Raw genomic sequence first — 144,179 nt, 5'->3', positions numbered from 1 at the left:
GTGCTTCAGCTTTTTTAACCTGATCACTTCAGACGTTATCAACATCTGCTCTGGATTTCTCCTCCTCCCCCCCCCACACCCACCTCCTGTCTTCCAGTTGGAGCTTCTATATTGGGTCTGGTTGTGGTCTTCTTGAGAGACCCCACGACAAACTATCAGAGCATTTTGCACTCTGCAAAAGGCACAGGATGCCAGCAGAGTGCATATTAAATTTGTTACTAATTTTAAAACTTGGCATGGTGGACCACGAACTGTAGCTGCCACTAGCTCAGTGGAAGCAGGCGGGTTCAGCCCCACTGTGACCACAACCACAATACAAACAAAGCATATGGAACAGCAGCTTTAGTGTACTACTGACAGTAAATGTTTAGAAAAGAAACTTTTAAAAATAACCCCCGCGTAATAGAATTAGTGGCAGAGAGGCGCCTGGCAGCATGTTCTCCCCCTTTTTGACTCCCATTCAAGATTAAAATAATAGTTTGACAAGCATAACCAATTTAAAGGAAAGTATGAAGCAGCTTTTGTGTTTTTAATTTCATTCTTGTGAGTCTGCTGCGGCGAAAGAAATGTTTTGATTTCGACGTCTTGCCTTCCCAAAGAGAGCCCATTACAATCCGAAAATCAAAATGCAATAACTTCGATGATGTTGCACACTATGGTATGCCTTCCTGAGGTTTCCCCCTATTTATTTATTTCCTTGTACAAGGGATTTTGTGGAATTTTCCTTCACTCAATGTGAGGGTCTACGGAAAGAGGTCGTCTTTGAGTAAGATGTTAAATAAAAGTTGGAAAGGTACGCCAGAAACATGGGGATGAGGCCACATTTCATTGTCCGGGAGCGGACGTGTGGAATCATGCTGATTTGGATCCGTTCGCTTTTTAGTAAAAAGGTTGCAAGGTGTGTTTCGCATGTGATTGTGTGTGTGTTGCTACTGACAGTGTGAGACTTACTGTGATAGGTCCTGGTTTCTCTCAGCTTTCCCACCAGTTCAGTGCTTTTGTCTAAACGGCTGTGTTAACAGGATGTTGTCAATGGCCTCTGCTGCATCTGTCACCCATGGAACTGCAGTGACCTCTAGAGACAGTTCTCTCCACATACAGTACAGAGGCAAGCTGACACAAATCAGGTGAAGTGTGTGTGTGTGTGTGTGTGTGTGTGTGTGTGCAACTGAACAAAACTGCACATTATATGCTAAACTAAAATGCATACCAGCACTCACATGCACTTAAATAAACACAAAGACAAATAGAAAAGACTCTGGGCCACCCTGCAGATCATCCATGTCTTCTCTCATCTAATATGTTTAGCAAACATTCATGTATTCTTCCCCAATCAATAACATTGAGCAGCATGTGTTTATGACTCTGCCTTTACTCACTTAGTTCATCTGCAGTTCACTCGAGCTGGCACGCTGGCCTTCCCTCAAGCCTCTCGCTTTTCTTTTTTTCCCCACTTCCAGTCAATGAACATGTCGCTGTCACTCTCTTTATATTACCCTCTCTTTCTCTGTCACACACACACATACACACACACACCTTGTTTTATAATTTACATTTCTCTGTGCTTCGCAGCTAATGTGACATCGCAACACTACTACAATATGCCGGGAAGCATTCGGATTAAAGAAAATAATGTGATATTTTTCATTACATACAAGTCTGACTGGATTTGTGAGGTAAAATCTTTGACGCCACGACTGCAGCGGGAGAGAGGCAAAATACTATTTTACGGGTTTCCTCTTAACAAAAAGAAAATGTTTTGATAAGGAAGCAGACGGAGATGTATTTATTTCCACCTAATTTCGATGTGCAAAACCACCACACGGAGAGACTCTAACCTTCAGCTGCACTATGAAAGTAGACTGTATCTATAAAAAAAGATTATACGGCATCTTCAAACATGCTGAATGATTCGCTACGGAGCCTTTACACCCCAAAATTCCCAAGTTAGAAAATTATCCTGAATAAAATGTTCCAAGATGTAGCTGTGAATCAATATCAGATGCAGGGCTGAGTTTCATTTTAGGGGAACCAGCACTTGCTTTAACTCTCCAGTGAGGAGCACAGAACACAGGCTATTGAGAAGAACAGAGCCAATAGAGTCCCGCGTGTTGAGGAGGTATTTTATATGGGTAGTTATTATTGTTATCATAATTATCATTCTGAGTGTACCATAAAAGTGGATCATGAAGGATATGTGGATGGCTGAGGCTTTAAATAATGGCTGTGGTGGAGGGCAGTAAAGCTGTCCTTTCTTTTCTGTGGCAGAATAAATAATGTGTGTGTGTGTGTGTATGCATGGGCTCAGTGCACATCTACACTCATTCCTCTTTGTTCTGGGAGGTGGATGCAAACTAAGTTACCCATAGGCCTTTTCCTGTGGTCTCTACAACTATGATTAAAAGTGATTCAAGTCATTTTTGTATATTGGGTTTCAGTATTCGTGTGCAGTGACGATACAGGTGAAGGCGCGTGCGCCATCGGCAAAGCATCCGAGACAACGTACGATTGTACTCTGCATTGTGCGTGTGTGTATTTAAAGCGCTTGCCATAAGCCATGTACAGTACAGGGGCTGATACACAGATGCCCTGAGTGGTGCCATACGGCCGATGGCTCATTAGAGCTCAGATGGAAGACATGAATCAAAGGAGCAGAGGAGAGGAAACAATCAATCTGCCTAATGGGAATCCCCTGTGTGGCGCGTGGGCCAGCCGTCCTAGTGCGGCTGCAGCCATCTTCACATGTGACCTCCCAGCTTACGCGACGCACCAACGTGTCCCCACTTTTGCCCGAAACCACTGCCACTGGAGAACACAGGACGCACACCGACAGACACCAAAGCCCCACAACAAGCTATTAGCGCAGGAGTCTCCCACTGAGTGTGTGTGTGGGCGTCGCATGGTGGTGATGTGGTTTCCAAAGTGGAGCCTGGGAGACCTGACGCTCCCATGCGTCTCCGGCAAACCCCCCTCCCCCTCCCCCCCCTTGCACATGTGTTGTCCATATCCTTCATACCGCAGAATGACACCCAGTTTGATGTGTGGAGCTATCAAAGAATCGGGATTTACAGCGTGGAGGGCGTCTATGTGCTGGGAGGCATGCAGAAATTGTATGTTTACTGTCAGTGTGTGAGGTTGTGGCCAAGGTTAAGACATCATTGTTGTGGTGCAGCCTAACGAGCACTTCATGAGGTCAAGGTCAGGTTTCATCTCATAGTTTACCTGAACTTTCTCCCTTCCCCTTCAGACAGCGTTCCTAAGCTTTGATCTGTTACGCTGAACAGCCCACTCTGTAAGACTACTTATCTATTCAGCGTGGGGTTGCCAGCAGCGCTTTAAGAATCGAGTTATGCTAAACAGTGGTTGATTTAAACCAGAAGTTGACCTCTGACCTGGGCTTAGAGGATAATGTCCTAGGCAAGGAGAGCAAAGTCCTGTTACCATCCATGAATTAGACCCACACCGACATTATTTCAAAATTGCTTAGTTGCATGGAACTCCCTTTAGTGCTGAATGGAGTTTCATAAAATTGATTTTCTGAGTACACCCTTTTAGCAGCTATAAGCTTGAAATATGAACCCTTCATTGCTGAAAGCATTTCATTTTTTTCGCCCCTGTGACTAATGATCCAGGGAAGAAGTGTGTTTGAAATTATCCTCGGCAGCCATTTCCATAATTAAACACTGCTAATTATAGAGCTTTGGCTGACTTTAAACAAACAGGCACAGTTGCCGAGCATGCTCGCACGCCTTACATTTTGAAATGTATGCAAATTGTACCCGTATCGTGTGTTTTCTAAGATGAAACTGACAACATGAAGACACATTGCTTGTTCCCACAAAGATCTGACAGTAACGCCGAGCAAAAATGCCAGGGAGAAGCCGACAAGCCATTGGCGGTTTGGGAGGAAATACCCTGCACAGGTATGTTGCACTGTACAATGAGGATAAAAGCCTGCACTGCAGAAGTATCAGATGATTGAATGTGTTCACATACATGTGAATGTGTGTTTGTGCAAACATGAATATGCATTCATTCATTGCCAGGAGTGCCCCTATGGTAGGGGGAAAAAAAAAAAAAAAAGCCCCTGCCTTGGCCAACAAACATTTCTGCATTGTTGATTCTAGTGCTATGATACTGCTTGTCAATTTATCAGCCTTTGACAGCAAGTCACTAGAAGCCATTATATCAGACAAGTGAAAATTATATATGAAGATTAACATCAAGTCATTTGTTAGGGGGAAAATAATACAGCGTGGAAATAAACAGGGTGCAGGACTGAGAGCTATGCTGCCAGTAATTCACATATCAACAGCATTTAAATTATTAAAAAGATTGGAAATCATAATTGGCCATATATTTTTCCCATTCTTCTCCACACAAATGGCTCGCCTGGGGTACTTGACATTCACCAGTGGTTTGTAATGTAAATGACAGAATGTATTTTCTCCATATCTTAACAGCGGATGGAGTGATTGACTACTGAATATAAGCAAGCTACAGGTGGGGGTCAATTATCATTTGAATAATCGAGCATCAGCGGCTGCCTAGCTTGGCTGCGAAGTGTGACACATTTTTATCTCTATGCATTTCAATGAAGTCAGACTGGTACATAAAAGGTTATCACCTAGGAAACATATTTGCCTAGGCGCAAGTTAAACAGGCAAGTGAGATCAGCATAGATATTCAATTTAACCAGTCAACCCTGACCCATAAATATTTCAACAAAACCCAATGAGGAGCCCTCCCTCCGCTCCAACCCCCTTCCCTCCGTCTTTGATCCAATTCCATTTCAGCAGCGGGAGATACGAAGGAAAAGAGGGAGGAAGGACGTGGGGGGAAAAGAAGGGAGGGCACGAGCAAAGAAAGTCAAGCATACTGTTGCTTATCTATTAAGTGAATTGTTTAATGCGACGCGCATCCTCTCACCCGAGGGACGGGCACTGAGTGTGAGGGGAGAGAGGGGACAGATTTACACTACAGGGCACTGGTGGTTTCAAAGTTGAGGAGGAGACGTAGACTAATCTATAGTTGTGAGCTAACAAATCTGGCTCTGACACGGTGCTCTGTTGCGGGTAGACTCAGGAGATGGACATTAATCACAGTGTGCGCTCTGCTGAGAGCACCGGCACACTGGGGACACCTCAAAGTGAGCTGGAGGTTATACAGACGAGGGGATTAATCAATATAGCCCAATAACAACAGCCAACCACTAGCACTTAAAGCCCCACCGGTACTGAGGCACAACACACTCGGCCCAGCCATCTCATACCGGGAATCACACTTGGACATTTTCCATTCATGAATGTGTGAAAGCATTTCTGTACACACCTTAGGCAAAAAAGGAGATTCAATACAAAGAAAACATTCCATGATCTGTCAGAGAGGGATCAGTAAGAAATGAAAACAAAAGTAAACTTAAGCGGCTAGTTATATGTCTTTAGTTATATCCCTTTCGTCATGTCTGTTTAAATGTCTATTTAAATGTCAAGTCCTTCGTTATTTCCGTTATTTTTGCTATTTTACTGTGTACCTCAAGCCGGGAGTCTCTGCAAAAATTTCATTATGTCCTCATAATGACAATAAAAACTTCTTGAATCTTTAGTATTTCTGAAAGCAACAAAAATAATATTTTATCTATACATGACAAAAGCAAAAAAAAAATAAAAAAATGGCAATTTAAGTAGTGGTAATAAATACAGCAAGAAAAAATGATTTGAAATATTTCATATCGGACTGTATTTAATGAGAAGAGAGCCTTTCAAACACTCCATCTCATGACCACGCCTCATCAGAGAGCCAGGTGCACACTCCCCGATGCCACACTGTGCTGGGATTGCAGCGCTGCCTTGCCAACACCAAACTGACAAGCCCTCTCAGCTGGGAGTAGATGGGGAGCGGGAGGCCCAGTGGTTTTCTGGAATGCCCCACTGGCACATCCAACCCTAAACCAGTGGTTTGGGGGGGGGGGTGTGCATGGGAGGTGTAGTGGGGCAGTGTGCAAAAGACAACTCGAGTCACTCGTCAGCAAAGCGCCCCCGAAATCTGGCTCAAACGTTCTGTCAATGGGCAGCACCATCCCCACCCCACCCCTCCCTGTTTGTAGTAGTCTGCCACCCACAGAGACCTCGATCAGCAGCCCCCGGTGTGACAGCGGATCTGTCAGCCCTCCCGCCCCCTCACTTCATACAGTCAGTGAGGGCTGGTTTAGCTGGAAGCAGACAGTGTAGCAGGAGGTGAAAACTCCAGCTATTTGTCAACGTGGCGCCCGTGTCAAAATGTCAGGCCCGGGGACATTCCCCGTGCAGCTGGGCTGTTAGCTAAGGAGACAGGCCGTATGGTCGGAGCAGGAGCATGCTGTCAACGACCAGTCAAACTGCCTGAGACTGGCAATCACGAAGCTCTCTCCCTCTCTCCCTCTCTCCCTCGCCCTCTTTATCAATCTATCACAACTCTCCTCCATGCGCTCACACCGACTCTTATCTATCTGCTGCATTTTTCCTTGACTCGCTCAGTCTCTCAGCCCACTCCCTCTCACCCTTCCTCCATTTCCTATGCGAATTTTCCGGGGTCCCATACATTTTCTTTGCACATAATTCAACAACAGATCAATCTGTCCTGTTGTTTGTTTGTCGCTTGCCACGGCGGACACGGAAATAGTGTCATAATTCATACAGTCTAATTTGTTTTGCTGCAAAGTATTTTTCCAAACTTCTAAGAGATTACGCTGAAAAAAAATAAAGGACTTCCCTAAGTCTGGACAGGCTTGACACACAAACACAGTTATTTCAAAAATATGATCCTCACGTTGTGAAAGATGTTGTTTGTGGCAGATGAAAAACAACTATTCCTGCTGAAATATCATATAGCAGAATAGAAAACATGTTTCTATTTGCCTCTAAGTGCCAAGTCTGCTATAGTGATTTTATTGTCCATCAGCCTGACTAAGATATACTCACCATGAAGAGCTCCAATCCCAGAGGATTAAGAGCTGAAATAACAATAACAGGAAATCAAATCAAATGACATATGAAACGTGAAAAAACAACATTAACTGTATTCATGAATGGCAAATTCATTGCTCTGTCTTTTCTTAAGCTTCTTTGACTTAGCATTTGCTCGGGGAGGATGGAGGATTTACTGTGGCAAAATGCAAACAGGGTATTTATGGGTCAAGCACAGCCTAGCTGGCTTTATGACAGATTATACCCCTTTTCCAGAGAAGAACACAAAGTCAGTTTGATAGTGGTTTGATAACATTTGGAGGCTTTGAATTCTGAATCTCATTAGGACTTATAATCAGACTGCTTAAGGGGTGGTGCAGGATTTGGTGTGCAAATGACGGGGGCTGTAGGTTGGGGCCGGTTGATCTTTCATGACAATTTTGACAACGTTGTCCATTAATTGTTTGCGTGTGGCAGTGCATGTGTGTTGTGTCTCTCTTTCAGGCCTGTCTATATCTCTCTTTCACTGTCCATTTTGGTTTTTTTCTTATCTTAGCACCCCTCGCAGCGTCCATCTGGCACCTTTGCGCCCCCTCAGAACATGGGCTGGTGGAATTCCCAGGCCTAATTAATGAGCAGACACTCACAGACGGCCAAAGGCTCACATGTCTGTCTCTGTGCACCACCTTGCCTCAGGAGGCCTTTTATTGAAAGTGGAAATAAATTAGATGAACTGGACAGAATGTACCAACACGCATGCACAGTTTAATGACCAATACAGTCATTTAAGAGAGATAAGACGCTGTTGGATGGATTTTGTCAAGTGTAGTGTTGTCTGATCAGACGCAGTAACATTTTCTCGACGCGAAAAAAGACAAACTCACTGTATCTGTTGGTGCAAGTTTGAGTGTGTTCATCTACATATGCAGCGTCAGAGCCTGCAAATGTCGTCATGGTATCTTAGTTGTGACTGCAATGGCTGTTTCTCACCAAGTTAGCATAAAGAAATACTAAAAAAACATATTAATAAATTCTACTTAAAAAAAATGGGAAATTCTATGATAGAGTAGCAGAAACCAGTAGCTGCCAGTCCACCCAAAGGACCATGCTGAGATCCCGAAACCATATCAATGATTTTATCTCTCTTTGCCATCCAACATGCCAAACAAGTTCTGGAGAGCTCACAGGACCAGAATAGAAGAGTTGTAAAAGGGAGACAGGCTCTCGCAGCTCTCACAGTCTGACTGAGTAAAAGTGAACAAGAAATTATGTGTTTGAAAATATTTGCCTTTTTCTTGTCTCCTTTTGAGTTGTGACATTAGTCATGTGGGACATCAATCATGCAGTGAGTTAATGACACATCCAGCCCATGAATCTTTCAGCTCCTTTCCCCAACCTCAACAAGGCATGCTGGGGCTGTTCCTGCTCAGCAGCTGCTGGAACAAGGCTGTGCTGGAGCCTGGGCGGATTTGCCAGCATCGGCACTTTGATCTCAGCTTGTGGAACAGATAGCTGTGAGGCTAGGCCTGATTCTGGCTGGGATGGAGACTGGAAACTGCACTGCACGGTGTACACACAATTCCCACAGACGTTGCTCTCCCTTTCTTACTCTGGAGACCTGGGTATGACCACAAAATGTTCAAAAAGGTGTGTTGAGGAATACAATACTTGTTTACAGCTGTAATTATCCATTTGTATGGGTGTATAGGCGGAAAGCTTTGCGTTTTAGTGGTTGCTTGAAAATGATGATTTTTATGTATCAAATTCTAACACTTTCTGACTTTTTGACATGTTGCACACTGAGACAAACCTTAAATAAAAGAAACTGCAGGGGCTTGATATTTTTCATGTGTTCACACCCAACTCCACAGCCCTACTCCCGAACTTCTTCATTTTCTGTGAAGCCAAAATTCAGCCATTCCATTCACACTCCCCGGACAGCTCCACTGACACACTTTCCCTGCTAATGGGGCCACCTGCAGCTCTGTGCAGGGCCCCGTCCGGACAGCGTCAGAGGGGAATGCAAAACAGAGCGGGTGGTGGCATGGTGGTGCTGGACATCTGTGACTGGCACCAGCATAAGAGCCCTTTCATTTCCCCCTGTTCTGCTGAGTGCCATGGGCACACACACAGAGCCGGGCACGGGCACATGCCAGGGCACCAACACATGTCAGGAAATACTTTCTCTGTGATCTGAGTGAGAAGGGCCCAAGTTAATGCCCCCCTGATATTTGGGCAGCCGAGTGAAAGCTGCAGAAAGCACAAAAGAGAGAAGGATCATCCATGCAACTGACTACTCAAGAATAATATGAGCTACTGGTACAACTGTCACATTTGTCACTGTGTCCTTCCTTGTGGTAAGTGATGGTAGAAATGAAGGTATGGTATCAACCCATGTTGTGTTTACTAATGTTATAGCGTCATATACATACAGTATGACATGTTATAATGTGATTATCGATCCATCTACTTTACCCTCCACATGAACCAGTGATTGGAACCAATCCTAAATGACATAGGGTGAAAGGCAGGTCGCCAGTCCATCACAGGACTGACATTAGTGTCAGTGACATTGTCTGAGTTTACATTGGTCCACGATGAGCCTTGCTTTCACTATATTCTTCTTCTGGCCACTGAGACAGAGTTTTCAGTTTCACGAAGAAATGACAACTTGACTTACAAACTGCGTTATTCCAATTCCAAAATAATGAAGTGCTTTTAACACAACACGACACCAGTTCTGAGGAAAAGTTCCTGTTACTGCCGTATACTGCTGTGTCTCTGCAACAGTCACCAAATACACAGCACTCGGGCTATGAAAATTGTCTTTGGCCTCTTTGATATTTTCAACTTTTGCAGCACTGAGCAAATGCATCCAGCGGTACAAGAACAGTCTTTTGATTTGTGTATTTAAAGGTATAATTATGAAAAAATAAGACTCACAGTTGGAATCCATCTGACAACAGTGATAAAAAGGGCACTCAATTAACAAAGCCTGGGAAAGCATGCTACCTGGGGTGTAATTTTCTTTAAACACCATCCTCACTGGTTAAAGAAGGGTGTTAGCGAGAAAACACCGTGCAGTTCTGACACACCGGGCCCTGCCTTCAGGCAGCTGTGCAAATTTATGGGTGGACTTGGCTCATTGCACCAGAGAATAATCTGACTTTCAAAACAAACCTACAATTTTCTGGGCGTCCGAGTCCCATATTTCGATTCCTATCATTAGCCTATCATATATGTCTATTGGTTGTAATTGCTCTCCAGGAACAAGAATAGGAATAGAAAATGATCAAAAGACACATCGTTCCAGTGATCATTTCAACAAGATGCTTCTCAAACTTTCCATTAAACAACGTCATGAACCTGAATGCAAAGATAATGCAGGACATTTTCACACATCTAGGAATCGTGTCATTTAAAGTATTTAAAAAATGACTGGGGTTTTTTTGCCCTTTGCAATGTTGCTAATATCAAATGATCAGTTATTTGCATTTGCATCATGGATAATGTATTGATACTGACAGTCATGGTAATACAGAAAGATCAGGCATATACTTTATCCTGAGCAATTAAATGCCACACACACACACACACACACAGAGCAAGAGAAAAGAGAGAGAAAGAGAGACAGACAGACCAAACACTCAATCACTACGAGCAGAAACTTGACTCTCCATTCAGAACAAAGTCGAAGAACGTAGGCCAAGTTAACAGAGAATCAAAAGATGAACGATTTAGAAATTCAAGGGGATCAAATGGTAGCTTTATTAGAAGCTGAAGCCGCAGGGTTGGGTGGAATGAAAGCCTAGTCTGTGTTGGGCCCTTACTGGCCAGGTCAGGCGAAACACTGAGTGAGAGAAAGCACTCAGGCCTGGAGAAGCCTTCACACCATCAACCAAACCCTCAGGGGGTCATCCCACCCTCCTGCCTCAGCATACTACTGCATTAATGTCTTTCTCTACAGGTACAGTGAGCACGGGGGCATCCAGGTAACCCAACACTGATGGGATCAGTTGGCCTGTGTCAAGGCAGGGCAGTCATTTTTTGTGATCACCGTGTTAGCATGGTCTCTTATGAGATGGCAAGCTTTTAGGTGAATGGGCTGAAGGAATGGGCGAAGAAAAAACATCGCGCTGAGCCGCGAATGCAGGTTGACGACAATTCAGGTCAGAATTAATCTCAAGTCTTGCAGGGGTGTGTGGAACTAATTCAAATTTGCAGCATGGACAGAAAGCAAATCAGGCTAAAGAGGATATCATTCATAATTACAAGGCTTAGCCAAAGCAAATGCCCCCAACAGAGAACCGCAACAATAGCCTGAATTACATTCCCCCCCCTCCCCCAATTCCACCTCAAAATAAAAAAACAACAACACAAAAAAATAAAACATGGATGACAAATTTGGCATTGGGAATCCAGCTCAAGGCTACTCTTTGTGCCAATTTCACTTTTTTGCTACTTGCCAAGACAAATCATATTAACATTTTACTAAAGAATACTAAAACCTTTTGGCGACATAGCAGTCTACTGGTGCCAGTAAACTTCATTAAAAAGAAAAATGCTTTTAAGAGTCCTTTATTTGGTTGCAATTATGAATAAGTTCCTTCTTGGAGCTCCCCATCATGGGTGGGCTAACAGCCCAGAGACCACTAGTGTGCAGACAACTGATCACTAGCCTGTATAGAAAGCAAGCCCAGAGAGCCAGCTCAAGTGACTGCTTTGTTACAGAATTAATGTCAGCAACAACAGTTTACAAAGGACCATTTATCTACATACCAATGCAATAAAGTTCTTTAATTATGGTGATGACTGCCAAAAAGTATCAGAGCTCATCAGGGAAAGGTGAATTGCCTGTTCTGACATAACACACACAAATCCTTGGTGAAGATTGCGTAATAGAACTTGGACCGAGGAGCACAAAAGACTTCAGATCCAGTGTAAACATTTAAGGTGAGCATACTGGAGCTTCAGTGTGCTACAAAAGCGGAGACTTGCATATTACCGCCAAAGGCGACCATCACTACTGATAAAACGAAACTCGACCTGAGTTGCTTTCCATAATTAAATTGAACTAAAACATACTAAACGTGCAACTCATTCAAGATGCAAATCTGGCAGAGCGCCCCCTTAAAGACCCAAGAGATATGGACAGGCACATAATAACAGTTTTTCAATTGCATTATTAATTACTACAGGGGAAACTGCATGTCCACCCTGCCTGCTAATGAGCTACCTTTTACAGCAGGTAAAAAGTCCATGTTCACAAACACATTTGAGCAGTTCACAGTTGATCTTAGATTCAATTGATGCAGTAAACGTCTACATTGCAAGTTACATTTCATTTGTAGGATATATTTTCTTTCAGATTTTGTTTGTTTTTTTCATATCTCAACAATATACTGTAGTTCACATGAGGAGAGGGTTGTTGTGGTGGTGGTTATCTGTAAAGCACATGTGTCAAAATGGTGGCCCTCCAATCGATTACATGCGGCCTGCCCACCACTGTGCAAGGTGATGGAATAGAGACAGAATATAAGACTAAATGTATTTCTAATATTTTTATAATAGTAGTGAGACATTTAGTTGTAACCATTGTTTTATTAAATGTATTACACTCAACAGGAAATTACATATATTTAAGCTGTTTTAATCACAATAATCCTCGTCATTATTTGTTAAATTTTCAATAGAATTCTCCGTTTTTGTGCATCATAAATGTTTTTATTGTGAATCATTTTATATCAAAACAAGCACTTTTACTTTGCGATGCTGTCTAATATCATAATGAATATCTTATATTGCCCTCCAGCTACTAAATAGTTGTTTTTTTCTATGTCAGCCCCCGCTTGACCAGACTGGATGCTCATTGGCCCCCAGGTCATTTGAGTTTGACACCCCTGCTGTAAAGCATCAGACCACAATTTGAGACAGTTCAACAAACACTTGTGCATTGTTGTAAGATCATGTTGATGCGATAGGGAAAAAACACATAATCTTTTCTAAGCAGCTGATTTTAGTGCCTAAACCTGGGATGCGTGCACCTTTACATCATCATCAGAGTTTCTCTTCTCCCCTCGCTATATAATATTATAAGATACCTTCCTTATAACATGAAGTGCCTTGAGATAATTACACAAATTAAATGTGATTTGATGGTTGATGAACATTTTACGGAGTAATTACCAAAGTCCACACATCACACAGGAAACAAGTCAACGTTCATATTGTATCAAACACTGTTTGTCACTGTCACAGAGAGATTTCTCAATTTTTTTGAAAGCCTTTTAGGATTTTAGAATGTGTAAATAAAAGAGGACGTGTTTTATTTCATTTTATCCTCACCTGTCATTATGACAGCGTTATTTTACTGACCACACAGTAAACTGTGGTCAGTAGCTGTGTTGACTTCCTGTTTATACATAGACTAGTTTCTGGATAGGCCTACACTGTCAAGCAGTTTGGAGCATGCTGCCACACACTGATCATAAATCATAAATAAGACGGTTCTTTGAGTAAAAACAAAACATTACACATTGTGCCTCAACCTAACCACATTACCACAAGAAGTTGAAGTATTATTACATTGTTATTGTTATTGTTATAATTAAGTAATATTACTTAGCTCAGTTTTGTGGGAACATAATGTTTTTTTTAAGGAAATAACAAGGTTTCAGATGAAAACTGATGGAATTAACAATGCTTTCTTTCGGTTTCCCTGACATGGTATGATGATTAACAGACAATTAGAGATAATCATCTGACATTTTGGAGTTATGAAATCATGTATAGGATTAAAGCATACAAGCCTGCATGTTGTGAAGACATAAGCGCTGTCATTTCTCAGATGTCAACATGTTTTTAGCTTTGCACAAATTCTTCAGCTCAGCCCTTCAGATCAATTAAAAAAAAAGTGTGAGAACAAAGATCGGAGCTTTGGTTCCATTTGAACTGGTTGCTTCATTTCCTCATCCGTTACGATGAGTTGCTCAGTGTTGAGACCTACTGACAACGTATTAGATCCTTTTCATCTGCAGCTAACCTCCTGAGACTTCCTTGACGAAGGGCTATGAATGAGGGGATTCTTTAAAGAGGCCAACCAAAGGCAGTCCACCATCGCCTCACCCCTCCATCACTCAGTGATCACTTCACAGGCCACACTAAACCAATCGGCTGAGAAACCTCAAAAAAAATGTGCCTTACCTGCTCCGAGTGGTCCCTGGTCAGTTAGCGGACCCCTCCCCTGATAGGCAGGTCAGTGGCAACCAGAGGAAAACTTTCATTTCAGAGAGGCCATTAATCTTTCTACCGTTTCTCTCTGACACCTGAACCAGACCCACCCAGCACCCTGCCACTTCACAACAGCCTCCTCTCTGGGCTCCATGAGATCTGATCAGAGCTGCACAGCAGGCCTCCTACAGAGAACCAGCAGCGCTGCACTGCATCCAAACACGTGTAGAACACGCTCACATATATTGCACATCATGTAAAAAAAAATACGATATCAACCACCGCAAACATACTTTTTCTCAGTCTACTAAGAGGAAACCATCTGAGACTGACACTGACAGCACGATGATCCCTTCCCCTCATCCAAACTCACACAAACACATCTCGAACTGACACCTTCTCTCATTGTAGTCAGACGCCAAACGTAGGGGAGTTGAGGGGTTTCGGAGATGACTTCCTACACACACCGTGAAATGAGACACCTTAAAGATGCACTTGAGGATGGGAGTTTGCCTAAATGCATGTTTGTTTGAAAGCACACACAGGTGCATTCCCGCCCAGATGTTACGTTACTGACACTAAATTGATGTTCCTCCCCAAAAACACCTAATACTGATGCTTCCTCGTGAACTGGGGTGGAATGTTGTGTTGACAGTAGGTTCAGACGATGCCACTGATGCACAGTGATACGACAGCTTACAGCTGTGATACCTGTTTAGGCTAACCCTCTGACAACAAGATGTGTCACTGAGCAAGGCTTTAGCACATCTGATTCCCTCATAACAAGATGTTGCCTTGCTTGCCTATATGAAGTATGGAGACTCTCACTCTCTCTTATGACAGTTAGCACTAAGCCACAATGTTTACACAGCCCCTTGGGGCTATTTCACTTTCCAGCACCAAAATAGCAGTCATCTCCCAAATCTTCTTGGGAGAAAGTCTTGTTGATGAGGATAAGAAGAGAAAGGGACAGGACAGGCTTGGGGATTAGTTGCCCTAAACTCCTGCACAGCACACTCCACCGTCTGGTACCATGTACCATCTTGACAGGAAGAGGCCACATGGCATTTGAGGAGGTATAGATGTGGTCATGGTGTGCTGCTCAACAGGGATTAGGAGGCATGTGGCCGCTTTCAATCAAACCCTTCAAATCAGGTCAGATTACAATGGGATAAGCAGATTCGACACATTGCTTGGTTAATACTCCTCCCTTGATGGATCCATTTTCCCGGGCAACTGTAGAAGAGGTCTCCATTGTGTCAAGAGAACGCCAATTTATTTTTGTAATTGCTCTTTACAGGAGTGATGAAGATCAACAGCTATCTGAACATCTAAAAAATATTGTTAAGTGGAATTTTTGTGAAGTTCAGTGTGTAGTTTGTTAAATCATTTATTTGTATAGTACGCACTTTTTTCCAGGGGCTTACAGAGGCTTTCTCCAGTCCTTTTACATCCTTCCTCTTTTTCTTTACACTTTGGTCCCTCGGGGCAATGTGCTCTGCCCTATAATGCAGACCTTGTGCTGCACAGTTGATTGAATTTGAAGTAACTGTATATCAGGCAAGTTAGTCATAACTAATTTTTATTTTCTGTTCATAAACAACAAAGACTTGGCCTGTCAACTCTGAGACTTTCCCTGAAGCCTTCATTGGTAAAGAGCAGAAAATCAGTTAATGTCTTTGATTTATGTGCATCTCTTTAGATCCATGTCTGGCAGATCACAGGGGGAGGGTTTGTCACATCACACTGTTTTACTAGTTGTTTCAACTTTGTAGAGCTTTTCTCGAGAGTTAGGTAAACAGTGTTAACAAGATAGAGGTTTTCATCATCTGACTGAACAAAAGCCCGAGACGAGGCCCTCTGCCTGTGCTTCCATCCAGTGTGATCATTTTTCTTAGTCTGGGAGTCAGACTGCATACCTTCTGATTTCCCTGTATGAATGGGGAGAGGCGAGCGGTGTGGGGAACTTCAAAGGGGCAGGGAGACGCATATGTCTGCTAATTTTTCAGACTGGGCATATATGGTGGGGAGCTTGGATTTGAGGCTCTTCTCTTACTTCAAAGCCAGGCACCTTAAAAGGTCTGGCTGTGTTTTGACGTGGATCTGCAGAGGTGAATGAGAATCAAGCACCCGCTGCAGACCCCTCAGAAGTCAGGCTCACTCTGTTTAACCGCCCAACCACCACCCCCCCAATTCTCCCTCTGCACACATCCACACACTCCTCCCTGCCTTGACAAAGAGAAGAAGAAAAACAAGAAAATTCAATAATGCCTTAGAGAGGCAGGATTACCTGAGGAGACGCCTGTGCTGCTATGCCGTGAGTGAAATCTCATGTGCCCTCCTCTCCTTCTGCTCTCATCACCTCCCTCCCTCCCTCCCTCCCTTTATTCACTTCTCTCTCCCTTCTACTCCCTTGCCTGGCTAAAGACAACCCTCAAAAAGCAAATCAAAACTCCCCTTTGATGCCATGGCAGACAATTAACCCCTTGAGTCCAAAATTACAGATTGCCAGGGATGTGACACATTTTGGATGGATAGGGTGTCAAGTGTTTATGTGCCCCGCTCAGTGGGGCATGTGTGATTGGGGTGGGTGGGTGTGTTGTTTGTTTGTTTTAAAGCCGGCTCGTTCCTTAATGAAGCGAGTGATGCCGTGGCAGATTTGAGACAACCCATTTCTGTCAGTTTGAAAAGTAAAGTAGGGTAAATCTCCAGAGAAAGGGCGAGCTTCACCAGAGGAAGTGTGTGCACTCGACTATTTGTGCTCCTGCTCACTTCTGATGAACAACGCTGCAATACAGAGGGAACAAAGGAGCCAGGCGAATTTTAATTAAGTTGTGGTTGCAGCCAAACAATGCTGAGGTATATCCCATTTTCAACTGTGTTTTTGTGTCACTTGCTCCAACTTGTGTTGCTTTGCGTAAAAAAATAATAATTAGGGTGGGTTCGAGTATAGGACTATTTGGAAGGGATAAAGGTTAGTGCTACCATTACTGACGTTAGAGTAGGTGATGGAGTGCCATCAGCTTATCTGCCACAGTAAAGCGGTGATCAAAGTGACTATTTTGGAACTTTGTCCATCATAAGGTGTGTAACAAGCCTTGCCAAGTATTTCAGCAATGCATGAAGTGTGACAAGCACTACATGATGTGACAAGTGAGACCGAGTGCGAGTCCAGTCATCCAGTGTGTGCTGTGACTGGTGACCCTTGGCAACTGGGGCTGTCCGTCTGATAAAGTGCTATGGCAGTCGCTGGCTGTCCACCCTGCTGACATAAAACACATCCGCATTGTATGGACTCCTGCAGTCTATGCACTCCAGATCAAGCAAATATGCAGTGCTGTGATCTTTTAGCATGCATCCCAGCAGGTGGCTACGCAGCATCAATCTGCAGTTTTTCCCTCTGCTGACGACCATTGAGTCATTGTTTCCCCCTCACATACGTAGAAACGTCTCCTTGGCTTTTTATCGTGCCAGTGCCAGATACAGACAACGCGGCTTCTGATCTCCTCAAGACATTTTTAAAGAAGAGCTTTTTGCGCCGCCCTCCCCTGGCAGACAGTGTGATTACACAGTGATTATAAGTAACGCAATATTGTATGACAGCCTCCTCCGCGAAAGGGACTTACAATCATGTTTCATTAATTCGGCTTGAATGAAGCCTGATTTCAAGCATAGAGGAGCTTAAGATTTATGCGAATTTAATAACAGAACAGATGTCTTCAGAATATCATATTTCTGGTATAAATAAGAGAAATTCGATTTTTGGGAAAAAACATGTCCATAAATACATAAAAGCTTTAGACATGCATTCATTTGGTTACTAGGAGTTAAAGTTCTCTTCATTTACATCATGTATTATGAGCTACCTGAGGGGAAGTCAAGTGACACATTTTTTATCAAATGGCCTTATTTAACACCTTCTATTTGCTTTAATACTGCAAACCATGACAAGGATCATGTTGGTTATATCAATTGAATATAATCACCCAGGGATCTAACTGAAACATGGCATGCATCAGAGTTTTCCTTTTTTAAATTTTCACGAGTTGCCATTACTTCTCATCTATTCTTTTCTTCTGTAACAAAATGCATCTGTGTTTCAAAAATGTCTCATGCCTTTTGTTAAAGCTCTGGGATAGCTACACAAGATAGCCTCGGGCCAGAACGGCGGTACTCCCGTTCCCTTTTGTATGCACCGTCTCTGCATAGACTAAATATGGGGACAAGAGCTTCACAACCCACTGTCTTGTGTGGTGCTGCCCTCCCCAGGTACTCCATGAGTGCAGCTCAAACAGGCAGTGGGGAGGCAGCGTTTCTCTGCTCTTCAAAGAGGGAGAAAATATCAATCATTCAGGTTGCGCTTTTGTTCCAATATGCCATGGAGCTGGGATCACAATCCCCTTTTCCACTCACTTTGTTTTCCGGTGTAAAATTTCTCGATGTGACTTCTTTGGCAGGTTGTTTATGCAATCACTAAAAATCCTCAAATTTCAAATGACGCCACTAATGTGCTCACTTTACGAAAAGTGGAGCTGGTTCATCGTTTGGTGAAAAGAATGGCCATGTGTCGTTTAAGAAAAAAAGTACTCTACATTACCAAATGCTTAAATAAACAGTGTACTTTAGATAGAAGTGCTATTTGAAAAGAGTGACTGAACAATACATGTAAGCTCTGAGATAAAGTGTGAATAAAATATGATTAATTGAAGTTAAACTGACTAAGTGACAATAATCATTGTTATTCTGGAAACTATTTAAGCTGAGACAGAGAGTGATTTACTATGTAATTAATTTAATCACATTTATTCTGCTCCACTAAGTCAGTTGAACTATGAATTCAAGTTTTTGTCACCCTCACTGAGGAGCGCTTGTATTTATTCATGCTCCCAGTCATAGAAGTGAGTGGTGTGTGTGTCTTTGTCAGTGGGAGCAGCAGAACTCTTGTCTCTGCCAGTCTGCCGTGCAGCCTGGTTAAGTCGTTTAAAGGAATACAATGCAAACAGAAAAACAATAAAGGAAAATCAGAGTTATTAAACTGGATATTGCAGTAATGCATAATCTAACTTCATCTCAATGAATCCGATGGAAATTCTTTGTTTAGCCTGAGAGAGCTGAGGCACTCTAATAATTGAAAAACCAATTCAAATTTATATGAGAGCCGGGTCTATGCAAAAGTGGGTGGATGGAAGAATGAGGTGTAGGGGTGCATTAATCTTTATAACATTATTATTTTTTTCCCCTTCATTTCTAAAATAACAATTGTCTTCTGTATAATAGAATCAAAGTGAGTTTGCTAATAATGTCTGAAGAAGAAGGAGCTTACAGTGTGTCAGTCAAATCCTTTCTAATGGTGTCTATAATTCAGTCTGTACTCAGGAACCCTTTGCACTGCTCGCTCTGCTTTACACATCAATGGGCACAGTAGCCCTCCAGCTCCTGCCGAGAACACAGTCGGACAGAATGAAACACAGCATTGTACTAAACTGCTTTTAATATATTCACTGTTAGGGTTTGGTTAATGTTCGCTGTGTCTCTTTTATAATTGCACCCAGACAACTACTCGAACAACTCTTAACATTCATCCGACATTCTCACTACATCACACCATCACACCAGGGGAGGTGTAGAGAGAAAGTTTCTTCAAAAAAGCAATTTTGCCTGTCACCACAAATTCAGTTTTCTGTCTATGATTGACATCCAGATACCTGAGGTCATGGTGGTCAGTCAGAGGATTTCAGGGCAGGTGGTGAGGAAAGCGAAAGCGTATCAGTATCATGACATTGTGTTAATTTGCTAATAAACAGGCGGAGGGAGGGTGACAGGACGTCCAGATGAGGGGAAGTGCCCCTGCTTCTGGTCCCTGGGGCGACGTGTGGAGGAACACGGAGCACCAGAAGCTCTGGCCACTTGCCAGTGTTAACTGTACTTCTCCTGCTGAGAGAACATCCATCTCCCTCCTCAGCCTGACACTCTGTTTATTCCCACATTCATTTGTCATGTCCCCAATCAGCTGGATGAATAGAAACGCTCTGATCATGATGGATGGTTGTTCTAATTAAGACCAAAAAAACTGAAAAAAACAAGCTACATCGAACTTGAAGAGCCCCTTTTTCCCCCACCCTTTATGTTTATTTAATAAGTGATAACCCTTTCTTATTTTGTTGAGTGGCCATTGTCAGTCAGCCATAGGTCATCAGAGAGACAGTTTTGCAGTGATGGGGAGGCAAATGAAGTAACTCTGGACCAAGGATGCTTTGTTTGTTTGCGGTATTTAAAACAAAGAGTGCATGGCATTGAGAATTCTATCTGAAGGAACTCCCCTCAGAGATTAGTTATTCAAAGGGATGCAAATGACATCGCAATGTGCTGGATTACAAGGGGGTTGTGTTCATTTTGGTTCAGCTTAATTGCTTCATTTCTAAAATAACTTCTCTGTTGTTTACCACCACAATGCAGATAAAGGTTGTGGAGCACATTTGATGCATCCTCCTTTTTTTTTTGCATTGTATGCATTATTTCACTGGTTCTTGTACAATGGGTTTATCAAAAATTCATAGGCTGTTTTTTTTAAAACACATTATCATGTGGCTGATTTTCTTCTGACGGCAAAATTGCAAACACAGAAAAACGGAGAGTCGGTGAGTCGAGAGACATCTTGAAGTGTTAAAAAACATTATACACAGATCACCTGGAGATTGTCTGTTGTGCAAGACAGATGGTCATGCTTTCTATCATGGCTAACTGCCATAAAAACTATATAATAATGTGTTTGTGTTTTATTCTCACTGGTTAATTTTGTTTTTGACCAGCTTTAGCTTCAATCACCATTGGAGGGAAACACAATAATTTATTTTTCTTTTTTTTTCATGTTTGGCATCAATGGTCCAGCGTCTCTTCTGTTGCAGCGCTATGAAGTTAGCATAGTTATAAAGGTTTGCAGGAAAAAAAAATACTAACCACCAGTGGTGGCTGGTGAAATTTTTTTGGGGGGGGCGCAATTGGCAAGTCAATTTTTCAAATGAAAATAAAAATACACAACAAAAAGTTTTCCTTTTCCTTTCCTCTCCTTTAAACATGCACCCTTCTCTACCACTCTTTTTTTCCCATAGCTTTGTCAATATGTGTCCTTGCCTGTTTGTGTTTTTTGCTCTTTCAGATAAATGTCTGTAATACCTGTATGAATCCAGGCTTGTTCAGTATCCGGCATCTGAAAGAGGAGGCTGGGGAAACAAAACATGACAACCAGTTAGCCAGTCCTTCTTTTCATACCAGAAAGAATGAGTGTAATTCCTCCCTGTCTTTCGTTTGCTGGTCAGGTCCGAGTTCTATAAGTCGAAGCTATGCTTATTTTGCAGCGAAATAAAGATATTTTGGTGCTTCTTTTCCATGATGAAACGGGCAATTAAGCGCTGATAAAGTTAGCATAACTTACATAGAAGCGAGTGGAGGCATTTCCGTTTCCGCCTGCATCAGGCCATGTCCGCTCGGCCGTGGGAGGTCTTCGGTCATAGGATTCTGCGACCTATAGTTTTCTTGTCTTTTGCGCTGCAATGGTTTGTGTGTGTGAGTGTCTCACTCTGGACAAAAGTTAACAAGACAGACCTGCGCGCTCGAAAACCGGAAATACGTCACTTCACCGGCACTCGCTGTAAACGAGTGAGAGAAGTTAACATTTTTAAACTACATTTTAATGCAGATTACACAGTAGTCACGGACTATACACCTTGTAGCGTATTTATTTAAAGTTTTCATGTTTTTATCAATTATTTTAAATTATTCCTATCTTCTTCTTCATGGGAGACTGGTGAGGCGGCGTCCTAGCGCCCTCTATGGACGGGTCGCCACTGCTAACCACCATAACATTATTACTGACTTCCATGGCGTTGTTGTTTTTCACCAGGTTCACAAATCCTAAATATATATCTGCAAATTGTTTTGGCCAGAGAGTGGAATAATTTCAACAGTATGTTATTGCCCGGCGAAAACTCAATAACAGCTTTGTTTTTCTGCAAATTTAAATACACAGACAATTACGGTGTTGAAAGCTGTGTCATGTAAAACAGCACAGAGCCCACTTGAGATCACATATTTTACCACTTAAGGTTGAAACTGGAAACTGAACATACATTAGTGACGAAGAAGAAAACATGAATTGTTCACTGTGTTTGTTTGAATGTCTTAGAGGATGAGTTTTGCTTTGTTTTTTATTGCTTTCCTTACTGGGATTTGTGGAAGATTCCCATTAAAGCAGGTGGTGATCTTGTAAATGTGCAAAATGCACAAAGACCGAGTTGGCTTTTTCATATGAATGATTTCAATTAGCTTGGAGAAAGCTCTTTATTTATTTATTTATTTTATGTTTGTTTGATTTCCTGCTCATATTCAAGACATTGGAATAGAAGATGAATTACCTTTTGTAAAAGATAATGCCATGTGGGATGGACTAGATGCCATCACATGGAAATTAAAATAATGCACATTTTGCAAAAAAAATGCTGAAATTGTTTCACACACTTTGCAAATATTGGGTCATACCCTTTTTACTCTGTTTTGCCTCGTAAAAATACAACAAGCTATTCAAAGCCAAGTCAGGTGATACATAAATAAATACAAATGAGAGTATATATATATATATGAACAGACATGGCCATTATGCAAAATGATACATGGAGAATGTGATAATGGGCATAATCCTGTGGTGGAGGCCCAGCTTCACTTGTGTCCAAGGGAGTTAATCACTTTGGTTAGGTGTAGAAAGGCTGGATATAGAATTACAAGGAAGCAGCGTATCTGTGGAAGGAAGCCATGCGTGACATGGCTGCACTCCTTTAAACATGCAATGCCAGCAGGGGCCTCAGCATTTTCAAATCATTGAAAAGAATCAATTATTGTAAATGCAACAGGGTTCAGTCAAGCATGTAACATTTGACATATCTTCATAGTTCAGTTTGAGGAGCCTGGAGTGGCATTTGGATTATCTATTGTAAAATCCTGTATGGTAGCCAATATTATTCTAAACTAATTCAACTGGAATTCATGGCACATATTAAAGACCCGCCGTAAATCTGTGAATCATCTTTTTGTTAGAACATAATATAAGCCAGTGAAGAAAGCAGGTAAAATTTCCACTTAAAAAGAAAATCATCATAATATTAATGTCATTTGTGATACCTTCATAGGACATTTTCTTCTGTCAACAAACAGTTTTCCTAAAATAAAATACCAAAAATAAACACTATTATGGTACTGTAGTAAGAAGTAGTATTTATTTTACTGTCCCCAGAGAGAAGTAGTATGAAACTATGCGTTTTTGGATTATAATCCAAAATCCTTCCCCCTAAGCCTTTCAAAATGACGCCAATATTGCCCAAATATTCTTATTATGTACATCACATAACCTGCTTTATTTCCAATCAGCCCAGAGGACTTACTCCAGCTTTATATCAGCAGTGACATGCATAATCCCATGTTAAATAGAATAACACATAATAAAAGGACACAGTAAACATCCTCTTGTGGTCAAGGCCTAAATCTCTTTTCCATGTCTGTCCTGAGTGGACAAGCAATGTTATTTATTGTGAAACAAGGAGAGGACAAGGATCAGAGCTCCTCTTTGGGCGCCATCTGAGGTCTGAGCCACTGTATCCACCTCATATTCTGGTGTATACAAGCTGTAAACCCCTTGGTGGTATAGCCTAAGGCCCTTTGTTGACACTTGTATATTGGTCCCTCTCTTGATCAGACATACTCACAAATATTGATCGCTACAAATTTCTAACACTGCGCCCATTGGCAAAACAGCAACCTTGAAAAAGATAAGGGGGAGTGCAGAAGAGGATTGCCTGTCTAGCTCCATGTTGTGGAATGACACCCACCACCTCCCACCTCTTCCTCCTCACTGCCTGTGTAGACGTATGCTGGCTGTTCTTGTTTGAGGGGCATTGCTTGATCATTTATTATTAGCTCACATCTGTCAAGCCAAACAATGAATAGACTGCTCAAAATTGATGACTATATAGAAGTGCATATGAGCAAAAAGACTTTCATTTAGTGCCCTACTCTCCATGTAGGAGGTGACAGCCATGATGGATATGACACTACACACCAGATTTATCTTGGAAATGGAATAATTATGCATTTAATGCATGACTGGTGGTCTGCATTTATACTGATAGTTAAAAGGGCAGGCAGCAAGATAAGCAGAGGGAGTTGGACAGTAAAAAAAAACCCTGAGGCCTTATAGCCTTGGGCCCCATTGGAAATCTTTAACTACAGGAAAATACGTTTTCTTTGGTCAAGGTTAAGATACAAGTCTACATATGCCAAGTGACACTATGACAGAGTCAGCTCCGCAGGGATGGTCATCTCGTTGCAAGGTGACCTTAGCAGAGCTAATGGTGACTAATAACCCTGTAGAGAGAAGCTAAGGGTTGTAACACACCACACCACTTACAGGAACACGATACAGAGACAGTGGCTCACGCCGATCAATATGTAGCATTACAAATTCCTCCATTTTTCTTTGTTCCTCTCCACATGAACAGGCATGGCGACACATAATGTCGAAATAATGTAAATTTCCATTCAATCTCCCCGTGAAGGCATAACATAAACACCTTGCATATAAATGCTCACTGTTTCAGGAGAACAACTTTCCATTACAAGTTTTCAGTTTGGCTGTTCTGCTCAGGGAACTGAACAAACAGCTTTACAAGCAGCGCTGCCTTTATAATTGAATGTGCATTTCCCAGACATCAGAATGATCTGAATGGGGCGGCGGAGGCCTTTCTCTTCATTTTACCTCAGTCTAACATCACACAGGGTTCCTCTTCTCATACCGTTGGGGGAGAATTGAATCCATCAGTAGTGTCACTGGGTGTTTTGTGTAACGGCAGACAAATAATCCTTCTTTCTCAGCGGCATGAATGTATTTTACAGGTATCCGTCATCCAAGCGTCAATCCAGCCGGCAGATTTCACACGCCACTGGCACCACCTCACCTCTCCCTGCTCGCCTCGTGATTGCATAAATACTCCCAGTGACACAGTGGACTGCATCCAATTCCACACCTGCTCAGACATCATAGGCAAGCGCATGCACAAGCAATAAGAGAGGAGAAAAGGAGGAGGGGGCTAAAAAAACAAAACATTAAGTAATAAGCACAGAGAGTCACTTAAGGACAGGGTGAGGCTTTCATCTGCAACGCTGGCTTTACTCATGAACTCACCAGGCTTCTTGTAAAAAAAAAAAAACTATATATGATAATATGTAGGCTATATATATTCACTATACTCATAATGAGCATCATGAGCATAAAAAAAAAAAAAAACGAGAGAAGAGACATTTGTCATTTGGGAAAAGGGTCATCAGCTCATATTGCCGCAGCACTCCACACCTCAAAGACAGAGCACTGTGATTAAAGTAATTGTGCTCATTATCCCTGCATTTGTTTAATAATACATTCCCACAGGCTTACGATTACACTGTTGCATTTAGGGCCTTTGAAAAGCCAGCCTGGTGTTAAGCTGCGTACAACAAATGTTACAATGCCAAACTCCAGGTACAGGATGATGAACAGCACCTGAAAGGAAAAGTGGTTCAAATCCATCTGGCAGCTTCCTATTCATTCTGCTCCTGTGGTTTTGGAAGTGCGTGGAGGTGGCACGTTGTCGTGCCTTTGATCAGCTGATGGAGACAATGCAGCTCTCCTTAGCCCCGTGGCACGGGGGTTTTACCTGCTGCTAAGTCAGGTATCACACCCGGGGACCGAGCACCTTAAAGAGGCTTTAACCCTCCCCTGGATCAGGCTGACATGATTCATGTGGGCTGGGTGAGGATTTGAGTCCCTGCCATGGCACAGCATCTTTCAAGTCAGACTGTTTATGAGAATATGGAGATGGGTTTTGCGTACTCGTGGGTGTTCCTTAAAGCAGCGATACGACCTCGGGCTGGGCTTGATCCCTAACGAGTCAGAATCTACCTCTCGATGAATCTCTTGTAGCACACTTAATACCCAAAAGAACATGGTGCACAAGGCCCCTCATCTTGGTAACAGAAAAGAATTTGAGGGCAGATTAATATTATGAACAGTAATATTCCCTCAGCGGCATCTGCATGTGCCAGGGATTACAGGGCTCTGGGGTGATTACTGACAGGGAAGAGGGGTTATAAGTCCAAAAAACTTTTCTTATTCACCCAGGGCACAAGACGCACACACACACTGCAAGACATATAAACACATAACATCTATGTGCATGTCTGTGGAAATAGATCTTGTTATGTTCACCACAATATGACACTGATGTTGTTTTTAGTTATTGTGCACGCAGACAAGTGGATACCGTATACATTACAGGATAGTCTGCATGAACCCACTGATGTCCCCCACTAGGCTACAGCGCTTACAGTGTGTTTGAATTTATTTATTTAATTTACTGTTTCAGCCCTTCTGAAATTAACGTATAAAACAACTGTAAATATATTTTTAAAAAACTCATTGAATCTTTAATTTAACTACATTTAATCTGAAATGTGATTCCTCCAGCAGCTGAGCACACACATTTAACGGAGATAAAACTTTGTTCAGAAAGTTTAATTATCTAGCCTAAAATCCTAAAAAATGTAGCACTGCCAGTTTTCTTTGTTTTCATTATCTGTCTAGTTTGCCCCAATGGCCATGAGTTTTTTATTTTGGAGACTGTGCTGCTCTTCGTCATGTGACACTTCTCCTAATGTTTTCGGTCATTATTTTGCTGTAGGACAAAAAATCCCTGACAAACCAGCCTTCTGCTAAATGTCATTTTCTCACCATTTTCAGACTGAACAAATATGCTCCAGTCGTTGCTGCCGACAGTGTTATTCCTAACGATGGTGTCGTAACACATTTTGTCAAAACTGAACAGAAGTTATTGCTGCTTTACAAATCATTTAATGTCCAGTGCTTGATTTGCATCCAATAGTACAGGAAAGCTTAACCAGTTTCTTAATCACTGACGTTTTGCCATTTAAGGTTATATATAAACTGGACTTTAACTTCTTCATTAGTATAGTAAATTTCATCATCACATGAAGTAACAAAAAACATATTTACCTGTACAGCAGCCACTTCCTGTGATTATTTAATCTTATTTTTCCTTCCCCCTGGAGTGTGAGCACTCTATTATTTTAGTGAATTAAGAAAGGAAGCACACAAGGTGAAGGGTAGCACAGCTAATCTCCCCCAGGACTACATCAGAGATCCCTCAGGGCTCCGTGTCCGGCCCTGTGTATAAACCAGTTTTCAGTGAGGCATGAGGACCTGGCAGGCTCAAGATAGTACTCACGCTAAGCCTCATTATTCCCCTTGCCACCAGGCTGACGCCAGGCCACGCGTGCGAAGCGAGCCAAGGAAATCGCCTTCAGGACCTGTCTTATAACAGAAGACTCAGCAATTTCCTCTGCACCTTTTGCGTGAGGATAACACAAAGTCCACTTTGGCCATGTGCAACCAATAAGTCACCCTAATGAAGGCCAGACCATGCAGGCAAAGGGGGGCAAGAGAAAGGCCTGAAATGGGCCTCTTGTGTCTGAAACTATCCAAGGGAAAATGTTCTGACACGCCGTTCTGCTGCTAGGTGGTGGCGTGAAAGAAAAGAAACAACACTGGTTCCATTTAGACTTAAGTTGGAATCACAGAGTGCCAAGCATTGCACACAATCCCTTTCTTCGGGTTGTAATGTTGACTTTGTAGATCCCACAGGGTCTCGGGGATCTAGCAGAGGAAGGAAGGCGAGGGGCTCTGCAGCACACCACCTCACAGAGTCTGAGTGTGTCAGCAGCTCATAAGCCTGGAGTTCAAAGAGCAATTTGATCGGAAAGTTGTCTTGGCAGTGGTTTCCTCCCGTGTGTTTGGCAGGCTGCTTCCTTCCAACTTCACCCAGTAGTCATCAATTAGGGAACTGAAGGGTGCCGTCCACAACCAAGCACGAGCACATTTGAGCGTGAGTTAAGCAGACAGCTTCACGGATATAGTTCAGGCCTATAATCATATGGGAGCAATTAACAGCAATGTCACACTACAGGCACCTTTACCAGTCTTCTGCATTCCTCTTGTGTTGGTTTCGTTTGAACTTACTCAAAGAAAATGTTACTAAGTCGTTTTAATTTAATGCCTCAAATTATTTTACATGATAAAAAGTGGAAATTGTTCATGTTTTCAGAAGATGTAATGAATGTAGTGAACCAATGTCAAGGGCTGCAATATTTCACTGTTCAAGTACAGGATTTGTTTATGGTGCCAGTGTTTTATTTGTTGTTATATATTCAGTGGCTACAAATAGATAAAGAAATCATTTGTCAGGACATGATCATGTTCATATGTCACAAACTGCTTATTGAGATTAAACTGAATCGCATGTGATAAACCTTAAAAAAAAAAGAGAAAAGAATGAATACAGGCAACTGATACTGAGACCTTTTACCTAAGCATGATTTTAAATCTTGTGCGAGGAAGCCCCATTCACGAGGCATGAAATTCATCATTATTGGGATAATGTGTCGGATGAATTACTCTGCGAAAGACGGGTGCTCGGAGGGTGACCTGTGACAATTCCATGCAACACCTCTTTAGAGCCGAATGAATTCATTTTCATCTCCCACTGGCTGTCTTAATCACCACTGTGTAGGGAGAGTTCACCGTCGCTGCTCACGTTTCACACAAAGAGGCTTTAAGTAGATTCCTTTGTTGCAGAGTAACAAGCCTTTTTTTGAGTCGTAAAAAGGATTCGGCGAGATAAAAACAGCATCGATTACAGTTCCCGCTCACTTTTCTTTTTTTTTCTTTTTTTTGGGTGGACTATCATGTGTGAAGAGAGGGATTTATAGAGCACAGTGATACCAGTAACCGTTAAACAGACTGTAGCGTTTACTATATGTCATACTGTATCAATTACAGCTGGCTTTGTGAAATGTTGACAGGATTAGCATTGAGGACACGTCACAGCAAACCATCTGCTTCAGCTCAGTATCTACTTTAATCCCCTGATCTGCAAACGTCAAGTTTCACATCCACTATCTGAGATATACAGATATTAAAAAAATAATGATTATATAATAAAATCAAAGGAAATATTACAACATTTTCTTTCTTTGTTTTTTCACAAACACCCAACTGCAACATATATAAACCTATCCTTATTGTTCTAGGTTGATTCAATGACACTAGTGAATGTAAACTGTGGGTACGGAGTAATATAAGAGCCAGAGACGCTGTAGAAATCAATACCCCACTGCATTTACATTGCTTTGATCACTTACTGCAGCAGGAACAGGAGATTAAGTAATACAGATTCTGCCTGACAGGCTGATCATTAACACTAGTTTGCAATCTGTGTGAGCATCCACTCATCCTGTCTAACACCTTGGGAAAGACAAGTGTTCTACATAAGTGAATTTAGGAGGGCACATGTAAGACAGAGGCTTTAACAGGCCAAACGGCACGCTAGGTGAGTGTTGTCTGTGCGAATCATCATCTGACTTCAATCACACCTGAATCCAAGCCAGTTCACTTCAAAAAGAGGAGTAGAGGCGAGCTCAAATGCAGCAGCGGTTTCCATTTAAAAAAAACAAAAGTGTCAGATCCCCGTAGCTGATGATGGATAGAATTTGGGTCAAGAGTGACCATGTCAGAGGTTGACCTGTACCCTTTGTCTCTCTCAAGCTCAAACAGTGTCTCAGTATCTGCTGGTTCACCTTCCGCCCGCTAATCCAGTCAAAGGTCATTATGCTTAAATGATTGAGTGCACTGATCCAAGGACAAAAGTCATACGCCAATATGTCACTGATGTACAAAATGGTGGTCATATGCCACAGACACACACACACACACACACACACACACCCTAACCCTAACCCTAACCCAGATGTTGAAATCGCCATCCCCGACACATAAAAAAAACTATACTGTGGTGGATTATGCTTTGATATCTGCTCTTATACTATTTTGTGTTAAGGGAAAACACCTGCCCTCTATTCCAATAGGATCAGCAGATTAATCTTGGTAAGACGTAAGACACACAGATGGTCAGACAGGATAAATTAGAAAAATATGCAATATGAATACATTTGTCTTGTGTAATATTGAATATGATTCATCTATCACAGAGATAATGGCTTGATGCATTGGTGTACTTAGCAAAGAGACAAAGTTAATTCCTTTATAGGCCAAATATTTTTCGACCAGGATCCCCAGTAATAAAAATGATTCTTCAGGGAATATTATATAAATTAAATGTAAGCCAGCTCTCTGGTTTGCATAGTAATGGCAGCAGGGCTACCTTGTGTTTTGATTCATTTCTAGTCACATTTTAATGCTGCAAACACAATCCACTCAGGAAGATATGTTGCCACCTGCCACATGTTTCACAGTATATTATTTTATACAGCAATAAATATGCTGCAGTGGAAATCAAACCAGGATATTACTCACTGTTCGCTACTTGTTTTAAGTCTGTTGCATGAAAATCACCGTTCAGACATCTGACTGCTGTGGGATGAAGACTGAAAGGTGATACGGTGATGTAGAGCGGCACAATCACTGCTCCCTCAAGGCCAGTGGGCCTCAAGCTTCCTGACAAAGGTCTTTTTCAATATCCTGCAAACATGGACGGCAGTGGCATGCGTGCTATCCGGTACTTAGCACACATGAGGCCTGTGGGCTGCAGACACGGCCCGACAACAGGACTCAGATCACAGGTGGCGGCAATACTAGGAGGCACGGCTTCATTAGGCGGAGTAATGGTTCATACGCCGACAAACCTAACAAAGCTCTTTTTCATGCAGCGATGTGAAGACAGTGGAGAATGACACGCTTTTTCATGAAGAAAGGGAGTGTTTGTTGTTTGCCATAAACCGACTTTCGAAGGCTAAGCGTCTTCGTGCCAGAGTAATCGAGGGCAGGTTGAAGTGGCAGTGAAAACTGGCCTATTTCCACTAACATACTGGATGAGCCTGTTATCGCAGGTTTAGAAAGGTCTGGTGTGATTCTCGGAAGCCTGCGGGGTAAGAGGAGAACAAAAAGTGAAACTCAACTCCTTACTAACTAGGTGACATGGGGTCACACAAAGAAAAGAAAAGAAAACTTAATTGAATCATGCTCCCTCATCTTCTGAGCTGACATCGATCTTGTTATTGACAAGGAAAAGGTAATTCACTTTTGTCTGAAATTTGTGACAGTGGGTTGAAACCATAATAATGTGCGACCTACTGAGCTTTAAAAGGCATTCCTGTTATCTTCTTGGAAGCAGGTTAGGTAAGGTTACTGTGGTGATTTGTTTGAGTGCCTTATAATGTAACTGGTGTGTGGATTTGGGGAGTAAGAACATAAAAGGGGAGAAAAATGAAGTCCTGCTGTTGAAGTGTGCTGTTTTACATAATGTAGGTATGCAGAAAGATACGCATCAAATCAAATGTATTCTCTTAGCTTGTTTGTGTGCTGCAATCTGATCTGTGTACTACACTTTTTTCTGATTAACCCCCGGACGGTCACTCCAGGCCATGATCTGACATGTTTTTTATGACAGTCAAAGTCTTTGATCTGAATTTTCTTTGCAGAGAAATAAGTCAGAAGGAAGCAAAACAGTTTGAAAGCTAAAGACACCGCAGTGTTGCCAGGCCTGGCTGTCTTTCTTTTAAGTGAGTGAAAGGAAAAGATAGCATATCAGATTTCCCAATGGGTCTGTGTTGTTTTGGAAACACTATTCTCCTTCTTTTTAATGGAATATTACTTAATTTGTGATTTGTTAATTTTTTTTATTCCTAATTACACTCCAAGGGGGGGAAAAAAAAACACAATTAGCTGGTGTTAATGCAGGAACTATGGCTGTGGCCCATCAATTATCAGCCACAATGTGTCCCCGGTGAAGAATAAACAGTAAGGTGAAGTAATAATTAACACAGGGTTTAACCATTCACAATACTAAAAGCAAATTGGAGACAGACGTTTCTGAAGCCAAAACAACATGTGCAAACAGCATACTAGCTAATCTTCTGTAAGAACTGTCGGGCGCGCCAGACAGACAGTTGCTTTTCAACACTCATTTCATTTACTTGCATCATGCAGACTTTCATTTTCATCCAACAGTTCAAGTAACAATGTTGTTGACTTATCAAAGCTGCCCATTTACCATGACAGTCGAACAAGCTCACTACTGAAAAATGCATCCCCAAATGTCAGCCTGCGGACAATAAGCAAGAACCACGGCGCTCCGAAAATACCACTTTGAATATTTTAGAATTACTAAAAGCAATCCAAGGTAGACATACATATTTCATCGGCGTGTCCTCATACCTAAGGACATCGTCGAGCGTAATTTGGCTTTGATGTGAAAAAGGCATCAATATTTGAATGTAAAAAAAAAGAAAAAATGTTTTGTAAAAGGTCACACGCGCAAGCTGATAATGTCTCCATCAGGAAACACCGGCTTAACAAAACAAGCTGTTTACTTGTTCTCAGTTGTGATGAGCACAACTTGTAGCTCACATTAAATCTGAGGCTATGTGGGGGAATGTGTTCCCGGGAAAATCTCTGATAATTTCATGCTTTATTACGCGAGACTTCTTGAAATCGCTCAGCTATTAAGCACATAGGAGCTTGTTGACAGACATCGAACAAAGTAAACCGACTAAAAACACAATAAAACGGGGCAAAAGGAAAGCCGAGATGGGTCGTGAGTGGAACAAGACGGAAAAGCATTCTGCTTAGAGTACAAACTGTGAAGTGCTGGAGTCGGGTCAGCCCTCCCCTCTTGCTTATTTCCATCTGCTGTTGCCAGCCTCTGCCACAGAGTGGTGCGGAGACTGCTGTGTTGGAGTGAGGCTGGGCCAGCCTCGTGTCCTATAAACACACACAAATCATTTACATGCTGTACTCATCAAAGGCAACTCTTCCTCATCTCCGCGGAGATTTGCTGCTGATCTGAGCTTCCAATATTGCATCTCGGAGCGTTGCGGCTAACCTTTGCAACTGCCAAGAATGTGATTAATTTTTTAAATACAGCTGTTGACCTATTATTGAGAGGGAGAGGAGCCACGAGAGACACTCGTCTCCTCTCCTCTGTATAATGGAATGCATTATTGCATCAGTGTTTACAAGGCGTGCTAAAAGAGAAACAGAATGAACGAGAAAGCATTAAATAAAGCAATTCGGCTAATGTCGCTTTGGGCCTTGTGTTCACACGAAATGTCAATCAAAAGTCGCACTTCTTTGATTTACTGCAGTTTGCTCTGGCAGTTGCATCTGAGAGAGGAGTGGTGACACAATGTGGAACAATAATTATCCCACGGTGTTGAAGTCCTCCAGTGTCTTGGTACATTCATAAATAAAACACATTCTATATAATGGATTTATGTTCAATAATTCATCACCAGAATGTTTCAAATCGAGTGATATAATATGTGTCACAGTATTCTGTAACACAGTGCTTAGCCAAATTAAGTTATCTTGAAACAGATTTATTGACAGAGCTGTTGCTGCATTCATTTACTCAGCAACCATTGCTTAATTACTCCTGCAAAGCACATAAAACAAACAATGCCAATAGACTGATTTGAAACCACTCTGTGTCAGAATTAATTACATGCCCGGTCTAACTATGCATTCAAGTCTGAACATCGCTGAACACTTTGTCCTCCAGACACTCCACGTAGCCCCTGAGCTGGGGTAAGAGAACACGGCGGTGGGACTGTGATATTTGTGATTATTCATGACTTTGGTGCCAGCCAGCCATACGGACAGTTTGGTTTGATGACCCATCAGAGAATCTGTTTGGGTCCCTGCAGGAGCCAGAGGACCAGGGTGAGCGAAGGAGGTGACATCCAGGGCTACGGTCTGTTCTGCTGGACCGGGGTCAATCAAGTGGGCCCGAAGATCCGGAGCCAGCTGGAGCACCATGATACGACTGGCCTTCATGTCCAGAATGTCCCATTCCCGGTCACAGGAGGAGGCCACGCTGGCATGCTGGAGGAAGCAACTCACTGTCATAATTAATTACATGTGTTTGGTGGACCAGAGTGAGCGTATTGAAGCTTTAAGTTGCATGTGTACAACATGCAGAAAGCACCCTTTAAACTAAGAAGTAGTTGTTTATAATGAAGGTAATGTAAGAGTTGCATGTTACGATCGTCACCTACTCTTGAAGGTACACCTGTTCAACTGCAAGTACAGTATATCATCACATCACAACTCGACGACCTGATGAAGTTCAAACTGTATTACAGAATGGGGAATAAAGGCGATTTTAAATACTTTAATTACTGCTGCTCTGCTGGGATTTTCAAGCACACGCGTCTCCAGGGTTTGCAGAAAATATCCCTTGAGCTGAAAATGCCTCATAGATGACAGATGTTAGAGGAGAATCCAGGCCAGACTCGTTCAAGATGAGAGAAAGTCAACATTAAGTCAAGTAATCACTCGTTTAAATCAAGGTATGCATTTCTCTCATGCACAACACATGAAACCTGTGAACCTAATAAAGAGGCCGGCGAGTGTAAATCAGCTCTGTTAGTGTATAACATTTCATAAAAATCAACAAAACACAAAACAGAAGAGATGCGTCTGCAATCAACACACAAACACACACACACGGTGAGATGTTACAATCCAGACAAAGAAGAAAAAAGAAAACAATTTGCATGCAAATCGAACCTTATCATCTCAATCTCTTTATGACAGTTCCGTCCGCTCAAAGAAATGCATTCATATGGACAAACCCGTTCAATTACTGTAGCTGCGGCTCAACTTTTCACATCTTAGCATTTTCTATTCACAGAGGCAGGCCCATGTACATTTAATAGGAAGCTATTCTGTTCCCCGGCTCTGTGAGGGATCACTGCAAGTGTGTCAGTTAGAGGAGATGGCAGCACGTATCAGTGCATGAAATAAAGCTCCTGCTCCAAAGTGACAGGCCCTGGATATTGTTGGCAAATGGATGTTAAATTCACTCTGCAACCACCACCAGCAGCAGCAGCAGCCCCGGCTATGAAAAATTAACTGTACTCTGGCTAAAGGGAGAGGAAATTGCTTTGCTAGATAATACCACAAAATCCTGTTTGCGAGCCATCCAGCTGTCAGATCTCTTTGCAGGAAAAGTCCTTCAGCTCTCTCTATTAAAGAGTGCACTCTCAAACGCTGCTCAGTGTAGAGCAGTATGAAAGTGGAAACAAAGACACGTCAAAGACAGTTAGAGTACATCCGAGACAACAACACAGTGAAGAAGACTGGCTCCAAGGACCAAAGAAACAGACAGCGCTGCCTGGATCGTGTCAGCCACCAGAGGGCAGTGATGTCAAACGTACCGACGACTCTCTGTTGCTGTAACCTCAACCAACCCAATCTGAACAGTTTGTTTTTTGAAAAAAAATAAAATAAAATAAATGACTGTCTGGGGTTCAGGAGTTGTGAGTCACCACAGTTTTACTGCAACACAACACTGAGAGTGATGAGTCAGCAGCTTTCGACACACTGCATGTGCTGATCAGTTCACATCTGGAGAGTTCAGTGAAAAAAACACATTTATTAAAATGTTTGAAACATAACAACAACATCAAAACAATATGAGTAATGTCTAAAGCGGAACTAAGCTTAAGATTAGTTCAGTTTAGATCATCCCTGTATACACAAGCACCCTAGAGATGCTTCTAGGAGCCAGTCTGATCATTTTGGCATATGAAAATATTTAATATGTCTATTTAGGTAGTTGTCAGTGTATTACAATTTACAAACAACCAATATTCTTTTTTCTTTTTTTTTAAATAACAAAATTGTTCTTTTTATGTCCTGCCACCAGGTGTCAACAGAGCTCTTCAAATCGTGTCTATCCCTTCTGCCACTGGGTGTCGCTGTGGTTCTAGTCAAATGATTCATAAAAAAAAACAAAAAAAAAACATGTGACTTTTACTTCAAAAAATGTAGTTTGGAATCTGTAAAGTAAAACGCATTAACCCTGTTGCTGCCCATGTAAACATTTGGGCTCAAAAAGATTAAATCCTCCTTCAACAGATGACATGATCTTGGGACACTTGTGCTTCCTTATTGCAAGTTTACTTAAAAAGGTGTGGTGGGCAAATACAGGGTGAAATAAACTAATGTGCAACTGCGTATGTATTAAACTATGCAGGCAAGTAGTTATATCGTGTTATTATCTGTGTGGGGGATTTAAAAAAAAATGCACAAATGCCCATTTTATTGCAATTATGCAAACCATATCAGCAAATGCTCAGCAGTCAGTGTGTGTATGTTACACTGCAATAAACATGACAGCATGGTCTTTTACTCCAAGATATCCTACTGTGATCTCTGTTAATTCCGTGTTTTCCGTTAAATGCAGAAGAGAGGTAAAGAAATCCAAACACATGAGTGAGCATGAAGTTATTCCTGTGTTTGTGGCCTCCTCCTCCTCCTCCTCCTCCTCTTCTGTCCCAACCTGGAGACTGCGCAGATGCGCATCAGGGGGGAAAAAGTGCCTGTGCAAGCAGAACTGAGAAAGTTCATAGATCTGAGGTTGCAGGATGTCCCGTTAAGGAGTGAAAAGGGAAGAAAAAGAACACCAGAGGACCAGAGGCACCACAAACTGACCTGCTGGACGGATCGTAGTTCGGGGGGTGAACGACATTTTTCCTCACTTCAGATTATTCAGATTGTCTGGGGAACATGGATTTTCCGACGATACTTAGTTGTCGTCGGATTGTTCTCAGTTTGTTTTTGGCTCAGTTCGGTTTTCAAGCAATCTTTGCAGCCCCGTCGCCTATTATCAGGTTTCCTGGCGACGACACTACACCCAAAACAGACAAAGAGGTTGCTTTGGTAAGTTGTTATTGTTTGTTTTCTTAAAACTTAAAACTTACGTCAATTGTAAATTAACAGGTTATTTTTTTTATCTTTAGTATAGGGAATGAACTACGTTAATACATCCGTTGTACAGTATAACTACAATGACTTCAAATGTGCATTTATAATTAATTTTTTTTCTCTTTTAGCACTACTTGAATAAATTTTATGGATGCCCACAAGACAGATGTAACCTCATGGTGCTCAAGGACACGCTGAAGAAAATGCAAAAGTTCTTTTCCCTGCAAGAAACTGGCGAAATCGATGCCAAGACTGTGGAAATCATGAAAAAGCCCCGCTGTGGCGTCCCAGATGTGGCCAATTACAACTTCTTCCACAGGAAACCCAAGTGGCAGAAGAAAGACATCACCTACAGGTCAGGAGAAATAACTTGACCTAATCATTTCCAAGGCGGCACTGTGTCAAAAGTCACTTCCTGTTACAGGCATTTATGACAACCTGGGGCCCCGTGGTCACTGTGAATCTTTTTAGATTTAAATGTTTTGGAGAGGTGATTGTAGATTGCTTTAGATTGCATTCCGTGTTCCACATCAGGACTTCATACATGATGTAATAAAAAGTTGAAACCCCCACTCAACTACTGAGCATATTGAGGGATAATATTTAGACTGTATCACAATAACACCACCATCTTGAAGTCTGGATGTGATTCCCAAAGCTGTGTTTAAAAGCATAAATTCAATTGTTTTCTTTTAGAGACCACAGCTTGCTCCCTCTCTCTCTCACACCCACACACACACACACACACACACACCACCCACTGACCTCTCTCTCTCACACACACACACACACACACACACATAACCCCAAGTCCTCCCCACCCCCACCAGTCATGTTTTGCTAACAGCAGCATTCCTACACAGCATGTGCCAGGTGTTTTGTTTTTGTGCTTTTTGAGGTTTATGGAATGGGTTTATTTATATCAGCGGTTTTTGTGCGGCCCTGATCATTCCAGCCCGTCTGCATGTGTGTGTGTGTGTCTGTGAGGGAGACTGCGAGCCAAAGACAATAACAAGCAGGCGATCATGGAGACTGTTTTCAGGAAAAGGATGGTGTCGACAGGCACATGACACCGTTTGCGGGTGGACATTGTTTCAGGAGGCATTTGCACCCGATGACTCATGTTCTGTTATTCTGTCTTTCGCCTGATTTCTTTTCCATGATTTTGAGTGGAGGAGATCCAGTGATACGTCAACGTGACCCAACTTTTTATCTTTGTTTTACTTGCTCATGAATGCATCTCCTCTGTTTTGCTCCATAGAATTCTGGGATACTCTCTCGATTTGGACGAGGAGGTCATAAATGATGCTTTCTTCCGAGCCTTCAAAGTGTGGAGTGATGTTACGCCGCTCTCATTCACCCGCCTCATGGACGGAGAGGCTGACATCATGATTAATTTTGGGCGGAATGGTATGCCAGTGTGTAATGACTTCAACTCAGATTCCCTTCTCAAATGGAGTTGATGTGAAAAATCAACCTCTTGTGCTCTCGGAAAAAAAACAACAACCCATGCCTTCTGCATCTGCCATGTTCTGAATTATTGTGTTGGTATATGGAAAACAGTGAATAGACACTCACTTACTAATGGCTATCTCAAGATAAAAAAGTAAAATCTTTTTTTCCCACAGAAGACATCCATCTTTTGTTTAGGTGAAGCTGCTTTCCACTTTCCGCAAGACTAAAACTTCACCCAGTTTAAAAACAGCTCAACAGAAGTGGTGATGGAGCAATAACACATTCTGTTATGGTGACTCTGCACCCTGTCAGCCGATTTGCACGGAACAAAACAAAAAGGGGAACGATGGCAATTGTGGTTGTGACCCTGGTTGTTACGCTCAGTCCAGCTAAAATAAGCATTTTGATTTTGATATTTGAGACTGTAGAAGCATCATTGTAGCATTGTTACAGAAACATTTTGATCTTTGAAAAAGCCTGCAAATGTCGTTATAAATATTTCCGTGGAGTTTCTGTAGCGAACACTCTTATACAACTGACACTTACTGGTTTACTAACTAGAAGACAGTTATACCAGCTGTTGCCTGAAGAAAGCAAGAGAATGAACTCTGGTATTTCTCTTGATCCATTGATATTGATTGATGTCATTAACAGAGCACGGAGATGGTTACCCCTTCGACGGCAAAGACGGCCTCTTGGCTCACGCTTTTGCTCCAGGGGCCGGAATCGGAGGAGACTCCCATTTTGATGATGATGAGCAGTGGACACTGGGAGATGGCCAAGGTAATGAGAGTGTACACGAGTATTTCCAAAACTCCTATTGCTATTGTGTTGTAATATGTTGAGATAAAGTGGGGTTCAGTTTTTTAGTGAGCCCTCAAAGTTCAGGTAAATATCAGCTGAGACAATGGTACACTTGGTTTAATTGTGTTAACTTTGGCAGAACAAACGCCACCTGGGAACCAAATGATCTCTATTCCCTGTGTTTTATATTTGCACCATTGACCCAGATCGTTGTCTGCCTTTCCCATCATCCAGATCCTCTCGTCTGAATCTATCACATGTGCAAAAAGCAATATGGCAAATTCACTGTATCCATGACAAGCAACGCTATGATCCTTTCTCTTTCACAGTGGTGAAGGTGAAGTTTGGTAACGCCGATGGAGATTTCTGTAAATTCCCCTTCCTGTTCATGGGCACCGAATACAACAGCTGTACATCCCAAGGCCGCGACGACGGCTTCCTGTGGTGCTCTACCACCTACAACTTTGACGAAGATGGCAAATATGGATTCTGTCCTCATGAACGTAAGTTTGACACAGGGGTTCGCCGCTGTCTCTGACAGAACACACGCTGTAGTTAACATGGCACTGCATCGTCCTGTGAGTTGCACGTTACCGGAGCACAAAAACAACAAAGACGCTTGGATGAATAGAATCACTGTTCCCTATAGAGGCAAAGTTATACTTCATATCAGATTATGACCATGTTTTATGCCGCTCTGCTTTTTTTGGACGGGAAGAAAGTAGGTTGGACCGTATGCCAGGAAACTGTTGTTTTTTTTTTTTGTTTGGAGCTGAGTGTGGAATAATTCTTTTCCAAGTTACCACCCCACTTAATACGACGGGGCTCTTTCAAACATTTTGTTTATCTGTGTTGTGTTGCTGTCCATGGTACTAACATGATCACATGCCCAGTACATCAAACTGCCAAAGCACACATGTACCAAGTTGTTTTAGACGATGCAAACACAACGGAGGACTGTAATGGGGCCACCTGTTATATTTGTGTGGATGTAAAAATAAGCTTCATTTCTCCAATTACCTTAGTCAAGACTCAAATGGTTCTAGTTTTTTTGCAATAATTAGGTAACAAAATTGAGCATTATCATTTTCAACAGTTTCAAATGAAGTAATTCATTTAATAAAAATGTATATATATAAAAAAAAATAGAATTGTCCATCATGTGTACAGTATGTCATCAATAGTTTATTTCTGCTGATTTCCTTTTCGATCTACAGTGCTGTTCACCATGGGTGGCAATGCGGGAGGCACTCCATGTAAGTTCCCCTTCACCTTTCAGGGGGACAAGTATGAAGGATGCACCACTGAGGGCAGGGATGACGGTTACCGTTGGTGTGCCACTACCGAGGATTACGACAGAGACAAAACCTTTGGGTTCTGCCCCGAAACTGGTAGGTGGTGTCATCACCAAGTGAAAACGTGTCATTAACATGCTTAATGTAAGGATGTGCTTAATTGTATGACGTCACGTTTGCACATGTGTGTTCAGATGCATATAGCACATTTTACTCTTTGTGTACAGTACAGTCTCAAGTGCAGTGTGTGATGCCCTATCATGTGCTGGTCCACAGGAAACCTCGAGCTGGGCGTTCCAGTCTTGCTTGTGGTTTTTGCTGAATGCCTGTGAAAGTATTTTAATGTGCAGTTGCAGGGCTTATTTTCCATTTAGTCAGTGGGACTGGTTTTTAGTGTTGAAGTGGTGAAGTGGGGATGGAGAGATAGTGAAATAGACAGAAAGTTGCAGCCACTGGGGCTTTTGTCTGTCGTTGTTGTAATGGATCAGGAATGCACCTTTGTTGCGCACACTTTAGCTTGTGCTGAATAAGATACCATTTCTCTTGGAAACAGAACCAATCTTTGCCGAAGTGAGAATGATCTCTGTGAAAGAAAATCAATTGGGGCGGCTGTTTTTTTTTGGTTTTATGCCGAGGTATTGATGTTGTGTGCCAGCTGCCTTCATTATGGTGTCAATCATCCGTGTTGATTTCACAATATGTTATTAACCAAATAAACGCGGGGAAAAGTTGTGGCTCATGAATGAGTTTAAAAGACAACAAGGTGAACTCAGGCTGTTGCTCACCTACCATCTCTGACTTCCTACTTACTCTATGCATTCTGCATTTTGTATGGTATTTGACTTCTGGTGGACAATCCAAACCCAATCCAACTTCACTCCATTTTTATGCATCCTTTCCCCCCTCCAGCCTTGTCAACAGTGGGCGGAAACGCTGATGGAAGCCCCTGTGTCTTCCCCTTCACCTTTCTGAGCAACACTTATGATTCCTGCACCTCATCTGGACGCAGCGACGGCAAGATGTGGTGTGCTACCACCAAGAGCTACGACGATGACCGCAAATGGGGTTTCTGTCCTGACCAAGGTATGAATGCAGGGAGCAGTATTATCGGTCTTGCTGTAGGTGCGGGACTAGCAGAAACCAAAGGACAAAGCAATGTGTGGAAGATAATTCAACTGAAGTGTAATTTAACCAACTATGTCTGTCAGCTACAAATGAGATTCTTGTTGTGTCACATGTTTTCAGGCTACAGTTTGTTCCTGGTGGCGGCCCATGAGTTCGGCCATGCCCTTGGCTTGGAGCACTCTCAGGACCCTGGAGCGTTAATGGCCCCCGTTTACACCTTCACTAAAGACTTCAGACTTTCTCATGACGACATCAGCGGCATCCAGGATCTCTACGGTGAGCGAGGAACTGTCATGTGTAATGTGTCAGGGATGAAGTCATACATGAAAACAGCATTTTGTTTCTTCCCTTTTAAGAAACCAGGTATTATTAATTGTACTTTGAGCGTGTCATTTATCCATCAAAGACAAAATACTCTTATCAATCTCCCAAAATTAGGTGTGCCCACAGACAAGCCTCTGCCTCCAACTCAAGGTCCAGTGACTCCAATGGACATCTGTCAGGAGCCGATGGTCTTTGATGCAGTAGCACAAATCAGAGGAGAGACATTCTTCTTCAAGGACAGGTGATCACAGCACCCAAAACAGAACAAAAGATGTTTTAGTCTGAACGTATTTAACTGGTTTACAAATGCCAAGTAAAAATCTAAATTATTAACAATAATCCATCCAAATTTAAAGCTCTTGACCATATTTTCTAAAAGTGCAAGCTGCAATGATTTCATGAGCTCCGAGTCAAAACTCGTGCTGTACAAATCTGCCAGAAATGATCTACGGGAAGATTGACAAACAAAACCCAATCGCCCACTTTATGATTTGTGATGTGATGTCGGGCAGCCTACACTTCTGGATTTCATAATAATCTTCCCTACAAAAACAAGGAGTTTGACACGGGGCGTCCTGTTAATTATTGCATATTTCAGTCTTGTGCCACTTGAAGATTGTGGTTTGGATGTGTGTTTTAATGACGTGACAATCAGTAATAGGGAGTAACAAACTATTCATCTACACATGCAGTGACAGCCAAAGTAGTCATCAGACATAAACACAGTTTACAGGCCTCTCCTCCACTGGCACCAGTCATTCCAAAAGTCCTCAGAGATTACTGTGTGTCTACAAGCTGACCGTCATGTAGAAGTTTCATGGAGTGCTCGACACCCTCTGATTCGTCGATCACAGGGCCACACAGAGAGACAAACAGCCATCCACTCACATCTATGGAGAATTTAGAGTTTCCAATTTGCCTAATCCCCAAATCTGCATGTTTTTGGACTGTGGGGGGAAACTGGAGAGCCTTTGTGAACATTTCAGCAGCTGATGTTAATAATAGCATTCTTTTTTTGGTTGTGTTGATTCAAAGGTTCAGTGTGTGAGAATAAGTGATATCTGATGGTGAGAGGCCAGAGTGCAACGAGCAGAAGACGCCACTGCTCACCTCTTCCTTTCTCAGTCGTGACAGGGAACTGGAGTAGACTTTATATGCCGGAAAGGATGTAAACACCCCCCTCCCACTCTCTTTGCCGTTTCTTCCTCCGTCTTTGTTGACGTGGACGGAGCTTAAACAGTAACATCCTGCTTCAACACTCAGGCTGCTGCAGAAACATGGCAAAGCAAGATGGCTTAGTACACATGCAGTATATAATCCTTAAAAACAAAACAAGTTTCATTGAAAATCGATTATACACGTGTACAAACATCCTTGTGGACGGTATATTCAATTCCAATAAGCACCCTTAGATTGCGTGATAGTGACTCTTTACAACGTCAGAGTTTATAGAACTGTACATCTGTCCTGGCCATCTAAGGAAATGATTGTGCGTAAACGGGCCAGCAGACCTTCATACCAAAGAGTGTAGTCATACTTTTTTGCCTGCTTTTTAATCCCCCTGGATGTAAAAACAGGGAGAAACACAAATCCTGCTTTAAAACAGAATTACTTTTCACCTTACGGTGGCTCTTGTTGTGCACACATTTGCTGTGATCGACAGAGCGGCACATGAGCTCACAGTGTGCTCTGTGGACCATGAAAGTTTGGCCTTTGTGCTGGAAATGAAACTGGTCTGGGACTATATTTCCTTCAAAGCTACAAGAATGATAAACATACCTGCACATCATCTGTGCTCTTCTATTATTTATGTATTTTTTTATTTCTTTAATCTGAGACGCAAACATACTGCCCTATGTTCTGATTGTATAATGACCGCTCTTCGGTCGTCTTCTGCTTGGCCAAATTCAACAGATGTTTGAACCATGCTGTGTTTGGTTCAGCAGGTCACTAAATATTAGTTACTATAATACTTTGTACTGGGAAAAATATGGTGTGTCATTGCTTGAGAAGATTCATCTAAAGACAAGAAATTGAGGGAAATGATGCTGAAGTCCTTACCGTACCTTACTGTAAAATGTAAGATTAGTTAAATATCAGCAGTAGGCTGTTGTTCTGACCTTCACAGTAACTTAATGAGCTGCCTGAAAGCCATGTCAGGATTATAAGCTGGTACAAACTAAGCTTCAGAGAAAGAGCCATCCCCTCTGGGCCTCCGGGTCTTATTCTTGCTTGACTTTTCAGTTGGAAAAGTTTGATCCCTGCTTTTCTGCAGCCTCAGCAGTATTTCTGGTGTAGAACAAAACTCAGCATTAGAATGTGTCTGCCTGTCTGGAGGCTTAAGGGGAACTCAATTATGAAGTCTGCCTCACAGGAAGAGTTTGGCCAACCTGTTAATTATGTTCCTTGTGTGTTTATTACTGTCATTTTGAACAATTCTCAAATATAACATGTGCCTGTATCGTATAAAGTTTCCACTGCCTGAGGCCGTTTGCAACATACAACTTTTCCTCCGGTCGTTATCCTTTAACCAAACAGCCGCCGTTTTACTGAAGATGTCAGTCAAAAATAATTGTAGCCCCAATCTGCACATGATGCAAGTATTTTCAGCAGGAAACAGCGAAGTTGCGTGGTCAGTGTTGGACAAGAATGCCTGATGTTGTATTTCTTCCTGGAGCTGGAGAAGAAGGATGGAGTAAGGACCACAGGGGGACAGCTGGAAGACTGGCCAGGGGTGAGCTGGAGAGCCAGAACAGAGACAGAGAATGACAATGGCCGGGAGGCACAACAGACTGGTGAAGCCACTGTGCAGGGCAGAGTTGAAGGCATAGACAAAGGTTGTACTCTCTAGTTGTCTTGCCGGAGGCTAAGTCTATATCCAGTTTTGTTGAAAAACACATAAATTCTGCCTCTGATACGTTTGTCATCTGAGCCCTGAAAACAGACAAGTTTGGGGGCTGCACTGTCGTCTGAAACTGTCTGACGTTAGCCCCATTCAAATCCCGATTTGTTACATAATCTGACTATCAGCTATGAACGAAAAGCTTGCTTAACACCTCCTTTCAGTTTCAGTTTCATCTTGTCGTTAATCTTTCCGTTTACACCGGCACGTGCAAGCCCAGTCCCCTATTTGGTCACATAATAACATTTTTCAGCTGACGACACAAATGACTCCTGATACAGAGTTGAGATGATCATCTTGGAAGCCGTAGAGGGCCTGGGTCTCTCTACAGACGAAGGAAGTGCGACTGATGAAGGTTGATTTCCTGGGTGGGCAGCTGGAAATGGCGCGGTTGGGACCACTCAAGAGACCAAGTTGGAATCCAGCAATGGTGGACTCATCAGGAAGTGACACAGGTCTCTGGAGGAAGATTTGGAGGCGAATGGCTCTCTGTGGCTCCTGCCTTCAAGAAGGCTGAATGCCTGGGTGAAAGTAGGCGACACTGGTAGAAGCTGTCCATCGCAGGGCCACACACAGATAGAGACAAACCACCATTCACTCTCACACTCACTCCTATGGTCAATTTAGAGTGTCCAATTTACCTAATCCCCACATTGCATGTTTTTGGACTGTGGGAGGAAGCTGGAGAACCCGGAGAGAACCCACGCACACACGGGGAGAAGAATGCAAATTGGCCCTTGTTCCAACCGGGGCTCGAACTCCGGTCTTCTCGCTGCAAGGCGAGAGTGCTAACCACTACCCCACCGTGTGCCCCCAGTAACTAATATGGAGAGAGATGGAGGTTTTAGGTTAATAATCAACATTTTCATGTCTATTTCCAGCAAATCACATGGTCACAAGTTCCAGCATACATGTAAAAATCGAATGAATAAAAGTTAATTATCAGCAAACTGATCCATGCGATGTAATTTATCGGAGTCTGGTTCAGAATCCTGACATACGGATAGTCAAGTCGTCTTTTTATCATCATCCCAAACCATCTTTTCACTGGATTTTTGCTTTTTAAAAAATAGGTCAGTGGAAAAGAGTTTTGGAAGCCGTCGTTGTTGTGCAGCTGTGAATTGGAAATACGGGCAAGATGGGTCTTGTTCCGCTGGCGTCGGCAGCCTTAGCCCTGACGAGAACCAGATGCTCATGAATCAGGCCATTGTGGCTGGCTCGGCCAGCGAAGCACTTGCACTACAACCTCCCTCTTTCACACACATATGCGCCGTGTCATCATCTGCCCCCTCTGCTCCTCTCTAACTCTTGCTCTCACTTCATCCCCAGCTCCTCTACCTTCCAGTCACTCACCGACTTCTTCTCTGTCTGCCAGGTTCCTATTCAGGTCCGTAAACTTCAGAAGTAAGCCCAAAGGCCCCATGCTAGTCGCAACCTACTGGTCCGACCTGCCCACCAAGATAGACGCTGCCTATGAAAACCCACTGGAGGAAAAAACGGTCTTCTTTGCAGGTATGCAAGACAAGACAAGTCACTGTGAAGCGTTGAATTAAACATTACTCATTAGTGTTTATACTAAGTTACATCAACCTTGTGTGTGTGTGGTTATCAGAGACACAGACAGTTACACTCCCATGAGTAAGAAAATGTGTCTCTTTCCTTTTTGACCATTTGGTTGATTTTCCATTTACAGTCAAACATTAGGAGAAGCAAGAATGTTAGGACACTTGAGATAGTCAGCAGTGGTTATTAGTGGTTCAAGATGCATCCCTTGCCTCTTACTAATATTACAATATTCCTGAATACTAATTAGAATTACAGAAGAGCTGGTTTGGCTATTAGGCAGATTTAATGCTCAAATGATTCTCATCTATGAGATCATTTGATTATTATTGTATTAAGGATATGGCTTCTTCTCCAGTCCTGTGTCAACGTTATCTCCCGTCAGTGTAACTTGTGTTTTTCTCCCAGGCAATGAGATGTGGGTCTACAAAGCGGATGAGTTGGAGAGAGGTTACCCCAAGAGGCTGTCCAGCCTTGACCTTCCCACAGACTTGGAGCGGATTGATGCTGCTTTCAACTTTAGAAAGAACAGGAAGACTTATCTTTTTGCCGGAGACAAATTCTGGAGGTGAGGGCCCACAAGCAGCATTATCCAAGCATTCGTGAGCCTTAAACTGTTGTCTGACACACCCTGCTTTTCCTGGTTCAACTCTTATTCAGTTAACGCTTACGTCTGGATTCATTTAGTGTTCAGCACGACCTTAACTGCACCATAAACCACAGCAGATGTGTTAGGCCTTGCACAACATGATAGTTCATAGTGTTGATGACTGTCTGTTTCATCTCCATGGAAAAGTACGTGTGCTGAGTGTGTGTTCGAGGCACTTCTTCATGAAACTGCTTCTTCACTGCTGCTCTTCTGTGTACAGATACGATGAAGATACGAAGACAATGGACGCTGGTTTCCCCAAACTTATTGCTGACTCATGGAATGGCATCCCTGATGAGATAGATGCTGCCTTCAGTCTGAATGGCATTGGTAAAAAAGGATATTTCTTTGTTTAAAATGGATGTATGATTTGAATATGTTGGAAACTGTTTACCCTTTGCATCATCTTATAGTTTAACATGTGCACGGTAACATTTGATCATCTGAGTTGCACCACATTTCAATTTCATCAAAGCAGGAGTTCAATGTATAGAATGAAATAAAAATCAAATAGTGCTCAGTCCATATAGATATATGATACTGTATATGCTAGATAAAGCCTCATAAACCAGATCCTGAGGGGTAGATATGTCGTACTGTATCTCTTTTGCAACTCCCCAAAAAGATTTTCTTTAACTGAATAATACTTAGGGCAGGGCATTAAAAGGCAAGAAGTCTGGTTCAAGGTGATGAAATGTTGTCTTTATCGTTGCAAACATCCTCTTGAGACTCTGTCAGCTATGTTTCCTTGGGGTAAGAGGTGACATGTAGATTTTTTTTGTCTATGGCAAGAAACCAGGGCTTTTTCCATCACTACTTTCTGAACGTACACACAGTCCAGGAAGCATCACATAGCCCCTTCTCCACACAGTGAACAAACACATATATATAAAGAAAGTCTGTGCCCTTCCACAGAGGTGCCACTGTATGCTGCCCCGATTGACTTAATCCTGGTAGAAAGAGGCTTAAATCCTGATAGAATGTGACTGCACAGTTAATCCATTAGCTTTTATTAGCCTGATTATTTTCCTGATATTAGAAGGTAGTTTTTGTATTTGTTTTGTATTAGCTATTTCTTACTGTAGAAAAATAAACTAACCACATTGTGATTGTTTTTCACAGATTACAGCTACTTTTTCAAAGGCAACCACTATTTCAAACTGGAAGACAGCAGCTTGAAGATCGTCAAGCTGGGTGAAATCACAAAGGACTGGCTCGGCTGTTGAGCGTTTCAAGAATTTCTTGCTTCTTCCTAATTTCTGTAATGTTGCCTGGCCTCATGTGGACATTGGCATCACATCATACACAACTTGAGGTCCCTGCAGCGCACACTGTTGTATGTTTCTATCCTGTGCAACTATGCACGCTTCTGTGGGAGACATGTCTCTTTCAACCTGAATAACCAGCCTCCAGCTTTGTAGAAAGGCACCTTGTGAACTTGTACACAGCCTGAACATATAGACAACTGGATATTTGCTACATGACTGTTTGATTTTGACATTGAATGCTGATGCAGACTAAGTACCCCCCCTGTTTTTTGTTTTGTTTTTTTTTTTATTTTTTTTTTAAACTCAGGCATCAGGTATGTCCACGCTGCTTTGAATGCAGTGCTCTACTTTGCTGTAAGATGTTGCTGTTTTATGCAAATTAGATGATTGAAAAAAAAAGGCTGTTTTACACCATATGAGGAATTCATGTTGGCTTAGAGTCACTTCTAAGTCCAGTGTACAGTGTATATCTTTTAATTAATTTTCTCATTGTTGAGCAATACATTTGAAAAAATGAATTTGCACAATGTGTCTGACCGAAAATGGTGCTTTAGACTTTGCTTTTGCATATAGTCCTAAATATATTCACGTATACACAACTTATATTCATTGTAACTATGTCTGATGGGACTACTTAGTATCCTCTGAATATCAGAAGGTAGTATTCGCAGGCATTACTTTTAATTTGGTTAGCACTTTTTAAAGGACTATATAAGGTAAATAAGGAATATGGAGACCAGATTGTTGTCATGGCAACTCCATGTTGCATGTCTCTTCACTAATGGTACAGAAAGAATTAAAGGCACAGGTTGCCTCTTGTGGCTGTATAAGTTTGCTCCATGATGGATTCATGACAAGAATACTGCAGTGATATTGTTAAATAATCTTTTACATTGTCTTCCCTGGGTTTAAGCAATACAGTAATGGTGTTTCGTGTTGTTTTAAATGCTTGTGCACTTTGTTATTGTCAACAATAAAGATGAAAGATGGTCAATGTAATGTCGATCAGTGATTTATGGTCATTTAAGGAGCAACATGCTATTCGTCCTAGGGCACTGCACTGACTTCCATTCATTTGGACAGTCTAAACAAAGCATTATCCCTAACCTTAACAATAACCAGTACATCGACACACACACAATTGATTGAACTACAACCTAGCTTATTTATTTACACAGATTCAATTTGACAGTTACTATGGTGCAGTAATAGCTCTCCAAACAGATTCTGACTGCAGTCAGCATTTCAAAATTGGTGCATATAAACACATTCACCTGTACGAGTACCAGTATTACTCAATACTCACTGGTTAATACTATTAAGTTACTGAAAACTTGCTTCAACTACTCTGACATCTGCTTCTCCTGTTGCTGCTGCTGGTGTGAACCATGCTGGTCTTAGCTGAACTACTCCGACCCACTGGACTCAGTCTTCTTCCCAGTTCAAGAGTTGTTGTTGTCCATATCTAAAGTATGAAGGGTGGGTGTTGGGACAATGTGGGTGTGGACGAAAAGTTTATTTTCGTGGCATCATTTTCATTTTGTATCTCATGACAGTACTACGGTAAATCAAAACACCACAAGTTGGAGACAAGCATTTTTAGGGGGATTAACAATAGTTTCAACAGATGCTTAGTAAATCATAGGAGATCACATTGAATAGTCTAAATCTTTGTGATTTTATTACATAGATCATTCGGAGATGTTAAATCTCTGACCCTGCCTGAATCATAAACTGAAAAATGTTTCTCGTACCCTCTTTTGTCTTTGGTAGTCTGAGGTTAAGCCAACAAGTTAAATACATATCTTTGCTCATTTTTGTGTCTGAGATCATTTAACACTATCATGCCAACACTAAGCAAGTAGTTTGGAATGAGAACTTCTCAAATCCCTGGTGAAGCTTTTTTTTTTTTGCTTTTGTTTTTTTTGTTTTTTACCCAATACAAATCATATGCGGCCACACAAACATTTAAAACATTTACTAGTTATATCTGTGTGCACGAAACCCTTTCACACAGACTGCCACTGTTACACATTACAAATTTGAATTTAGGAGATGTGTTTACTCCATAAATTCAGATATGTGAATGCAATCTGCAAAACACATATAAGATGATGTACACTTTCAGGCTGTTGATCATCACTTCCAATGTTCAAAAATGAGGTGATCATTACATTATTTGAAAAATGCATTTGCAAAATCACATTTCTCACTACCTTTTAAGAACGTAGTATTAAATGTCTCCGAATATAAACCTGTGTATGTCATTCCAAAATGTTGCACTAGTATGAATATTATGTAGTATTTTAATGAAAATACAAAATATACTTAAGCACTTTTCCATTCCTGTTTAGCAGTATCTCTGTGTAAAGAGGGGCCTCTCATGAGTCATGGCTTCCTTTGTGGAGCATGATCATGTGAGTTTTTGTATGAAACTGCGCCATCTTGTGGGCTTTGATGAGAACTTGTAAACCACGACCATTGACTGTATATGAAAATGTTCATGTTTATTTAAAAACAGTGAATGATATCCAGAATAAGGACATGTGGAGGTCATTTATTCAGCATGGATTATACGGTTTCTGTCAGTTGTGCCCTTCATATCGTCGCTGACAGGTCACCATTTTGCATTTTGACATCTCAAAAGTTCACTAGGAGGATACAAGGAGGATTGTACACATGTATAGAAATGTGCTGACAAGTTAAACTACAGTAAACACACCAAACCTGTCTAAAGGCCAAAGCTATAGGCAGTATAGGTGCCAGATGAACTGACTGTTAAAACAGCCAATTTAATAGTTTAATACATTTAGATATGCAGGAAGACTTGGTCAAAACAACATGTTAGATGTAAAACAGCACACCAGAATGATAAGAAAGTGAATTGGCTGGTCTGAGTAGTTCGGAAACTGCTGATGTGTTAGGATTTTCACACACATCTGTTGGATTTACAGGCAATGGTCAGAAAAGGAGAACCAATTCTCAGGGTGAAAGATCAGAGAATGGCCAGGCTGTGTTGGTATCTAGAGACAACAGTAACGAACAAGTCCAGCTCTGAATGCACAACATGTTGAATTTTGAAGCATGCTGATAGATTGTTTATTTAACTTAAAACATAAACACACTGATGATTCATAAAAGCTATGGGTAATAAATATAGAACCAGTCCAGGGAAGTTTCTTTTTTTTCTTCCCCACTCTTTAGATAATTTACAAGTATAACAACATATAATAAATAATGAAGTATCTGTAACTATGGTTGCAGCCATAAGACATTGTAGTTTAGAGTATTAGAGATTAAATTCTGAGATTAAAGTCAGAACTCTGACTTTAATCTCAGAATTTTGACATGACATGGGGGACTTTGATTTGTGGCCACAAAATAGGTACAATGAAATTAATAATATTAATACGATTCTCTTGAATTACCTGGAGATCTCCTTAGACTTCTGACTTGATTCTCATACATGCTGTTTTATTATTTATTATTATTATTATTTCCAAAAAAATTACATGTGGCCTTAATACTCTTCCGTAGGTTGATTATTTTGACTAGGCCACTAAAAATCTATGACCGGCCCTGTTGACCACGGCTACAACCACGTTGGGGGCGGAGCTTCCCTTGTCCCGTAAAGTGCTCCGCTCCTGTTGTTGTGTGTTGTTCGTCCATGGCGTTCGCTTTTCGCCTCTGTTTGGCACATGTGTGTGTGGAGAAGTGAGTGAGTGAGCAGCGGCTGCTCGGCCTCTGTTGAGGAAGTGAGATGATAACATCAGACTGTTGACACTGCAGCGTGTGTCCGTGTCGTCGCTGCGTGGACTGCAATGCCTCCTCCGCAGCGAGTGTTCGCTCTGCCGAGGCAGCAATCTCTGCTCCTGCCTGCGGTCATCAACCCGTTCGTGCAGGACACTAAGCTTCCCAGAGCTGCCATAATCAAAGTGAGTATGCTGCTACTGAGCTGTAAACAATCTGTGCAAACAACCACCCAACACTACGTATCTGACATGCAGTATTAGATTCACAGCAGACTTGCTGACCGACCAGACCAGGGCCTGTAATCTTCTCCAACCAGCCCCTGCCCCATGGCAATCGGCTTTGAATGCCTTGTTATGTAACTGTAACTTGTTGTGGATTTCCACAATGCTGCATTGTGTGTATATACTGCTCAGTGTTCTGTCAGAAGCCTAAGGTGGAATTGACTCTGACAGCACACTTCCCTTTATGGTACATGTCTGCTCTAATGTATGGTGAATGTATGTGATCCTCTCCATTCAGTGTGTCCTACTGGGAATCTTCCTGGTCCCCATTCGCAGCATCCTGCTGTCCCTGGTCCTCATGGTGACGTGGCCGGTGGCTGTCATAACAACCTTCAGGCATCCTCTGAAAGGCACCGTGGAGCCAATGACAGGCTGGAGACGGTAACTAGGAAGCGAATACGGTCTCACGCGGAGTGGACCAGGCCTCGGGGACACCTGGTCCTAGAGTGACATCAAAACACTGTGGCTATCAGACACCTTTTTAATCAAGTAGAGAAAATGTGTACAACGGAACAGTGCAGAATGGTTGTTGCCACAATTTCTGTGAAATTTAGCACTGACATACTGTGGTTACACCACTGTAATCGTCTAAGAATGGGAAAGGAAGTGAAATTTAAAAGCACTTCCTTATTCTCTGATAACACATCATGGTCTTGTGACTTAATATGATACATTTCTTACACAAAGCAACTTGAATAATTTGAGCCCCAATATAATCTAATCTACAGGTTTTCAGTGGACTCACTGGCCCTGCATGTTTTAAATGGTTCCCTGCTCCAACACACCTGATTCTAAATGGTCAGCTAATCAGCAGGCTAACGACCCAGTTATTTGAATCAGGTGTGTTGGAGCAGGGAGCCACTCCCCCAAAGACATAATCTCCTTGGTGAAGAACTTTAAACTTCCCACAAAGTATGGACACCTCACTCTTGTCAATTTGTAGCAAGTTTTGTGTTAATTTCATGTTGCGTGTTTTTGTGATACACGCACATTTCCCCAGTCTGGAGCGTCAGTAACATAGAACAATGTTGGCTGTCACATTCACCGTTTTTGCACAAAGAAACCAGCTAAAGATTAAGAAAAAAAACAGTGAGTTCCACTGTTACGAAGCAGAATCTGTGTTCTCATAATCCCAAACAGTGAAACACAGTAAAGGCAGCCTTTACTCCAAATAACAGGTCCTGTTGTAACTTGTGCAGAATGTGCAGCTGTTCAATAATGCCTCTCTAGATTGTATCTGTTTCCCTCATCAGAAAGAGAGGAGTGAAAAGTGATTTTCCCCTTTTATATACCAACAATTAATTATTATTAGCCATGTTAAGTAATCATTTAGGCAGTAGAAGCTTAATAGACAATGAGCATTCTTTACTTACTTAAAGAAACATCATTATTAATGCATTGTCATATTAATTGTATATGGTTGTGTGGGATTGCAGTATTTCACCTCTGAAACAGGGTGTAGTGTTTATAATTGTCAAACATTTCTTATGCTGTGAGACCACACGTGCTGATGTCATCAAGGACAAGCATGGAGTTCTTTTGTTGTCGTTTTTTGAATAACTCTGAATTGCAACTGCAACCAGCACAGATACAAATACAAATTCAAATGGCAACGTTTTTGTTATAACACTAGAGCTGAGATCATGTGGCCTTGGAGTTAAAAGCTTGTGGCTGCTGTGGGGCTTCCCACTTAGTCCTAGCTGAGAACTGTCATCAAGCAACAGTAATGATGGACTGTGGGTTGTGGTTTTACCCAACAATTCAGTAATACATTTAGATAAGCAGCAAAGGTCATGAACTGAGGGACACTCCCACATCACATGTTTCTAGGGTTGGGCTCAAGCATGGTGTAGAGTCCAGCTTTGTGGGTGGGTTCAATAAGTCAAAGTAGTAGTTTAGATGAAACTACACCGTAATATAGACATGTATTTTATTAGTTTTTAGAGTTATTTGACAGAAAATTTAAATTGTCTTATTTTTTTATTTGTTTTGTTTTTTTAAATCTTGAAAAGCAATCATGCAAGTCGTCCTTTACTTCTTGAGTTACTGTATCTTTGAAGCTACTCTCAGTTCACAATGTGACTGTAGTAAATAATATATAGTATAGGTGGACGTCTCGGTTGCTCTGAATTTACTGCGTATTTAAACAGGCCATATCTTATTCATTCAGTGTGTATATTTTAATCCTTGCTGTTGTGTAAAACCCGTTCTACTCTCAAAACTGCTTCACATACTTAAGAGCTTTAAAAATGCAGTGGATTGTTAAGTGTGCAGATTAAGTTTTTTTCACAGTGCATCACTTTATCACAGCTTGGTGCCTCATAACGTGACTTCTCTGGATTATGAGGAAGTGACTGGTGGAGGTAAAATCAAGTTTAGTGTTGCAGAGAAGTACAAAATGACGCAACTCTTCCTGTGAAGAAATCAGCCATTTGAAGTACACCCGACATGCTTTGCCTCATCGAGTTGATTATGACTGTGGAAAAATGTCTTTATCAGAAGTATTTCTTTCTATTTACTGCATTTGAGAAATCACAATCTCCATGTATCCTCATGAACGTGACCATCTAACGTTGCTGTCATCCCCAGGTTCATGAGTCGGAGGATAATGGCTGCCTTAGGGAGGGCCTACTATTTCTGCATGGGCTTCAGGGTGGTGGTCAAGGGCAAGCAGGTCAGCAGCAGCGAGGCTCCCATCCTGGCTGTGGCCCCACACTCCACCTTTTTCGATGGGATCGTGTGCATTGTTGCAGGCCTGCCGTCCACTGTGTCCCGCGTGGAGAACCTAGCTACACCGATCTTTGGCAGTGAGTCATCTTTTCATTTGCTTTGCTGAGGTTGATTTAATTGTGTCTGTGAGTAGATACTTTAACATCTTTCTTATTTGCAGTGGGATTGTAATGCGATCAATTCCGCGGTACGAGTGTCTTCGTACTATGTTGCCTAGCACGAAGACATTCGTCCTCCATTGACATTTCATCAGTTATCATTTTGACGAGATTATAAAATCTGCTAGCTAAACCATGCAACTGAAGGTCCAGTGTGTAAGAATTAGTGACATCTAATGGTCAGGCAGAAGGCAGTTTAACACTTTATTGAATGAATGAGTGAGCTGATGAGATGGACTAATGCAGGAACCGGAGGCGAAGGCGGAGTTCTGAACACAGGAGCTAAGTTAGTTAATTAGCAGAGTTAAAAAAGCAAAAAACTAAACTCTAGAGTACGTATATATTCAAGAGAGCCATGACGTTTACCACACAGAGGTCTGTAACAATCTGGTGACGAGTGACTGGAGGACCAGGAAATTAGTCGAGGTGCGCGATCATTGGGAGCAGGTGTGCATGCAGAGATGAATGCAGGAAAGGAAGGAGGAGACGCAGGCGGGGATGAAGGCGGGGCATGAGAGATACGCTTGGACAAACACGCTTATGGGTAGTTTATTAAATCCTCCTGACCACTAACCATGACCTGTAAGTGTTATGATACGAAAACTCTAAGTCTAAGTTTTGGTAATTGCGATAATGTACCCTGTTTGTTTTGTACTGCATTTAGGGTTCGTGCGCTGCCTCCAACCAGTGCTGGTTTCCAGAAAAGACCCCGACTCGCGGAAGAACACAATTCAGGAGATTGACAGCAGAGCCAAGTCAGGAGGTCGCTGGCCTCAGGTCAGTTACAATGCAGCAAAAACAAATATGTACATATAAACATGAATGTGGAGTCACCATGGAAACCAAAGAGCTGGTACTACTGAGCAGTTTTCTTGGACAGAACGTATGCAGTATCTGACTTGAACATTTCCTGCTGATGCCGTGTCCCTCAGGTTTTGATATTTCCAGAGGGAACATGTACGAATCGCTCGTGTCTCATCACTTTCAAACAAGGTAACATAGAAAATTCAAGGTTAATGTTATGTAATGTAAATATAGTCTCTTGCAACAAGGTGTTGTGAAGAGGAGCAGAAGGATGACCGACATATGGAAACATATTAAATGTGTGTGTTACCACCTCACCTTTAGGTGCCTTTATCCCAGGAGTCCCTGTGCAGCCTGTGATTATGAGGTATCCCAACAACCTGGTGAGTGATAAGTACATTTCACCTCAGATTTTGGACCGATGATGAGACTGATTTTATGGTCTCTGAGCTTAGAGAGTTGGATATTTTGGAGTTAACGGATGATAGGAAGGGTTTTACACTTGACATGCTAACAACTAGCCACATGCAAAACTGGAAACCGCCTAATAATAGGGACATCCTTAAGTGCTTAATGTAGAAAAACAGTCTGATCAATCATCACCAAATTTTCTCATGGACATCTCCAAAGATCAAAACAGAAACCTCAATATTACCTCTCCTCATTATAGAGAAAAAACTAGATATACTTAAAGCCCATGAGAAGTTTGGTGATGATGGATTGCTGTTTTCGGACAGTAAGCTACGTTAAGCTTTTTTACGTTTTAGAATGTCCCCTAATAATAAGATACAAGCGAGCAGAACAGAAGCGGACACACTTCATTCATATACAGGGACGAGGACAGTAATCCCGATTTAATGGCGTCGTCGAGCTACAACCATAATTGTAACATGTGCATGGAAACTAACGGACTACTTAGTTTTCATAGGAGATAAATACTGTTTGGAAGCAGAGACACAGACGACTTATGCAGGCTGTTAGAATATATATATATAGTAGACGCTAATCAGTGATTTCTTTTCATCTAAGCAGAATTGACAGTGGAATGCTTTCCTTCACAGAGTGAGACCAATGATAACACTAGGAGCTGAACTGTATCGCACACCTATCAGCTTAAGCGTAGTTTTATTATCTTCCTTCTGTTAATATTTTGTGACGCTTTATGTTTTGTTCTCCGTTTTTCCCTCAAGGACACAGTCACTTGGACTTGGCAGGGTTTTAGCGCGTAAGTAAGCGCTTCAACAAGTGCACATCTTAAGCTTTCTCATGTTTCACTTGTGCATTGTACGTTTGGGGAAGGAGGTGTCTACCCTAAAACCCTATCAGTGTAGCCCTGCGCTACAGTGAAACAATACGTGTCACTGACTTGCTTGTGTTACATGCAGGTCGACTCTGCTGCTTCTAACACTGTGCCAGCTGTACACCACAGTGGAGATAGAGGTAACAGGCATTCTCATTTCCTTAAACATTAACAGACATATTAAAAAAGTGTGTAGTTTGATGTGCCTTACAGTAGTTTTACACACCAGCTTGTTGTTTTTTTAAATTACTATGGGTTTACTGGTAGTATCTGTGTCACTGTAATTTATAGGAAGTTATTTCCTTGCAAATGTTTAGGAGTTTGCTTTTTGCTCACTCTTCACTGTGACCTTGTTTTGTTTTGTTTTTATAAATCTCTTTCTAGTTCCTGCCTCCACATATACCCACAGAGGAGGAGAAGAAAAGCCCACCTCTGTTTGCCAGCAGAGTCCGAGAAACAATGGCACAGTAAGTACACAATCCATCGACTGAGCATGGAGTAGAACAAAGTGCAACCGGAAAGAAAATGTGTATAGTGTCGGGTTATACAAATGATACATATAATGTTAAACTCACAGAGTGTATGTGTGCATTGATAAGAGTATGAATAGTGTTGAGAGTATGCTGTTAAATATGATGACAAGAATATAAATATGTCTGGTTTTGGCTTTGTGCTACTTCCTGTCCCGCTTTGTTCAACTCTTTATAAGTACGTGAGCAGAAAATGTGTATTTGTGTGTCTCCAGTGCTTTGAGGGTTCCAATAACAGACCACACATATGAAGACTGCCGCCTGATGATCTCTGCGGGAGAGCTGACGCTGCCCATGGAGGCTGGCCTGGTTGAGTTCACCAAAATTAGCCGCAAACTCCAGTAAGCCCATGTCACCTAAGACAGTCAGGGAAGCTTCAAACTGACAAGTAAATGTTGTTCACTGTGACAAACCCCTTCCTTGTGCTGCTCACCCAGTCTGAAGTGGGACAATTTGAGAAAAGAGCTGGACGGCTTTGCTGCCATGGCCAGTTCCTGTAAAGGCGGACGGATCACTATTGAGGAGTTTGCCAAATTCCTGAAGCTGCCCGTCAGCCCAGCCCTCGACGAGCTGTTTGCACTGTTTGACAGGGTGAGACACATGTTCTGTGTATATATATATATATATATATATAAATATAATATTCTTTTCCTCATAACCTTTCACCTTCATAACTGTTGAATACCAATATACTGTAAATGACCAATTACATATCAAAGTTTGTTTATGTTAAACCACAGCCTGGGTGTGAGCATCAGGAGCACACGATAAATAAAAAAAAAAAAGATTGACAACATAATGTGTTTTTATAAGTCCCATTCCTGCTTATCATGTGCAACAGGGAGGGCATCATGCTGTGTGTTCAGACTTTATACAGCCTGGAGAAGGAAACTGTGATCAAAGCAGTTTGGCTTCAGTCCCTGGTATGTCTGTGCGAGCGGGAAGGAGGTGGAAGCACCCGAGTCTTAACATTTTTCCACTAACGGAGAATTGTTTTTTGAAAAAAAGTGCTCATAATGATTTCTCTTATAACAGTTTGCCTTTTAAAATGGTCCCTGCTCCTTCAGCGTTAATCACGACGAGAGCAAATTTCTCTGACTATTTTTACTGCCATTTCTGTAACACCTAACGTTATTTTGATTGATACATAAACCAGCCATTTCCCTTTCTATTTGTGTTATTTCAAACGTAATCGCATAAACCTTAAGATACGGTTGGACAGAAGAGAATCTTAAGTCATGTATTCATTTGTCTTATCCATGACCAATCTGACCCATTCTCTGGGACGGACTCTCACTCAACTCACAGTAATGATTCATCAATTTATGTGAAACGTGACAACTGAAGAGGTTTTGTTGGTGTCACTGTCCCCCTCCCGTCAAGAATGGAGACGGCACTATAGACTTCAGGGAGTACGTAATCGGCGTGACCATCCTGTGTCGACCAGCCAACACTGAAGATGTGCTTCGAATGGCTTTCAAGGTCTGTTACAGTGAAACTCCAGCATTATTTGTGAATATTCAATGAGACCGAGACATGGAAGTGTATCAAGTCATTTTCTCATCACAGTATCAGAAATGATTCACATTCTTCACAACGGTGTTGCTTAATTGTGTATTTTAGTGCTCGACTCTTTGGGCTGTAACTGGAACCATTGATAAATGGCTGTGTACTGAATCTTTACTACATACATTATTATGTTAACTTTGTTTGCTAAATGTAAAAACTCTACCCACTTATAGAATTGAACTGGATTCTCATTTGAGGCTGTACGTAAACAGACAGTATTATGTAACATTTTCTCCATGGGCGTTTTGTTAGTGCACATTTTCCTGAAAACCCTGGTGTTTATTTATGGATGTGACTAAAAAGTTCCTCTTTGGACTTTTCGGTGATGAAAAAGCAAAAAGTAATTCCCCTTTTTTTATTTTACTTTTTTTTTTAAACACTGTCCATGTTTTTGTTTTCCCTGACTAACCGTATCTCTTCGTATCTCTCCTGGACCACGCAGCTTTTTGACACAGATGAGGATGAGAAGATCACCCACGAGGAGTTCACCGCTCTGCTGCGCTCCGCTCTGGGTGTTACTGACATAAACATGGCCAAGCTTTTCAAGGAGATAGATGCCGACGGCTCTGGTTTCATCACATTTAGTGAGTAGACGCCAAAGGTCCAATGCCAGTTATTCTGCTTTCTGTCGTGTTTCCAATAGCATTTGCATGATAATGTGACTTTTCCTCTGTGGTTCTTCAGGTGAATTTCAAGCCTTTGCTGTGAATCACCCAGAGTATGCCAAGCTCTTCACTACCTATCTGGAGCTGCAGAGATATCAAGCCATTCAGGAAGTAACCCCAGGCGATCTGGAACTGACTGGTCAGACGTCTTCAGGGGGAAAACAGGAGGAAAGCACCTCTGACAAGAAAGATGACTAAGTGACTGTTTTGACTGCACTGAAAGACAGCAACTCCTAACACGATTAAGTCCTTTGCTACAGCAGAACCATAGTCCATGTGCTCAACATCTACTTTCAATTTTAGTGCCTTATAGAGATGTTAAATGTCTCATGTCTAGATGGTACTGTTTTGACCATTTGTTTACACGAGTGTTGTGCGTTGTGCGTCCACTGGAAAGAAAAAAAAAAAAGTGGTTTTAGTCGACTTACCATTGCAGTCTTAAAAAGAGTTTTAATGTGAATAACAGTGTTTTATAATATTTCAACACCAGATTTTACCAGATCGTCATGGCTTAAACTGCCTCTGCATGTTTGTGACTTGTGACACACACAGGTCTGTTGTCTCACCTTAACCTTGTATGGACTTAGATGAAATTAGCCTTGTGAACCCCCGTTCTCGGTGTTTGTCGTCTTCTGTAAACAAGGGGAGAAAAAAGTGCCAACACAAATTTCAATTTCAGCAAAGAGTTCTGCCGCTTTGTGTTGCTGTATATTTCGTAGGCTTTATTAATATCTACACATGTAGATGTTCTGTATTTGTGCTACGTCTACCAAGAGCATACGTGCTGTGTATTTCACATTTATCCAGCACTCAGGGACACAGACCTTGTAAGGGGGCTGTATAATTAGCCAGAGGTTTGCTTTGCATGTGTTTCTATTTGCATCCCCACAGAAGATTGTTTTGCTGAGGCAGCAGAGCGTCCACACAGCTTTAAGTTTATTAAAGCTAATCAAACATTGAAAATGAGGGCAATTTGTGAGCAAAAAGGCAACAGTGCTGTTTCACAACAGCGTATTCCAGCGGGGTATGCTTATAGATTAACTCGCACTACTGTTATTTATGTAGCAGTGGGGATTGCAATTATGTGATTCTTTCTCTTGTTTGTTAACTCTGCCAAGTTTGCTTTTTTAAAATAAAACAAGAAAGCAATTTTAACTATTTCCTGATTTCCTGTGTTTTTGAAATTCAAATTAATGTTGTAATGACCCGCACCGACTTGATACTTGCGCCGTACAGTGCAGCAATGAATCAGTTACCTCTGTACTGCTGTTTCACAAAACCACCACCAGGTGTCAGCAGCTACCCATTACAGTTCTTTAAGCTTAACTATTACAGTTACGCTTGTATTTGTTACCTTTTGCAGGATGAAAACTCACCTTGTCAAGGCCAATATCTCTCATGCAAAGCAAAAACTCGTCCATATTTGGCATTTCCTTATTTCTGAGGAACTGACTAAGTATAAGGCTAAGATTGGAATTAGGTCAGACTAAGGTCATGGCATTAAATGGTTAAATTCCAAATTAATGGAAGTCAATGAGTGTCCTTAAAAGGATAGATGTGCAAACCTGTTGTGTGTGTGTGATGTCTAGGTGTGATTTTGAGTTTCAAACCTGGTCCAAATACTTTTGCTTGACCTCCTTGACCTTGCCTGTAAATTGAGGCTGTTAAATCTGGACAGTGTCTTGCCCAGTGTGTGGCTAGTATTGTTAACACTTGTAGGAAACCACTGATGTGTGTGCAAATGTGGCATGTAATTCATAGCAACACGGAAGGATTGAACTATGAGTGATGGTTCTTTTCCGTTTTGGTGTCTCAGTGAGGTGACGGGAACTGTGTGACATGCACAGTACCAGATGTACCAGCTAACTGTGACACAACATAATGGCCTCCACTGAGTTTAACTTTTGTGCTGATGTAATAATGTACATAAACACTTTTAACTGATTGCTTATTGGACAGAAATGATGATACCTGTTATCATTCTTGTGACTTAATAGTGAGTCTTTAACCTTCATTGCAAACATACTCATCGATGTGAATGTCATTTTTCATATTATTAAATGGAATTCAATTTCATTAAAAATTTGTATTATTATCATGAAGATCATGAATCCATTATCTACTGCTGTCAGGAAAGTAGTTCATCTGTAAGGAGGCCATAATGCTAATGCCAACCTAATATATGCTGTCCTAAATACAGTTTACATGATTGTGCGCACACGTGAAAATGCGCCATCCTGCTCCACTGGCGGAGAGGTGGTTGGAATGACGGATGGAGAGCGGATCACTTAATTACAAGCTCACTTTTGGACCAAGCCGTGATTACCAGCTGTTTGGTTTCCACCTTCCACTTGTTTTAACCTTTTCAAGCGCACGGAGCCTCATTGCATTTTAATCAAAATTGATGAGATGGCATGGAATCAATTAATTTGCACCGTTGCCACGCTTCCTTACAGCGTGATACCTCCCCTAACCCGCACACAGCTCCCACTCTCTTCTTTGGTCCCACACCCTCCCATCCTGCCTCTTCCCCTCTGCATGGCTGTTTTATATTGCTGTATCCATTTCAGCCTTGCCTGGGGACTGATCTTGTCCCAGCATATTGTCAGAGATATGTGATGTTGATTTGATTTGTTCTCCATAGGACCTGAATGAGTGAGCAGCCTTGGGTCTGTGGACCCAAGCTGGACACAGGCCTCGTATGGATGAGGGTCTCGCTGTGCCAGGCTGGAAGGAAAGTTCAGACCCGACAGAACTCGCTGTTAAACTGATAAGACACTTCCATGTCTCAGCTGAACCAGGTTTCCCAGCTTTTTTCCAGGCAAAATAAGGAGGAGTTCCACTCTGCAAATCCCAGCACTTCCTTGTCGATACATTAGTTAAATTCATATTTACAAAAGTAAGTAAGTGGTGATTGCCCTTTTTTTTTCCACTGTACTGTAAAAATGTTATGTGCCTCTTAATTAGACCTTCCTGTATAACAACAGGATACCCGGGAGTTTCTATACACTCCTGTGACCCCCTTCCTTTGTCCTGCAGGAGGAACATGTATGGAGAGCTTCGCACGGGCAGCGCAGCGTGTGATATTGTGTTATTGAGTGGTGAGTGCTAGATGTTCATAGCTGTATCACTTACCTAATTGGAATATTTAAGATAGCTTGCACATCATTTCGTAGACGTTTTTCGTTTAAATCATGACCACACCATTGAGAGAGACGATGGAAGGACAAAGACCTATGGCTTTGTCTCCTCCCACAGATATGAATCTGTTGAAGTCATCTCCATGAATTTATGTTTGAGGTGTTACCTCACTGTGTTGTGCGTCATGCGCTCATAAACACACCCAAACATCACACACCACCTTTGACTGCTGCACGATCAAGACTGACAAGTTGTCTCCCACAGCTCTTCAGGGGAGTTCCTCCAAACCTCATTGTTACGTTTCCTTATCGCACCAGATGACACCTTGTTGATTCTCTCCCCTCTATTATTCTCTCAGGAAAGTGATTGTTCCTCATTTCCCATGTTCTGATTATAGGAACAGTAAAGGTCCTGGTGAGGACAAAGTGTTGGGAGCCACATGAAACGGCAGTGGTCTACCAGCGCTATCTGCACCGGTAATCCTCTGCCCAGCTTTGTTTTCTTTCTTAGAATGAAGGGTGTTTTGCATATGTGTATGTTTTTTTCCCAGATGGCTTTTGGATGAAGGGCAACAACGTTTCCTGTATAATATTTGATGGGTCAGTGTGAGGTTGTGGATAAGACATTTTTTCTCTCACTTGTCAGCGTGACTGTCCAAATAAGGTGGGGGATCTTTTTACGGATTACAAACCGACATCGGCAAATATCGCCAGCCACAGTTTCTCCTTTCAATTTGGGGCAAAATGGAAAAATCCAGAAATTTGGAAGTGTCTCACAAAGTAGAAGTAAGTTTAGTCCAAATCTGATCTTTCGTCTTAATCTTACGGCAAGACTTGACATAAATCACAGCCTTTTCTTTTTTTCACGCACTCACAGCTTAAACAGCAATCATGCCTGTCCTTAAACTGTCATGCCTCCTCTTTTGTGCCCCCTAATTACTACCCACCATTCAAACTCAATTAGTATGCACCCCCATTGTGTCCTTCATGTACCACTCACTTGGGGATTGGAGAGGTGTGGCCTACCGAGTGCTAAAACTTTGATATATAGATGAAGGCGAATGTCAGCAAACCTTGTTATTATCGTAAGCGTTTTGAGGACAATAGCACCACATTCCCACACTGTTTGCTTTGGAGTGTGGGCTCGGTTCTGGTCAAAGCGCAAGGTGAGCCGATGCGTAAAAGCTGACTTAATTGCTCTGCACCTTTTGTCGGTGTTCACACGCCACACTTCCCCAATGTGCCGTTGGCTGCAGAGAAAGTGCTGATGCCTCTGGAACTGGACATCTACTTTTTTTTTGCACTCTGCTGTTTCTCCTAACAGCGTGCATATAAGCAACAAGACTTAACATTGCTGAGGTACTTAAATCTTTGCAGATACAAGTAAAGCCCAGAGAGAATCTTAATGGCACTCTGTCTTTCATTAGGCCCGGAGAGATTTAAACCAGAGAGTTTAGAATGAGGTGCAGAACAAAACAAATGACCTGTTGTAATGACCTGGTGCTCTAAGTGCAAGGAATGGCAAAACAAGATATGCACTGGTTTTTTTTACTGGTGAGGACGAGTGTTCCTTGATGCAGGAATGTTTAACTCCCCAAACGATAGAATCCTGGCACGTGTAAAAGCATTATAAATCACATGGTGAACGTATGAGATCTATTCGACCCTTAAAGCTGTTACGTTGTCTTCAAAACTGTGATTGTGAGGTTTGGATGGGTGAAAGGTCAAAATGCAGGATGTGCCTGTATAACGTGTATCCGTGTGTGTGTGTGTGCATGTCTTTATTATGCTGTGAGGACCAGTTTGGTTTCATACCATCGTTGTGAGGACATTTTGACCATGTGAGAACATCTCGGCTGGTCCTCAAACTAATCATTTGACCATGTAAAACCTTTCAAGTAGTGACCTAAATCAAAAGTATAAACCCAATTATGTGCATAATATGTCCTGTTTAAAGGGAGTTTCATGGTTACGACTTCATTTTTAGGTTAGGCTGTGTGTGTGAAATGTGTAATAGGTTAATATACAGTAGTCGCCGAGCATCTTTGTGCGACCCCAACCAAATGCTGAGGTGAAATCCAGACGGTTGTACTGTGACTGTGGAGAGTCTATATGTCTTGCTCGATTAGCTTCTCAACCCAGTGTCGACATGGTGGAGCCAAAACCTTCAAAGAGAGTGAGAGGTGAGGTCTCTGGAACTGTTCACAGTCAGAAAAGTGGATCCAGAACAAACGGAAGTAAAAGGTGAAAGATGATCTCTGACAGTTATGAGTTCAATCCCTTTCTGTTACTGTCCATTCTTGATACGTAAACTGAATTTCAAACTAAACTAATGGTTTCCTTCATACTTCATATGCTCTGTACATTACCTCTGCCTTAAAATTCAAAGAAGCCAATATGCGACATCATTATGCAATGTTTTTTTGTTTTTTTTTAAATCACTATGGTGAAAACACTTTTGGAAAAAAAAGAAAAGGTTCATTCTTGGCTAGAAAGGTAACCCGAGATATATTCAAATGTACCTGATAATACAAAACAGGACAAAAGAAAATAAGTAAATGATCACAAATAATCAGTAATAATACACTATCCATCTTTCTTACTTGATCCTTTACCAGCACTGCAGTTATTTAATCTTTACAAACAAAATGCCCGAAACCAGCCCTATTAGGGTTTTATAAAAACAAGCAGTGGAGAGCAAAGAGGACATTCATTGACTTTAATGGGATGAACTGATCAACCATATCTAATAGAAATCATTGCCCTTGGCAAAAGCTGGTGTAGAATTGAATTACACATGGAACACAATGCTTTTACTGCTTCTTAGAAAACTGTAATTCAATCTGTTTGGAACAGAGAAGAAACAGATAAAGTCCAAATTAAAACATTTAAAAAGACCCACAAAGTTTTGTTGGAGCCCATGTGAAATTCAAACACACACGTGAAGATAAAGGTAAACAGATCTGTTGCAAAACCCTAAACCCTGCAGGATCCATCTGAGACATAGAAGCACGCTCTGTCCTTTTGCCCTGCTCTTAAAATGGAAAACTATCTCCTTTAAATAAACAAACAAGCCCAAAGGCTTAGAAAGTGTGTTTTTCTATGAACAAAATATGTGATTAATAGAAAAGGTGAGTATGGCCATATTACACACTACTCTACGTGGATTCACCTTTAAAAACTGTCCACTCTAAAGTCAGAAGCACAAGCACAAGTTTATGGGAACTTGAGCTCTATGACAACAAAAGCGATCATGCCAACATCAAACCGGAGAGAAAGTGTTCAATTACAAAATACCACGTGGAAGAGAGAGGGGAACGCGGTTTAAAAGCTGGGATTTTATATCGTGTCCGCTGAAGAAGGCGAGTCTTAAGTTCCTTCAGAATGGGCTGTCGTCCCTCAGACGCGCCTGGACAACATCAGCGGCGGGTCATGGAGAGGGGTCCGTAGTTTTAACAAGTACGGAGGAGAGCCTTCCACTTGCAGTGCTTTACAGTGCTTTAGTACCAGTGACATATTCTAAAGGCATTTATCTTTCTCATTGTGCTTATGTGTATTGTTTTAAGTAGTGTTTGATGGAGCGGACTGTTTTTACGCACAGTGCGCTAAACGGTGCGCGCGGTGACGCAGAGAGGATTTGGCTCAGAATTGTTTCTCGCTTGACACCTGCTACTGCTGCTGCTACTACAGGCACTATGTTTATTAACGCTGCACTTGTATTAGGTCTGTCTGCTATGTGAGGAATCATTTCCACCTAATTCCCACTGGCGCTCATAGCCATTATTTCTCGCTGTGCGTAACTGTACTGCAACTTTACGCACAAACCTGTCCAAACTCTCTGTCTCTCTTCCTTCCTCTCCAGCCCCACGCACGTGGATGTCTCTGTTGTAGACCGCTCCTTGATCCAGGTTTTTGCCGGCGGGATTGCTGCCCTCACTCAACGGCATCGACAGCAAACCGTCACCTCCGACCAGAACCCACAGGGGGGGCCGTGAGAGCATCTGGCCAGCGTGGGCATCGTACGCACCGCAGGGAAGATGAATATCCAGGTTCTGCCAGAACATAAGCTCTCGTCGGTGGCCCCGCTGAAACAGTGCAATGTGGAGAAGAAAGAGGTAGAACTGTTACTGGTGAAGGACCAGAATGGCGTCCAGTACACCAGTTCCTCCATCCTTCCTTCGCCTGGCTGCGGCGCAGGTCCTCCCGGATCCACCACCGAGGTCGAACGAGAAACTTGGGGCAAGAAAATAGACTTTCTCTTGTCGGTCATTGGCTTCGCGGTAGATCTAGCCAATGTTTGGAGATTTCCTTACTTGTGCTACAAAAATGGAGGAGGTGAGTAAACAGTGTATTTCTGATCGATAAATGCGCGTAAATGCTGAACATTCAGGAGAGGTCACAGAACATATTATGACGCGCCTGCCTTCAGGAACTACACCGTTTAAGTTTTTTAGTCTTTTTTTTTTTTTTTGTGAAAACTAGTTTCCATTTTTACTTTTAAATGTTTAAAACATGTGTTGTTATACGGCATTGTTTTCAGTTGTACTTGTTTTTATCTCGTTAATTAACATTTTAATAGTTTGAGATGTATTCAAGAAGCAGTGCATGTGCTTACATGATTGAGGATATAGATGGATGTGTTCAACAAACATGCAGGTGATAAAGGGTTAATGTTTTTTTAAATTTATTATCTGGTAAATCCACAATATCTTATCACCTTTTAAGTATCGTGCATGTTTTCTTTGTATTATGAATATGGATGAACTAACCCTGGATGAGTTGCTGTTGCAGTTGATTGAAATGTTTGTTTAATGTTTCTTCTTTTTAAAGTTTATGAAAATCGTAGAAGCCCGTTTATTATATAGCAGTGTACTGTACATAATGAAAGACAATTATGTAGATAATGTAGAGTGTGTGGCTCTGAAACAGACCACTGATGTTTGATAATGTAAAGAACTGCCTGAGCTGTGTGTCTTTATCGAAGTCTGAATACAGTGCAACAGGTTGCCAACTCGCACTGTTTTCAAAACGATGGAAAACTGAAGTTGCACTGGAGTAGGAGACAGACAGAGAGAGAGAGAGAGAAAAATACAGTGTGTGACTGAGTCCACAAAGGATGCTTTTAAACAGTGTTGTTTTACCTTCAGCACTCACAACAACAGAGTTCTCACTAGAAGGTGTGTTCTGTCCGCTGTCTGCCTGCATGTCCATTCTCCTGGTAAAAAAACAAACAAAACAAAAAAATCAACATGAGGCTGTCAGTCAGTCACCCTCGCCCTCTGCAAAAACCTATTCATTATTGTAGATAATGTGTCATAGTGATGGACCAAGACAAGAAGAATTCAATTATGAGTGGTCATTTCCTTGTTGGTGGATGTGCGACTGGGGTGCAGCATGAAAATAGCTGTGTCTTCCTGCTCATATGTTACACTGTTACGTGGGTCGTTTTTCCAAGAATGTCAAGCCTGGCCCGCGTCACTTCTCCTCCTTTTTCTTTCGTGTTAATGGTGCTTATTTCCATATCGAGCACACTATATTTTGAGTTGTTTTTTGTTTTTTTTACTGCAAGAAAATGCCAGTCACACTAGCAATGGATTAGCTGGAAAAGAAATGTAATGTAACGTAATGTATAAATAACTGATTCTGTCTTTCTTCAGGTGCCTTTTTGATCCCCTACATTCTTTTCTTGGTCATTGCGGGGATGCCATTGTTCTATATGGAACTTGCCTTGGGCCAGTATAATAGGGAAGGGGCAGCAACAGTTTGGAAAATATGCCCTGTCTTTAAAGGTGAAAGGCGTTACTCAAACACACGCACAAGCACGCGCACACACACACAGACACACAAAGCTGCATGTCAATTTAACTCAGCCTCTCTCTAACCTCTTAAACTGTGCTACTTACTCTTCTACCAGGTCCTCCTACTTGTCCTTTTGTGCCACCCCTTTTACTCCTGCCCTTTACCCCTCTGGTCACATCACCTTCCTGCTTTTCTCTCTCTCTAGTCTTCTTGTAATGACATCTTTATACTACAAAGCACATAATGGTTTTGTCCATGGCACACTAAGGAACAGGATTAAGGTCAATTTAATTGCACATCATTAAATTAATTTAATCAGAAGCATGCCCCAAAATATGGCCATGCAGTGGAGTAGTGGTAACCGGATAAGACCGAGGAGTTTGCATGTTCTCCCTGTGTCCACATGGATTTCTCCAGTTTCCTTGGACACTCTAAACTGACCGTATAGAGTGAATGGTTGTTTGTCTCTGTATGTTTAGATCTGTGATGGACTGGCGACCTGTCCAGGGCGTACCCCACCTTTTTCCCCTATATGTCAGCGGCTCCTCGTGTGGAGGATAAAGCGGTAGACAATGGACTAGGATCTAATATATTTGTTATTACACATTTTGTAGATTCATCTAATGTAAAACTTAAACTTGTGCTGAAACCACTGGGCAATAATGAAATGTTCTTGTGCCCTTTCACTAACGAGATTTTAAAACAAAACTGTATCTGCACGCAAGTCCTGACCTTATCTCACTCATCCGAAAGATAACCATTTCTTTCTGGACCAAACCCAAATTTTCAATGGCGTTTCTTACTTTCCTTCATAGAATGATGGGTTTATGGGCCTCACTGTTTTCTTTTAATGACATCACGTTTCAATGGAGGCTAAACAACGCCAGGAATACTGTATACATATATTTATATTTTTAAAAAGTGCAAAACATAGAATGTTTGCATTAAGACTCCGTAGGTTTCGTTATATGGTGTATATCATCATGTACTTTCCGTCACACTGCTGATTTATGGGTGTGTAAAATACATTTAACAGCTTTAACAGATGAGAATCAGCTGTTGATGAACGTTAATGTAAATAGTCATACTGGGTTGTATTTAGAGAAGATAGGACAAGGTGGTATTTGAACAGATAACGTGAGACAAGATAACCTTGCAAATATGTGATGTGTTGATTTGGCTGCCATAACTGCTTAGATACAATACACCTGGTACTTCTCATGGTTACATGCAATTAAGTTCATCATCACTATACAGTTCATATTACTATACAGTGTATATCATAACACATTACATGTGCCTGGCTGATGTTGTGTGAGAGTAAACCATCTCTTTGTTGTCCCTGACTAATAAACTCTGTGTTCTTCAGGTGTGGGCTACACTGTGATCATCATAGCACTGTATGTAGGTTTCTACTACAATGTCATCATTGCCTGGTCCCTCCACTACCTGTTCTCCTCCATGACACGCGAGCTTCCGTGGCTCAACTGTGGCAACAGCTGGAACAGTCTCAACTGCACCAGCCCAGAGTCTATTAACGGATCCGTCCTCGGGAATGGAACTTCCTATGCCAAGTACAAGATCACCCCGGCAGCTGAGTACTATGAGTAAGTGACTTCATAGTCTTATTAAGTCATATTCATTTGGACCTAAACTGTCTTGTCTTGATCAGTGTAAAACATAACTATTTTAGTCCAGAAAAAGGGGACATTTTGTCGAACCAAGTTCACAGCGGTCAAACAACTCAAATTCAAATACAAAGTTTATGGTTTTAAGACCCCCAATACTGATTCTGGTACTGCTTATGGTTACAAACATATAGACACTCTTAATTATACTTCTCAAAAGTGAAAAAATGAAGACATGACACACAACAGATATTGAATTACTGCATGCTCCTACGTAACATAAATTAAAAGTTCTTAAACGTGATGCTATCACTGTGTTGAGTTGGTCGCTGCACATTCGCCCATACTGAGCATTACCTTCAGTCAACGTTGTGTCAGTGTTGGAGCCAGAAGGCTGCACCAAGGACACTGGTGTTCTGTTAGCAGCAGTTTATAGTGTTGTTGTATATGTAAGCGTTATGTGGGGTTGCTCCTGTCACCTTCTGTGCGAGCAGCTACCTTTTTGCATTGAGAAAAACTGCAATTTTTACTCCATTTAGCAAACTGAGCCCAGGCTTTCGAGCACTTGTCCATCATGATGACTCAAGAGTAAACAACACAGCTCAATGTCAAATGTAATCACTCGATGCTTATCATTGGGGACAAATGCCAGCAACGTTGAATTAAGGATAGGAGCTTCCTTTATCCAGAAGCTTTGACCATTGAGGATTCAATGTAATCTTATTTTAATCAGAAAGTAGGACAACTTTTTAAAATTTAGAGTTAACCACTGCAACAAATCCTTCTTGTATATATTCCATTCTAGCAGGACTGTACCAGCCTTAATGGTATAATTGCACAAGATTATATTATACACTTTTAAGTGTATTGGTTGTACCAGTGCAGTTGTACACAAAGCTATAAATGCATTACACAGCTGCAAGTGCATTTCAACTAATATAAAGTCCTCTACATTTTATTGCATACTGTGAGTTTTAATTACCCAGTTGACATAACAAATAGATCACATTTTTCTAGCGTGAACTCATTAAAAATTGACCAGATCTAAAATGTGCATAGCAATTAAACTGTATTTGGTTTCAATTGTCCATCTTAAAGGGCTACAAACTTTCAGCGAGACTGGCTCTCCATCTGCAAGCAACGCAGCAATGTCCTGTTGTTGTGCAATGCTAATATGTGCTACACTACTGCCTTTAGTAGTTTGTTGTGGCCTTAAATTTAAAGCAAAGTAATTATTAACACCTTAACATTCTCAGTGGTGAACATCTAAACTCTCCTGACAAAACCACACAGCCATGTTCTTTCCCCTTTACTGTATGTCACATGTGTCAAACTAATGGCCCGGGGGCCACATGTGGCCCTCCAATCAATTACATGCGGCCCGCCAGCCACTATCCGAGGTGATGGAATAGAGACAGAATATGAGACTAAATGCAATATTTTTTATAATAGTAATAAGACATTTAGTTGTAATCATTGCTTTATTAAATGTAATACACTCAACATGAAATTACATATATTTAAGCTGTTTTAATCACAATTATCCTCGTCATTATTTGATAAATTTTCTATTTAATTCTGCGTTTTTGTGCATCATAAATATGTTTTTATTGTGAATCATTTTATATCAAAACAAGCAATTTTACTTTGCAATTCTGTCTAATATCATAATGAATATCTTATATTGACCACCGGCTACTAAATAGTTGTTTTTTCCACTTTTTTTCCTCTATGTTGTCCCCCGCTTGACCAGACTAGATGCTCATTGGCCCCCAGGTCATTTGAGTTAGACACCCCTGCTGTATGTTATCTGATCTCCTATGACCACAGCGTTTAAGTACAGAACATCATGCAAGGAAAGGAAATGGAGATTGTACTCATGGAAACACATTTTTGTGTATTCTCACATCCCACTTGTCCCATCAAGATGTAAAGATGGATAACTTATGTCACCCTCCTGAGGAATTCCTAGTAATTACCAAAACTGCAGTGTCTCTACACAACATAAGCCGAGATGATCTCCCACCAGCACCACCCCTCCACTACCCAGTTTCCAGATGCATTAATCATGTAAAACTGCGAAAGACAGACACTTTTGTAGCAGTAGAATCCTCTTCTTTAACTCTTCGTGTGCGCTCCTTGGTGTTATCAGCCATACCCCGACCTGTAAAGCTGTCTCGCTTTGCCAGCACAATAGTGCTGCTGTGCTTCTGTCTTACACCTGTCAGTCTTGACGTAAATGTAATGCCTTTCTGTGTGCAGCGCACGCGTGTCGCAACACAAGATTCAAACCAGCCCTGGGAAATACAGGGTCACTGGGGGCCGAACTCATCTGGTAATGGTTTGAATGCAACAGACGCGCATTCATATATGAAGGTAGCACACGTCAGCATTAATGCAGTCACAGTTAGTGTTTTAATGACAATGCAACCATCTTGTCATCTTGGAAACAATGGTAGGGTTTGCCTTAGTGCAACATTTCCATGACAGATTCTGATGTCACAGCCTTAAGTATCGAGTGATAGATCTAGTGAAAACTGCCATTGTCTGTTTTGCCCTTTTCTTCTTTTATCCTAAAATTAATCCACATAGCTCACACCATCACTTAATCCCTCACTTAATCCCTATTCATACTGAATATTGTATCGGTTTATCCCTAGACAAAAGGTAATTGATGAGAACATATGTCAGCTTAGTTTTTGTGAATGAACTTGACACCATCGTGTAGATCGTTGGATGGATTACTCAAGCGTCAGAACACAGTGTCATTTCAAAGTCAAGCAATCCGCTAAATATCATCTTTCATGAATGCAGATTGTATACATTTTAGGGCTGAAACAATGACTTAGATTCATTGATTGATTAATTACCAGATGAATCGTGTTAACTATTTCGATAATCGATTAACTGGTTTGAAGTTTTCATATGTTTCAGCTTCTTAAATGTGACTTATGGATTGGACTGTGGACAAAACAAGACAATTAAATAAACATCATTTACTTGGTCAGTTGCAGCCCTGGACGCTTTCTAATTTTGTCAACACCATGCATGCATATGCCCATGCAGCCACCAAACATTTGAAGTTGGTTTCCAGTCACTGGAATATGAGCAGAGAATTCATTCTAAAATTACTCAGCCATAAATGTTTGCACAGTGAAAGGTGTATACATAAAAAAGTTCAAATGTTTTCTTTGAAGTGGCCTGAAAAAGCCCCATCTGTTTATACTGTACTTCAAAGACAGCCAGCTTCTGTGAGGACCGACAGTGCGGCCCAGAGGAAGTCCATGAAATGACTTGGACAATAGTAGACACATGCAAAGCATGGCGCTCTGAATATATTAGGCGTGCAACCTGGCCAATAATCGAGCTCAGTTAAGTTCCACTCCCACTCCATTCTGCTGGGCTGCGGTTTGAGGACTGTCAGACTTTAGATGTTGTATAACAAAAAGTAATGGCTTTACTCAATATGATATTCCTATCAATCCTCCAGTTCTTGCATTACTCTTTAAAGTGGCCATAGACAATCTGGCAACAATTGGGCACTTGAAGGCAGATCTTACATGGTGTTGGGCTGCGGGTGAGATAATAAATCCTCTTTCTTGCAGCTAGCTCTGAGAACAGAAGCAATGCCAAGGCACAGCATGAGGGAGTGAGGCCAACTGAGTAAACAATTCTCTTCCTTCACCTCTTGCACTCTTGTAGCACAAACCGGATAATGTAGCACAAACTTGGTGTTTTATAGCATCTGTAATGTTGCATCACTGCCACCTTTACATGTTATCATTACTGTCATAAAGACACAGCATAGTGAGATGCTGGTAAAGATGCAATGCACTTTTCTCCGGGAGCCGGTGTGGTCTTGGAATAATCCCCACCTGAATGAGAAACAACCTTGTAAATACACATAAATACACCACAACGGGGTGTTTTTTTCCACACAGGGTGCTAATTATGGCACAGCACCGGCTCCTGAGGAAGTTTTCAAAAACCACCTTGGAGATAACATCTGAGAATGAATGTATGTGTACACAGATGACACACAGTTATACTGAATGTGGAAAACAACTATTGTAAGAGTTCTTGCTTCACACACAGGTTTATAGTATGTGGGTCTGAATGGTGGAACTGTGCATAGCCTGGCTGTTTCACTGAAACTGAAAAAAAACTATAAAAATCCCCATCTGGAAGTTTTCTTACTGTATATGATGGTGTTATTACTGACTGATCTAGCACAAAGATGGCAAATCTCATGCGCCCTTTGAAGCCTATAAAGTGCAGAAGCTCTCTTCTTGGACAGAGCTGGAGTTTACCCTTGAATAATCCCTCCTCGTATCCCTCTCCTTCTCCACCTACTTTTGTTCTTCTCTCAGCAGCAGTTTCGTAGGGGCTGCCAATGACATTATTGGAGACAGATACCGGGTGAACACTACTCTCTGTCTTGTTTTGGTTATGGAATGGGTAACAGAATTCCTTTGTGCTGCAGAGTCATGTAGAGTCCTCATTTTCCTGCAAAAACTATGCCCCAGTGGCCAAAGGAGCAGCACAGTTCAAGCAAGGCTAATATAACCAACATAAGAGCGTGGCCCACGCACCTCTGCAAACATTGTAAATTGTATTAATTCAGTGAGAAACATTGCATCCAATTCATAAAGCATTTAGGAATCAGCCTTCTCAGAATTTCTGAGCTGTCAACAGCCACTCCCTTCTCTTTTCCTGATATGACGACTTGCAGGATTGTGTCCAAAACTGACAAGTGACCAAGCAGTCCGAGCACTGATCTGCCAAATGTGTCAGTGCAAGACAATGAGTTGCAGGCCATGTCATACACATATACATTTTTGATCTGATTTCATGTCACGGATAAAAAGATTTGAGGAATGGCCCTCATTTAAAAAATCGTATTACTTGTATATGCGATTTAACACGTTTGCCAGAAATGACTCCCTTTGAAACCAGTAGGTTTCATTTGTTAGTAAGGAAATACACCAGAGAGAAATTAATTTAGACTCATTTATTTCCCAATGCCTTGTTTCCCGTTCCGTCACCAACGTTAAGGCCTTGCTTTGCTGGCACCTGACGCTGTGCCAAACTCAAATACACACAAGGCCAACTAATGGCAGCCCTGTATGTTAGGACAGCGGCATGCCAGCTTGTTGAGTGACGAAAAGGAGTAAATGTGTTTAGTTTAACTGGGCCAAAGGGACCAGGGCTGATGTTAAAGTGAGCATTTACTGGCAGTGCACTATCAATACTATCAGATGAACAAGGAGGCCTTGAGGAATTAGAACTCAACACAAAGGTCAGGCACAGACTCTAAATGTTGTGCTCCAAATAAACTGATCTCGTCACGCAACTATCAGCCTCCCCAAAGACCTTATAGCTTTGAATTTATTATCAGCCAAAGATAAGTAAATGCCAGAGAGGAATTTTGCGAATCCTTTGGTCCCTTTGGATGGTATGTCGGGGCATACTTGAGTTTGCGTGTTCCTGAGGGTTATGTGTGTTGACCCGTTGTGTAAGCAACCTGAACATCAGATTCTAATCCAGTTCCGCTGTTTATCCACCAATAACGTCACATGCCCACTAAGTTTAATCTTTCCTCGAGGAACGTCGCAGAACGACTACGAAGGCAACAGAAAGTGACTTTAAGTGGTTTACAGGACGAGATAAAATAGAACCTGCTGTTAGTATTTTTCAGCTCTGGAGACACATAGTCTGTCTTAGTTAGTTAGATTTATATTTTCCCATCATGAGTCCTGGTCCGACAGAGCTTTTTATTTATCTGCTTGTTTGTCAATACAGCTTTGAAAAGCATTTTTATGTCTTGACTCAGTAGCAGCCAGTTTGTGTGATCAGCAATAACATTTTTAAACAATTACACGGATTTAAAACATAAACAAGGACCTACTGACAACCAAAAAGGGCCATCCATGGTTAGCAAGTTATGTAACATGTAAAGAAATGTCATCAACTTTGAAGACAAACCTGTTCATGGATGTCTGGGATTAAGTTTTTTTTCTTCCCTAAAACTTATTCATGAGACTAAGTTTTTCTCGTGTATTGGTGTAATCTGCAAAATGAACATCACCTAATGTAGTTTCATTCATGGGACTAGTTAAGTGCTGTGCAGTAATCATGGAGCAGAAGCCCGTAATGCTCTCTTATTTACACAAATGATCTTGCTTGTTTAAACGTAAACAGAAATGTGACCATGACAGTTCATCCTCTTTCAGCCTCTGTCTGAGATAGCACCGTCACAGTCACACTCTCCTACCGTTGTTCGTAAAGAAACAACAGCCCAGCTGCTGTCAAATGTTGGAATGCAAAGAAATAGACATAAAATACAGTTATATCATATTGCGAGTCATGCGTGGAAATACGTGAAGTGCATTTTTGATCGCAATATTGTTAACTATTAACTTATACAGTGCTGTTATGTAGCCTGATTTCTCTCAGAATACAATCGTCCACTGAAAACGAAGGTATGTCAAAATCAAGACGTTTCAAGTCAAGATTGAGTTTTACTTCTGATTGAGGGATAAAAACTTCATTGTGCAGAGTGCATGCATATTAAGTCATCGTATATTGAACATAGTGTAGTGCTTCGATGTATTCATCCCATATTGCATAGCGTTCCCTCTGACACACACGATTTATCCTGCATGAAATGTGTTATATGTGTTCGGTGGACTGTAGAAAATGAACCTTTCCTTTCGGGATGAATAACATTTCCTGTATCTGTACTCTATATCCTCTTTTATCTTGATATTGAAGCAAACTATATTGCGATATACATTGTTATTGATTTACATGCTACATTATTATCAACATTTTGTCCGTGTCTCCGTGCAGGCGGGGTGTGCTGCATCTCCATGAAAGTAAGGGCATCCATGACCTGGGCCCGCCTCGCTGGGACCTGTCATTATGTCTGGTTGTGGTGGTCTTCATCCTCTTCTTCAGCCTGTGGAAAGGTGTCAAGTCCTCAGGGAAGGTACGGGCCTGGATCACTGTAATAACGGATCAATGAGTTGCAATCAGAGTCCACTTCATATTGCATTGCATGAGACCTTCATAAATATTGCATTTGTGCAGCATATAATGTTACAGCAGGACAAGGGAAAAAGAATCCTGCCGACATACAGGAGTCAGAGATTTTTTCCCCTTGATTCTAATTATACTCTGTCTCTCACTGTCATATGTAGAATTGTGCTGTGACAATCTGATGTATTTTTTTTTTTTCTTTTACCTGTTTGACCTGCACATGTGTTCAGGTGGTGTACATCACAGCTACCATGCCCTACGTTGTCCTTTTTGTGTTGCTGATCCGAGGCATAACTCTACCAGGGTCCATGGACGGCATCAGGGCCTACCTACACATCGATTTCAAGCGACTCAACAATCTGGAGGTTAGAGAGTATTGGCGCGTTTCCACTAGTGCAACTGTATTCTATTCGCCTTGGCACGGCGCGGTTATCTTTGCTTTTCCATTAGCAATAGTACCTGGTACCAGTTCTCAGCTTTCACTGTGGGTCTCTCATTCTGTTGTTTGCTGACATCTGGATGGTTGTATTTATCTTCATGAGCAACATTTATATCAGAGTCTCTCTCTCTCTGTTACTCTAATTAACTGGGTGGAGTATTTCAAGCTCAGAGGTTTAAAGGCTGGATTCCTGTTGGTGTTTGTGTATGAATCAATGTACTCTTTAGACATATAGTGAAGATATGATCTTCCAGTAACTGAGCTGATTTGGTATGTGTGAGGGTTGAGAGAAAGTTCATATGTTTTGCCGCACACCTTTGACACCAGACATAATTGTCATGTGTAATTACAAGTAATTATGCACTTAAGTCACATTTTTGGAAGCACAAATCGGGCTAAAATATTCAGGTATGTAAAGGAGTGTATGTGCAGTTCACACATATTGTAGCTTGCTTTCTAAAGATTTCTTATCCCTATTTTTTTTACCATAGGTGTGGATTGATGCTGCCACACAGATATTCTACTCACTAGGAGCAGGATTCGGTGTGCTCATTGCATTTGCCAGTTACAACAAATTTGACAACAACTGCTACAGGTAAGATTTTTGCTTGTATTTGCGTTTTTTTGTTGTAAGAGGGCAAAACAGGCCCACAGCAACACACATGTCCTGCTGTTTCCATCATATAAGTGGATTACAGAGCAGGGGAGGTGATACTAATCTGTCCAGCTGACCCCAATGACCAGGTGTCAACAGGAAAGATAAAGTGCAGGCCAGGAAGTGTTGCCAGATCATAGCCAAGGGCTGTAGGGCTGTATGTTGGCTGATAGTGCTGCTCTTTCTGAGAAAAGCGGGTATGAGGTTGGCTGATCTTTTTCCACATTAATAGGTTGCAGAGATGTGGTTAGTGACATACACTGTTGGCAAAAACAAGTTTAACCTTTTGTGATTGTAAAAAAAACCCAAAACATCTTGCTGTAGATACACAAAATCAGGTAATGATATCACTACTGCAGTACACAAACACAATGAGAGAAAGCACTCAGAGAGCACAAACCGCCATCAAGCGAGTTCTGCTTTACAGCCAGACCACCATCATAATTGAATAATTTCTCCCTTGGGCCGTAACATACATCACCAGAAAATGTTTTCAAAATTAGTTCTGACACAAATGGGTAAAAACATTAATTCCTTGGCAGGGGTAAAAAATAAAAATGATTCTCATCAAATAAATGATCACCCAGTGGGTAAAATATAACTCAAAGTAGAATTACAAAAGCTTGAACTCTTGCTTCGGGCTCACCTGAAGAACTTACAGTGGTAGTAATTGCAGAAAAAAAGACCAATTTACACCACTACCATAGCAGAAAACACGTCTGAGAGTAACAAGAATGGATGTGATGTTAACACACACACACAAACACACTCCGCTGCGTCGCTCCCTCTCTCTAGTTCGACCACTCGAGCATAACAAGCACACACACACACACACACACAACTGTGTAACTGTTGAAATTTTGAAAAATCCTGTGATATACCTTTTCGGTCATACCGCCCAGCACTAACTGTTAATGGTTGAAATGCACTCATAGTGTAAAGCCCTTCAGTGCAGGTAATGGGAATCAAATTTGATCCTTTGATGGTCAAAGAAGAGCTGGAACCAATTGGCAGGCCGCCATATAACAACCATTCACGCTCATAGACTCCAGATTTGGTAATAACACCCATTTTGTGTGATCCGATCACAGGCAGATTGGGCTAAATTTAGATGTGAATGCTCCCAATCCTGTCCTGAATGTGTCCTCATGCAGAACTGATTACAAAAACCAAGTTCGGAGATGTTTTGAGGCTCTATGTGTCTGCATTCCTGAGATGCAGTGCATGAATGCAATCAGGACCCACTGGAGACTTCCTCGTCAGCGGATGACCTCCAGTTTCACAGGATTTTTTTTCACACTAATCCGCTCCCATTCATTTTTACCCACGGCTACATTATTAACACTGATCACCATATGGTTTATTTGTATTTACGATTCAAATCTTGTCATGTCACAGCAGCATGAATAGCGCTTTGACTCACTCGGCTCCTCCTGACCCTTTTCTCTCTCTCGTCCACTTTCTGCGTCATTCTGTCAAACACACACACACACACACGGACACACACAAACACTCTGACTGTGGACACTTCTGTGCAGTCAGACTTGTGAGAAAACATAACTCCGCTCTTGCAAAAACAGACATGACATCACTGTGTACATGAATTAAGGGGCGGGGACGTCAGATCCAATCTCATGTGTTAACGGGACACATTGATATGGTGTGAACAGTCGTACTTAGCACTAGCCACGTGCAATGGCATCACGAAACGGGACTGAAGAATAAAAGCTGCTCATAGACGTGGATATCTGTACTAAAACACAGCATTTTCCTGAAGAACATCTCATGGAAAATGTACCTGCCAAGTAACACATGGCCCCATTTTGACTTTACTTATCTGACCTAAGTACAATGGAAAATCAGCTTCAACTTTCACACTTCAATTACTTACTGACTTCAGTGGTGGTTCAGTGGTGTTAGTGTATGTAACGCCATCACGTTCAGGTCAGAACAATGATACTGATTTCATGGTCTCCTAATACTTAGCCAAGCGAAAAAAAACTAAAAACAAATAAAGATAATTGCTGACAAACATCACACATGGAAACTGTAAGAATACTGTTTTCTTTCCAACGTGTTTTTTTTATTTCTTCTTCTTCTTCTTCTTCTTTTCTCTCCCAGGGATGCCCTGTTGACCAGTACGGTGAACTGCGTCACAAGTTTTTTCTCAGGGTTTGTCATCTTCTCTGTGCTTGGATACATGGCGGACAAACATGGAGTGAAAATAGAGGACGTGGCAACAGAGGGTACGCAATTTGTTTTTTGGTTTTTTCGCAACTGCTATGAACTTAACTTAAACAGTGGTTTGAAAAGGATAAGTCATGCATACGAACGTCTACTCTGTATGTGTGTACTTACAGGGGCAGGACTGGTGTTTATCATCTACCCTGAGGCAATTGCTACATTGCCAGGCTCGACGTTTTGGGCCATCGTATTCTTTGTTATGCTACTGACTCTGGGCATTGACAGTGCGGTGAGTTCCAAAGCTGCTGCTCTCTCTTTACTGACTTAAGCAAAAGTAAGTGAAATGACTTGATTTAACAGTCGATAGTATTACAATAATAGTACACTACATGTTTTTTATATAGAGAAGCCCACAAAAACATGTAGTACTAAATATTGTTTTGTTATTTATAAGTGACTTTCATGGTTATTGCCCACACACATCTCATCCAATAAAGTTGTTGCCCTCTGTAATTTTCCATAGATGCATAACTCTGCATAACAGAGAGGGGCAGACAATAACAGTGAGAGGGCTAAGCTCACTGACGCCCCCTTGTTGCACTGGGCCTTTTTGTAATAATAATAATAATAATTATGAAATACATTCATATGTTCATCGTCATGGGCAACACAGCTTGGTTTTCCGATGGTTTCCCTGTGCCTGTACAGAACAGAGCAGACAGTAGTGGAGAGGAATGATATCCACTGACAGTATCATGTTATAAGACTTTTTTAACCGCATCGCCCATAAAACTTCAGTGCTACAAAATATGTCTTGTTTTTTTATTTCCATTTTGTTCCCCTCATAGAAGTAGTGTAAGGGTCTGAGCGGCTGTTGAGGAACAACTTAGAGCTATAAATAAACATATAGTAATCTACTGTAACACTATAAATAGCTTTTAAGCGTTTATTTAACAGGCAAATACCAGTGATTGTAAAGCTGTAAAGTTAAGAAACTCAAAAGTCTCAAAGTCAGATCCCAAACAAACAGTTTAGTGTATTAATGAACTAAAATGATAATGTTAAATTCTGTCTTATTTTTTAAAAATGTTGACCTGCATCAGCTCTTCATTTCGCTGATATATACTGTATGATAATAATCAATAATCACTGTAAAATACTAAATTGTCTCGGTGTAAACTGTGAAAAACCTACAAGAAATACATTGTGGAACATTTTTCATGCTTATTTGACATCGTCAAACTTATAGGTAATAACAGGTAAATGGTTTTCCCTCCATGGTACTAAGTGTTGCGAGGGAACACAAAAGTTAGGCCTAAATGTATTTCCTATGCCATGACCTTACATGGGCTCCGTTGGAACAGGAAGTGGGAGTCTTGACAGTAGAGACAAAGTCACTCTCCAACTTTCACTGGATAATAAAGTTCTGTTTCGTCTGTTTTAATTCAATAAGGCTCTTGTTGTCGCAGTTACACAATAAATAAACAATATTTTTTTTAAAAAGTAAAAATTTCCCATGAAAGCCTTTGTTGCAGGACACATTTTTCTACATTTTCTAGCACTCTTTGTAATTGTGTTGTGCTGCTATTTCTGATTCATTGATATTTCTTATTTTTGATGACTACAAAGGTCATATATATGTTGTGACATTGTTGGGTGTTTTTTTTTTTATTTTCAGTTTTGATTTCTGAAGCACTGAATGTGTCTAGAATACAGCACAATTCGATTGTGATAAATGGCGTTTCTCTCATTTTAATCTGGGGTTGAGCATAGATGTGAAGTGATTTACGACTGTTGTGTCTCTCTCTCTCTCTCTCTGTTTGTGTCTATTAGATGGGTGGCATGGAGGCTGTCATCACAGGCCTGACGGATGACTTCAAGATCCTCAAGAGAAATAGGAAACTCTTCACCTTCGCCACAGCCTTTGGAACCTTCCTGCTTGCCCTGTTCTGCGTCACGAATGTAAGTGCCAAGTGTCACGGCCCCATGAATTTACTCTCAGTATTTGGATTATGAAGTACTTGTCAAAATCCCACTTTCTGCATAATTCTTGCTGACCACTAGCTTCATACTCTCACTCCGCTGTGATACAGTACACGTGCTAAAACCACACATTGAAGAACCAGTGCGAAATATTGTTTTACGTCAGTTTGGAGCTTTATTGTCCCCGAACTTGAACTTGTTTTATATAGAACTGCAATAAAGTGCAATAGAAAACAATAAGAACAGTAAAAATGCTGCTTACAAGGGACTGCACAAAGGGAAATTCATATGGGGAGCCTGTATCTCCATCCACAGACTTAATCCAGAAGTAGGTAATCACAACTCGACAGGATGGAGCTGTACTTGTTTTAATTATTAAGCAAGACACCCTCAAAACAGTTATTAAAAATATCACTAAATAGAAGTGTGTTCACTGAGCACACGGCCTATCTCGCCATTTTGGCACGCCACATTAAAGAAACATCAGCCTGTTCATTCAAGCCTGCTCCAAAATGTAATAAAATGGAGGTATGCTTTTTTTCTTGGGTCATGCTCGGCAAAATTTAACGGAAATTGGTCCAGTAGTTGAGTTATCCTGCAGACAGAGTACGACAGAGAACCTTTCAAAGATCTGATCGGAGCAGCTGTTTCGTCACATTAGATAATAAAGGCCCGCATGGAAGGTGCAGAAGGAGCAACACAAAAGCTTTATGTTACCAATTCACATGGTTTCCCCCACTTCCTTCATTTAAATCAAATCAATGAGATTATTAAGGAAAGTGAATGATGCCTTTCCCGTGCTATAAATTCCCCCTGCACAAGGTAGAGATTGAAGCTCTGAGGACACAAATCCATCAAGATTCCCCTCCTCATCATGTGGAGCTTGCACTTAAACTTACCTCCAAATGTAAAGCAAGCATTTGCAGCATGTATATTCAGTCCCATGTCCTAAAGCTACAAACACACATTCAATGTTCCTTTGCTTTTCTGCAGGGTGGGATCTATGTGCTGACCTTGCTGGATAAGTATGCGGCGGGGACTTCTATACTATTCGGTGTGTTGATCGAGGCCATTGGAGTGTCATGGTTTTACGGTAAGTATTTCAGTGCTTATTTTTATTTTTCTCCTAAAGTTATTACATGGTATATTTTGAAAACTTTTAGGAATGCTATTTAACTTCTTGGTAACATTTTTGAGGAATGTAAAACAGACATTTCCGATTTATGGAATCTATACTACCAGGCGTATTCCTTCCAATCACTACTTGTGCACTGTCAGAAAATGAAAAAAGAAAAGGGAAACTACAGCGACCCCCATGTCAAGAGGGCAGATTTTCTCATGACAGGCAAATTGCGCACCCAGAACAATAAAAACAGAACGATAAATTTGGATAACTGCTTCCTGATCCTAATCCGGAGGGGTCACTTAAGCAAATAAATTAAACACACGTGGTGCAGTTTGTCATGCCAGATTAGACTGGAGAAAAAAATACCAACAGACGATTCCTTTTGAGCTCTTCTCCACAAAAGCAAGATTGCATACTTGGCACAAACAGCCCACACTGGCTGAGAACGTGTACAACTTAACCCTCCCTTACTGCTCACGCTCTCTCCAGGTGTGGACCGCTTCAGTGAAGACATCGAGCGGATGATGGGCTTTAAACCAGGACTCTATTGGAGGCTGTGCTGGAAGTTTGTCAGTCCAGCGTTTCTTTTGGTGAGAAGAGTGAACCATGTTTATGTAACTACACGTGGGGCAGTACTATTGTAACGTAACATGACCTGAAACCTTCACACACCGCCGTCCATCACCCACGCCCACAAGATATGACGATGTCATACTTTCCAGCGTGCAGATGTAGTTTCACGTACATGAAAGAGAAGGATAGTCCTAATTGCGTTCCGATCGGAATCAATACAAACTGAAATAAGTTATGTTAATAGCTTTGGGTCATTGCTCACAGGAAAGGGCATTCGTAGCACCACATATTCAATCATCAGCAGAGCTACCTCTGGCTTATTTCCAGAGGGAGGATGGGACAGGGAGGATAGATGGAACCTTTTCCACCTCCCGGGGAGTTTCTCAATGGCTGGTGAATTAAGCTCTCGCGGCTCCACATGCATTGGAGGAAGCCCGTGGCTGGGTCTGCTGTTGTTGTCTGCGTGGGTGGGTGGGTGTCGACGGCCCTGTGCTTCCTTTAATACAAACGGCTGCTGACAGCCTCCCCTCGACAACAGGGATTTTGGAGAATGGTCTCATTCCCTATTCTGAGAGAAAGCGGAAAATGCCATTGTTAGAAGATTGAGTGTGATATATATGTAGGACGCAACCGCAGTGACAAGCTCTCGCTGTAAAGGATTACATATCCATACCTCTATTTGTCAACTTAGTGGAGGGAAACAACCGTGTGTCTTTTCCCCTAATGTGTTTGTTTTATCATCACCACATCTCGTCATGTTCTCATCGTCTACACGGTTGGAGTTGGAGGCGTACCGTATATACCTGGAGTATATACGGTACGCCATCACTGTAAATATGTACATATAAAGCACAGTGCGTGGAAAAAAAAGGCCCTAAAAATTCATATCCCGGCCATTTGACCCCTAAATGTCATGCTGCTTCTTCTGCCTACCGACTGTACAGTAGAGAAGCTCGTGTTTAACTGAACTCACCACATTCACATCAGCAAGGCTTAACATGTTTGTATCAACTAACCGCAGCTCAGGGAGCTAAAGTGCCATGACAAAAACTTAAGCCTAATCCAAGGTGGCATTTCACATGGACACAGTAGACTGCGACGGCCTTTTGTATTTCGGAATAAAAATCAAGTCGTGCACTGATATACTGACCTCTCCATGATACATAACTGCAAATGACGTTTCCGGGGGTCAGAGTACACGGAGGCGCAGTCATGAATTTAGTCTAGAACATGTGAATCAGGTTACAGAAAGAGAGAGTTTATTATAGTGCGCACAGATGCCTGGCGCAATTCAGTTTCGTGAATGAAACTCCGCCTGCTTTGTTCGGTCTTTTGCTCTTTTTTTTCAACTCTTTACTCATGTGTGTTTCTCTTCTGTCTCTCCCTTTTTCCTTTGCACAGTTTGTGGTTATAGCCAGTGCTGTAACAGCATCGGGCCTCAAGTATGATGATTACACCTTCCCCTATTGGGCCAACTACGTCGGCTGGGGCGTGGCCATGTCCTCCATGCTGTTTGTCCCCCTCTATGCTATATATAAATTCCTCAGCATACCAGGAACAATCAAACAGGTCAGTATCAAACAGTGTTGGGTAAGTTACTTTAGAAATGTATTATGTTACCTATTACCAGTTACTTGTGTTTAAACATTCTTTGCAAACTAACACAGTGCGTTACTATCACGTTACTTCAAAACAATGACTGGAGCGTAGGTGGCGCGTGAGGCTGGGGTTTGTTTCACATAAAATCACGACATTTAACATTATAATTGCCAATAAAGGAGTCTAGGAAATTCCAAAGTTTTGGAGAAAACCAGGGTTAAAGGAATTTTATTGAAACATTTGACTATCGGTAATACGGAGAGCAGACTTAGTAATGAATCATTATTTTATTACCCATTAAACCAGTGGTGTGAAATAATCATCCTCAGTGTTTTATACTTCTTTTTGTTCATCATTATTTCAGTGTTGGATATGATATATTCAGCATATATATAGAATATCACCTGAAACAAACTGAGGAAAATAACTTTATTGCTAGACATTTTTCAGTGTCATCATCATTAATTAAGTAACACACAATGTTTTTAATTCTCTGAGAATCGAAAACGCTCATAGATAATATCGATTAAAGGAGAAATCTGAAAATAATTTAATCCCAAACTCTGATCATAACCTGGTCGAGATGAGGTTACGTGCAGAGACTAAGTTACTATGGTGATGGCGAAATGAGAGTCTCTTTTGTGACACTGAAGAGGTGCTTTGGTTGAGTTTAGGCGAAAATAATAAACATTCGCCACATCATTTTTTCTACAGTTTCAGTTTAATTCACAGTAACGTGGTACATGTCTTCTTTAAAAGTAATAATATTACAAAAAAAAACACGCCTGTAACGTGTTACATTACTTATAACTGTAGTTATTATATTGTAACATGTTGTCAGTAATAATTTTAAACAGTTTTTTGGAAGCTATCCTTGACTTTACTTATGTGACATGCCTCACACCCCACAATCCTCGGCTGTGCACACCCTCCCAATTTAGTGGTCCATTTGCGACATTTCTCCCTTTGCTGCCTTTGCCTCTGCTGCCCTGAGTTCCGTGCTACCTGAACAAAACCGACACAGGGCGACCGAGGCGGCGACAGCAAAGTGGACATTCAACGCCAAATTGGGAGGGTGCATGCGTTCAGTAGAGGATTGCGGAGTGTGTCACGCGAGTTAGCTCTCAAATGGCGCTTCATTTGTCTGACTGAGTTACAATGAACGCAATTAAGAACCCGGTATATAAAGTAATATATGATGAAAATAGAACGCAAAAGTGTAAATCGACATTCTGCTAAAGGTGTTAACTGTATGTTTGCCTGAGAGAATACTTTCCTCTATCATGTCGATGACACCGGGAGAACTTTTTCACATGAAATGATCACTTCAAAGAACGTTGAAAGTTTAGGTTTGTGATTATCAAAGCACGGGAGAGCTATTTTTATCCCTCAGCAGTCAACAAGTGCTGACCCTTCTGTAAACTCTTTTCAAAGAAAACTGGCATTTCCCATTGTTACTCAGGCCTGAGAATTCTTCTTAGGTCCTCGGGACATATTTTCATTTTGAAAACTCCTTTCAAGTCGAAGCTGCAGACTCTTCATCATAACCAGAATCAACATCTCCGAGGTTCTTGATGAGAATTCCTCTCTGGCATCACTTATCACAGATAAAGACCATGATAAGAGTTTTTACAAACGTCTGATGTTAGATTGTGTTACACTGCCCTTACACTTCAAGTATTATGGGAACTCTTTGACGTCTCTTTAATTGTAAAGTAAAATGAAGTAGTAAAGGTTAATTAAAGCTGTGGCGATGAAAGGAAACTGTCTCTACTGCTGCCCGGAGTTCTGTGGATACTTAGACAGTCGTACCAATGCAATTAATGAAGAATACACTTTAAGTTCATAAACTTAGCTCAAAAAGTAAGGACATTTGTGTTTGGTCGAACATTTCTTTGTTGTTACAGTACGTCTGATACTGTGGAAAGCTTGTTTATTTCCATTTTTAAATTGTGCCGTATTTGTAAGGGTTGATCAGCAGAGTTGAGTATGTGGGTTGTGCCCATGAAAATCTTGCCAAACCTTCTCTGCCAATGCCAAACAGCTTAGTCTACTATTGCGTCGTGATTGTTCGGTGTTGTTTATTGGATTGGATGATTGAAGTCTGAAGAAACAAGACATATTGGCAATTTAAAAGTTTATTCATCTAACAAACAGGGGCTCAGTAGTATGTGGTAGAACCATACACATCCACTACAGCCTGGCACCTCCTCCTCCTCCTCCTCCTCCTCATGCTGGTCACCAGGTTGGTCACACACTGTTGTTGGATGGCATCCCGTTCTTCAACCAGCATTTGTTGCAAGTGGGCCACTGTGTTGGTCACTCTGGCACAAACAGCACGACCAAGCTGATCCCACAAGTGGTCAATGGGGTTTAGGTCAGGACTGCGGGCAGGCCATTCCATCATCTCCACACCCAAATTCTGGAGGTAGTCTCTGATAAACCCCGCTCTGTGGGTGGGCGAGTGTTGTCATCTTGGTGACCCGCATGATGACGAGGTGCAACCCACATACTCAACTCTGCTGCTCAGCCCACAAATGTGTTTTCCTTACAAATGTGGCACCGTTTAAAAAGGGACATAAACAGGCTTTCCAACGGTACAAGATTTATTGCCACAAGAAGCATTGTTACGACACAGAAATAATCAACCAAACACAAATCCCCTTACTTTTTGTGCTACGTTTAGCTGCCTTGAAGATTGTGCATGCGTTGTGAGCTAAGTGTGGAGAATGATGTGTTGCACTTACCTGTTTTGCAGAGGATAGCCCTTTGTATCACTCCAGAGCATGAACATCATTTGGTGGCTGATGGAAATATACGGCAATTTAAAGTAAGGGAAAACTTTTCTTCTTTTCTAACAGTTTTAACTTTGAATTGAATCCTTTTAGTGGCTTAAAATGAGACAATATAACTAACTTCTCAAAATGATATTGATATTTGGATAGGAGAAAAGCATGCTAGTAAGCCAACAAAAAGAGGCAACATTGCTAAAGCAGTTGTTAAAATACTTTTGAAAACAAAACATTATACTTTCTTTTATTTTCCAGCTCAGTCATTGGTTGGCCATCTGAGGGCACACACTTCTCTTATCCATTCTCACGTCTGTTGTGTGGACTTCCTGTGTGCTACCAGTGATCAAACTCATGAGGAGAGCAACAGGCTCCATCATCTCTGAGCAGATTTACCACCCAAGGCATTTGTTGTCAACTGCAGCGTCAAGCTCTGTCATGCTTAATCATCTTTTGAAACCATTGTACCACCTCAGTCTCATAAGGGAGGGGCACACTGCCCATGGACATTAATATGATTTTGTTTATTCTGATTATTGATTATTATAATATTTCATTTCTATAGTTTGTGATGTGACTCTTATCTCCTAAAGGGATAGAAACTAAAATACAATCCAAAACCAACCTCCTTGTCCCTAATCCTGTACAGGAGACAACGTGTTCCTGCATTTAGAATTGTTTTGGGGCCTGTGGTTATTTATTATCACGTTAATAATGTCATTTGTTATTTTGTCTGAGGGGCTTATACGTGTCAGTGCCTTATCAAGCAAGACACTCCATGTTTTTTTTAACAGTCCGTACAGGAACAAATCAAATAAAAACTTTGTTGACTCAGGAACCCACTAAATCAAACAACGGTCGCTGTTGATCTTGGTCCTTTGGTCCTTTGATATTCAAGAGAAGGAGCTGTAAGCATCAAGGAGCGCTCCTTAGCAAAGACAAAACAGGCCTGATATAACGCTTTAGTGTGACGTTGAATGTTTGAGGAAAGGGAAGAATGCAAGTATTGCTCAGCAGTTTAAAAAAAAGAAAAGAAAAAGAAAATGATGCTTTGAAAGGCCAGACATCCAGGGTGAGGCTGAACCTGGTCAGTTAGGAAGCAAAATAATTCAGCAAAACAAATGGCTCAACTGTTACAGCTTTGTATTCTTGTTACATGGTGTTCTCTTTTATTGATTTCATCTGTGAAATGCTTGTGAGGGATATTTGTGGCTTCTTTTTCTTTTCCCCAGGGAGAGCATTCAGATTGTGTGGTGCTGCTGTTAAGATTAGAGCCGGGGTGTCAAACTCATTTTATTCCAGGGGTCACGTAAAGCACAATTTGATCTCAAGTGGGCCGGACCAGTAAAATAATAGCATAATAACCTATAAACAACAAGAAGTCCAAATTGTTCCCTTTGTTTTACATTTAATGAAGTATCTTTTGGAAAAATAAGTGTACGTGTGCATAACAACTTACAGATCAAGGCACAAACATTTAGTCACACGTATGTGGAACTGAAAAATATATGATCAGATTATATTTGTCCCACGGGCCGTATGTTTGACACCCCTGGATTAGAGTGACCACAACATACCTCCCCCACTGCACCGTTCTATTAACTACAATGTTAAGTAGTTGATTTATAACTCCTGTATGTTTCATCAACACATTTTTGTGATGTTGATCTTTTTTCATTACCTTAGAAGTGCCAATTTGATGGGGTTTTTTTTTATTATCTTCTGATTTCCCATTATTTATTGGATTGAAGTGGAGGTGAATCATAAAAGAACTCCCTTCCTGAAAGGAATAAAGCCACAAAGAAAAAAAACAAACAAACATGAAAATAGATGTGGAATATATAAGAAGATATAAAATATATAGATATATTCTTTTGTTATATCTAATCTTGTATTTATCAAATTGTTTATATAAAAAAAAAACGTGAATGTAAAGTATTTTAAACGTAACTGTCCACCGTCATGACATTGTGTTTGATGTATAGCTAAGATGGACTATTAAGAAAAAAAAAATATTCTATGGTCTAATCCTGGGTGACTTTGTCACATACAATTGTGAACTAATATGCCCTGGCTTCCCTGGACTGTGTTTACAAAATACTGTGTACAATACCAATGTCCTGTTGAACGTGAGTGACAACTATCTATGAAGAAGTCTAAAGTATAAAAGAATATGATAATAAAGAATTTCTTCTACACACAAACAAAATGGCAATTTCCTTTTTCTTTGATTGAGTGTCATTGTTTGCTATTAAACACACCATACAAATAATAATACTTCTAAAGCAGGTGCGAAAAACAGGGAGAAGTTAGTTCAATAAGTAACAATATTTACATGGGCAACAGTAATCTGACATGAAACAGATGAAGAGGAGAGATAGGCCCCTGCAGTTGGCTGTTGGCCAGTCGCTGACAGACCTTGTTGGGCCACTGTGTTCACAACCACTGGCTCTTATTGGTGTGAACAAGAATCCTGCTGAGGCCTTCACAACCATTTCAGCATGTTGAATCAGCTACACTGCAGGCAAGGAGCTTAAATAGATCAACTTTCTTCCACGACGTTCCTCATTTCATTTGGACATTTTGGCACAAAGCTGAGGTAGCTGTGCTGTGCTGTCAGTCGGTCTGTCTGCTTGATGACACACCAAGATAAACAAACACTATGTGCTGTCCAACAGTGACACATACAGACTACCCCACTGTGTAATGCTGGTAAAGAAAGTAGTTTAACTCTGATTCTCGTGGTGAACTTACGTGCTGGTTCGAGAGTTAAAGAGTTTGGGTGTGTATCTGTGTCTATGAAGCCCTAAAGGTCCATAACAATCAGTTCAGCCACTGCCGAGAGTGCAGGGTTTTATTGTTTTCCTGAGCTCTACAAAGCGGCAAGGCACTTCCGTTGACTAATTACGTCACTGGCGAATTTCACCACTCCGTACTTTCAACCGTAGAAGAAGAAGAAGAACTACTCTCGCTATAGCTGCTGAGCGTATCGGTTGAAAACATGTCGAAGAAGGTTCAGCGAGTGTTTGCTTGGTTATGGGTTGCGCTAAACAATACCAGACGCTCCACAAGCTCCCCGCTAATGAGCAAAGAAAAGCTCAGTGGATATCTTTTATATTTGATGGAAATATCCCTGCTACATTTCCCAAATACCTCCATGTATGCGGCAACCAGAAACTTTACAGAAACTTTGGGCAATATAAAGCAGGACACAGCACCAAACCACCTAACGGAAGGAGCAGTTCCAATACGTATTACAATATTTGTCTTTGTGTGCTTGTTGTGTCGTGTAGCATTAGCGATAGTCGGCTAAAGGCTAAGCTACACGCGTTCGCTTGTGTTTCATTTGCATGTAAGTGTGTTTATCATCCCAGTAACCACAACGTTATCTAATTAATTGCTAGCGGTGCTGCGGGTCTGAGAGCTGACGTGCCAAATACGTCACTTCCAGGTAACTGGCCAATCACAAGACAGTCCGTGTTCTGTGGGTCTGGTTTTGATCTGAAACAGCACGGCTGACGAGAGCGTCAGTGATGAGACATTTACATCGGCTCGTTTGCAGCGACTAGGACGTTTTTGACCATAAAACGACTTCACATTTGTAAGTATGCTTTTACCCTTGACACATGACAAGTGAGGCAGCGTCGTGATCGACTGCTCTTTACCATCTCCCTACTGTCAAGCAGGTTTGTAACCGGCTAAAAAGGTCATGTGAACAGCGTGAATGAGCTCATAATCACATTGAGCAGTTACTGGATTTAGACATTCTGATTTTAGTCAGCAATACAATTAATGAGATATTCGATCAGCAACTCATACAAACATCAAAGATTAATTAATAAAATTAATAAAAAACATTTTTTTAAAGCATTTTCTTAGAAAAAATACAGCACATTGTCAAATGAATTTAATCTCTAACCTTTAATTGTAAAGACGCAAGTCATCCTAGTCACTGGTTCCTAGCACATGTAACCAGTAAGGTGATCCCAGGGTACAGTACAAGTGTTGTCAAAAGGTCACTAAAGCAAAGCAAGACCATACAGTTAAGGGGGGACAAAAAAATCTTAAAAACCTCTAGACGTCAGTCATGAACATGCCTCAGCTTAGCTCTGTGCCAGGTTCTGTAGGCTATTTCTCCTGAGCCTGGAATATAATGCACACAGTATATCAACAACCCCGTTGCAACACTGAAAGGGAATTTACTGCTGTTGCTCGGTCAATTTGTGAAAGTAATGTTCTCATTTTTCAAATACTAAACTGAAAGAAAGAGAGATTTAGTGGCTGTAGTTTTCCAAATCTGAGTCACACAGTTTGTAACTGAGGCCTTAGAAGAATCTCCAGCTTGCCTGAATTAAGCTGTAAAGAAAAAATAAATAAAAAATAAATACCAATATGCATTGACAGTCTGACAAGCAGGCCAGGACAGGAACTGAACAATGTGGGTCTTGAGTTTTGAATGGGAGCTAGGTTTATTTATCATGGACATGGCAAAAGATTAAATGCTGCCAAATTAGGTGACTCAAGGGAGGCATATGAACAGGAAAGGATAATGGGCTCTAAAACTAAACCTTGTGGGAACCTGCAGTCAAGAAGTGATGATTCACTGCAAGCTTTATCTGAGACAGTAGACAACGTCAAATCATATTAACGGGACTTAAACCGATTAAGAGCTTCACCATTCCATTCAGGTTGATGCTTCTTTCAAATCAGTCACAATACTCCCATTGTCTGCTACGGCAAACACCGTGCAGAGCGTGTACAGTGTACAGTGTTTTCATAAAAATGAATGAGACTCGATAACATAACATAGCAGTAACACCAATATCACAAGTTATTTAGAAATGTTACTTGGACTCAAAATAGAGGGAAAGGGATGAATACATTCATAAACAATAGTTGAAACTAATCCAACTTTAATCTTAACCTAATTCCAACCCAGAAAAAGTTGAGAGGACAAGTCAAAATGTCTTCACTTTTCCAAAATGTCCCTGCTTTAAAAACGGAATAAATCCCGTGCATTTACTTTTGGCTTCAGCACTATCTTCACTGGATTTAAAATGTTCTATGATACTTGGATCCTTTTGTTATGGGGGTGTGGGAAGCTGACAGGTGCAAGACTTACTGTGTCTTTTGACTACGGTAAATATGAAGGGAGGATAAATGATTAACGCAGACTGGATCAGAGGCTGGTGCAGAAAAGCACTTTTCTTAGATCCCAGTCATGACGAGAATTCTGAGCAGCATGTTACAGTAAGTTTAAACTTCTGACTTGCCATCAAGAACTGGTCGCGACCCTCATGTGGAGGATAAAGCGGTAGAAGATGACGTAAGTTCATCACGTAAGTTCTGCTCAATAAACTAACAATGATGATATGGAATTGTTATTTTACCAGTATGAAGGTATTTCAGAGGTCTTGAGTAGTCATTCTGGCTGGTCACACTGTAAATATCAGTGTCATAATGCATTTTCACAAAGCTAAAATATCATCAGGAGAAACCTTTTAATCTTTAAAAGCTGGTTGTCATATGATGTTAGCTGCTCTTACCTTCAGCTCAAGATCACAAGCACACAAGGCCATAGGGCAGACTTGGCTACACACACACACACACACACACACACACACACACAAATTCACACAGCTCTGTCCTTTTAAGGACTCGCCTTGACTTCCATTCATTTGGACAACATAATCAAAGTGTTTTCCCTAATCTTACCTGTAACAGTTAAAGCCTAATCTAAACCTTAACCTTATCCTAACCACAATTCACATCTGAGCCCTAAACTTAATCAGTCCTTCAGAAATTAGATTCTGCCTCATTGGGACCAGATTTTGGTCTCCATGAGGACTAGGTCAGTGTTTATGCCAATAATGGTCCTAAAGAGGTAGAAAATACAAGACCACACACACAGGTTTGCGCAGTATTCGTAGTGAGGACATTCATAGACACAATGCTGTACATAATGATGTGCAATCAAATTGGCAATTGAATGTTCCAATTGCTATGAACTTCAGGTTTTTTTCTGATAGGCTTTGAAAGTGTCATCTAATCCCTGGCCTGCTTCTCAATGCCTCCAGTTCTACCTTAATGAAGCATAAAGGTCAAAACCACAAACTTTCATCAAATTTGTTTAGCCAATAAAAGTCAAGCCTGACCACCATAGACTCTTTCTTAATTGGCAGCTCAGGGGAACACTAATGCGATTGAGGCAAAGTAGAGCCATTTGTAATGGGCATCCCTAGACTGAGGACTTGTTCTTTATTCATAATCCAATTGCCAGGTAATAATCCATGTGACTGAGCACCAAAATCTTTTTGTGATTGGTCGGAACGCTGGAGAAAACCTTGTGGCATCCATGTAGCATTTGGCACACAAGATTATATGTAAAGTTTTGCTTATTGTACTCACTTTTACTTTTTAACTTTTCACATATGATGAGTAAGTTCAGAGGCAACCAAGGTCAGCTTTGTGTCCAGACTTTGTATTACTAGAATAGGGGTAGTATCTTTGAAAAATTGTGCTTCCCAACCTCAGTTTGGAGAGTCGAGAAATATTTTCATTCTCTTTTTTGTTATGTGACCACCAGTGACACTTGGTCCGAGGCTTGAAACTGAAACGCTAATTCCGCACTTTTTAGACCCACTCGTAGGGGGGGGCGGGACATCATTCCCAGAATGGACAGTGTCCGCCATCTTTGCTAACACTTAAGCTAACAGGACCAAGTGTCGCTGGTGGGCATGTAACAAAGAAAAGAATAGATATTTATTAAATATTAAAAGATATTTCTCAACTCAGGGGAAACTGAGGTGAAGTATTCCTTTAAGTTAACGGCTCTTGTGAGGTTAAAATACAAAACTGGATGGGTTTAACAGGGAACCGCAGACATCAGTGCCTCTCTTTGTTTTTCCTGAAAATACACAGGAAGCACTGTGAGCAATGAACTGTGCTTCAACTAACCCTAAACCCATTTTTTAAGGTTTGAGGTTAAATGCAAACATTTGCTGCTACTTAAATGTGACTGTTTTTCTCTGTTTTCAGTTTCGTAACGCCTAATTTAATATTAAATTATTATCTTTTGGATTTTGCTGCCACACTCATTTTACAGTGAGGCTATTGATTGTTTTCTTTGCGTGTAACCACATGGCTAATGTTGACTTTCAGCGACCACGGATCTGCTGTGAGCATGACATGATGACCAGCAGTCCTCACGGGCCATGGCAAACAGGACCAAGTCCAAAGTCTTTATTAGAATGAGAGAGAGCTGTGAGGACGCCAAAACCCCCTCATCCACATCTGTACTTATTTTTCTAAGGATTTCCAAGAAATGCTTCTTGACCCACTGCAAGCAAAATGGGTATTTGACTTTTTTGACTGTTGTTTCATCACAGGCCCAAAAGAAAAGCTGCATTATTCAACATAAAGTGACACTTTGGAATCTTTTTACTTTGCTCCTCTCTGGCAGCTCTGCAACAGCAACAAGACAATGTTTCACAGATTTCCCCATAACTTTCAGCTCCCTCTCCACTGCCTTGTCTTATACTTCACCGAAGAAAAAATAAATAAAAATGTCCTTGTGGAAAATGTGGTGATCTGAATCTACATTTTTTTTCCCCAGTAACAGTTTCCATGATGCTCATCAACAACAATGCATAACTACTGCAAATGTGTTTCATTCTCTGACCCTATAAGAGGCATTAAACCAGAGAGGACCACCATGAAGGGCATATTGTCTAATATAATATTAATTACTTTAAAATAAATGTCATTTATTTTTGTATTTTTAAATTAAATTTGCTTCTTTACCACCAGTCAAGTTAAAAGCATTCAATATAATTTTATGAGGTTTTATGATTATTCTGTCAAAAAAAAATCACCTTGTGTCACATTGTGTTATATTCATCAACAACACACACACACACACACACACACAGTGCTGCCTGCATATTTGCATTGCAGACCACAAAATCAGATATAAATCCTCCTGGGAGGATTAATGGGAAGTTCACATTTAAAAATAGACACAGGGTGATTCAACTTACAATTTTCTGTGAAAAATCAGCTGGGAGATTCCTTAAACTGAGGCACACTTTCAAATTCTGATCTGCCAGAACAGATTAATTTATTACTACAGGTTTCTATGCTTATTTAAAGAGCCAGTGTGTAACATTTAGAGTTTATCAGTGCACACTAAACGTTACTATGTTTGTATAAGTGTATAATTGTTTTAATAATAAGTTTGGTTCAAGAAGCCTTAGAACAAGGCCTTCATATGTACATTATAAGAATCTTGCTTAAATGAGCCTGCCATTTTATAAAATAATCTGGGGTTGATGGCTTGCCTTTTGTTTACCCTTTTTTCTTGTGCATGTGTGTTCTCTGTCATTACTGTGTCAACAACAATCTGTCATGTCAATACTGTATGGATTTCATATGTTGACATCAAATGATAATTTACTGGTCATGGTGAGTAACTTTTATAACTAAAGCTATGTTAATGTGTCAGCTTACAGTAAGTCGGATCCTGACAGTAAGCAGAAGATCGTCAAGCTCTTTGACCATTCTTCATTCATATAGCACACTCTGAACTAAATCCTTGCTGTTAACAGTGATGATGGTTGGATTTGCTCAACCATTAAAAGTGACATCAGAACAGGAACCCATCAGTCAGACTAAATTATCCTGACCCTATATACCACAGTTATCCACAATTATCTCCGAAATAACAACAGCCAGAACATCTCTGTAGTTAGCACTATACATTCCTGTGTAGTGCTTTGCCTTGACATAAAATAAAAAAATGAACAAACAGACAGGAAGTGTGTACGTGTGTACAATAATTAGCTCTGTATTTAGACCCAAAGTATTTAGTTGGTTTTATAAGTTCTCATAGATCAGTGGTAAATAATGTCAGCACTGAACCCATTAAACCACAGGATAAGTCATGAGATGAGTGGTCCTTAGTAGCAGCTGGTGGTTAGAAATACAGTATATAAGCCAGAGTTGTGTTAAACTTCACTCTTGTTTTATTATTTCCCCGTTACAGATCAATTTACTTCTTGTCATTGTTCCGTTCCCAACCAGCTTGATTACTCCCACTCACCTGTGTTCAATTAGTCACACTGTAGTATTCAGTCTGTGTTCATCAGTGAGTCTCTGCCAGTTTGTCATTTGACATTACAGCATTTTTCTTTTCCCCAGTGTGTGACACTTGTTCGCTGGCTCTGCCTTTAGCTTGGTCATTTTTGTACCTTTGCATATCCTGACCGCCTGCTTTTTGTCCTGCTATTGATTCCACTTTTTGTTCCAGTTGGGCTAGATTCATGTACATGCAACATGTAGTGAAATATTCAGTGGGCTCTTGCGCCTATTGTTCATATGCCAATCTGTGTAAGACAAAGAAAATAATACACATTGAATGGTTAAAATGAAGAAGGTATTTTTCCTTGTTGTCGTGACCAAGAAAGCTGGTTGTGTTTAGTTGTTGTCTTGTGGTTTCCTGTTTTATTTTGAAATGTCACTCTCCTCTCGTTTCAGGTAACTTGCCACTTCCCCTTGTGTTGTTCGCAGTCTGATTGTCTTCCAGCCCTGATTGTTTCCACCTGTTCCCCATTACCGTGAGTATGGCATCTCCCTTTGTCTTGCGAACCAGAGAACCAGCGTAACCCCCGTGCCATTGTCTTGTCAATATTTATTAGCGTTTGCTCCATGCCCCTGTCTCGTCAGGTTTTGTACGTTTGTTTGGTACTTTGTCAAGTCCCTTTTCCCTCGAAAGAGTGAGTGAGTTTGTTTGTTAGCTTTAGCACTTGTTTTTGTCAGTAGTTGTTCCCTCTTATGAGTGGCTTTTCGTTGCACTTTCAAAATAAAAGATTGTTTATTTTAGTCTCCAGAGTCGTTCAATTGGGTCCAAGTCCTTGTTCAGTTGTGACACTTGTATTGAAAATGTGTGTCAGCAATATTCACAGTTTGTAGACTGTTGTGCATATCATGGTGTCACGTGCCTTATGGCAAAAGTGATGTGTTTAAAAAAATAAATATATATATATATGGCTGTGTGTGTAGCCCAAGTATAGAGACAAGTGATACTTCACTTATCATGGATCTTATACAGTATTAATAATAATAAACAGCTAGATGAACTTGTGTGTACTGATGTTTTTAAGTTGTTTGCTTGTTTTTTTCTTTTTTGGAAGAAAACAAAATGTTGACTAGACCTCTTGAAGGTTAATGGTAGACCAAGCCACGCCTAACTGAGCAGTAAAACTGTTATGTAACACGTCAGTAAGCTGAACTCCCTGAATCACAAGCAGGCATTATAGAGTGATCCTATGTGGAAAGGGGGGTGCGGCGCAAAAAAAATAAATAAATAAGTGTAAGCAGCTGCAGAAGGAATCCCAAAGGACTGCATGCTTGCGACTTGCTCTTTCACTTGATCCTCACTAGGAGTGTTAGAGTAGTGAGAAGCTCTACAGAAAGGAATTCCCACTGAATTGGAGTTCAGAGGTTTCTCAATAAAAAAACAAAAACAATTGTAGGTCCTCAGTAACCGATGTTTTCCCTGATGTATGCAGCTCACCTTTCATATTCTGAAAGAAATTTCTGGATCTATCAATCCAGCGATGGAGAACAATGAGTCATATAAGTCTTGATATGGCAACAATTGAACTGATATGCATTTAAAATTCAATCCATGCACAGTGCAGTATTGAGGACAATAGGCATGGACATATAAAGACCAACTTCAACTTCATGCCACCTGTTCCTTTATCGCGTGATAATCAGTGTACTGTAAATCCTTGCAGCTTGTCGTTGAGTTCACCTCTTTATTTATAACGTATATATTTTGGGGCTTTTTGCCTTGATTAGAGAGGACATAGCATGACAGAAGAAGTGACATGTACCAAACCAACATGGATTTAAACGCACACAGATCACTGCTGGGGCCCTCGACCCATTGGGCACCAGCTCTGATCTATCCAGCACTTCTCTTGCGGGCTAATCAAGACAATATGAAAGAAAGAAATTTGAATGCTGCCAATAACTGTCTCAGTTTTCTGCCTCCCTCTCTTTTCTTCTCCTTCTTACCTCCACCCTGTCTCTGTATCTCTTCCACCCTCTCATTTCTAATCCTGTTTGAGCTGGTTCTTCGTCTGCAGTCTGTCACAGAAGGAGAATGGTCCTGATGTTATCATGTCCAACAGCAGTAGAGACGAGAAGATTGTCTCTGTGCACACACACAAGTGTGCGTGTGTGTTTGTGCATTTGTTGGGGGGGGTAGAAAGCAAAGCCTCATTCTAAATTGATGTGTTATACACAAAAAGGAGCTTTAAGGCAGCGGTTGTGTGTGTGGAATAATGTTTCATCCTCTGTCAACTCTTGATCTTGTCAATCTGATCAAGTGTCAAGTGTATCTGATATAACGAAAACAAAATCCTTTCCTGTAGTAACGTTTGCGATTATTATATGAATCAATTGCAGCTCAAAGCCTTGGATGTAATGTAGATGTGTCATAGTTGGACTATGCTCAGTAGCATGTATGAAGGATTGTTAATGGAATATTCTATTCCCCTAAGAACTTTACATCTTCACATGTTCATTTTGTCTTATGTCATTTACCAGGAGCCTAATCCTCAACCACTGACATAAACTTGGAATACCAAACGACGCTGGAAAGCTGTAGTAGGATGTGTCCTTCGACAGGGTCCACTTTGGCGCCACTCCACCCTAAGATGCCAATTTCTTTCTAAAACATGTTGGTAAGTTTAAACATGTGCTTACTTACTTTGGATTCGTGTACAGCTCTGGCAGTTCATCGGTCTGACGGTGGTAATGTAGTAAGCATCCAGACTGAGTTTTGACTTTACTGCATATCTCTCTGAAACATGCGTCTACTGCAAGACACTGAAGATGTGTACATGATGGCCTGCTGTGATTCAAACCATTTGTTTTTCATCGCTTACTTTATGTTCTTTGTGTGGTGGGACTGAATATCATGGGAGAACATCCAGCACTTTGATTTTAATGATTTTAATCATTATTTATCATTATTTTATCATTATTTTGAGTTACATAGGAGGGGACACTATGAGAACTGAAAAGTGTGAACCCGGGTTCGCGGCCCGGTTGGAACAACGGCCCTTTCTGCATGGAGTTTGCATGTTCTCCCCATGTGTGCGTGGGTTTTCCTTGGGTTCTCCGGCTCTCTCCCACAGTCCAAAAACATGCAATATGGGGAAAATGACTGTATGTATGAGTGTGAGGGTGGATGGTTGTTTGTCACTATGTGGTCCTGTGATGGACTTGGATCTGTCCAGGTTGTACCTAGAGTTGTTCCGATTCCGATACCGGTATCGGAAATGCCTCCGATACTGCCGAAAATGTGGGCATCGGTATCGGTGAGTACTGGAGTCCACGCACCGATCCGATACCACGTAATTTATTAGAGCTCCGTTAGCTCTGACACGGTTCTTCTTTGCCGCTCTTGAAACAGTTGCGCTTTGCTGTTTTAGAGGTGTGAAGAAGAACTGATCACCCGACACCTGTAGACAAGGAGCTAACGTTAGCTCATCATGTCGTCGGTTTGGCAGTATTTACCAGTTAGCTCCGTTAGCGTTGTTAGCTGCGCTAGCTCCGTTAGCACGCCTACAGTCAAACTGGAGTGGCCCGTTTATTAAACGGCGCTACAACTACAGTAACCAGCGTACCTGTGTCCTGCGTATGTATGCCTCTGTTTTTAAAGTTTAGCGTTACTTCAGAGACTAATTTTAACAATCTGGAGTCATGTAAAAATTATGTCACACGCGCCCTTTCCCGGTCAGTCGTCATGGAAACATGAAGCTCTGCCAGTGCTGCGTTGTTTGGATCAGAGTCAAAACAAACGTACAAGCTGAAAAACGAAATAACATATCACTGATAAAAATAAATGGTGTCCATTTGCTGTATTCATTCATGTTTTACAGAGGGTTTAGCCTGAGCCAAACCTTACCACCCATAATAATCATACCACAGTCCTGCAGGCTTAGTATGATATATATATTTTTATAACACACTGGTATCGGTATCGGTACTCTGTATTGGCCGATACCCACAGCACAAGTATCGGAATCGGTATCAGGAGGGAAAAAATGGTATCGGAACATCTCTAGTTGTACCCTGCCTTTTGCCCTATCCGTGAACCTCATGTGGAGGATAAAGCGGTAGAAGATCAATGTTTTGTTTTGTTTTGTTTATATTTTACATTTAATCTAACAGATTAATCTGCCATTGAGATGTATTCCACCAGTCAGTGTGTAGTAAATCAGGGTTTCACCTGTTATCATTCACATGTTTAATGCCACCAAAAGTAAGACCAATCCTTCAAAATAAAATGTGACTGGACTTGACCATGTGTTGCTCAGTTGTGGATTGCAACTCTTATACTTGGATATGAAGACCAGATAAGTGATGGAATCACTGTAAAGGTGTTTTAAAGTGAATGATTTAAGCACAACAAGATGGCCAACCTGCTTGAATCCGAGCTTCCTCACACAGTCCAAAGACATACAGATTGAGGGTGAATTTAATTAGAGACTCTAAATTAATCTTAGGTGTGAATGTGAGTGTGAATTGTTGTCTTTGTATTTGGCCCCGTGACAGTCTGTTGACCTGTCCACTGGGTATCCTGCCTTTCACCCTGTGTCAGCTGGAATTGGCTCCAGCTCCTCCCATGACCTTGAACAGGATAAGCAGTAGAAGATGAATTAATGAATCGTTTATGTTAGCATAGGTCCATTTAATGACATTTGAAAAGTAGAAATGCATTTATCAAACATAGCTCCTCTAATATATCCAAACCAGAACAGTGGTTCTGGTTTGGATATATATGAATTTTACCTACAGGCCAAATAATCCTGTTGAGCTATTATAAGTAAGAGGAATAAATATGAAGTCTGATAATCTGCACCAGACTGTGAACATGTACTGTGTAAATTTCATCAACAGTTACATTAATTTTGCACCAATATCCATAATATCCACAGAAAAAACTATCTTATAGACCACCATCAATTTATATGTTCCAAGGTAGATGGATAAACTGCTGTAATCAAACAACACCCAACTTATCCAAACACGTCAGGGATGAAATATTTCATGAATTTAGCTTGAGAGTTTATTTTATGTCCTTTGGGAAAACTCAGAGATATCACTTTGTTTAAAACTAGACCTCCCACTTCAAGAACAAGGCTGGGTTTTAACAAAATGCCGTTTTGACTATTACATTATACATAAAATAAAATTTAAATTAAAAAAAAGAGGAACATAAGAACCTTTAATTGTCCATCAGTTTATTTGCATCTGCAGTTGTAGTAAGGTTAATATTATACGCCAATGCATCTAATGAAAAAATCTAAAATCTCTTTTTTTCAGTGCAATGAATTAACCTACAATAAAAAAACATCTGATCCAACACTGTTCAAGCGTCTCACTGAGTGCAGTAGAAACTACCAAAATAATGATGTTAGTCCAGCCGTAGAGAACAACAAAGCTGCTTTTTTAGACGTTATATATTACCATGACCAACCTTTCAGTCACCAGAGCAGCCAGACTGCATGGCATTCACATTTTCCACAGGTCCAGATCTGGAGACAAAGTGGAAGGGCCCTGGGGGCCACGTCAAGCTAATTATTGCAGCCACAGGTAATTGGATCGACTTAAGTCCCCAAAGGCACATTATTAGAAAACCCTAATCAATGTCACCGGTAGACAGACAGGGGGGCTTAGCTTTCAGAACCGATTACATTTATCCATGTAGCTAAGTACCAATTATTCAAAATGCTGAGAAATCCCCCTCTTCAGACAATACCCTTTAAAGTTAGTCTCTTTCTCTTGAAATTTTAGAAGCTAGGCAGCGTGACTGTGGGAAAAGGTGGTTCTCCAAACAAAAAAAAACACACATGTGTAATGCACTGTAAGGTTATTTATAGATATGATCATATAAAATATATTGTTTGCGATGTGTTAAACAAATGTTTCTCTACCAACAGAGACTAACTGAACTGCATTAATGCAAGCATGAGGACATTTTCCATGATGTATATATATATATATATATAAATATATGTATTACCATGTATATATATATATATATATACATATATATGATATATATATATATATATATATATATATATATATATATATATATATATATATATATATATATATATATATATATATATATATATATATATATATATATATATATATATATATATATATACATATATATATTCTGGACTATGATTTGATTTAAACAAACATATAGCACCACATATCAAAATATGATTGATGCCTGCTGTCCTATTTCTTTCAAAGTGACAATATGACTGTGGTATTTGGTGCACTAAGCACATACTTTAACAGTTTATTAGTTAAAGAACATTAGGTGTCAATTTCCCAGTTCAGTGTTTGTAGTTTGTAAATGATACCTTAGAATAATGTAGCCTGTGCTCTAATATCAGAAGTATGACACCTAGTGGGATTTAGTTTTACATCTTTACCTGCATGCTGAAAAAATAAAATGTCTTTGCAGGATCTTTAGGGTGTTCAAAGACTGCCATCCGGTGGATGTAAACCATAACTGCAAGTCAAATAAGTGTGTAGTTAAACTGATTTCCCCAAGTAAGTCTCCACATCCAGAACATCTTGTAATATCACAACCACAAAATGTTAAAGTTCCATTTAAAAAAAAGTTTCAAAGTTCAGTGTTTTACTGTAACCCTGACAAGCAATCTTCATTTGAAATCCACACATAAACTAGCTGCCACATATACTTGTTAGTCATCATACCAGGAAGAGTATAGACTCGAACCACGATCTGTGTGAGCAGCTCCTTTCATCACACATTCTTTAGCTCGCTGTACTTTTACAGCGCCCAAGCCTCTGTAAACAAGCTGACCCATGTGAGGCCTGGTGTTTCCATGGGCATGCCCCTCCTGCTTACATGTCTTTCCACAAAAGTGAGTAATTGCAATGCGTCAGGCCCTGTCTGCTGCTCACTGACCCTCACTTGAACACAAGTTAATCTAAAAAAAAAAAAAGACCATATATGGTTGAGGGCATCTCATGTGTCAGTTCAGAAGAATAATTCTTCTGTGAATTCTTCTTCTTGATCATGTACTTATCAATTTTGATCAAATAAATACTCTTACTCAAAGTCCAGCATGAACACTGTATAAAAAACAAAAGATATAAATACAGCTGGCCACAAGAAATAAAATGAGAAACTCATTTAAGCACAGTTTACAAAAATAAGACAAAAATAAATCATATGTCATATATTTTTATATTTAGGACTGTACAGTTTAGAATAGAATCGAATAGGAATTTGTGACATCTGATGGTGAGAGTGCAAATTCTAATGAACTGAGGCTCGCTTCTTTAATAAGGGAACTATGATGTCCTTCTCATTCCAGAAAAAATGACATTCTTCTTCATTTATGTCTTATGCAAACATACTTATGGGTAGTTTATTCAATATATGTCAATAAATAATACATTAACACGCTGGACTTTTAAAAAAAACTGTCCTCAACAATGCACACATTTTGCTCTGGTTCACCCACCTCCCTCCCTAAAGAAGCAGAAAACTGAAAACTATCTTCCCTTTGGAACAGTAAACCAAATCTATAAACTATCTACTATGACACATGGATTCTGCCTGAGTGAAATCAAACTATCCCTTTAATTGTGTGAGTGTAGCTACCATTCTTGGAAAGAGGAGGTCTCCTTCTGTCGGTGATGTCACTATGATTTACTGCTGAGCATTTCTTTTTTATAGTTTTTACAGCTGTAGACCGTTTCAGCTGACAATTGTGCTGTAAACTCAGCATAACATTCATGTACTGCCATTAAATCACGGCAAATGTTAACAAAAATGCATTAATGAAGTCGTGATAGATTATTTTACAGTTATTCAAGTAAAATAACTTTGTGCTGTGGTTTATTTCCCAACTCCCTCCCTCTTTTCCTCTCCTCCAATGCAGTTTGATTCCCCCCCCTCCAACTGCCACGTGTACTGTCTGTGTGTTTTGGTAAAGTCCCACATTACACAGAGGTCTGTCTGTGTGAACCTTGAACAGATGAGGTCTCCTCTGTCAGCTGTCAGGTTACTGTAACACAGACAGCAGGAAAAAAAAGAGGCTCATCCTGTGCTGTCTCGCCCTCTCACTCTCAGGCATGACAAAGCAAAGTTCTGCCCCACAGGTCATCCCAGAGAACTCCACACCGACTCACACAAAAACTCCAGGAGGGGCTGTCCTGTGGGTGGGGAATATGATAATACCCTTCGGAGGAAGTGAGTGCAGTGTGGTGGAATGTAGTTGCCATTTGTGGGAGTTGGGGCTGGCTAACAGTTAGCCTGCTATGTTGAGTCTGAGCTGCAGACGCAGAGGAAAGTGATGAAAACATGCCTCATTTCACAGTGGTGCCAGTGAAGGACCAAGCTCAATCCAGCTATGACAGTCTGGAGGGGATTAACTGGGTGGATTACAGGGACACTGGACAGGAAAACCATGATTATCAAGACACTGTCAGCTCTGATGGTAAGTCCCACAACTAGGTCTCTATCTCTTAACATGGACACAGAGTGACTGGTTTGGATGTTTCAGAGCTGAAAGAATAGTCACCATAACTGATATGAGTTGTATTGAGAAGAGCATGGTGACTAGTTCCTTTGTCCCGAGACACTTCTGAACAGCTGCTTGTATGGTTACCATGACAATCCCCGAGAGCCAGAAAGCAGTATTCCCACAGCAGGCAGGTCTGTTTTTGACAGCTCACATTAGGTAAAGATGCTGATGCATTCTTTCTGTCAGTCTGGAGGTTTTACTTTCCTTACCATGGAAAAGTTTAAAGTAAACGGTCGGACAAGTGAGTAACAAAGGGGAAACAATGACAGCAGTGAGAAAGTGAGTGGGGGGAAGATAGAGACAGACTGGGGGTGGGGTTGTGTGTTTGAGGGGTACCAGCCACAAGAAAAGGCCTCAAGTGCTTTGTCACACAAAACATGGAGCTTCTCTTTGTGCCAGGGGAGGGATTCCTTTCATAGGAGCGAATCTATCCCTACTCACTCCTCTGCTTCTGTTTCTTTCTCAGTGTCACTTTCTCTTGTTTTACCACTGTATCAACATAGAAAGCAGACGGGAAAAATGAGAAGAGGAGTGAAGAGTTTGTAGGTGCCGGGCGGGATTATGTGAGGGCAGCAGTGATTTGCGTGAGCTCAGAAAGAAAAACAACTTGGGCAAAGTTTCCTTTTTTTTTTCCTTTTTAATAAAAGACTCGGTTAGGCGTGCCCTTCAAAAGAATCACCCACGCTTATCCAAGCACCAGCAGTCCTACACACTGAGTGGCCATTAATTTATTTTTTCTCCAGTCTGTCACACAGGGAATGTCCCTCTGACAGTTTGCTTCCTACAAGGGAGCTGAAGCTATCCAAGATGTTGACTTAAAAGCTGCTTTGTGTGAGGTTATAAGGTACATGTTTGCATGAATGCGTCAGTTTGCGTAAACAATGCTACAAATGAGCCACTTTGCTTAAGTGGACTGATATCTTAGTGGCTGAAGAACAACAGGAGGGAATCTCAGCGTGTCGCTCTCTTCTGGAACGCATGGATGTTAACTGCACAAAACATTCCAGATTAGAGGTAAAAGTGGCAGTCATAGCTGAACTTTGCCACCATGTCTTGTTTAAAAGCTTTTGATGACAGAAGGGGGAAAACCCTGTGGCTTTTCCTCTTGTTGTCCTGCTGCCCAACGCCTGAGAGCAACAACAACAACAACAAACCATTTAACTGTGGACAGCTGCAAGAAAGAGTAAATGCTGGACGGTGTGAGGATGAGGTGGAGAAGGGGGATAAGTAAAGGCTGCGCAGTATGTTTCAGACTTATGGAAAGTAGTAATATCTTCCCCCGGCAGCATTTTAAGGCATGAACATGTGGAAAATTGCCCCACCTTTCGTTTTAACATGCTGGATTCAACAATGCTGGGTGGGAACGTAAGTCACAGTCCAAAAAAGGGCTGCTTATATGGGATGACTTTACCATGGGAGTGGTGGGTTTGTTGGTGCGCTACATGCTACAGGGTGACGTCTGCAGCATGGAGGAAGTGACACAGTGCAGACTCTGTTTCAGACTGTGAACTCAGCTCTGTTCAGCAGCACCAGACAGGACACTGTGGTCACTGTGGGAGTTCTGTTCTCCCTGAAATACATGGCACCTCTCATTTACTTTGCTCACAGTTGTTGCCGTAGAAAGCACAAGCTGAAGGAATTGTACACGTATGGAATGATGTTGCAAGTGGCAACGTGGTTATTTGCTTATCATAAGTCATCTTCCATCGGTTTCTTGCCTGACCTGTTGATTGTAAATTCCCACAATATCCTAGCATCACCATGAATTATTAAAACAATTAAAACAAAATAATTAATTAATTAATATATTGAAAAGCAAGGTGATGTGTTGAATACAATACTTTTGTGTTGATCAGCATATATTGATGTTTCTACAGTGAGACCAAACACTGGCTCATGATCGCTTCTATTTTCCTTCAAACCTGGAAAGAGACAGTTTTTAGGGCTTTTTCTAAGGAGATTTTTAGTTGTTCGCTTTTAGGTGCCAATATATCCAACTCATTGTTTCCTCTTTTACGATTGTTGTAGGAAATGTGTTAGAAAATCCTTCTGCATCTAACATAATAACAAGTCACATCTCTTGCCATCTTGTTTTGGTCTTCACCGACTGTGATTTAAAAGAGCTTGTGGCTAACTGTTGTGGTAAAAAGTACAACAGCAACAGAATTCAAACTAAACAGGAGAATGCAGTTGTCCAATCTCTCTCTCCCTCTCTCTCTCATATCTCTCTTTCTGTCTCTCTCTCTGTCATGCAGTCTTGCATACCATATAGATAAAGAGAGAGAGAGAGATACACACTGTGATGGGGCAGAAATGTAGAACATGCTCATCTCTTGACAACTCTACGTTCGCAGTAGGTTATTGTCTATCCGTTTTTTGGAGTAGGGTCTTCTTCACAGCCCGACAATTAACAGTACTCCATGTGAGTATAGAACTCAAATTCAAATCAGTTTGTGAAATATAATACATATTTTTTGACAAATCTATCACAGGAAAAGAAACACCATGCAAAACCATGAACCTAAAATGCTTAGTAATTCTAGAGTTGTAGAGTTTTTTTTGGCTATTGGTGTGTATAAGGTTCTTGGTCGTATTCCTTTCATTCATTTTCTGTAGCTCAGGCTGTATTTCAGTAGTAAAGATTATCAAATCGTTCCTTTTCAGATCTGCTCTGTGGGCATGAATGGCTCAGTTTTAAAGGTCCAGTGTATAATTTATCAGGGTTTATGAGCATCCTACATCTGTGAACACTAAATGTACTACTAAGTATGCTTGTATATAATCGCTTCTTATTTTTCGGTTGTACCCAAGGCAAGGGCCTAGCTTCAGAGAGGCTGCCATTTTTCTACAGTAACCTAAAAGGACACGTTTTGATGTGAAAGCATACTCTGCAAACAAAGGAGGTGGGAGTGGAGGAGTCTTTTTTGTTATAATCAGCAAACTCACCATTAGATATCACAAATTCTAACTGTTGATCGCATACTGAAATGATGTATTTGCCTTATTGGCAGCATGGTATGTCTCGATCACAGCCAGACGAGCAAGTAACTTCTCACCTTCCTGCAAGCGATTATTGTGTCTTGCTTTCCAGCTGATAAACAACCCTTCTATATATTTGATACTTTGGTGGTTTGCTTAGTAATAGTTTTAACATCCCCATTTAGTTAATTTGTGTCTTTTTTGAAAGTCTGCTGTGCGATCACCTCTACCCACCCACCTTCACCCCCTGAGGTAATCAGATTGAGCTGCCGTCCTTTTCCCATCATTAGCACGCATCAAGGATAATATGTTTTGCTGCACAGCTCAGCGGGTTCTGTTCTGTTCAGATGCCTCTCTGCATGAGAGACACCCATTACAGCTAACACTGGCCTACTGCTGTAACAGAATTAAAGCGCTTCTTGCCACAGGCCAGGGAGGAGAGAAGAGTGAAGCAGAGGATGTGTCCATGTAGTCTCTTTTACCATCTCTCTCTCTCGTTATCACCTAAAAGCAAGTCTCCATTACGTGTCCATGTAAACATAGTTAGTTAAGATCCACACACACGTTTACACAAACCAGTATAACATTTACAAAGCAGAGTGTGTGTGCTGAGCTGCACAACTTCTCTGCCTCAGCATCAAGTCTTCAATGTTTATTAAAGAGGAAGATTTGCAACAAGGCGTTCTAAAACCTCAAGAGCTTTAAAAGGACAGCAATATTGTTTTCCAGGTCCAATCGGCTTTACTGTGAAGTTTTCTTCTGTCTTGAACCGATCACAACACAGAAACTATTGCCGGCTTCAAGTATCAGCCTAGACAAAGTGAGCTAATGAAATGTTCATGATGACATTTTGTTGGCCCTGTTTTCTTTAAGTTGTTTGTTGTACCTATTCTGATTGATTTGTGTCTGTTTAGGGTTCACAACCTTTGTACTTTGGGAAACAACTTGACAACCCAGCGTCTTTTCTAGGAATTGATCTATAAAAACAGAGTACATTATACTCTAATAACCCTGACACACAGGCAATGTTTCTTGACCTTTTTTTGTTGGACTGCAATATATAGGTGGTGACATTTCACATTTTGTCCGTGAACCCAGCTTGTATGCGGTTCGTCCCAGGGCATCTTATGTCCTTAAAGCCTAATCTTGCTTTTGCACTTCGTGTTCTCAAGAGGATCCGTCGAGTTTTCAGCCACAACCAGTGGCTGCACATGATGTACTCGATCTGTGCCTTACACACTTATGTGAAGAAGATGAGAGAGTTCAAAAAGGGGGATCAATTGTGTAGCCTATTCTAGCTCAGGTCTTCAACCTCCAGCTGGATTACAGGCACATTCTACAAGGTGCATTCATTGCAACTTCTTGGGGGTCTTCAGGGGTCTCTATCCAGAATATGTGCGTTGCAGTGAGCTTGTCCTCGTCCCTCACATTTGTCAGGTTTTATAAGCTGGATGTCACATCTCCGAGGCCTGGCTGTCTTAAAAATATTTAGTGAGGAAAAAAGGCCTTGTCAAGTCAACATGAAAGTCAAAACCAGGCCGAAATATCAAGGAAATATTAAGGAGACACTGCAACTCACCCAAAAAATGTAAACCTATGACCTCCATCCCACAGAACTCAGACCACAGTTACACTAAAATAGTCTGAAAAACCGATGGATAATAAAGATATTTCATTCAGACGTTTATTATTATTCCTCTGTAAAACAAAAACAGACATTTTAAAGGCATTGTTAGAAGAAGGGGGAAGAGGAAGGTCTAGTTTTGTCCGTTAAGGTCTGGTCATGTTACATTTTGCACCTTAAATACATGGTTTTTAAATTTCAAAACAAATGCTTTCATTTTCTATATCTGGTACGGCAAAGTTTCCCGCCGAAATATCGCCATATCATTTTGAGCTCACTGACCCCTACAGAGCACATTAGATCAGACCCATGAACGAGTGCTCACCCCGGGTGACCACTTGTCCCGGATAGTAATCGACAACTCCCCAAGCTAGAGCGCACCACACAGAGCTCCGTTGTAGTCTGCGTGCATCACACAGCTATGAACAGGGAAGTCTGCAGCAGTGGAACACAGAACATAGGTGAGTGGTGACTAGCTTTGTCAGCGCACTGGAATACCTTCGACACATGTTTGGAAATATTTTGTCTTTCATGGCCGCTTGGTTAGTTGGCAGACTCTAGTGTTGTAGGATTAATTTGTCTTTTAAACAGTTCAATTGTACATGCCCCAATAAACCAAAGTTAGGTAATTTCAAGGTAATTGGGTTTGTGTATGCCTACGAGCGTAAATACGCATGTGTGTGTGTTTCTGCTGTGCCATTTTGCGTGCAATCCGTTCACCGGACACTGTTCTCATCTCTGCTTGATTGATTCTATTCTCAAAAGCAAAAGTTAATGGGAGTAAAATCTAATTACATGCCTGTTTATCACCTGGACCCCATTCTGTGCTGTTTTTTGGCCTTACATACCAGCGCTGCTGTATTAATTGGGTTTTACTGTGTTGGTTTATAATTAATTGTAACAAGTAAATGCTGATTGAATATTGAAAGGGATTGCATCCGAGTTTGCATAGAGAATTGCTTCTTCTTTTTTTTTCCTGTCTGGTTTGTTGATGAATTACTGCAAAGGCAATGTTTTTCCTAATAGAATTTTTCATGTGAAAGCCACACATGTATTGTTAATTTGATTTTGGACTTGATGTGTTTCCTTTTTATGTAGAATCTATAAAATGCGTATTGAAAATGTTAACCAAAATGTGATCCTACTTTGTGTTTAATGCATTTTTGAACAAAGTGTCCTTGCAGTTATACCTACAACCTCTGTTACATATCTGGTACAAGACAAAAAAGTACAGCAGTTCATTGTCAATGAAATCAGTCTGCAGTTGTTTGTTTAATTCATTATTGCAGGACAGAAAAGACAGATAAGTCCCTGAATCAGCTCTGAATGTCCATGAATGTCTGGTTGTTCGCGTATTGTGCTGCACAGAGTGTCTGTCCACTAACTGACAGGAGAAATTATATTTGTGTTTTTGTTAAAGTCTCTTTTAATTCCTCTCTCCACTAGGACATGGAAACCACAGTGAGAATAGTCCATTTATCAACAATGCTGATGCTGCTGGCAAGAAGAGTGACTTCTATGACAGGAACCTGGCATTGTTTGAGGTCCGACACTTTTGCTCTCCAGTATTTCTGCCCAATTACAACTGAGATGAATAAGATGAATAAAACCTTTCATCTCTTCCTCCAGGAAGAGCTGGACAGCCGACCAAAGGTCTCGTCCTTTCTTAGCCGCTTGGTCAACTACACCAACATCACCCAGGGAGCAAAGGAGCATGAGGAGGAGGAGAGCACTGAGGCTTCACACAGGGAGACCCCCAAGGTCAGGTGTCTGGGCACAACAGAGGAACATTATGTATTTTTGGATTAAGCTACAGTATAATCCACCTCTAGCCTCTCCCCAGCCTTGCTATCCAAGTTCTTAGTTTTGTATTAAGACTTGCTGATAGATTGCTTTTGGCGTTGCATACTGTGCAGTCACACTGTGCCCATTTGAGACCTGGATACATGCAAAGAGCAGATAACGTGATTGAATGACCTTTAAAAAGTACATCAGTCAATGTTAACGATCAATACACTTGTTTCAGGAAATGTCATGCTCAATACTCTCCTCTCTCGGTGTGCCCCACCCCACCCTTTTCTCCATCAGTCACCCAACATGGGCACTCTGATGGGAGTCTACTTACCGTGTCTCCAGAACATCTTTGGCGTCATTCTTTTCCTCCGACTGACATGGATCGTTGGGATGGCTGGCATCATGCAGTCCCTGCTGATTGTTCTCATGTGCTGCTCTTGTGTTAGTATGCACACACACACACACACACACATTGGGACATGAATTAGTTGTTTTTTTGTCTCCTGTGTGCCTTTATCACCCAAACCTTAAGGCTGTGTTGAATGTGTATGTGTATTATTTTCATTTAAACAACATACTGGCTCTGTTTCAGCAGTTATATTTAATTTCCTTCTCCTTTGCAGACAATGCTCACTGCCATATCAATGAGTGCCATTGCTACTAATGGCGTTGTCCCAGGTAATTCTTTGGACATGCTCTTCAATTCCCACTTGTCGTACATTTATCCTTCACCTTTCTTTCATGAGTTTATGGATGTTATTATAAATATACAACTGACTTGGATGCTGCTGGATCTTCATATCCTTTTTGGTCTGAAAAATAAAAGTTTTATTTTCTATGACTGATTTATCCACATGGGGGCAGCAGAAGCCTTCAAATGAATCAAACATAACATTTTAGATATTTCCAGGGGCTGTTTGTGTGTAACAGTGTTTTTGTCTTTTGCAGCTGGAGGGTCATATTTCATGATTTCACGCTCCCTTGGCCCAGAATTTGGAGGCGCTGTGGGACTCTGCTTCTATTTAGGAACCACCTTCGCTTCTGCCATGTACATTCTTGGTGCCATTGAAATTCTTCTGGTCAGTTTGTTCAAGTGTTATTTTACAATGCCCTTTGAGGCCACATTTGAGTGTGTGTGAGCTACATTTCTGAGGAGGTGGTTCAGTTTAGCGCTAAGATTTGAATTGTGATACTGGTTAGAATGATTAGGCGTGTCCAAATGACAGTGACATCGATGCAACGTCCTAAGATGAATCGCCGCATAAACATGTGTTGTTGTTTCTTAAAATTTCAGAAATATCTGGTCCCTCAGGCAGCCATCTTTCATGCCACGGACACACTCGGGAGTGACACTGCCATGCTGAACAACATGCGTGTGTACGGCACTCTCTGCCTCACACTGATGGCTGTGGTGGTTTTCGTCGGAGTCAAATATGTCAACAAGCTGGCCTCTCTTTTCTTGGCATGCGTCATTATCTCTATTGTCTCGATCTACATTGGGGCAATCAAGTCGGTGGCTCATCCGCCAGAATTCCCGTAAGTCTGCAGGGAAGGTTTTGGTTTTGACTTCTGTATTGCAAATCATGGTTACCTTAATATGGACTTACACAATATACATTTTCTGTGTCAAATGCTCTTTTCTTTTAATCCAAAGTCTGGAGATAGTGATAAAGACGATGATGATGGTGATAAAGGTGCTGGTTGTGGAAATAATGACTTACATGGTAATGATGTCAACTTTTGTCCATGTTTTTTGCATTAGGATCTGCATGGTAGGCAACAGGACTTTGGTGAGAGATCTCTTTGACGTGTGCGCTAAGACTGTGACGGAGGGAAACATCACTGTGCCCAGTCAGCTGTGGCACAGGTTCTGCCTGCCAGGGAACATGAGCAGCGCTCAGTGCGATGAGTTTTTCCTCCAAAACAATGTGACAGAGATACAAGCCATCCCTGGTCTGGGTAGTGGGATTATGAGAGGTGAATCCACTTTTAATTGATTGTGTAGAATTTTGTTATTATTAAAAAAGGTAAAAATGTACCACTAGAATGTTGATTCACGACTTCACACACTTTTATCATTATGTGGCAAATTTAATAGGTTTTCATTTACCAGAAAATGAAACTATCTGAATTATTAAGGGGTCATTTCAACTCTTCTTTGGTGGTTGATTTGTTAGTTGCACTGCTCTAAGTACAATAGTGTGTTTTCCTGTTAGAAAACATGTGGGGCAACTACCTGCAGAGAGGAGAGATCCTGCAAAAAGCAGGGCTACCGTCAGTAGATGTCCATGGCACCATGGAAAACTTTGGCATGTACGTGTCAGCTGACATCGCGACATCCTTCACACTTCTGGTGGGGATCTTCTTCCCGTCGTCCACAGGTATAATATCATCAAAATCCAAGCGACCCTCAACTAAATATCTTCTGTCTCTTGAGACAATCTATTTACAAAGTAGCCATAGTAGTTGCCTTGTACCCTATATGATGTGGACATTATTACACATGAGTCCTTTAAATAGCATGTTAAACAGCTTGTCGAGTACTAACCCATCAAGTGCAAGTCATTTTTAAATGTGTTGGAAAAAAACAAAGCATAATCACATGCCGCCCTCTAATCCAGCCAGCTGGGGGGATAAACTCATGCCATTTATTTTTTTATTTATTGTCTTTATTTTCTCTTAGGTATCATGGCGGGCTCCAACAGATCTGGTGATCTCCGGGATGCACAGAAGTCCATTCCTGTGGGAACTATTTTAGCTATAACCACAACTTCTCTTGTTTGTATCCTTATTGCAGTATCAGCTCACGATAGAACATTTTTTTCCATGTAAAAGACGAAAATGAAAACAGATTGGATGTTTATCTTTTTGACATCTACATTTCCTTGACATCATTTATTCAGATTTCAGTTCTGTAGTCCTGTTTGGGTCTTGCATTGAGGGCGTGGTTCTCAGAGACAAGTGAGTTCATTTGTGTCCCATTGCAAGTAGCTCCCTTTATCAAACCACTGAAAGTCAATAGCTAAATGTAACCCTGGACATGATTACTTGCAGGTTCGGTGATGCCGTCAGCAAGAACTTGGTAGTGGGGACTCTCTCGTGGCCATCACCGTGGGTTATTGTCATTGGCTCCTTCTTCTCTACAGTTGGAGCAGGCCTGCAGTCACTTACTGGAGCTCCACGACTTCTACAGGCTGTTGCCAAAGACAACATCATTCCTTTCCTAAGGGTGAGGCAACACAATACACATGGTTGATTGTGCACTAACCATTTGGTTGATATTCTGAAGGGTATTTATAAAGCATGTAATAATTTACATATACTAAGGATAACCTCTAAGTTGACTACATCTAGTGTACTCTCTGTGTCGGTCCTAAGCCGGGGTAACTATAACAAAAAGATAACCTCTAAGTTACATTTGGGTTGTTTGCTGGATGTATTTTTTCATTTGGAATTCGCAAGTTAATTTGGATATGATACAAATGGTGCTTTGCATTACTGTATGTGAAGTATTTGAGTGTTTTGTTTCAGGTTTTTGGACATGGAAAGGCCAATGGAGAGCCTACATGGGCACTGCTACTGACTGGTCTTATTGCAGAGCTGGGTATCCTTATTGCCTCGCTGGATATGGTTGCTCCTATTCTTTCTATGTAAGCTCAGATACATGCACACACATGCCAGAAGTAGTGTTGTGTACATTCACAAACGAATGAACGTCTACCTAACAATTGTAATTCAATTTATTCCACAGGTTCTTCTTGATGTGCTATCTCTTTGTGAACTTAGCCTGTGCAGTTCAGACTCTTTTACACACACCAAACTGGAGGCCAAGGTTTAAATATTACCATTGGTGAGTGCTAGTGTACCATATCAGGGGGTCATACACACACACACTTAAATAGCAATGCTGAACACTTGCTATGGTACTGCTACTGGCATGCAATTTGTAATGTAATGTTATGTAATGTGTCCCACAGGGCTTTATCTTTCCTTGGTATGAGTATGTGTCTGGCTCTTATGTTCATCTCCTCCTGGTATTACGCTATTGTGGCCATGTGTATTGCTGGGATGATCTACAAATACATTGAGTACCAGGGGTAAGTCTGGAGTCCAATAATGTTTTTAACTTACATTTTTATATTTTGATATGTACGTGGAATTGTCATCTTTACTCACAAATATAAAAACAGAGCGGAGAAGGAGTGGGGAGATGGGATAAGAGGACTGTCCCTCAGTGCTGCACGCTATGCCCTGCTGAGACTAGAGATCGGACCCCCTCACACCAAAAACTGGAGGTACTGAGCTGCACTTTCAGGAGCTTTGAACCTTTTTGTCACAACCATGTAACATAGGGCTGGGATGCTGACCACTGGCTGAGCCGCTGTACCACATCTCCAAGTTTAATTTTGAACATAGTAATGAGGACCTGCCAGAATTATCAACACAGAAATGCTTACATAAAGTAAAACATTTTTTAGAAATTATAGTCAAAGGAAGTTTTAACCTATGATTTGTTCAGTGTTTCCTAACGTACACTATTTATATATAGTAAGCAATGACTTTCAAAGGGTAAAAAATGCCTAGAGGTGTGTTTAAGTAAAACATGTTGGACTTCATGTGTAAATGATTTATAAGTAATTTAAAAAAAATATGTTGTGTTTATGACCACATTTGTTTGTGACCCTGCACTACAGACCACAGCTGCTGGTGCTGCTAAAGCTGGATGAGGACCTCCATGTAAAATACCCCCGGCTGCTTACTTTTGCTTCACAGCTGAAGGCAGGAAAGGGTCTTACCATTGTGGGCACTGTCATACAGGGAAACTTCCTGGACAGCTTTGGGGAGATGCAGGCAGCTGAACAGGTACATGCTCAACATGTTGTGGATGCAACCACTTGTTATATAAAGTAGTAAAGTAGTATATAAGTAGTAAGATTCTGTATTGCCAATTGTTTTCCCCCTAAACAACATTTAAAAACAGTATTATGTATTATGCATTAATTTAATTTAGTTTAATTTAATTTATTATGGATTAATTGAATTTTTTATATATCCACTCAAAACTTGAGAACATGGTCTCGCGTTCAACATAACCACCTTTTTCTTCCAGGCCATCAAGAACATGATGGAAATAGAACGGGTAAAGGGTTTCTGTCAGGTCATGGTGGCGTCTAAGGTGCATGAGGGCATCGTTCATCTGATCCAGTCCTGTGGTCTAGGAGGCATGAAGCACAATACTGTGGTAATGGGCTGGCCGTATGGCTGGAGACAGAGTGAGGACCCTCGTGCCTGGAGGACTTTCATCAGTAAGTCCCACTGACTGCCACCCCAAATCCAGCCTTGATTGTATGAGTATGTGCTCTATGTGTAGAATAGATACCTCATTATTGTCAGCTTGTATTTACAGCGACCATACGACTAAAAAAAAGCTCATGTAAATGTACTTCTGGGATGATGAAATAAGGTCCACGAATTAACTTTATTCATTAACACTGGCACTTTATTAACTTCCACACTCCAGCTTGCAATTTTCACTGCTTAAGCATGTTCACACTGACAAATATGGCACCATGAAATGTGTGAGACTTTCCCTACTTGGAAATCAGAAGTCAATTGTGCACTGCCAGTTCCCGCTCCCTGAAGTGATTTTCAAGGACATTAAACATTACAACTAATACAAAACCAGCTCAATCACCGTTCCACCTTTACAGCCTGATTCTGTACATTCTAATAAGCTTTTCATTTCTGCTGATTGTGTATACTCTTCCAAGATCATAAAAGTCATCTTTATTTGTGACCACTAACTTTTGCCAAGCAAAAGTGTGAAATAATCTGAACTCTATCCAGTATAAATTAAAGTGCATGTAAGGCAAGAGATTCTCCTCTTCAGACATTAAATACAGTCTGTTAGAAAAGTGGCTGACAACACAGTAGTAGTAGAGTAAAGAATTATGGGGTAAAGACTGAAAACATTTTCTCTTCAGGTCTTCAATTGTCTGCTCAGGGTTTTAGGTGCCTCTTAAAAAAATATGGCATAAATCCTCCTAACTGCTGCTGCTCCTTTGGTTTGCTGTAGCTGAGATGTCTTTGTCCTGCAAAATCCCATTTCCCTGGATTCAAAACCTTATTTAAAATTCCAAAAGATGAGGAAACGTAGCACAGTCTCCTGCTGTTTACGACACACATAATTAATGGAGACCAACGCTGTCACTTCTCTACGTGTTTGATGAGCAGGAGATTTGATATCAGAGCATTTACATTTATTTTCTGTACAAATACTGATTTCAATGCCTTTTTTAATAATTCAAATTTGGCAAGGTGTTTAGCAACACATTTTCTCATGGGTTAACAAAGTTAGATTCACTTCACAGCATTTAAAAGTATCTGATTAAAGACACAGCATGAATATGTACATCTATACAGCACAATTACAACCTATATATTGACCTCCATGCAGACACAGTCCGCTGCACCACAGCCGCCCACCTGGCCCTGATGGTGCCCAAAAATGTGTCTCTCTACCCGAGCAACCACGAACGCTTCACAGATGGCACCATTGATGTGTGGTGGATCGTCCACGATGGGGGGATGCTGATGCTTCTGCCTTTCCTGCTTAAACAACACAAGGTGAGATCAAAGAGTTAACTGTATACGTTTAATCAGGTTCTTTTTGTTTTAACTGTGAAGCAGTTGGTTATATGTTTATGCATTTTCATGAAAGTGACATTTTTAACTTTTTTTGTATCTTAGGTGTGGAGGAAATGTAAGATGCGCATCTTCACTGTAGCCCAGATGGATGACAACAGTATCCAGATGAAAAAGGACTTGGCCTTGTTCCTTTATCAGCTGAGAATAGAGGCTGAGGTGGAGGTGGTGGAGATGGTGAGACTTTCCCTTAATAACAACTGATTCCAGAAAAATATTTCATTTTATTTAACCCTTATTTTACCAGGATGATCCCAGTGAGATTGCAATGACAACTCATCCAAATCACAATAAGAAAATAGCAGATATAAAAGAGCCTAACAACAGAAACAAAAACACTTTTGGAGTTTGAGTGTGTACTGTAGATTGTTCCAGTCGGAAGGAGCATTCTGTTGATAATCTGAGGATGAAGAGTGTCTGGGGATGAAAGTCCTGGGAGCGCAATGAGTTGTGTCCATCATTTTATGGGGAAGCCGGCCGATAAGACCCATGTATACAGGTTTGCACCAGTGTGATCTTTGAAGGGTTTCCAGAGCAGCTAACCTGAGAATAAAGTCTGCAGTGATGAGTCAGAGCTTTCCAGTTTGTGATGAAGCGAAGGAAGGCATTCGATACAATCATTCCAAAAATGACAAAAACTAAAAGCAGAGATCAGTAAACTGATAGAGGAAACATTTTCTACAGCTCTCTGTGTAATTGCACACTGTCCACTTGTAGAAATATGTTTCTGACACAATAATAATCCAATTAAAATAAGTAAATATGATTTCAGTGTGACAGTGACATCTCAGCGTACACCTATGAGCGGACTTTAATGATGGAGCAGAGGTCCCAGATGTTGATGCAAATGAGGCTGTCCAGTGCCGAAAGAAAAAGAGAGGTATGTTGTTGTTGTTTTTTTTATGTAGTTGTTTCTATTTATTCATTTTGAAGTACTAGTGCTTTGTTTCATACACAACAACCAATCCACATTTTCCCATGATCCCTGCAGGCCCAGCTGGTTAAGGACAAACATTCTATGGGAAGTCTATACTCCGTTGCGGAGGAGGAGGTTGTGGAGGCTTCTCCACAGAAGGATAAGATGACATGGACAAGAGAGAAGTGGGAAGCAGAGAGGAGGAACAAGAACGCTGCCCCTCAGAACTTCAAAGAACTCATGAGCCTCAGGCCGTGAGTCGAATACTAAACCTTTGACTTTATTTTTCCATTCCCCTGCAAGCTTGATTTAAATAAGTTTCTTCCTTGCACAAGTCCATATTTCTCTGCTATTCTTCTTCTTCTGTGGGGTTGAATGGCAGCTTGCATCCATGATGTTGCATTACTACCATATGTTACTCTGTCTCTTCCTCTTGCTGCACTTTAGGGATCAGTCCAATGTGCGACGAATGCATACGGCTGTGAAGCTCAACGAGGCCATAGTTAACAGGTCCCACGACGCTCGGTTAGTGCTGCTCAACATGCCGGGACCACCGCGGAACACAGACGGCGACGAGAACTGTATCCTTTGCCAATGTGGTCTGCGTTGTCCCGTGTCATTTTGTAGAAGATTGAGGGCTACGGTACATTTGTGGAGGTGATTGCTTACTTAACTGTTCCCTCAGATATGGAGTTTTTGGAGGTTTTGACTGAAGGCTTGGAAAGAGTGCTGCTGGTGAGAGGTGGTGGTCGGGAGGTCATCACTATCTACTCATGACCAACTATGACAACGTATTCCACTTGGACACAAGATAGGTCCTGCTCTGCCGCCACAACTGTTATTATAAGCAAATATTTTGGAAGTATAAACCTTTGAGAACAAAATAAGTTCTTTCTATTCTTGTAGAATATTGGGACACTTAAGTGTACATATATGTCTGATGTGCCCACGGCTTCGCCATTCTTTGCATAGAAAACGATTTTTTTTTCTCTTTCAGAAAAATCTGTATTTTTGTCTAACATAAAGTTTAGGTCCACATTTTTTACATATTTATTGGTAGACAAATTACCTCGTCATATGTGGGTGGAAACAATCTATATTTAATGGTGTAGCAGACCAAGTGCCCTGTTTATTGTAACGGTTTTATAGTGTTTCACATTTTCTCTTCTTAAACTGCCTCTTGATTACTTTGGAAGCACATCTCTATTTATTTATTTATTTTCTTCCGACAACTCCCCACACAGAGGTAAAACAAAATATCACTCTAAATATAAATAATAACGAGGGTACATTTCTGGACACATTTGTAAATATGGAAGCCCGAGATCATGAGCAAGATTAGAATTAGTGATAGGTTATTAGTTTTGGAGGGATTTTCCATTTCACGCGGCCACCACCCTTTGGGTGGAGACATAACTGTGTGAGGCAGCAGGCAATTGCAGGGCAAAGCTAGACATGCCGACACTTGGCTGCAGAGACTGGCGCTTTTCGATGTTGAATCGCACCATGCTGGCAAAGAAGGAACCGGAGCTGCTGCAGGAGATGAAGCAATAACAGTTAAAAATACAGTAGTTGGGCTCACCTCATGCACGGACTTGGCTCTGGAGCCAAACTCCTGTAGAAGGAGTTGGACTCTCCCTTTCCAGAGTTACACAGGGTGAAAGGTGCCGATGGGTGTGGAGACACTGTGTAAGGTCGCCTCCATGTGACGTAGCATCAGTAATTGTACTTAAACAATGTAGAAGTAAGTGACTGCAGTGACAAGGAACAGACAGAAACAAAGTTTTGCTTTTACTTTCTTATCCAACATGATCCCCTTCTAAACATACATAGGAATAAATATTTACATACGCACATATCCATGCACTGTATGTACACGTGCACATAATGCATGCCACAACACATAGTTTTTGAAAGTCAAAAATTGAGCTGTACATTTTTAAATTTATATTTGTACTATTTCATACTGTAACTCCAACAACAGAAATGCATCTGCTTTATTTGGCCTTTTGTACAATAAATCCCTGAAATCATATTTGTTTCCCTGTCTTGAGAAGAGCTTTTGTAAACTATTGTTATTAGTTTTAAATGTGATTTGCATTATTCTGCAGCAAACCAAATCATCAAATTTAAGATTCAAAGTGACCAAGCCAAGGAAAGGATCTTAAGGTGTAGCCAGACGAGGACGTTGTCGATGTCTGGGAATCTCAGAAATGCATCTTTGGCTTTTGCAGATACAAGTGTTTCTGTTATCCACATCTAATTCTGTCCTCCAGCGTGCACCGGGCAGGTTTGCGAAGTGGTCGGAATGAGAGTCCGTCAGTCCAAGTCTGAGGGTTCTTGTCAGAAAAGGGTGAATTGCAACCTCTAGGTTGGGACTGAGTTGCTGCCCCCAAATGAAGCAAATACCCCAGGGTCTTTTTCAGGACTCTATGAGTGTGAGATCAGTAAGTGAATTTGTGCAGAGTCAACATTGTTAGCATTGTACGAGACCTGTTGTGTTGAAGAGGGAGCCGAGCCAGAAAGCAAAGCTCTTAATTTATCAGTGTACTGACCCTCATCTATAGTAGTCGCAAAAAGAATGAAAATGTGGTTACAAGTAGCCAGATTGAGTTTTCTCTGCAGGAAAACTGGACTCAGCCTGAACATTGTGAGGGTGAGGATGTATGGGAGGAGTCCAGAGTTGAGAATACCTTCCACATGACTCCCTTTAAGAGGTCTTCCAAGCATGTCACACTGGGAGGAGATCTCAACTGGAGGATTATACAACATATCCATAGACTGTATATAAAAATGTACAGGTAGTCTTCCAGTTTGAAAAGTGAAGACCATGAAATAGGACAAAATTAGCAGGTAGCCAACAGGTGGCATCTCTGCTGGTTTCAAAAAGGACTCAGTTTGGATGTTATTGGTAAGATGAGCCTATTTCTAGCTTGAATTGAATTAGTTAACATTTTCCTGTGGAGTAAATGGTGTCAATTACAATCTTGGATAAGAAAACGATGATGTTAACAGACAGATATTTTTCTTTTCTTTGCTAAGGAAGGACAATGAACACAGATGAACACTGAACTGCACCTTTATGCCTCATTTCCACAGAAAGGATGAGCTATGTTTGAGAATACTCATTCAGTTATTCATTTGAACTTGGAAGGTCAACAAGGCTGCTAAATCAGCAGCTTGTAATGAATGTTTATGTTGAAGAAAACATCTCAATAAAGGTGATTTGTGTAGTAGTAGTAGTACACACATACTGTGTAATACACACATTTGACAGATATCTTTTACTCACCTATCACTTCCTGCAGCTTAAGCACGCGTGACACGAGGCACGCAGAGCAAGCGTCCCTTTCATGTATCGACCTGCCCTCCATTTATAAAGCAGAGCAATTATCTTACATCAAATATATTAATCTCCCAGCTCACCTACCCCACCTGTTTAAAACCGATTGTTTCTGCATGTACGGGGGGGATGAAATGTTCCAATGGCAACCTTTCTACAGTAAATCTACTACAGCCTTCCTATTGTTGTGCCTAGCAGTAAAACCGTTATTGATTTGACCATTTTTCAGTCTGTTGACAACGGAGGCATCCGCATTGTTGACAGAAAAAGTAGATAATTTACATTGTTCATGAACACTCTGTTAAATATATTGTCTGGTGAATAAAAGAGAGTGAACACTACTGGCACTAGATCATGTGTCTCTGTAGGTTGTGTCTCTGATAACAACTATCCATCCTGGTCGTAAAATCCCTAGCAGCATGAAAACAACTACGCCGCTGGAGATTTCTTTGTTATACAAACTGTACTTCCCTTTTTTTAAATGAATATCTCTTATCTCCCAACGCCTTCATAGTCCCCACAGATTCCTATAGATTCGTCACCGTCAGGTCTATCATGTGTATGTTAACCTACGAGGCATGTAATGTTCTCAAGGCCAAAAAAAAACCTGTTTTGTGAAGACGTTGTGACCTTGATCCTTGTCCACAAATCGCAGCCGTTAATCTGTGAGTATCAGTGAACGTCTGAGCCAAACTTAAAAGGATTCGCCAGAGGAAATCTCGAGGTGACACGTGTGTGAGGTCACGGCAACCTTTGATCACCAAATCGAATCAGCACATCTTAGAGTCCAAGTAGAAATTGAAAGGATTTCCCATGATGCTCCAGGAGATACCATCCTCCCGTAAGGACAGACGAACTGAGGCATACAAACGCTTTTCATAGTTAGACGCCTCACGAGCCATAACAGAGAAGTGAGCCTTGGAAATGAGTTTGCTGTAGGGATTAACCACGTTCAACCCTCACTTCTTAGACATAAAAAGCATTAACAACTAAGATTAACTCACAATTTTTTTTACAATAAAATGCAATTAAAGTTAACGCAAATAAAGAGTTAATACATCTTTAAGCATATTGGCCATGTTTGGTCCAAAGCCAGCGAAATAACTTTATTTAATCCTTATAACCCGGGATGAGACTTAATTTGTTGAGTTGGATAAATGATTAAATGTATTGTTAAAAAGAAAAGACACTTTGGAAGATAAGTACAGCTTGTCTAAACATTATGCTCTAATCGCTTGTGAGCAAGATGAAGAGACAAAGTGCTGACAACTAAAGCTTAAAGGACACACACTAATGGCATTTTAAGAGATATATTCAGACGGGGTTGAAAAAAGATGAAGGAGTGATCTGATGACTGGCTCCAAAAAGAGAAAAACTCAAACATCAATCAATTATAACAAATTGGGTAAAGCAGTTTTCTGTCTAACCCAAAATACGAGCGTCAAAGGTGATATCTGTGGATTTTGTATTTTCTCCAGGGTGTCACTATCCAACACAAGTTATTCAATAGTGTCCACTGTATGTATGTGACTGGGGAAGAAATACTGTATGTATAACATGTCCTCATGGAAGATATGGAAGAATTAAAAAGTCAGCAATGACACGTAAACTCGATTCCTTCATCGTGTGACTTATTTCCTTCGGATTAGTGAGAGAAGTCTCAGTAATGTGACGCGTGCGCGCACACACACACACACTTAACTAATTAACTGACTGACAAGCAAGCAAGTAAGTAAGTAAATAAATAAATAAATAAAGCTGTGATTCCTTTGTACACATTCACAGTCAGAGTTTGCGATTCAGAGAACGTTTCTCTCGACTTCAGCTGCTCAGAAACTCTCCCATTAGACTGTGACTAACAGCTGTACATTTACAAGAAGCAATCTCGCTTTTTGACAAGTTTGGGCAATAGAAGTGTGTTAAGTGGAAGAGACGGTATCTTAATGGTTTCTAAGGAGTAGTGGTGGGAAAGGGTGAATGCATTAACCGATAATGTGTTTGTGATAATAGTTTTTTCTCTCTCTCTCTCACTTTAAGAGTAGTACTTTGGTTTGTTTTGGAGAAAAGCTTGAGCCTGTGGTGAGTAAAAAGCTCTCTGTAGTGCATTGCAACAAACTATTAAAACAGCCTGTGATGCAAACAGCATGGTTGCCATGCAGCCTATGGTGTATCTTCACATCTGTTGTGCTACTACTTTTGCATGCTACATAGTAAGTATCCTGATTATGTAAAAGATTGATGGCTTATTATTATTATTATTATTATTATTGTTGTTCTTGTTGTTGTTGCCCCAAACCTTCAATCCCTCTGTGTCTGTTCAGGAGGAGATTGTTTCAGGAATCATTGACCACCAGATTATTTCGCTTTGCTTTTAAAAGGAATGACACTGAGAGATACAGTATGCTTCGGAAACAGTGAACTGTAGATTACAAGCTGGGGTGAATAATTGTAGAGGTCCACATCACAGAATGGAGCCTCTGGTTTTCTTTTCTTTCCAAACGAGACACTTGCGTGGCCTTGGTGTATCTCGGATGTGAATGAGTGCGGTGTTGATGGGGAGCATCGGGGTGCCACACATGAATTTCAATTAATTTCAGTTGGGAAGATGCAGAGTCTGATTCTGCGGGTCCACCCACTGAGATTTGGCCTTGTAGTCTGTAATGAGGAGAGTGATTCGGCTGCGACTGGAGCACCCCACTGCTTCAATGGAGTAATCACAACTGTGTTGATATTACTCTGCCCATCCTCCCGCTGCGTGGAGTGGACCCCCAGCTGACACTGTTTGAATTCAGATTAACCAAATCATTTAGTCATATTGCCGACCTTGGCTTGGATTGTGACAAGCCACACAAGAGATGCAGAAATCCCTCACGTTAAACTGAGTCATTACTGAATTCTCATTATTTATGTAGCTGGCTGATTCAATTGGGTTTTTTAAAAATAACAGGCTGGTAAGCAGTATTGCAGTGTTAAGGTCACTATCAACTAAATTACTTTAGAAAATGTGTTTTTTTTCATTTAAAAATGAAACGGTGGAAAGACAGCAGGAGAAACACTTTCAACGAAAGGATAACATCATTAGAATTGCCACTGGCTCAGTTGATTTTTGCCACAACGAATATGGACTTTCAATTATTGTGCTTTTATTTAATAGTTTCCAATAGGAGAAACAGACAAAGTAAAACAGCCTGTTCATCAGACACAGAAAGTCTTCTTTGCTTTTAATTTAATTTAATTTAATTTAATTTAAATGCTGAATTGAATGTGTGTGATGATAATTCACGACGATTAATGTGCAGTCATTCGTCTCCCGCTTTATCCTCCACATGAGGGTACTGTACTGGGGCTGCTGGTGCAAATCCCAGTTGATATAGGGCGAAAGGCGAGGTAAAACATGACAAGAACATTTATGGACCGATTTAACTGAACGTAATTGTAGTATTTAGAGCTTGACGAGATCTCCACGAATGTTTTCATATATGCTCGCAGCCACGTCTTTTAATTGAATAAACTTCACATCACATCACATTAAACAGTGTAACAAACAATGACGTGCCAAATCAAGAATGTTAATTTTGGTCACCATGACTAAAGGCGGGGTCTATATATTCACTGTTGAATCTAAACAACAGAGCCGTGCCATTACCTGTGTGTATTTTCAGATACATCAAATGAAAACTGTTTATCATGACTGCAGAAGTTATGTGCTGCAGCATGTGTTTATTTATTTTTTGGTTGGATATCTAAAGGGATTATTTTTCTGAGTGATATTAGATTGTGTCAGGCCTGGCTTCTTTCTACCCGCAGCAATGGCAGCATTGATTTGCTTCCTGTCTGCCTGTTCTGAAGGAAAATATAGAAAGAAAATTCTGAGATTAACATTCACAGCACTCAGATAACATAACACAAAAGAGAGCCACAGGATTACCAGCTGTCATTCTAAAAATTCTCTTGGATTAACGGATGGATTATAAACAGGAAGATTGTGAAGAAAATCTGTAAACGTTGTTCAAGGTCTACAGGAATAATATTGGTGAAACATCATCCCTTAACTATAGCACACACGGCATGTCTGTGGTGACTCAGCGGTTTTATTTACAGTATTGCCACTTTTATTTTGGTGAGTGAGTCAGGAATGACCTGCTGCTTCCCCCCGTGGGCGTGGCTTAGAACGTTTTACCTGGGATGGCGCGAGACACAAGTTTGCACGGAGGACAGCGGTGACGTTGAACCACTGACGCACTAACACAAGTTGTTAGTGGCGTTGATAGTTGTTGAGAGACACCGGAATATAACACAACATATCATATTCTTTCTCCAGGACCAGGAGGAAGAATACACACACCAGAACATGCAACGACCGACGACGACGCGCAAATCCCCGGGCGGCGGGGACAATTATTAAAGCGACACCTGGTGAGTTTTCATCTCCCACAGGCCAGACACGGGTCATGTTTATGTGTTACACGCTCCATACACTGCATACAGGTTGAGATTTCGGGCTATATGACCGAGCAACGCGTAAGTATAGAGCAAGGGACTCAAATTCAAATGACCTGGGGGTCAATGAGCGTCTAGTCTGGTCAAGAGGGGAACGGTCTATAGAAAAGCGTTTGTTTTCATGTAGAGTGATGTATACTTCACAATAAAAAACAAAACAAAACAAAAATTTAGTATGCTAAATCAATTTATAAATTACAAAAACAGACAGAAATAAAGCAGGAAGAGAAGGTCAGAAATAGGCCATGTTTTCATTATAACATGACATTCATTGGAGGCCGCATGTAATCATTTGGAGTGCCACATGAGATCACTGGTCTAGAGCTTATGAAACTAAAGAAGTTGAGGCTCCTAAGATTTCTTTAAAACTCCCAAGGCCCACATCCAGTACATGCAGTATCAAGTACACCAGCAGTAATATTGCACAACATTTTAACCAGTCAACATTGGAATCAATTCAAATTTTACTTGTGTCCTTTTTGCTCTTGATAATATTAATAATTAAGGTCTCAGTACTGAGAAAAATTATTTTGTTTTCCAGTGATTGTGATTAATAATCATGAGTATCCCAAATGAAGAGAAATTATTGGTAGCTATATGTTGTTTGAATTGATTTTTAGACAGTGGGCTTTGGAGCTGCTTGTTTTTTTTCAAGCGTGTGTGTGTGATGCTTAAAGTCAGTGGCGCGCCCCGTCTTGTGACCCTCTTGAGTCACAAAATACACTCTGATGTACCCTCAGAGTAGTAACACACTTGGAAGTGCCCTGCTGTGGCCTCTAAAGCTAAATACACATTTTAAAAAAAATGATTGTTTCTAAAGGAGTGACTTTCTAGTAGGGAAAAGTGATGCAGTGCCCTTTAAGATGTCCTTGCAACTTCGTTTCCTATGGGTGCCCTTCTGATCAAAATGGGTGCCGTTATGAAATTCCCTACTGCCCCTATATAACAGTGCCCCAAAGGGTGTCCTTAGTGGAAATTATATTCAGTGCTGTATAGAAAATGGCCATCTCGGTGATGGATAGTTAACTAAACAACAATTTGTGGAGGTCCACGTGAAATTCAGTCCGCCTGGCCGAGCTGCTTTGGCCCCATGTCGCTCTTCGGACACGCCTGCCTTAATCGTACTACTAGCCTGCTCTTCTGCACTGTCTGTGCACGCCACTGCTTAAAGTGATGGAAAATATCTCTTCTGACGTTATCACACTGTAGAAAAAATGTGTCGCTAACCACCTTGCCCAATTCAGGTAATTAAAAAGTTGCTAAACATTAAAAACACACACACACACACACATGGACCAAAGCAGTTGGACATCACTGATCTGTCAGTATTTGGACAGAAGTAAAAAGTAAGCAGTGGTGGTATTTTACCACCTGTTCAATATACACGTAGAGAGGCAACGTTCACATGCTTTGGTCCCTACTAAAGGGTGTATGTGTGTGTCCACTGGAGAAACATATAGACATATATGCTTTAGTGGGGACCAAAGCAGATGAACGTCGCTTTCGGCATTTTGGTTGCAGTTGAATGAAAGAAAAAGAAAAAGCACTTAATAGTTTGGCGTACTTGAAGCACTTACTTACTTCCAAATGTTTAAATGCACTTATTGTAAGTCACTTTGGATAAAAGCGTCTGCCAAATGACATGTAATGTAATGTAATGTAATGTAATGTACACAAACACACAGAGCTGGTTTAGCTACGGTCCTGCTGCCCTTCTCTCTCTCCCTCTTCCTCTCCATCAATGTTACCTGCAGCCTCAGAGCAGGAGTCTTCCCTTCTTTGTCCCTTTCTGTACTATAAGTCTGTACTATATTGATATTATATTTTGAATGAAGTGCAGGAGCTTTTGTGTTTGTTTTCGCATCATTTGACGACACAGCGACATCTCAGCCAGCAAGCAAACCAAAAGCAGTGGTGTAGGTCAGGAGCAGGTGCAATTACTCTTGAGTAAACTGCTGATAAAGTGTGCTGAGGGGTTTTACAGTGTGCTTTGTTGTTTTTTATGCCTGTCATATTTTGAAGTCTTTGACATTTGGACGTTCGGATTGATGGAAACCTATGAAATCCATTTTATTGATGTCCAAATTATTTTACCAGCAAAGTGCCTTGAACTGTGGTCGAATAAGAGTAAGCAAAACAATTTAGCTTATTTATGCAACCCATTGCAGTATTTTATCCTGTGCCTTTTATAACACTTTATTTCAGAAATTGGAATTAACATTAAGTGCTTTCAAGCATGTGTTCTTTAACACAATGTATTGTAGATACTGGTCATAGGGCCCTAGAATGATGTGACTGAAAGTTAGTCTTATATATTAACAAGATGTCAATGTGTTTGACTTGTATAATGTGTGTATGTAAACCTGAATAAACCTGCATAGCATAATAGACCTCATTCAAAGCAGGTATTTCTCTTACCAAAAACATTAGTTAGGGTTCCACTTAAGAGAGCCAAGGGCAGGCCACACTAATTACTTGACGCTATTTTTTGTTATTTTAAAAATGTTGTTATTTTAAAACTGTATAATTGTCTACCATATTTTGTGGATGTGTTCCAGAAAATTAACCAAGAAATAATTATACTGTATAGTCATTATAGCCAGGGTTTCCCCCAGGTAAGCCCCATGGCAAGTGACCTTTAATTGGGGGCTGAAGGCCAGGTATTTTTTTTTTTTAAAGGGCATGAACAAATGACGGGATAACAGAATTACAGACGGAATTATGAATTTTAAACAGCTGTAACCCAGATTTCATAGGATCCTACATAAAAGTCAATGCTTAAAGTGTCACTACCTCCTCCTTTGTCTCCACTCTTTCTCTGAACCACCTTGTAGGGCTTAATGATTTTGAATAAATATCTAATTGCGATTATTTTGAAAGGAATTGTGATTGCGATATGAAACATATTTACAGTCATTACTGTGTGATTTGTGCAGATCTGTGAGAAATAATATGTGTAAGATGTGTATCGATGAAAAGAATTTATTAATCTAAAATTATATTTTGACAGATTTTGGCTTTAAAAAATATTGCACCTTGAAAATTGCAGTAGGCGATGTATTGCGATTTTAGATTAAAATTTTGATTAACTGTTCAGCTCTACATCTTTTCATCCCTAGCCTAAACAAAAAATTTGACTGAGAAGTTGAAAAATAAGGTTATTTAGATTATTTATTGACACAAATGAATATGTGCAGCAAAATCTTACAAAACCCTTATCTGGCAGTACACAGTCTTGGATAACATCAAAACAAAAATAAATTCAATCATATCAAAGTATTTGCACATAGCTAGGCTGTCACTGCATTTTTCTTTCTGAATATGATTTACTTCAGCAATATTTAGCTGAGAAAAAAAAGAAAGAATCCCAGATTCTGTGTTTATCAGCTCCTTGTGAAAGTTACAGCTACAGCTTCTGTCCTGGAGGAAACCTCTCCCCTGTGATTTCTGACCACGGTCTATGAGCCAAGCAGGAAATTTAACACAAGCTAAAGTCTTGTTACACGAGAAAGCAACGACTACTATCAGCGTCAGTTCTGTTAACTACTAGGGCTGCGACTAACCATTATTTTCTTGATTCATCGTGTGGTCCATAAAATGTCAGTGTTTCTCAAACCTGGAAAGGATGATGTTCTCAAATGTCTCGTCTTCTTGTCTTGTCCACATTTAAGAAGCTGAAAAATCAGAAATTCCTTAAAAATCCCTCAAAAAGACTGATAAATTGATTTTCAGAATAGTTGACGATTTATTTTTTGTAATCAATTAATAATCGATTAATCGCCATATTTTTAGATACGCCTAGAGAGAGAAACTCTTTTCTTCAATCTTTAGTCTATCCACAGTTGTAACGTTTTTCACGTTCATGTTCTCGGCCACCATTTTCTAAAACGTACCATATAATGTGTCTATATTTGCTTTTCATGCACTTTAAGTAAACCACTATGCTGTTTCTTTTAAATGATTTTATTGATCTCACTGGAAAGGAGAGTCCAATTACACGGAGAACACCTCGAAATAATAGATGTCCATCACTCTCGGTGCTGAGTAGATCATGACTAAGGGATGTTAATATGCAGCAGTCCTGTACGGAACATTCCCCCCCCCTATGAACGTAGCAGTTTGAGTCATAATGACATAATGACAACCACCATAGAGCAGCACTTTCCCCTTGAGCATATTTTTTTTCCGAGGGGTCAGAGGGCAAATGCTGACTAAGGGCCTATTCATTTCCAGCTCACCGCAGTATTTGTCTTTATTTTTCACCTCATGGCTTGATGTGTCCTGTCTCTTCCGTTTGGTGTGCATCACTGAAACAGAACAATCTTTGCTGCGACAGGCCTCTAAACATCAGTGGTGTGCGTTTGTGCACATGGGTAGTCGTTCTGTTCTGTTTCACAAGTCACTAACCTCTCCAAGGAGCAAGTATGTGTACTGTATAATTTTGGACTTACTTGTCCACCAGAGGGCAGCAACAGCCAAAATAAAGTCCTTTTTGGAATTCTCCACCTTTTACAAGCCCATCTCATGAAAAAGGATCAGATACCCACACGTGAAGTGAGATATGCATGCAGGGTTCTAAAAGGTACAAATAATTTGCTTTTCATTTCAATATTTAAAGCAATTTTTAATTCGCCTCAGTCTCGTTGTATTCACAGCACAACTGCATAACACCACTGTGTAGAGACTATTCGTCGACTCATAGGCAGTGCTGCTTTAAAATGGTCTCTATTTAGTGTCAATATGGTGTGCCTTCATTTTCTATCAGCGCTTTGGAAAGAATGCAAAAGACATTTGGTCTGCGAACTTCTAATTTCTTTTGCCCCGAATTCTGGCAGCTATGTAGTCAGTGTTCATTATCTGCTCTTACAGCTTTGACTTCAGCACAGCAATTACATCCTCAGCTGTGCTGATTAATCCAACATGGAGGCATTTCACAAAATGGTTTTGAAAAGACATTTCCAGACACTTACCGGGGAGTAGCTGTGGCATGGCTTGTTTATGCAGATAAACCACAGCCAGTCATATTGCAGTAAGATGTTTTCAATGGCTGCTTAAGTATTCTCTTAACTTCTAGTTTACACTGTGCAGAAAAACAATAGACATTTTTAGAAAATAATGAATTCACTGTGACGTTAAACAAAGGTCAGCCTGATTTCATGTTTGAGAGAATGCATTTTTCTGCTTTGTTGAACATATTCCCTCCATGGCCATTCTTGAATATGTCTTCACTTGTTTCTGCTTAACCTTCCATTCTCTCCTAGCAATCACATAATCAATCACTACCCCATTACTTGACAAGGCAGACAATGAGAGTGTATGAGTGAGGAAAAAACCTTTTGGCCTGCCTTGACAAGCCAGAGGAATGTTGACTTCAGAGGCTAACACAGGCAGAAAACATAGGCTCAGTAAATATTCAATTTAAAGGATTCCCAGATAAGGCAAGTTGAAAAATTGAGGCAGTACCCATTCTTCTAGATAAGAGAAGACGGAGCCATCTGGAGGCTGAGAGATAGCGAACTCCCACGCCATCCCAGAGACCTCACTCTCATCTGCTGCTGCTGCAGCAGTAGAGAAGGGGGAAAAAAAAAAAAAGAGTGCCAGCACTTTTATGATGTTAACTTCAAAATGAATTTATTCACAGTAAGTGCATGCAGTTATTTGCTTTGGTAAACAGAAGGTTACTGTTGTGTCTGGACTGGATTGATAGATTACTGTGATTGGTCAGTGTTGATATAATATTCTTTAATGACTTAAACGATAAATAAGCATTTTAACGGGATATTTCTGTACGTATCTTGAAAAGTAAAAAGATTTTATTTCATGATTGTGTGCTCTTGTACAGTCAAAACCTTTAATATGCCACATCGACAGACACATTTGCTGTTTTCTAATAGAAATGCTCCCCAAAAACGTACGCCCGTCACAAATAATCTTAATTCGTGAATAGTGAATGTATGAGTAATTGTATTTACCTCTTTTCCTTATTTGAGTCTATTTCATAGAAAGGGAAGATATTTGAATCATCCATGTGTAGTCAATACAAAGACAGTGTGCATAACCAAACTTGGTGTATATTGGGCCCAGGTATGTGTGTCCTCCACATTGTGTTTGACTGCAAATTTGAGAACAAAAATGATTGGGTAAATGGACTCTCAACTTTTAAATAACCTTGTCCTTGCACTTTGTTGTCTCTTCTATTCTATTCTGTGCCAGCCACATTGGATTTAGCTCCAGGATAATGCATTTGTCAGTGTGTTTTATCTCTTCCCTCACTCAGGTATGCTATACCGTTATCCCTAATTACCCCCACTACATTTTACACTTGGCCCAGAATTCTTAATACATGATAACAGATGCAGGTCGATTTGAAATTTACTTATTGCGCTATTATCTTTTTGACCTGCATTGCAGGCTGGCTGTCCCACGGGCTCTTGGGTGAAAGCTGTTAACTCTGTGATAACAGCGACCTGAAGTGATAACCTTCCAGCAGTCTCGAGGACACACAGTTTGCTACATACGTATGTGCTGTATTGCAGTGGCAGCATTTCTTATTCAACCTTGGGTGTTCTGCTCTGCTCTGATTCATTTAATGGGATTGTAAAGGGAGGTTAATCACAATGTCTGCCATAGACGCATAACGCAGTGGCTGACCACTGTATGAAATATCACAATTTGTATTCCTCTGGAGGAATTTGAACAGAAATTGCCATGAGTGACTTGTCTCTTTCCCTCTACTTTAATAGAATTGTCCCCCCAGTTAGCAGTCACTTTGATTAATTTACTTTCGGAGGCAGATATCTGCGCTTGTAGATTTTCATTAAGATCACCAGTAGAGGCTTTAGACAAGGTTCCTCTTGTCTAAGTTATTAAACCCCTAGAATACATGATTAAGTGGAAAAAGTTCTTAAGTAGTTGGTTAATTTTCTTCTCTCTCTGAGGAAGGTTTATTTTGTTTGGGGTGAATTCTCTTGAATTTTGTGTAGCAATGTCTAATCCATACAATTCAACAGCTATGCTTTTAGCCCTTGTTTTGTTTTCTTTTTTAAACAACACTGTGCTTTCTGCTCTGAGTTGAATTGTGTCTGCTGCATCCAGTTAAGCTTCAGCGTTACTGAGAGGTTTCTTTCTTTTCTGGTAAATAATGGTATGAAAATGCAGGGAGGCGACATAAAGAAATGTCAGCTGGAGTGTTTAATTTATAATGTCAGTCAGGCAGTGTAGAAGTGTTGCTGTAAAGATGTGGCTCTTTTTAGATGTCCTTGTTCAGCATATTACTTTGCTTTAGAAACTGTTTAATAATTATATAGTGGAAGAAACAGACTGTATTATACACAATATATATATGGAGGGGAGGCCTGCAAGCTGAAGGGGGAAGAAATGTAGCCTGTTGCCTGGATTCATATTTTGTAGAAACAGTGTTGTGTTTAGCTCTGTGGAGCCTAGTTTTAATCTCTTTCTCCACTGTGTTGTGTGATGTTATGTTGTTATCTTAATGATAATCTGTGCTTGTATTTCTGCTCTCGGCATTTATGTCAGGCTGCGTTGGTTTAGGAGCTGTGCCTTATCAACAGCTTTGTCATTAAATCTGTTTTTTTTTTTTCTGCAGACACATTTCACTGCAGTTATTCTTATCAAAAGATCAGCACACTGTGATTTTCTGTTCAATCAGAGCTTTTGCGATTCAATATAAGACAGACGAAATACAAAACAGAATTTCCATTGGAAAAAATGTATTTAATTTTGTTTTCATGAGAGGACATAATCAGACCAAAAAAAAAAATCTTTTGCATTTTTTTTTCTTCAAATCAATGGCTTCATGTTTTTGTTTTTAATTTGATATTCATGGGTCTACCTTTTTTATTTTTTAGATTACAACTAAGAGAAGAATAGGTGATTGTAACATGATGCTAATAAATGATTTTGTCCACAGGCTGTAGATTAGTTTAGTTTACTGCCACCTGCAATCTGGAACCTGTGCAATTGTTGGCTCTTTCTTTTGTGGGTGTGAAATGGGATGTAAATCTGTTTTAGATTTTACAGCAGAATAGCACTCATCATCACTCTTTGTTGGTGCGAGAGAATGTTTTGAACGTGCCTAGGAAAAACATCCCTTAAATGCTCAATGAACAGAGGCAAGCTTTTAGGGCCCAGTCAAACTGACCTCTGGAGGCTGGAATTGGTGCTCAGTTCTTTTGAAAAAGCACTGTTCTGTCTCAGTGAGTGTTCTGATTGTCTCAGCATTGTGCTTGAGTGGAGGGCAGCTCCAAATGAACTCTGATTCAATCCTCTCCTCTGTTTGACACCAGCTCAGCCAGTCAGTGAGGAGGGAGCACAGAGACTCCCTCCCCCAAACACACTCTCTTACAGTGAGTGAAACTGCTGTACGGTGAAGGTCCTAGAGGTCTCTTGCATGCTGTCTGTGAAGCAGATTCGACACCCTCTTTCTCCTCCCACAAAGCACTAAGAGTCTCTGGAGGTTGATAGCCTGGTTCCTGTGGATCCAGGGGGTCTTTGGAAAGAAGGATGCTGATGGAGGGCACGGTCCTGTGCACTGTCATCTCAGATGAGCTCCCTTCAGTACTTTCCCACACCTCTTTGACTACCTTGTACCGGAGTTTGGTCAGCTGGTGCAGCGAGCCCACTTTTCGTTTCATGATCTCAGCACAGGTGATAGTCTTTGTGACTGCACGACCCGACCCACTGAAGACCACCTGCCTCAGTCCACCTCCGCTCACATCTCTCCCACTTTCACATTTCTCTCCTTGCATACGTGCCATGGCAAATCCCATTAAGTTGCGGATCTTACTTCCTTCCTTCACGCGCATCTCCAGCACCCCAGAGGCCAATCCTGGAAAGGGGCAGGGACTGTCCTCCTCAGTTCGGCAGACTTTCTTGAACCCGTCCTGCCCTAGTTTTAGTGCTGGGGGAGGTACTGCTAGTGGTGCTGGCTTCAGAGGATCGGGGACATCGACCACTGCTGGCTGCATAGCATTGCTGTAAGTGTGACCCTGGTAGATAGCGCAGGTCCCCGGGGCTACTACGTTCTCCATTTGAATCGGTGTGTTCACCTCGAGTCCTGGGTGGGGCCTGACTGCGTCTCTGGTCAGGTACTGGTTTTGGCCAGTGACCACTCCACACCCTGTGAACATAGCTACTATCCTCAGTGCTGTTGCGGTGTTAGTCCAGACACACTTGGAAACAGCTCGGCACCATTATCTCAAATGTTGCACATTTCTCTCTCTTCAGTCAACAGCTATAAAGTTTCAAGACTTCATATAAGAAATATTACCCGCTCCCCTAGAGCACTATCAATGGAGTCTTTAATGCTCCCTCAGAAGGAGCTGGAGAAATAAGATAAACGCCTGGCTGGTGAATTAGGAGCACTGTCGGGACCATTTAAGATATTCTTGAAAGAGTATCTCAATTTCCTACCTCAAGTGAATATTTGGAAAAGTGCTCTGAAGATGGATAGAAAAAAAAAATACTTGGCTAAATTATCTTCTTTCCTTCTTTTCCCAAGTTTGTATGCATCTCATATGATTCTTTTGATCTTTTTAACAAAACTTTTCTGCAGAGAAACTTAAAGCTCAAATTAAGACTCCACCTTTTTCTTAGCGATCCAGTCCAGCGTCGTTGATTTTGATCTGACGATTATGTAGATTTTGAACTCAAAAGTGACCTCTTGGCTTGTCCGTCTGTTAAGGTCCACTTCTTGGATGTTTTACTCCAGCTTCAGAGGGTGTGCGTCTCCTGTCCTTGTGCCTATCTTGGCATCCACTGAAGTTGAGGTCAGGTATGCATTGAGGTCTGCGGCTGATGTTTCCTCCCCAGAGATCTGTTTTGTCTCCTGTGATGCTCTGGGAAGACTGTTCTGTTCCCCACAAAGACACATAAGGGACAGAAGCTGCCTCACAAATGCTCACAGGAGGAGTGTCTGTGTGGTTGAGGGGGAGCATGAGGGGAAGGGGAGACAGCCCTCTTAAAGGCGCAGTTCTTTTCATCTTTTCGATGAATACCCTCCCTTCTGCAACTGAAGCCTGCTATCTGAGGAAGAGGGGAGGGACGGCTACTATGTCCCTTTAAAACCTAGAACACAGATCCCCGGCAACTTTGTCAATCTCTTTTAGAGGACGTTCCAGTGTTCAATGTACATGACTGATTAAACCTGAGTTTTGAAATAGAGACTCAGTCATCCTTTAAAAGTGCATTTTCAGCTATGAAACAATGAATTAAATTAGCTCTGTTATAATTGAAAAAATCCTTCAAAGAGCCCTCTGAAAGTCAGCAGCATTAAATTGCACTGTACTTAGCCTTTATCCCATTAGATGTTTGTGACCATTACAATTTACGTAATGCGGCATTAATAGCTTCATTGTTGAGGCAATCAAGTGGCGCGGTAAGAATGTCTGTCTTTTAACGCTTGAATTGTTACGAGGCTCAAGAGCCCTTGTGATCAAGGACACGGGGACCACAAAAAGCACAGAGGCATGACTTCCATGTTCAAGGTGCTGTGTGAATAGTGACGGTCTTCATTAGCCTGGCTGATCTGTGCAGGTGAGGAGCCGGGGCTGACAGGTGCGGTAATAAGCATCTTAATGGGCTTTCCATCACCAGTGGAGGGCGCTGACTTCCTCCATTCTGTACCAAGTCAAGCCCAGACAGCTGTAGCATCGCCATGTTCAGTCCAGTCTCCTGGCCGACAGGTGGATTTGTTTTCGTGTGTGACTGACAGATGGGATAATAGGTAAAGACAGACCACTGAGGCTGAACCTATGAGGCCAAGAGAGAGAGACAGACTACTTCTAACTACTCTGTAGTATATCCCATGGTGCACAGTAGTACACAGAAGTACAAACTCACTTTTGCTTGGATTGGTTCTTACTGTGAAGTTAATCCATAGTGGCATGAGTATTATATTGGATCTATATAGTAATCAAAGAAAGAGTAGGGAAACCCCTCCGCTCTTAACTCCAAAATGGCAAAGTGGAAACTGGATTTGAAAGCCTTCTATTAAGAAGAGATTGAATGAGTGTACATTTTTGGAATGAGTAACTTTACATATTAATTTGTTTTTATTTGTGTGCCGCGTGTTAGAGCTATTTCCATATCTCTGGGACCATTCAAGACACTGCAAGAAACATAGTAAGAAGCGTCTTTGTTTTGCTTTCCTTTTTGTTGCAAGCTAAAAAGGAGACAGGAAAGATGGAAGACAGGGGGAAGAGGGAGGGTCTGTAGTGCTCAACACCAAAGTGATCATTCTGTTGTTTGGGAGAAATTACCCTCATCAGTCATACAGAGATGCACAGCTGCCTAAGGGGATCTGGTAATGTTACCGCATAATAAACTGTGTTTGTGTGCTCGCAGTGAGCTCGAGACAAGGCAAGACAGAAGAAATGCAAGGGGTGCAGGGGGTAAAAAAAAGTGTGATTTAAACACGGAGAGGTCAAAAATTGATGATAAAAACAGCTGGGTAATCATCTCCTCTTACTACACGATCTTGGCACATCATTCATTGCTTCTCAGTTTAACTTAAGGAACCTGTTTTCTGGCAGCAGCATGATAGATTAAGCAATTCAGATAGTGAGCAAAAATGCAAGGCTCTGTGAAAAGTGCCTTTAGACACATATTCACAGCATTTTTTCTCCATCAAAGACAAAACTATTCTACAGATGGCCAAATAAAACCATCAGGGCTTTGCAGAAGTGCCGTGTATTGACTTTTTTTGAGCAGGGCTTTTTTTCCCCGTTTAAGTGGCTTCATTTAATGATGGGTAGAGAAGAGGTGGTGCTCACGCTTGGTCACTCACTCCTTCACACCTCCTCCACAGAGTTGGCCTCTGCTCCTGTAGCGCTCTAAGTACTTACTTCTCACTTTATCTGACCTTGGCTAGCATCTGTGACTGTCTAGGTGTTCTTTCTCGCCAGCTTAATTCCCTCTCCTTGTTCAACATTCAGCAATCACCCTCAACTTTCTCTCCAGGACACCGTAATTTAAGTAAAGAAAAAAAAAAAAAGCATTTATTCTCAAAGACCGTGGCAAATAGTAGTGGTGATGTCTTGCTCCTCTCAATTTTTGCTTTATATGCACTTCAGAAGTCTGAAGTGGTTGCTGTTGTGAATGTAGGTCTGTCCCTTTGTTGTTGCAGCACTGCAGAGTCTAAATGTAGAGGGGCTTGTTGTGGTGCTGTTGTCAGGGCAGCACACAAGTGCGGTGCCTCACTGTGACAGCCGGTTGCTCACTTTACGTTGACCGCAAGTGTTTTCACGGTCATCAACCAATGGTGGCCTGGAGGCTGTCATTTCGTTCTGTGTCGAGCTCGCCTGCAGCTTGGTTCTGCCCCACAAACTCACAGCCGGCCCTTATGGGGGACAGAGCAACACACAGAACACACATGCACACTGGATTGGCACACACACACACACACACACGCAGACACACACGCACACACAAAAACTATATGCTCAGCATAAGGCAGGCTGTTGGAGCAATTACAGAAACATGGCAGAACACGATGAAGCAGGCCGTACTATCAGAAGGGAAATAGAGTGAGCAGAGGAAAAATGATGATGCCATTAATAATAGGGAGGCTCAGGGGCTTGCAGGGAGGTGGGGGTGGATGACCCTCACTGTAATTTCTCTGTGACAGCACTTTGTGGTGCAAATCATTGTTTGTATTAGATTTAATTTTATGTATCTATCTATCTATATATCTATATATATATTTAAAATTAAAAGGCATGCATTTGCTTCAGAGGCAATAAATAAAACCATGCTGGTGTAATATACCAAATGATGCATCAAGTGATGTTTTCCTGTCACTCAGGCATCCATTACTTTGGTAAATGACAGGTCAGACCTCCGTTTTCTCATTCTTTTTTTTTTTTTTGTATCTCTGTCTCGAGCTATTCATACACATTTCCTCTCCTCCAGCAGCCACTTTCCCTCTCGGCACTGCAATGCAGATATGTCTCACACAGTGGCAGGAAACTTTGACGACTCGGGTGAACATAAGAGCGGACGCGGGGAACGGGGTGGCACCAAAGGTAGCGGACAGAGGCGGGGGGGGGGGACGACGACATGGTTTCGAGTTTACTAAGCTCTTAGGTTCTCACTCTAATAAGCTTAAATATCATTACCATTAGCAATTCGGAGTTTCGAGAACATTCAGCTACTGCTACTTTACTTGCTATTAAGTAACGCTGATGCGGGTCAGAATAACAAATTTGCTTTTGTTCTTGTACTAAGTAACTTGGTGATAGACATCAATTTGTCTGTTGATAGATTTGTGCTCTCTCTGCTCTGCCACTCTCTAACTGCATCATCCAAACACAAGTGAATTGAAACTTTCATCGCTGTCATATAGGGCTGGGCAATATGAACTAAAAGTCATATCTCGATATTTTTTAGCTGAATGGCGATACTCGATATATATCCCTATTTTTTCTGTGACGTAATCAATACACTTCACTGCTGCCGTCTCACGTCCGCCCGTGTCCACACAGCTGCACAGCTGGAGTCGCAAGACTAGGTTTTTTTTGGGGTTCTTCTCGCACGGAAATACACTGTAAATGTTGTAAACACAACAAAGAGAGCAGTATTTCTACTGAGTGAGTAAACAAGAGCATGCTAAGCTCGCGAGGACTCTTTCTGTGATGTAGTAAAGTGAAATACGATGTGGTTTCAACACGGGATCTTTTATTCTGAAAAGTAAACAGGATGTTTTATTTTCCTACTCCCTTTCCCGCTTGTGCTGAATTCCGCTGAATTTATGCAGCTCTGCTCCGATATCCGCCAGAAGTACGAGGGCTGCGTATCCACTCCGAGTCAAATGTCAGAGGTCATGGAAATAAAAATGTTTCACGAATAAGATAAAGCAAATCTCTTTCCTGCATGACACTAATATACAGTTATTAATTCAAAAATACAATACTGTGTTACAATTTTAACAGTAACAATAAACACTTTTCCACTGACGTATTTACTGCAACTGCACTGCAAACTGTTATTTCATAAAGGAAAGAAACAACAACAATTATGACTGGAAATATGATTACACTAGTGTTAGGACAAGAAATGATAACATAATAAGCCCCCCCCATCACTCATTCATAAAGTGCATTGTTGCGCTGTGCTTTTTGTATGACAAATCTTTTATACCCATTCACATGCTGCTGACACAGCCTTCAGAAGCAATTTGGGATTATGTGTCTTTTCCAGGGACACATCGTCATATAGACTGAAAGGAATCAAACCCTTGAATTTCTCTGACTATGTATTCTTGAGTTTCTTGACTGACATTGCATTGGTTTTCATAATTAAGTATGGAATTAAATACAGGACTATGCATTGGAAGATAACCTAGTGTGATAAAATCTTGTTTAGGCCTTGACTTCAAATTGGGAAGGTGTTGTCGGTATTGCCGTTGGACTGTCAGCCAAAACTTTACCAGACGTTGTTGAAGAAAAATTCCAGTATGAGAATGTGAAAAAGTTGAAGCATATGGTAGACAAAAAAAACAAAACAAAACATGGCAACTCTTGATTTATGAGACCTGTCAATGAAAGTGATGTCTTAAGCTTCATCAACCAACAGTTTTACAAAGCTTTCCCACCAGCAGAGAAATGTTTTATCTTTGATGTGACATGGTGATATAAAAGGCTGGCATTTTTGTTTGTCATTAATTTGTACTGGGCAAAGCTGAATGTTGTTGTTGTTATTTTTTTTGAGTGTATTACTGCACACAGCTTGATTAACAGCACCAAATTTAAATTGGCAACTGCAGTTGATAATAGCATTTGTGTTTGGTGCTTCTGTTTTGTCTGGCCTCAGGCTAAAAGTTAATAGACTTAATAGAAAAAAAAAGATCAATTACGTAAACAATTAATTGTCCGTGTTAAAATAAAAACCAAAAAAAATAAAAAGATTGCCTCAGAGCAAGTATTCTCCAGTTTTGTAGCTTTGACTTGAGAATTTAATGGCACTTACTATCCCACATTTTTCAACAAACCCAACAGACGTGCATCATAGCAAGTGCACTGACATTTCGAATTAATAATCATTAACGTCCAAGACGGTGGACAGTTAAGTTGTAGGTAATGTCATGGGTGTGATGCTTTAAAACGGGTGATGTTCTAAATTTAAATGCATTTTATGAAATCCAAACCGTGAGTACCTTGAATGTGATTTTCATGAGCCCAGTTATTGGTCTAATGAGGATGTCTGCCTGTCTGTAAGAATAGTTATTTTTTCTGCTCTCTGAACAAAGCTGTAGAAGAGTGATCGGTAAACCGGGAGGCTTTTATCTGAGATGAAATTATTTACAGTAACATTGCGTGCATGCATCATTTACTTTGACTCCTTTGAGCAAGTTTTGGCAATTTGAATACTATGTAGGAAAAGCTGAATCTTACCAAAATAATATTCATATTATGTATCATAAAGAGTGTGGGCAGGGCTCACTGTAAC

At 41.0% G+C, this 144,179-nt stretch overlaps 5 protein-coding genes across 7 annotated transcripts; 4 read left to right on the top strand and 1 right to left on the bottom strand.

Annotated features, from left to right (window-relative positions):
• The first annotated feature begins 36,652 nt into the window (after positions 1–36,652).
• On the top strand, positions 36,653–49,440 carry mmp2 (matrix metallopeptidase 2). Its single transcript, XM_044030552.1, has 13 exons — positions 36,653–37,011; positions 37,185–37,411; positions 38,318–38,466; positions 39,166–39,294; positions 39,645–39,818; positions 40,533–40,706; positions 41,520–41,693; positions 41,856–42,011; positions 42,174–42,300; positions 46,337–46,473; positions 46,933–47,092; positions 47,394–47,503; positions 48,296–49,440. The coding sequence occupies exons 1-13, from the start codon at positions 36,859–36,861 to the stop codon at positions 48,397–48,399; spliced, it is 1,974 nt and encodes a 657-aa protein (XP_043886487.1). The 5' UTR covers positions 36,653–36,858; the 3' UTR covers positions 48,400–49,440.
• Positions 49,441–52,069: 2,629 nt separating this feature from the next.
• lpcat2 (lysophosphatidylcholine acyltransferase 2) lies at positions 52,070–61,386 on the top strand. Its single transcript, XM_044030303.1, has 14 exons — positions 52,070–52,376; positions 52,714–52,856; positions 55,065–55,282; positions 56,028–56,140; positions 56,296–56,356; positions 56,492–56,550; positions 57,358–57,392; positions 57,553–57,607; positions 57,852–57,934; positions 58,213–58,338; positions 58,435–58,588; positions 59,381–59,479; positions 60,009–60,150; positions 60,251–61,386. Exons 1-14 carry the CDS (start codon positions 52,263–52,265, stop codon positions 60,427–60,429), a joined length of 1,581 nt encoding a protein of 526 aa, XP_043886238.1. The 5' UTR covers positions 52,070–52,262; the 3' UTR covers positions 60,430–61,386.
• Positions 61,387–62,877: 1,491 nt separating this feature from the next.
• slc6a2 (solute carrier family 6 member 2) lies at positions 62,878–90,231 on the top strand. Of its 3 annotated transcripts, XM_044031025.1 has the most exons (17): positions 62,878–63,130; positions 63,271–63,332; positions 63,770–63,848; positions 67,234–67,706; positions 69,029–69,160; positions 70,540–70,777; positions 77,651–77,789; positions 78,070–78,204; positions 78,770–78,873; positions 81,055–81,179; positions 81,294–81,406; positions 82,951–83,079; positions 84,094–84,193; positions 84,716–84,816; positions 86,201–86,368; positions 89,157–89,228; positions 89,446–90,231. In XM_044031025.1, exons 4-17 carry the CDS (start codon positions 67,409–67,411, stop codon positions 89,467–89,469), a joined length of 1,878 nt encoding a protein of 625 aa, XP_043886960.1. In that variant the 5' UTR covers positions 62,878–63,130; positions 63,271–63,332; positions 63,770–63,848; positions 67,234–67,408; the 3' UTR covers positions 89,470–90,231. The 3 variants fall into 3 exon arrangements, with proteins under 3 accessions (XP_043886960.1, XP_043886961.1, XP_043886959.1); XM_044031026.1 differs by lacking the exons at positions 62,878–63,130; positions 63,271–63,332; positions 63,770–63,848 and adding an exon at positions 66,627–66,813; XM_044031024.1 differs by lacking the exons at positions 62,878–63,130; positions 63,271–63,332; positions 63,770–63,848 and adding an exon at positions 66,628–66,830.
• Positions 90,232–106,530: 16,299 nt separating this feature from the next.
• Positions 106,531–122,906, top strand: slc12a4 (solute carrier family 12 member 4). The gene is made up of 24 exons (XM_044030687.1): positions 106,531–106,766; positions 112,903–113,000; positions 113,086–113,217; positions 113,545–113,691; positions 113,874–113,928; positions 114,199–114,329; positions 114,545–114,786; positions 115,013–115,227; positions 115,467–115,631; positions 115,934–116,032; positions 116,154–116,211; positions 116,305–116,479; positions 116,782–116,900; positions 117,002–117,100; positions 117,228–117,347; positions 117,441–117,545; positions 117,945–118,113; positions 118,361–118,556; positions 119,708–119,877; positions 120,001–120,132; positions 120,728–120,835; positions 120,947–121,125; positions 121,319–121,452; positions 121,557–122,906. The coding sequence occupies exons 1-24, from the start codon at positions 106,631–106,633 to the stop codon at positions 121,646–121,648; spliced, it is 3,276 nt and encodes a 1,091-aa protein (XP_043886622.1). The 5' UTR covers positions 106,531–106,630; the 3' UTR covers positions 121,649–122,906.
• A 13,627-nt stretch (positions 122,907–136,533) lies between these two features.
• On the bottom strand, positions 136,534–138,626 carry LOC122772781. The gene has a single exon (XM_044031056.1). It carries the CDS (start codon positions 137,861–137,863, stop codon positions 137,030–137,032), a length of 834 nt encoding a protein of 277 aa, XP_043886991.1. The 5' UTR covers positions 137,864–138,626; the 3' UTR covers positions 136,534–137,029.
• Positions 138,627–144,179: the final 5,553 nt, after the last annotated feature.

This window comes from Solea senegalensis, linkage group LG7, assembly GCF_019176455.1.
Source record: "Solea senegalensis isolate Sse05_10M linkage group LG7, IFAPA_SoseM_1, whole genome shotgun sequence".
Taxonomy (NCBI): Eukaryota; Metazoa; Chordata; class Actinopteri; order Pleuronectiformes; family Soleidae; genus Solea; species Solea senegalensis.
Note: the sequence above shows the minus strand (reverse complement) of the source record. Positions and strands in the feature narration are given on the sequence as shown.

What these genes read in the sequence shown, in the direction of transcription:
- mmp2 (XM_044030552.1), top strand. Translation starts at nt 36,859, where the DNA reads ATGGATTTTCCGACGATACTTAGTTGTCGTCGGATTGTTCTCAGTTTG. An exon ending in GACACTGGGAGATGGCCAAG is followed by an intron (nt 39,295 to 39,644) that starts GTAATGAGAGTG and finishes TCTCTTTCACAG; the next exon opens with TGGTGAAGGTGAAGTTTGGT. An exon ending in AAAAACGGTCTTCTTTGCAG is followed by an intron (nt 46,474 to 46,932) that starts GTATGCAAGACA and finishes TTTTTCTCCCAG; the next exon opens with GCAATGAGATGTGGGTCTAC.
- lpcat2 (XM_044030303.1), top strand. Translation starts at nt 52,263, where the DNA reads ATGCCTCCTCCGCAGCGAGTGTTCGCTCTGCCGAGGCAGCAATCTCTG. An exon ending in CAGGAGGTCGCTGGCCTCAG is followed by an intron (nt 56,141 to 56,295) that starts GTCAGTTACAAT and finishes CGTGTCCCTCAG; the next exon opens with GTTTTGATATTTCCAGAGGG. An exon ending in CTCTGGTTTCATCACATTTA is followed by an intron (nt 60,151 to 60,250) that starts GTGAGTAGACGC and finishes GTGGTTCTTCAG; the next exon opens with GTGAATTTCAAGCCTTTGCT.
- slc6a2 (XM_044031025.1), top strand. Translation starts at nt 67,409, where the DNA reads ATGAATATCCAGGTTCTGCCAGAACATAAGCTCTCGTCGGTGGCCCCG. An exon ending in TTTGACAACAACTGCTACAG is followed by an intron (nt 78,874 to 81,054) that starts GTAAGATTTTTG and finishes TTTCTCTCCCAG; the next exon opens with GGATGCCCTGTTGACCAGTA. An exon ending in CTCTGGGCATTGACAGTGCG is followed by an intron (nt 81,407 to 82,950) that starts GTGAGTTCCAAA and finishes TGTGTCTATTAG; the next exon opens with ATGGGTGGCATGGAGGCTGT.
- slc12a4 (XM_044030687.1), top strand. Translation starts at nt 106,631, where the DNA reads ATGCCTCATTTCACAGTGGTGCCAGTGAAGGACCAAGCTCAATCCAGC. An exon ending in GGCGTGGTTCTCAGAGACAA is followed by an intron (nt 116,212 to 116,304) that starts GTGAGTTCATTT and finishes GATTACTTGCAG; the next exon opens with GTTCGGTGATGCCGTCAGCA. An exon ending in GTGCCGAAAGAAAAAGAGAG is followed by an intron (nt 120,836 to 120,946) that starts GTATGTTGTTGT and finishes TGATCCCTGCAG; the next exon opens with GCCCAGCTGGTTAAGGACAA.
- LOC122772781 (XM_044031056.1), bottom strand. Translation starts at nt 137,863, where the DNA reads ATGTTCACAGGGTGTGGAGTGGTCACTGGCCAAAACCAGTACCTGACC.